Raw genomic sequence first — 121,896 nt, forward strand, 5'->3', positions numbered from 1 at the left:
TCATAAATTATTGTGTGTTGTTCCACTTCAACAATAAGTCTCTCATCGTCCATGTTGAGACCCTTTGATCGATTGACTGCTTACTTGGTGCCACCGGTCATGACGTAACGTTGATGTGAAGTTGTGGTAAGCTACATGAACTGCGTATTGTATTTTATTTTGAAAGGGGGTGGAAGTTTATTACGTTGATTCTGTGTCGGATTTCCTGTCTGCTGCGAAGTCCTCTGTTGAAATTTACGAGGTTTAGCAGCCGCTCGCGTCAAAAATAGAAATGCTACGGCGGCGCAGTCGTAACGCGGCCGTAACGCCTCCGGTGTGAGTGGGCCTTTAAATGCTGTTTAAGACAAAATCTACAAACCTGAACCTGAACTTGTAGTTCATAAGGTTTGTTACAGTTGGATATAAATGGATGAAAGTGAGACATTCTAACCCTTTCTCTGTCTAGAGAGCTGTGCATGTCTAATGAATTGGAGTAAAAGGAATGCTGGTAGCGGTGCAACAGCTGCCGTCATTGCATTTTACCTCTAGCGCTGTCACTAACACATACCCACAAATTAATGCTTTCCTCCACCTCTGCTGTCTGTGGTCATTATCAGGCAGCCAGAGACCCAGGGGGTGACTTAGAACTACCAAAATCTCTGAAAGTATTCACATCATTAAAGAGAAACAGAGATGGAGAGGATTTTCATTAAAGAACCTCAAAATGAGCAATCTATCAATTTCATCTCTTATTTCTTGTCTAACTATATCACAAACCACCACAACACACACACACACACACTTCTCTATCCTTGACACGATGGCTTGAGATGGCCATGAGACTTTACAGGCAGTTCTCTATGTCCAAGGTACTCTTAGTATTATTATAAGCCCTGAGCGTGATTCACTGCAATGTGTCATTGCCTCTTGAAAGGTAGAAGCATTTAAGCCACTGAATGTAAATATAACCTAGAGCTACCTGGTTGAACCCAAGATTAGAGGAGACATTCAAACACAAACACATACTCTCAGGCTAAAAGGTGGGTGCATCATCCCCCACAGTGGCAAAAGGTAACACCAGACAAATACTTTTTTTTTCTTTCATGCTTTTAATTTGGGGCATTTGAATAATGGTCATGGTTCAGTCTCCAGACCTGAACTGCCTTTTCCTTACTGCTCCATTAATCAGTCTGACATTGATGTTAGTTGTTTTCTGTTCAGTTTTGCTCCAATTAACCACTAGTGGTTGTCCACCACCACAAAGATGGTCTCTTGGATGCCCTTATTCTAGATAAAACATGAAGTTACCTCTAAGGCTCTCCTGGACTACATTTTTACCTAATCTGAACTTTCTATTACCCTGTCTAAACCAGACAACAAGTACTGGCAAACAAACCGCATCTTGAAATCTACCCAGCTCTGCTACCCAGTGATGTAACTCCTCTTTCAATGTGCCCACTGGTCTGATGTCAAGGTTTAAATTACGTTTGTGTGAGAAATCAGACTGAAAAAAACAACACTGCATGACAAAATCTGATCTGTCTTAACACAACTGTTTTATTTAGGGTGTCTTTAATTGTTTAATGAAGTGATAAACTTCACTGAACATATGAGCCCCACAGGGACTGATATGTGGATTTTGTTACCTTTGGATAAAGCAGGGTTCGATGTTTTCCTGTTTCCAGTCCCTTTGCCACGTCAAGCACACACCACTGCCCAAAAGTCTCAGCACTCTATTTTTTGGCAATGGTTTCAATGTTTGTTTATAAGTGTTTACTGGCAACATATACTCATTTAATATTTATACAGACTACTACACACGCAGTGCTAAAAGAAGTGAAGAGGACGAGAGGTGGGGAGTGGAGGAAGGAGATGAGAGGAGAGAGTGAGAGAGAGATTTTCTGACTAATGACATTTTACAGTTTGCAAATGGCACGATGTGAGAAATCAATAAATATTTGCATTGTTGAGGTGCTATTTATCTGGGCCTAAAATAACAACTGTGTGTATTAATAGAGTGGCTTGGTAAATGTTTAGTTTGAGCTGACATCTGGATCCAGTACTGGTCCAACATAACACCAGAACAAGGCCAGCTATGTTCATACAGACAGCCGAGATGACGTAATGAGATGTATTTGTCATGGGCCACAGACCAGTTTTGCTATGTCGGTTGTGGATCATTAGTGATGATTGAGAAAGATTATTTTTGCATGACTCTATACATTATTTTATGAAAATCCTACTCATTAAGCCTTTAAGACTCACTTTGAATCTCAAGAGAGATGGTAAAAACAAACTGTAATCTAAGCTGACAGTCCCAGTATGAACTTCTGTGTTTCAGCATCTCTAAAACATAAATAAATGACACAATGACACATTTCCTCAATATTTTAGTCCTATCTGCGTTTAGAAATGTTTTTAAAAGGTTGACATATTATGACACAAAACTGTAGAAATAAATGGCTCTTATGCCCCAAATAATCATCACAAAAATGTGTTGATAATCATCAGATTCGATGTGATTAGATAACCCCTCCCTGACACTATATATAGTGCTTTGGATAACTGAAGTGGTGGTATGAGTGGAACGATAATGAAGAGGTTTCGGTTTGTAGGCGCAGAGAGCTCTGCATCACTGTTTTAAAAAGTGTGAAAGGTGCTGAACAAAAAAGATTCCTATTCATTCTAATTCATATCCATCCTAAATGGAACTAACATGCCCTCCTGGACTCATCAAACCATATTAAATGCTTTGGTAAACAAGGCAAGAAGGCACAAAAAAAGTATGGTGTTCCCTGGATATTAATATTCCCTGGAAGTAAATGAGATTTTTATCACAGGTATTAGACTCTAGGGAGTGTTCCCTTGTTGTAAAACCACTTTAATTGCATTTATGACTGATTTGGTATTTAATAGGGACTGGAAAGAAAGTGAGCAAGACTGGTTTGACAAATATCTGTGTAGAGTGGTAAGTCTCTCTACAACAAAAGCATTATTAAAAAAAGTAAATAAAGAAAATAACCTTGCACATCTGCTGCAAGTTTGTTGAGATGACTATTTATCCCGTGTTTAACACAATTTAAAGGCTGGCTTGCAAAGGAATACTCTACACAATTTACTTTTATCACCATTATTGTCTTCTGTACTCCCTGGTCAAATGGCCCTCTCTGCACATTCATCATAACCAAGCAGCAACTTCTGTGGCTGTGAAGTAAAGCCAATGCAGAAGTGCCAAAAACTGCAGTTCCTCAAACTGCCACTTGGGATTGGCTACAGAACGAGTCAATCTCCATAAGCCCACATATTAAAATGTCCAAATTGACAGCAGAAATAAACATGTTTACAGCCTGGTAATAACTAATTTCACTATTCATGACAAATGTACTGAGGCTGAATTTCTATAAAACTCTATATTAAGGCTCAAAGCATAATTAACAGAATGGCGGCTTTGATTGACAGGTGGGTGGTGTTACAGCTGGCTTGGCATCATTCAGTCCACCTCAGGTAAACCAATAACCCACGTCTTTGCCGATTTTTAAAATAGCTGGGAGGAGGCAGAAGCAGGACTGCCTCAAATGGCTTCAAATGGCTCTTCAGAAACCTGATACAGATACAAGTTTAATTCTTTATACTGTCTGTGGGTTTAAATAAACTGGTCTGACCTTATTTACAAAACTCTTATTGCAGACAATATTGGTGGCATAGTAAAATATGATACATCAGAATAAAGGCCCCTAAATTCATCTTTTGGTGTGCTGTCAATGCAGTCTACTGCTGCTAACAAATTTATCTCAGTCACTGCTTTTAAGGTGCATATATGATGATTATTTAGTTCCTTTTTTGTTTTATGTTCTTGTCTGCAATAAATCGAACTTCTTTGTTTAATTTATAGTATAGCCCAGCTATTGTGTCCCACAGCACTCCTAAAGCAGTCATATAGTCTAATCATTTTGAACCTGTGAATGAGTGCTTGGCAGTCACAGATGTAAAATATCCAAAAATGTCCAAAAAGCCATGCCGTCCTTCTGTGGATGCTGTGAACACCGTCAAATAGCACCTCAAGACCCATTGTTCAGACTTTTCCTTGTTTAATCTAATTTAATATTTTACCCTGATACAGTTCCTGTATTTTCTATTGCAGAGCATTTTGTGATATCTGCGCCTGACTTGAGCAGTAAAAATCTAGACTTGGCTTATTTATAGCTGACCCTTGTTAGTTCTTCCATGACACTGTCAGTTTCACACACACTGTAATAAATTTACTTACAGAGACACTGCATGAGTTCAGTGTCCTTTGCAAAGACAGAGACACACACAAAAATGTTTCACACACTTAATTAATAGAATAATGACTGAGGTCAGCATATGTCTCCTTTTTGACTCACTGCTCACATTTATAACACACTGGGAATAGACACCTTTGTAAACCTACAGCTACCTAAACAGACACACTTTCCACCCCCACACATAAACACACTGTATAGGACAATTACTGAAAAGGTGGTGTGTGTGTGTGTGTGTGTCTGTGTGTGTGTGTGTGTGTGTGTGTGCGTGTGTGTGTGTGTGTGTGTGTGTGTGTGTGCCTGCCACATCTATCTCTGTTAAGTTGAGTCTCATCCATCACCAGCCAATCATTACAGTAATAATGATAGATGTCTGCCCTGACTGGGTCTCTCTGGTAATAGCATACAATTAACGTAGATATAAAGGCACATAACAGTAGGATGAGCATGTTATCTACAAAGACCAGAGGGCAGCAGATAAGAGGAAATCAATACACACTGTGATATATCGTAATAATAAAGACTAGTATTTTTCTTCTTTGCACCATTTGTCCATGTTAAACTTGAGCATTTTATATTGGTGCAGAGCTGGTAATGAGCTATAAAATGTAAATAAAACAGAATGACTGACAAAGAGAATGGATTTGTGGAGCAAACTAATCAAAATTGCAATGAAAGAATAAGATTTTGATTTTTTTAAAAAAGAAAACGATATTAAGTTGTAAAAAGAAAAAGTTGAAGAAAAACATGCAGAAACGCATCAGCCCCAAGCTGAGTGAAACATCATTAAGCTGCTCATTATGTTGATGAGAGTTCCTGGCATCTGGCAAAATAGAAAATCAAGGGACCATTTGAACTCAAGTCTGGGTCATATCACTGTAGGAAACACTGCACCCTAATTATTAGAAAATGTATATTTCAAAATGAATATTGACGGGGTAGTATTCATCAGATGAGATTGCTTCATAAACACATTTCTATATATAGACAGCCTGAATAAATGAGTGGAGAAACACAATGAATGCAACAATGGACATAAGGGTCATTGAATGAATTCAAATTGACGTGGCCTTTACAATCCCTAACCCAACTGAACAGCTTTACTGCGGGAGACATTTATCCAACATCTTCTCTCCACAACCATCATCAAAACACCAAAAAAGGAAATATCTATTTGAAAAATGTCCTTTATCCCTCTAGCGACTTGTAACATATATCCCACAGAGTATTGAAGCTAGTTTCTTGAATTATGGTGGCATAGTGGTGTGACTCTAGGTCTGTATGGACCACTTTGGTCCTGACTGAAAGATCTCACCATCCTTGCAACATAACATTTTGTACAGATGACAGAATGACTAAACATAACTTACTTCTTATTTCTATCTGGAGGATAATCATGCTCTGAGTTTTGAAACTACACCTCCTATAATGCTTTGGGGGAAGGACTCTTGGTTGTGTTAATTTAATCGTCACGGTCACCCATTTCTCTAACACCCCACTGCTCTAAACATTAATTCAAACCATTGCTGCATGGAAATGAATGAACATAATACTTTAAAGTGAGTGTGCAGACTGAGTAAATTAACACTAGGAAGGACCACAAAGTGGAATTATCTCATTCTCTGAATCACTCTCAGAGCTAGTGTCGGATGATCTTTCAAGGGACCAAGAAATGTCACTATTCGAACCGGCTCATCCATCAGACTCCACATCATCAAGGCTCTGAATCCTCTGTGGCAGTCGTGCTACTTTTGGCTGACATTTCATTCTTATATTCGCTTTCTTTCATCCAGTTTATCGCTTATCACACAGAAACCAAGGATTTTATCGTTCATTTATTTACAAATCTGTCCCTGTGCAATGAAACATCTTGAATAACAGATCTGAGAAGAGCTTAAATCACTCAGTAATTTTGGTTTTTACCAATTCCTATCTGCAATTCAGTATACTTGGATTTATAGGTGTGTATGTGTCTGCACATATGTGTTCATCCCCCCAAGAGAGGAAAAAGAAGCACAAAGAGACAGAGAGTTCATAACTCTCAGCGGACAAGTGTAATTACACAACACATCAGGACGACACTAGAGAGAGGGGAAAGGGCATAACACATGCACACTTACACACAGAAAATACAGGTGCTTTGATTGGCTGTGATGAGTGGGTGCGTGCACAGGGGCAATGAAACACAGGTCCGCAGATAGAGTGTCTGTCAGAGCAGGTTTGATTAGAGGCGAGCAGAGGGCTGGTGAAGCCACTGAGGTGAAGAGAAAGACTATAGCCCTGTCAGGGTAATTTAGAGAGAGAGAGAGAGAGAGAGAGAGAGAGAGAGAGAGATATGCTAGACATACATGCTACACCCTACACAATATCACCATGTGCATGTATGTGTTGTGCATGTATGTGTCTGTCAATGTGTTGTCATGGGAATGTTGAAAATGAGCCTGTTTTTATTGTTGTGGTTTTTGTTTCACCTACTTTTTCAGTTCTATGATAGAATATGTCTAGGTCTGGTTTTAAAAAAAAAGTTTGTGTTTTTGTGTGTGTTTAGCTTTTAGTTTGTCTGTTCTGCGCTACTCTACATATGACACATGAAGGTTCAGCATGGCGGACTCTGTAAAAGACGACCTACTACATCTGCAGATATAAAAGTCTCATTCTAAACTATTTGTATTTTCAGATTATACACTGCATTCAAACTCTGAACTGTGCATTGAATGTGTACAACATATTTCTAAAGCTAATTGAATGGACGCCTTAGTTTGCAGACCTTGTTTTTATATCCATCGGTGTCACGCTATTACATGCTGGACCTTTAAGAGTGCTGAGATGCTGAAAAATACATAAATTACAACAATACACAAGCATAATTGTTGTAAACCTACCACAGATTTGTGTGTGTGTGTGCCAGTCTTTTAGGACACATGTTAATGGATGGAAGTAAATTTAAGAGAGTAAGCATAGATTGACTTAGCTGCTGCTTGAGGCAGATTTTACCAGCAGATACCAAGCAGATGTTTAACTTTTGACAGGCAGTGAGGGTTCTTGTGGATATAATTTCTTTATAAGATCTGCATTTAAACAAAAGGCAAACAAGATAAGCACCCTAGAATAAAAGAAAAGAGAAATTATGGTAGGAAAACATCAGGACAGGGGCGATGAATAGGTTTAGGAAAAGATCCTTTACTTTAACACTAAATAATAAATGAATAAATAAAGATGAAAAATCAAGCACCTCATGAGAAATTCAGATGTGTTAATAATTCTGTTTGAGAATCCCTCTACAAACACACACATTCTCAGACAACACAAACAGGCACATGTGGGACGCTGCCTCGCTGCATTCCTCATCCTTTCATTTCGCGGACGGCAGGGGAAGAAAGGAAACGAGGAACATGAATGAAGCCAGATTGAGGAGAGAGATGAGGGAAAGTTTCAGTTTCAGTCAGCAATGTTTAAAATACACAAATAAACTCATAGATAGAGTGGCAGCTAGTGTTTAAACTCAAAGTCAGTCTTTACATCATAAGAAATTAGTGGATACATAACATAAATGTGTCAAAAACTGTTAACTTGATTTCTTATTTTCTAATTTGACTTTACATCAAATGTTACATATTCATTAAAACGTGATTTATTTCGTAAACTGCAAGATTTCTTAAAATGCTCTGAGCCTCCTACATGTGTGTAGGAGGTACTCATTAATCTGCAGTCATTTATAATAGTGTCTCAAGGTATTATACTTTGAGTGGTAAGATTATTTATTAATTTTTTTTTGACTATCTTAGCCTTAAGATGCTTTTGGAAAAAGGGTGATTGAGTGCATTTTTAAAGAAATCACCACTGGAGTGGAACAGCTTATTCCTTTTACTCCCAAACTGTGTTTATTTTAAGCATTTTTGTTCTTGTTGACCTTGAGATAAAGCTATGAAAGGTAGGCAGTGAGTTCAAATATTTTTGTTCGCAAGCTGTGTATTTGGGTCAGATCAGAACAGCTCAGGTATTTAAATTTCCCTGCATTCAGATTTCAAATAATGTGAATGGCAGCCGTAGCACAGCATATGCAAACACACACAGAGAAGCATTTTGACTTTGTTGAATGTGTGGGAGCATTGACTTTTTTTTCCCAATTATTCCCAGCATGAATAATACCTTTGTAAAAAGTGTGTTTTTTTCTACTGTTCAAGATTTCTGTTTGAACATTTGGACTCTGTATCATGATTACGTAACACGCAGTAATGTGTTGGATACCTGTTGTTTATTTTTCCATGCTGATAATTTCCTGAAGGACACATGACGTGTGATTACACGTACGGACTCACTATATCCACATTTTTGGTAATGAGTGTTAATTAAAAATGAAAAACTATGCAAACACAAATACGCCCAAAGTCATTGAGCATATTCCTTTCTGTGTTGATCCTTTGGGGTAGTGCTGTATGCTTTTGGCTGTGCTCTGAAGCAGCAGTTGTTTTGGGATTAGAGCTAAACTGGCTGATGGGAAAAATGCCATGTTCAGTTCATGGGCTGATTAGAAATTTCTCTGGGTGAGAGTGAGTTTGGGGGGGGGGGGGGGGGGTTGTCTCGCCCAATGTCACAGCATCGCCTGCAGCTGCCAAAACCAAACCACTCATGCAGTGGAGGACTTAGTGGCTGCTGCTGCTGCCACTGCTGTGTGTGTGTGTGTGTGTGTGTGTGTGCGTGTTTTTATCTTGTTTTCCCCATGACTAATATTTTAGAATTAATCAATCAATTAATCAATTAATCAATTTAACTGATCATTAATGCTTTGAAAACACTGTTTGATTCTGATATCTATTGCAAACTGCTAAAAAAATAATTAATTCAAATCTGGCACAATTGTCCACTTGGACTCAAGGATGAACAGTTAAGATTTGGCTGATAAGAGTTTGGCTATAACTCATAAATTCACTTTGACATCTTAATAGTCTGCAAAAACACTTTTCTGGCTATTATTTAAAGTCATAACCTGGGAAGAGAATTGTATATTATCACCATAGTTCACATTTGGTAGGATGCTGAATTGGTTACACAAATCTTGGGTGCCCACCTTAAAAGTTTTTCTGTGCTGCCAGCTTGAAGATGTGTTTGAAACATCTATGTTTTAGAATTTGTAGCTTTTTTTTTGCAGAAACATCCATATCCTAAGCACTGGAGTCTACCTAAGTGACAGCCTCCATGGTGTAAAATGATTAAGCCACTGTGGAAGTGCCTTTGCCATCTTTGAAGTTTTTTAGATTAGCTGGAATCGGCAAAGGCGTTGACCAGAGCCTTCACACTGTACATACAACTCTTCAGAAACCCATGGATGACATCACAGCTTTTATACTGTCTGTAAGTCTACCTGAAGCTCATTGGTTTGGCTTATATTGAGCTTCAGGTGCTCTGTAAAAATAGTCTCTCTTGGAATCACACATGTCAATATAGTGATAACCTTCAACAAAATAAGTATGCTTAATACCTTTTATTAAGGAAGTATTACTTTTGTTTGTATAATATGGATTGAAACAAAATGTCTGTTAATGTTTTTCATCTATTTTTCCAAAATGACACTTTTTGATTTAATGTTGTGTAACCTCCGAGCTGTGATCTTTGGATGCCTACAGAGGCAGTAAAACGTACAACTATAGATTATGTTTAAGTGAGAGAGACGCAGAAACCTCTCAGCTGAATTCTCTGTTCTCCTGTTCTGCCCTAAGACCAAACTGAGGCATAAATCTTTTGCCTTTTGTTGTTTTGTCCAAGTATCTGGTTTAACACCAGAAGAGGAAGGTAAAGAGTTTCCGTGGGGTCACATTTCTGCTGAGGAGCTTCAATATCAGTCTTAATATTTTTGTTTCTTGTTGTAAAATCTGAATTAATTTAATCTTTACCTTTAAGTCACAGTCAAATAGTCCACTGCACAGATCATTATGTCCAACAATGTTCATCTTACTCATCAAATCCTCAGTGAAACCGAAATTCATAAATTCACATTTGTATAGTGAAAACCATCGCTGCCAAGCAGTTCTCTTCTCTCCCTATCTTTTTTTTTTTTTTTGTAATCCCATCAGAGAACAGATACTAAGCCAGTTCTGATGCTATGCCAGGAGCACTTATAAGCAGCAAAGGTCACAGATGTTGCCATAAACAGCTGAGATCTCTGAGTCTTTCAGTGTACATACAGCCAGACTTTCAGACAAATAAGAACAGAAGAACGAGAGCGACCAAGACTTGTGTGGTCTGTCTACATAGTATTAACATGTCTAATTCAGGTTTAGTAATAACACTGGAGTACTTGCAATGGCAGCATGATGCTATTTCTCTAAAACTAGAAGAGAGACAAACAGCGTGAGCATTAAATTATTAGAGTAATTGCATTAAACACTGCTGTGAGCAGAGAGCATGAAAGATTACACAAAGAGATGCACAATGAATCAACACAATACTACGGCTGCTGCATGCAGAGTAGAGGACTCATCTGCATAATGCATAATAGCTCAAGCAAGCCTGTCAAGTATAACCTGCAATAACTCTATCCTGCTCCCTCACGCCATCGCTCGCTCTGTGTGACTAAATTTGAAACTCTACAACCGATGTCACTTACTGCTTTCCTATTTTTAGTCTGCCTTTGTCTCAGCGTTCTGGACCTTGTCAAATGAATGTTTGTCTTTCTTTCACCTCTCTCTCTCTCCCTCTCTCACCCACCTGCAACGGTCGAGTTTAAAATTTTCATCAGATGTTCAGATTACACCTCCAATCTGCTCACACAGGGGGGCTAACAGGCTTCCAATTACATGCTTATGAAATGGTTGATTAAATTTTTAGGACTGGCAAGGTATAATTTAACAGATCAAGAGATAATGAGGGATGATCTTATTCAGTTACTCTGGAGTCAGGAAAAGGAAACATTACTCTATCTGGGAACATGTAGCTTTTGCATGACTAATCTGTCAAAATGGAAACAACACTTTAAATGTCAGAAATGAGACTATAAAGAGACTAATGTGTAACAACACCATATATAATAACGGGTAATGTATATGTGGTATATGGGTAATGTTCTTGTCTGAAGATACAGGTATACAACACATTATCTTGCCATTATCTTGTCAAAATAGCAGAAGTGTTTTTATCACTAAGCTCACTTGAGTTTAATTACAGGACAAAGGGAACTGTTCTCACACACTTTTTACAAGCTTCTATAATACTTCAACGTCACAGAAGCAGCAAAACGTAGAAGGACATCTGTGACTTTGTATGAACAGATACATCTTAAATCAGACACTGAGTTTAATGCATTCAATCAAATGCAAAAAGGCACCACAGGCATATTAAAACATGATTTCATTATTTTTTATTGTTCCTGTCGTTCCTGTCCTGTTCATGACCTTTCTAATATGGTTTCAGTGCAAAAGAGCTTGCTCCATCGTAACAGGGAAACACAAGGGAAGAAATTATAAATACAATTTATATTCTACTCTCCTTTTTTATCATGATCTTTGAGATAAGTGTATCCTGAAAATGTCTGCTGGGCATCCCCCGTCTGTTTTGTATATGTATAGTAACAGTAAAAAGTTTGTACACAGCTTATATTCAATGTTTTCTTCACATTTTCCACATTGTAGATTAACAATGAAGACATCAAAACTTTGAAGAAAAAATGCAGAATGGTATGATATCCAACAACCCTTTATGGAAAACATCTGCCTATCAAGATGAAAGATCACCTCTTCTTGCATTCTCAAGCTCCGACTCAAAAAGCCAACCTCTTCCTCCACAAAAAAAAAATTAAGTAGAAACCATACAGCCGCATTGCTTCACTTGACCTCGGGCTTCCCAATCACAGTCCAATCACAATATGGGAGAGATTAAAGATAATATGAAACACCAAGTTAATGCAGAGATCTGTGATGAAATATCATTATCTAGATAATGTATCCAGGTCCAAGTTATGTGTTGAAACCAGATGTAAACGGGGGCTTTTTTTTTTTTTTTGGCAAGTGTTATCACCTGCCACATATACAGAAATCTTTGGCTGCTAAGTGTCTCCATATGTGTTTCCTTTGGATGTGCACCATACACAGCTGCCTTTGTTTGATGAGACATTTACCGTGCGATACGTGTGTTTGCACTTAGCTATTCAATTGTGTACTTTCTATTATGCACTGAATGTATTTGAAAAGTTCAGTAGTTTACGATAATATTTTATAACATCAACAACACATGTTTCATCTGGGTCTTAATGTTTGTGGCTTATGGGAAGAGCAAGGCAGCAACACTGCCAAGACTAAAGTGCAGCTGGGATCCCACATTCTTAATAATGTATAAAGTTAAATGCTACAATCATGCATTTGAGTAAGTGTCCGTCACTAGGCATATCGTTGTTTCAGTCAATATTACGCTGTCTGAGAGGTAAAACATGTAAAGATTTCCTGTATTTTAAGAGGTTTTAATGGTGGCCATTGTGTTAGAATTGAAGGGAGCAGGTACTTTTGATAACTCTCTATTACAAGCACTATCACTATTACCATAGTATTTATGGACTAGAATTCAGTATTAAGTAGAAATATAGGCTTCTGGATTTTCTTCAGAACCACAGGATGCATATATTTACATACAATTCTGCTTCTATTTTTTATTGCACACTGTTAATTAATGCGTGGCACTCAGGTTACTGCCATAAATATATCTGCATGTGTTGATATACAGCCACAGCTTCCCTTGACACCAACTGAGCATCTGATGTCTTGCTCAAGGGCACCGCTATGACATGGGACTTTGTGCTTCACATGACTGTGTTCACACATATAGGGTGTGCGTGAGACTGTGTACCCTAATTCCTTTGTGTTTTCTGAATGTGAGTTATGTGAATTGTCTGTCCTATTGTCTGAGAGTGGGTGCCAAGTATGACCACATATCACAGTGTATGTGTGTGTATGTGTGGCACGTAGTGTGGCTTCCACTACCAAGGTGCTGAAATATGTGTTGGCTTGATGGCGACCTGGATAATTGCTAATGGCTATTCCACTATGGACAGGGCACGCACACTTGGATACAATACACACAAAATCATACACATGCATACATACTCCACTAACTAGCAGTGGCTCAGCGTTGCTCATTAGCTGCTGAGGCGTGACAGGAACTGGGTTACTGCTTTGCCTTCACACACACACATACCACACATGCACAAACAAACACACACACACACACACACACAAATCCATAGGCACACACACCAGATGTGACCAGCTGTAAAACAGGTTAATGTGGAGAGAAAAGGCAGAGAGGAGCCTTGACAACAATAAAGAAGTGCAAGGGGGATATTCACCTTTTTATTGCTAATTAGGAATATGAGAGAGATAAAGCTAGAGATGAAAGAGAGCCATGAAGGAGGAACTGTCCTTTTGATGATATTAAGTGATGTTAATTTAGTTACAGTTCACATTTCCCACAAGATCACTTTGACAAAGAGAGATGGCAGGAGATGATGAGTGCTTTTATTCATCTTTTAATTTCCATATGAGGAGTTTAAAGGAGATCAGAGCAGTAAAAAAAAAAAGAAAAAAGCCTGTGAAGATGATGCTGCGCCTCTGTTACCTGAGGTGATGTATGAGGCAGGACGGTCACAGATATATTAACCGTAAAATCAGGTAATCAGTGTGGAGCGGTGGGCCATTTGTCCGTATTTACCAACGGCAGCATGGAGCTGAAACTTATCACGTTTTCAAGAGGGGTGCAGTGTTTTTTTGAAACTACTTCTCAGATCTATCACAGTTTCGGTGATGCAGAATAGAAATTTACAGTAAATCCAGTGGATTTTGCCTGTTTTTGCACATGCTTATTGGTGTACTGATGATTTAAAAAAAGCATGACTGAGCCAAATGACACCCATACAAAAAAGTATCTAAATCCATGATTAGTAAATAAACAGCAAATGTAATTGTCAAATGTCAATGTACAAAACCAGCTACTTTAATTTGGTCCAATTTGGGATTTTATACCCTGCCTTCCCTCCAGTAAATTGGTAAGTCATGCATCACCGGTAGTGGAGAACAAAAAATTCTAATAGAAGGCAATTAATAGGAGCTCTAGTGTGTTTCTTAAGCTGTAATAGAGTTTCTTTTTTTTTTTTCTTTTTTTTGAGACCAGTACAGAAAAGCCTACATGCATAAATTTCCTACTTGTGTTGTTGTTAAATGTGACCCATGAGAGAGGATTTCCACAGATAAATAGGCTGTGAAATCAAATCTGTACTGTCCACCGTAGCATCACATGGCATCATGCCACGGTGAATTTGACGCCACTGTCACAAACACAACAGAGGAATTAAAGTTCACTGGTTCAAATCCATGACCTCAAACGATCTGTATCCAGACTGAATGCTACCAGAAATCTTTACCTTAAAATAACACATTCATTCTTTAAAACCTATTAAGCAAGGGGAAGACTGACAGAGCATGCCCTTTGCAGCTACCCCCCTGCACATGCAGTCACCTGAGAGCTACTTCTCTTCTAAGAGTGCATACGGTATATCTCTGTTTTCTAAGTACAGTAGAATTTAAAGTTAAGTACAGCATACTACTGACATTTACAAAATACAATTCAGCCTCCTAGGGTTTCTTATGGATTAAATATGTCAGTAATCATTTCCCCTTCTGTCTCTGTAAAATGGATGATAGCAAATATCATCTTGAGATGAACATTTAATTCAATTTGTGTCTGCTTTAAAATAAATATGTCTTGTACGTCAATGTCACTGGAGAAAAAGTTCAACCGAACCATCAACCAAAGTCATTCATCTGCTGGAACTATGAATGCATGCAATACGATTTCATGACAATTCATCCAGCAGATGTTGAGATGCATCAGTGGTGGACTGACACACTGAGCTATATTCATTACCGTAATCTGCAGAGGGGATAAAAGCTCTATGGAGGAAAATTAATGACTTTATATGTGTGTCAAAGTTCACTATTGATTATGTCTTATTAATGTCATTTAGTATCTTTTTCTATACAGATTCTACGGTATATCGTTTTAAATATTAGGACCTGTTGTTTTGTAATAAACCAACCTAGTACACCTGAGTATTATGTCAATATTGGACAAATCCACACCTCATGATTTCCATCAAATGCCATGTTCTTATCTGAAAACAGCATTAGATTTAAGCTGCTGCTGTAGAAATAAAATCTGTCTATGAATAATTTTTTTCCCACTTTTGTGTTCCCAGCAGATCATGGGACTCAAGTGTTGATCCTCGAGTCATGTTCAGTCTAGCATCAGAGGTTAGTAAGCCTCCTTGCTGCCCTGTACTGTAAGCCGGAAGCCATCTGCTCCAGCTGAGCAGCACAGTGGTCAGCAGCACAAGACTGTGGCTTTAAGTGACATCTCAAACATTATGCACGTCTCCATGCCTCAACCACTCCTCCCTCAGGTCATTGCTATAAATACCAACGTGTAACTTGATCAGTCTGGTTAGATAAATGTTTGGAGAAATTCCTTTCAGGCTTTTTGGTGGCTTTACATGGCGGCATGCCAAGAGCTCTTCATGTCGTGGACTGTGAGTCCTGCACACAAGGACTTTGACATGTCATCTTGTACCTTAGGAGCAGAAATGCCACAAAAAAAAAAGAAAGAAAAAATCTTCAAAAGAAAATTCCAGCCTGATGCACTGGTTGAGTGAACCACTGCGACAGGCTCACTATGTCGCTGTTATGCAAGGTTAAATGTAATGTATGAGAGCAGCGGCCTAGATAAATGGGATATAAAATCTGCTCTCTGTTTCCCAATGAAAGGGCTGATGTGGTGCATTTGGAGAAGCCAGAGGAGTTCTGTTCAGAGTTTCTGTTAAAATAGAAAAATGTGAAATATATATGCACACATATAGCTCTATGGGTAGATATATTGGACAAAGCTGACACATAGTAACAGACATTATTTATTATTTATTCCTAAAATAATTGGTTACCAATACATGATTACCAATAAATCAATAGATTATTTTTAGTCAGTTGCAAGCTGTTGAACATCAGCTTGCTCGTTTTGTTTGATAACTATAAATACTGAATGTCTTGCTTAACAGATTCAAAAGTCTTTGAGCTCCAGTAATTATGATGAGTATTTGACACATATGATTTATTAGAAAGATTCGATTAATTAAATATAATGATCAACATATTAATTTATGGTCATTTATGTCATTTTACTTGAATTAAGTGGACTAGTTAAGTGCCCTAGCTCTATGGAGAAATGATCAACGCCACTTAAAGGACTAGTATGCAGGATTCAGTGACATCTGGATAATCTTTTTGATTTACAACCCACTCGCTGCATGCTCTCCTTCCTAGCATGAACAGTGGTTGCGAAACACACCAAAGACCCAATCTAGAGCCAGTGTTCAGTGCATCTGTTAATGAAAATATAGTAATGCAGATTATAATCCTATTCTAGAGCCTCCTAAACCTTACACACTGGACCTTCATTACGGTGTCTTGTGAACACACACAATGGGTGGTCTGTCCATTTAGAAAGCAAGTGTGACAAGAGAGACGATTGATGTTCTTCTGCATTACATTAAGATCTACAGCTAATTAGGAGGAGTTGATCACAGTCTGCGTTAGCAAGGGTGACACTCTCAGCACCCCTTACATTCCTCTTTCCTCACAACTATGGTCAGACACAAACCAGTTCATGCTACTCACCAATTATGCTAGACCTTTGGGCTTACTGATCCACTCAAAAGCGTATGAAACAGAGTCTTTGGTGCAAAGTTAGAAATAATTCTTTCTCCATTGGTGAGCACATATTGATTGGTGAACTGCTTTCACAGAAAACCTTTGGCACAGTGCATAAGCATGAAACTTGGGTGAATATTTTAATATCCTGTATTGTTATTCTGTCACTTGTTTAGTATCTATAATTCCCTCCCCCTATAGAAAGCGCCGCAGGGAAGGGGGGAGAGACAACTGACAAAAAAAGGGATGTTATCTAAAATTATAGCTCCATCAAAAGGGGGCATGGCCACATTTGTTTTTCTTCCTCCTTCCATGTCTAGCTTTCTAATTAACCAAAGTCCAGTGGGCGGGTCTGTCACACAGGATGGACAGAAACACACACATGGAAACACACAACATACAAAATAGAATCAGTTATATAGGAGCACTATTAAAACTTTCACTATCCAGCTCCTCCTACCTCATTTATCTCTCTGTCTCTCTGTCTTGTTAGACTGCTTCTTACTTTCATTGTCCTCTCTCTCTCTCTCTCTCTCTCTCTCTCTCTCTCTCTCTCTCTCAACTGATTTATGGAGATTCTTAAAAACGTCCCTTGAGTCCTTCACACTAGAAATGCGTGCTCCTCTGACCGAGAAGAGACAGAAAGAAACCAATCCTTTTGTTAAATAAAATTTCTGCATCCATGCTTTCTTTATATAGATGAAAGCATTAGGGGGAAACCTGACAGAAATTAACATTTTTGTCTCTGGTGCGTACCCCGACTCACAAAACTGTATCTGTAAGCAGTAAGGCGGACAACTACTCTCTGTCTCTGTCTCTGTCTCCCCCTCCTCCCCTCCCCTCTGTCCACACTGTTGCCTTAATAAAAATCTATGCCTGCTGATACTGTAGGATGTCAGCCAACCAACTACTGGCAAAGTATTTTTTGATAAACAGTCAAATTGCACACTGGTGCAACAAGCGTTTATCTGTTGAAGAAATATGTAGCACATCATCCAGAGCCTGTATCTTGTCTCTTGCACAAGACACTCAGAAAAACATTTTTTTCCCATCTTAATACTTCTTTCTTTCTAAGAAATATGATACTAAAAGAAATGAGGGGTAAAAAAAAATGCACAAAAGAATACTCAACAATTTTATGTTAACAAATATTGTGTTAAACCACATGCAGCTAATTTCAAACACTCTGCATGCCCGGCACCAAACAGTGGACAGACAATGTAAGCGACTTGCTTGAAAACATAATGTGTCATTCAGCAGCTAAAACTAAGAGTCTGTTAAACAGATATAACAATGTGTACAGCAGACACCACCCTCTGTACACAAATTCTTCACAGGGAAACTTTATGAGGTGATAATATGTCATTGTTGTGTTTACAACTTTGTTGTGTCCAAGCTACACTGTCAAAAAGTATTCTGAAAAACAACTTAAAATTTTATAATAAAAAAAACATATGGACATTATCTGTAAATTAACAACTAAACTGTAATTTTAAGTATTATGCTGATAAATATGTAATTCTAGAGGTAAATTTTTCTTTCTGTCATTGAATGTGTTCGATCGTGATAATTTAAGGAAAATAGAAGAAGAAAACAGCATAAATCTACTTTATAGTTTAGACCTTTTTTTTACTTTAATTGTATGGTCTTTGTTTGCTGCAGTCTTTTTTTTTTTTAACCAAATCAAGTTGGTATCTTTTAAAGTTACGCCCTTTCCTCTTGTTTCTGTGGCCATGATGCTTTGTTGCCTGGACTCAATATGACCATTAAAGGACAAAGACGTTTACTTCATTTGGGCAACTCACAATACTGACAAATACACTACTGTCTTACATTAGCTTTTATTAGGAAACACTTCATGGACAGGAGGAAACATTACAATGGCTCGTACTTCAATGTAGATGCAGCATCTGAATATTTAATTAAGTATGAAATAATCTTTAAAGGTCTAGTTTGTAGAATTTACTAACACTTAGTGGTGAGGCTACACATTGAAATTAATTAACTACCCTTTGCCTCACCCTCTCCTTCCATGCATGCAAGCGAAACTCTGGGGGCTACGGAAGTTGTGAAAAATGCCAAATGCCTTATATAGAGCCAGTGTTTAGTTCGTCCCTTCTGGGCTACTGTAGAAACAACTTGGCGAACTCTGTAGATATAAATGGCTCATTCTAAGGTAATGAAAATACAACAATTCTTATACTCAAGTGATTATACATTAATAAAAACGTACTTATATTCCATTTCTGCCATCCAATCCTCCAAAATCTTACACACTGGACCTTTAATCAGCTGAATTTCTCAAAGCTTGGTTGATTCTGAATAAAACCACCCAGCTAAAGTTAATTAACTTGAGCTTTCCTTTTAATAGTTTCTCCTTTTTACTTTTGAAGAGAAATTGATGAAAGGCTTGCAGAAGACCAAGGCTTATTAAAGTAAAGTCATAGGCCACCCACTCTTGCAATGTACCTACCAGACATTATCTCATGACCTACTCTGATCCTCAGGCTTAGTTGGACTACATTGCATCAACCATTTTGATTACTTACAGGATATTCAGCCAAACTGTTAGAATTGCCAGATGTTTTCCCCTGAGTCATTCCACAGAGCATTTCACTTTCGTCATTCGACTACCGTCTTGCGGAATATTTCAAATTAATTCTGAGCTGAGATGAAAGGCGATCATGTTAAGGAAAGAGGATTAATGTGCCACCTTGTACAAATACCTTCATCTCTATGGGAAAGAGTGAAGACTCTTTTCCCTTTATCCACTCTGTTCTAGACTTTGGGATAATAATTTGGGGACTTTGGGACATAGGACAAAAACATAGGAGCAAAACTTGTGTTTTATATGTAGATGCTATAAAAGATAGAAAAGAGGCAACTGATGCTGTTGTAATGTATCATAATTTTCACTTTTTTGTAAACAAAGAACACCTACATGGAGCCTTTCTAACAGGAAATAAAGGACAAAGAGCAAGGGAAGCTTGCCTAAACACACTAGTACGCATACTGTAGTTCCAGCATGTATTTAAACTATGAAGATGTGTGCTCATTTTTTTCCTTAAACACAGAGAAGTTATAACAAGTGTAACTAGGAAACAACCAAAGATAAGGGCACTGAGTACTTGAGTATTTGTGTAGGATTGCACATTGTTAAATTATTAGTTTTGGGGTTAGGGAATGGGATTTGCATTACAGTTCAGCTAAAGGTAAAGCATTTAGTGGTTAGGATTAGTGGTAGAGGTTAGGAAATGAACCCAAGTCAGCTGAATGTCTTCATTATTCTAAAATTACAAGTGCTGGGAATATGCGTGTGCACGCAACAGAGCGAGAAACTGAAAAGGAGGCAGATAAGACCTCCTGTCCTCTTCACTGAGATTTTCCAGCATTACATGGCTTCATCAGCTGAGTGGTCTCATCATGCATTTTGTAATAGTGCCATTGCATAATGAAGGAAACTGAACCATTTCAGAAAACCCCTCTTCTCTGTCAGCACTCAAACTCTCAGCACATTCATTTGTTGATTCCGTGTACAAGAGGTGGAAACTACACATCGCTTCACAGATTCAAATTGGTTTGTTCAGTTCAGTTAAAATATGTGCGGTCACTAATGTTTAGCATTTACCAAACTAAGTTGTATTGCATTACATGCACTTCAGGATATTTATCATCTCTGTCTTTAACTCTTCGCTGTGCAGTAGCTCCATAAACATGCTGTAAACACACCTACAATTAAAGGTCCAGTGTGTTAGATTTACACGATGTGGCAGAAATGGAATAGAATATGCACACCTATGTTTTCATCAGTGTATAATCGCCTGAAAAGAATCCTAGTGGTTTTGTTGTCTTAAAATCAGCTCTTTATACCTCTGGGTGCAGTGTAACATGCAAATAAGTAGCAAGATGAAATAAATATATTAAAAATAATGGGTTATGTTTTTCCTAACTGTGAAAAAACAAAAGTCATGACTTGTAAGGTTAGTGATGGAGTTTTTCTGTTTGTTTTGAGTCATATATTGTCATAAAATTAGATGTAAATAAGATGGGTTAACTTCATATTCCAACGCAATTATAATACTCTTAACCAATGAGAGTATTCTGTGCAAATCCGAAATAAATGAGCAAACACTTCCTCTTGAAATCATTATATAGATGTGTAGATTTGAAGGATTTTACGTGGACTTTTCACTGACTGTAGCCACCATGAAAATCTATCGCCTCCCAGCTGTGCTGCTTCACTCCAGTTTAAACAAAGATTATGCTGTTTACACTTCACCACACAGGGTGACAGGCACCACTGCTAATCCTGTATAAATAAATCTGGTATCATCAAAATAAACCCACAGGTCAGGTCAGTAATATAATAATAAGATATAATATAATTAAGTATTTTACAATTATTATCCATCATTTAAATATGTTTATTGAGGATCAATAATCATATGAACACACATTTTGGTTAAAAATAAAATAGTATTGTAGAGATTATCTTCTCGGGAGTATCTGAGCTCGTTTACATAATTAAGCCTTCATCAAACAGTATAAGTACATCTTAAGACAGTTGTTTCAAGCTGATTGAAACAACTGCGGTGAATCTATGTCACGTTGTCTTAAGAAGTCACTTTAAACACCTTTCTCCATCTTCAATGCAGCCACAACGTGAGAGACTCACCTACAATGAACCACAGGAGCGTCTGTTTCTGCAGAGCTGCCCCGGTGCGCGATCCCATCCTGTCGTTCTCAAAAATGATCCACTGACTGAAGTTTGGGAGGGAAGTGAAAGAGAGAGGAACTAACAAGCGCTCAAGGAGTAATAGATAGCATCATAAGTGTCATCTGATGAGGAAATCCATGTAATGCGGTCAAACACCCAGGAGCCACTGCTGTATCACCTTGCGCAAACTGCTCCGGTAGGAGGGGGGTGGGAATTGTCCTTGTCCCTGCTGTACTCCCCCGAATCTTCCTATCAGCGATCCTCCGTTATCCAAACATAATCATACTGACTCATAAAGTTGTAGTTGTCTTTCCAGCCAGCCAGTCCTGAGGTTTTGGAGAAATTCGAAGCGCGCTTGTGAAGCGTGCAGTGATGGAAACTGTGCTGTGCGCAACGGGGCGCACCAGTCTGGGACCGGTGGAGAGGAGAGACTATGTCAGGGTTCACTGCTTCTCTCCGGGAGGACACGGCTGTGGGAGAGCTGAGGGGACACAGGATAGACCCAAACACAGCAATTACTGCACTGGGAGGGGAGAGTGAGGGTGATTTGGATGAGTGAGGCACGGGACTCCTTATGGTACTTTTCCATTGGTTAATCGGATACAAACCAGCCGCCAAAGCAGCCTATGACAAAACACTTAATGAATTACTAAACGGAATAAGAACCATAACAACAAATAACAATATAACAAATGCAATCTAATAGCTCTAATAGGCTTCTGGAATAGACCAGAACCTTTTGACATTTTAGTAGTTACCATTAAAACGACATTTTTACTCATATACAGGAGGACAAACTAACCAACAAACACATTGTGAGCAAACACTATTTCCTGATTAATTAATATAATACTGAAAGTGAAGAGCTCAAGATGTAAAAATAAAACTAATGTGGTCCACCTGTGGTGTGGATGGATCTGAAGACAGGTGCAGTTTAGATGTAAATTTGTGCTCTGCTTCAGGATTTAATGGGTTCACGGTTGTCCGACACTTACATCTAGTGGTCATCTGAGGCGTTACAGCCTATGTTTAAATGCGTTCCTGACAGTCTCACTGATGTGTCTTTTATTGTTTTCCCCTCCTTACAATTGAATCTATATTCTAATATGTATCAGTTTGTTAATCTATAAACCGATTCATCAGATTTGCTTTTAACCTGTGAAAATGTGAGAAGGATCAGACTTTGTTCAATTGTCCAATTATTTATACAATTTCTTAGCCTTATTTTCCTTCTTAAAGATACAAGATGTGGTTTTAATCATGACACACTTTCAAAAAGCTAAAAAGATGCAACACTGAAAACCTTTCACAGTTCAAAGTGGGTCATGGTGACAGAAACATCAATGGAATATTTGACTTCATTACAGCAAATGAGAAGTTTATATTTGGATTTGCATCACATTAAACCGTTAGCCTTTTAAATCCAACTTCTCTCTTATGTGAGATGATTTAACATTGGAAAGTCTGTCTGACACTATCATATTCTATATTTATATAGACGGAGGTTGAACCATTCTACCATAAGGACATGTTGCAAATTGTTGTGCATAATTTTGTAGCCATTTCCTACAAATTCATATTTTTCTTTTTTTCTTTTTTTGGAAGAATTTGGGATGGACACTAGAAGTTAGGATTAATGGTGAAATAACCATCCCAAACTTTATGGCATGTGGCAGAAACTTACTTCATAGATCATTACAAGAATCATCTAGACAGGTCAAGGAGTAGAGACTTATGGGTTATGGACAAACTGCTTTTGTCCACCCACAGATTTAAGCATTAACACACACACACACACACTGTAAAAATTATGTACTATAACGGATTTAATATGCAGAAACATAGCAAGCAGAAACATTAACATATAACCACAAAATGATATCAATTAAATAATTTTAAAAAATAACAATTAAGTAATTAAAAATACTTTACTTATGTATGTATCAGCATTTATTTTTGTGATTATATTTTGTATCAATAATCCGAATCTGCAAAGTTACTATTAATTAAGGGTTTAAATTAATGGAAGAAAAAAGTACAAGTGCATGTAGTGGAGTAGAAGTACTGTATAAGTATAAATATAAGTATAAAGTAATAAAATGAAATACTTGAGTAAAGTACCTCAACATTGTACTTCTGTGCAGCACTTGAGTAAAGCTACTTAGTTACATTTTACCACTAAAAACAAAACATTGGTAAATTCTATTATGTTTTATAATATACTGTAAGTAATTCATCAGGAAAAGACAAATTCTATCTTATTAAGGTACCCTGTATTATATATGTAGTGTTTCAAATCAAGCTCCAATCAAGTTCACTCCTCACACAAAAAATGGCATTAATATTCCACGTCTTACTCTCTCTCAATGTGTCAGGCGACAGACCTGTCTGTCTGACCATCTCCAAGGCAACCAAGTGTAAACCAACAGCAGGAGGCGTGCAGGCAAAAAGAAGAAAGGAGTGGAAACACTAGAGCGGAGGGTCTGTTGAAAAGGATCAAGGGTTTGCGTGTCAAACAGACGGTTGGATAAGACACACGGCTGAATTCATTCCTCAAGGAATGTGAAGAAATGACATCACTACAGTGAGTAACGTACAGTACATTTAAACATTGGATCATTGTTAGTCTCATTTTAAAGCTGCTGACAATCACCAATGCGGAGCAACACTAACAAACATGTAATGTTCAAAAAGTTCTTTCATATCAAAAAAATGACTTTTTAAATCACTTTATGTGCTTATAATTTAGACACTTTAGACACTTCTGTTAGTGTTGTAAAACATATACTAGAGGAAGTTCAGCCCCCAAAGAGTGTCTATTGCACACACACACACACACTGTACGTGAACTCATGCATGAACACGTGTAGATCATTGGTGGATTTATTTAATAATGAAGTATATGGTGACTCACCAGCAGTAATAATGTGAAAGAATAACTCTGTGCTGTCCCTGAGGGCTCTGACGGGTCATTAGAGACTTACATCACAGGACTAACATCACAGTCATGATCACACAAACACACAGACTGACAAAGACGACGCGCTGATAGAATCAGTGCAGTGTTTACAGTTACTGCTCATTTTGTCTTTTTGAAAAGTTTTGTCTGACCTCCTGCTCAGACTCTGCTCTTCTGTCGGCTACACGTCACACAGAGCTGACTGGGAACCTGTGAATTATGGAGAGAAGTGAGAAGAGGGAGAAAGGGATGCTGAGCAGAGAACAGGAGGAGGAGGAAAATGAAGAAGTCCTGGTTGTGAGCCTCAGACAAGAGGACCAGGAGGAGCTGGAGGTCTCTGAGACTGAAGATGAGAAGGACCAAGTACCTACTCCCCTGATCACTGCCTGTTGTAAAAGCATGACTGAGGTAAGTTATGCACATGTCTGTGTGTTAGAGAAGGTTTGGCTTCTATTGTTTTGTAATCATGGGTTAGGGTTGGTCACCTAGCTGTTATATTACTTAGCAGATCTGACATCAGTCCATTGTTCACTGTAAAATTCCTACGGGTGAGCTGTTTGTCAGAGGCACCTCTAACAGTAACATAATGACAAGAGTATACGTGCACGTTAGATCCATGTGACTTGAATCTTACTCATTACGTAACTCCTTGGCGTCCTCTTGGGGGGGTTTGTATTCAAAACAAGCATATGACTTACCGGTTACTCAGAGGAGACACTCCCCCCCGTGATCCCCTGTGGAGTGAGATAAGCCACAATAAATAACAGCTGATAATTAGCAAAACCGAAACTGATGTTTGAAAAATTGCTGCACATTCACAAATATCAGAAACACTGGAATATGTTTTATTATTTTTTTTATTTTATTACTTTTTTGTGTCATGTTTTGTTTCACCTCCTGGTGTTTTGAACAGGTGGTTCAGCGACTGCTGAGGACCGGGGCTGATATGACCCTGTGTAACAGCAGCCAGCAGACGGCGCTCCATGTGAGCCCTCCTGAGCTCCAGGGAAAGGTGTTGGGGTGGATGTCGAGGCCTCATCTGCCTCCCCAGGCACAGCTGTTGCAGGCTGCCTGGCAGGGAGACCTGTACTCCTTACAGAACCTGCTGGTAAGTCTCCCACACAGGTAGAGGATCCCTGATGACCAAAGACAATAAAGTTTTCCTATTACGCAATCACAACTGGGTATTCACTTGATATTCATGCGCGATGTGTGTTGTTCAACTTTAGTCATTACATTTAGGGATAGTTTGTGTATCTGCCATCAAGGGATTGCATGCATTTAAACTGATTTCTCAAGATGGATCTCTAAATATATATATAAAGCTCTAAAAAGAAGAAGGGTATTCTGGGATTTTAAGTGTTTCAGAGACAACTCACAAAGATTTTTATGAGGACTTTTTGGCACATGACAACAAACAGGCCGAATGTCCTTGCCTGACATTGTGTAACCTGAAATGTGAGACATGTCATCAGGTGTTTTTCAGTCAAACAATGAGTATGACCTAACACAAATAGGGTGTGATTGTGTGCACATTTCTCCATGGTCTGAAGCTGGCAGGACACTGTTGGTAAAAGCATCGTCATGGATTTCACAGTGTACCGATCATGATTTAGTAATACTTGAATCAGAATCTGATGACTGTTAATGGGTTACTGGTGGTGTTGCTGGCCCAGTCAAATCTGATGAAGCACATTTTCTTTGCCCTTTTTTTTCCAGTATTTGGTTGTTTCACACGAAGTCAAGAATATTTCATGTTAGAGACTTCAAAAGCTTTCAGGAGCTTGAAGCAATAACTAATAAATATTAGTGTAACTGAGTTCAGTTCGCCTTAAAAAACATTTTGTATGCTGCTATTAATTATGAAAATGTGTAGTTCTTCTTTTCATTTAAAACTCCAAGCTGTTACTTTTTTATCATAGCTATACATAAAGCTGTGAGCCATTAAAGTTGAGTTGTTTGTGTACATGTGCTATATTCCCCTGTTTGTGCCCAAACTAAGCGTTGGTGTGTATGTATTATGGATTATGTGTTTTTTATTTGTTGGTGTCTGTTTGTGTGCGTCTGCATGTATCAGGCTCAGACAGACGGGCTGGATGTGAATGTTCCTAACAGTGACGGTGTGACAGCTGTGATGCTTGCTGTTAGGGACATTGACCTGTTTGAGGGCATAGATGCACCGTTACCATGGGAACACAGACCTGTGGAAGTGGTCAAGGAACTTCTGGGACTCTCGGCGTAAGAAAACACACATTATATATAAGCTATATTATATACAGTATATCTTTAGGTCCTTGCGAGCTGTCTATTTGTTTTTGACTTGTCCCATCTGTCATTGTGACGTCTTGTCCGTCCTGGGAGAGGGATCCCTCCTCTGTGGCTCTTCCTGAGGTTTCTTCCACATTTTTTCCCTGTTAAAAGGTTTTTTGTGGGCAAGTTTTTCCTCACTCGAACCGAGGGTCTAAGGACAGAGGGTGTCACTCCCTGTACAGATTGTAAAGCCCTCTGAGGCAAATGTACTTTGTGACTTTGGGCTATACAAATAAAATTGATTTGATTTGATTTGATTAAACTTTTCCATCAGTGATCTGCGGGTACGAGACCACAGTGGCTGCTCTGCTCCCCACCATGCCGCTAACATCAACAGCCCTTTGAAGGAGGAAATCATTCATATGATGGTTGAGGCTCTGAGTCACACAGGTACAGACATTTGCTCACACCAACAGTCACTGGTGGAAAGAAGAGGCATGCATCAATCAGCATGTGTTGGAACATTTAGCAGCTAAATGTCCAAATACTTCCCTCAGGAGTTGGTGGAGACCAAAACAAAAGCTTAAAGGAGAGTGTAAATATTAATTGGCCTAAGCTTATGGCTGCTAATGTTGATCTGTGTCTGCTAGATGTTTACACAGGTAACTGTTCACTGTTTCACTGGAAATCGGTGTTCTTGTATTTTGTTCAGACTGTGATGAAAATGATTGGTCAGAAAGATCGTCATAAAATTAATTAATTCATATTGTTTGTGTATTCTTGGATGTTAGATGATACTGTTTGCTGGTGTTGTGTGTCCTCATACATTATGTTGTTGGGTCTAGCCATGAAGAGTCCAAATCAAATTTCCCCATGGGAACAGTATGTATCCATCTATATAAACTATCAATGTTATATTTATAGATTTTTTCCAATGCCCTGCGAGACCAAAAACATTTAGCATTGCTGCTTTAAAGTTGTGGGAAAATTCAGATCTTACTTCCAGCAGTGCATGTGATCTGCATTGGGAAAGTAAGGATTATCCAGTTATTTGTACATTCTAAAAATAATTCTAATCTGATTATGCTGTTAACAAAAAGTTTTTTGTAAGATGATAAGGATCCTGCATTATAACACCTTTTCCCAGCACTATGGTGCTCTCTCTTGTATTTCTTCCCCATACAGAATCACATAAAATCATATGACCTGTAACAACATAAACCAAGAAAGAGTAGCAACATGAAACATTAAATTATTGCCTTCTCATAACATTAAATTAACAAATGTTGAGTTCTCACACTTCCTTGTGTTATCAGCTTCACATGTAGCATATATGCTCACATGTACACACCTTCAGATGTAGCTTTCTATTCATGACTGTGTGTGGGCACACACTTTTTTTCCCTCTTTCACACACACACACAGGCAACATACCAAGTTTATTCATTCATAATCCTGTTTTTCAGAGTAAAACCACTGCAGTTGCACTCAAAGCCTGCTCTTATGTGGGAAGCTATAAGAAAGGACTGTTTGTGTATGTGTTAGCGACCACACCGCTAAGAGCCTTCGTGACAGTGTGTTAGTCTGAGATGCAGAAACAAGGTGACACAGCAAGGACAGAGAAAGTAAAAAAAAAAAAAAGTTGTTTTCAGACTGTTGAGGTGTGGCACAAATGAGGATCTGGAGTTTTTGACTTTTATGCAATTGGAATTGGGAGAACCAGCTGGGTTTTTTTTCTAGTTTAGATGGCCACAAAGGGTTATAATTATTTCTGATTTATTTGCACAGACGCTGCCTCCATGACCCTCCTAGCCCTTGACAAATACTCATGTGAGGATTTGGACTCAGAGTTTGGAGATTCGGACGTAGAGTTGGACCTTGAGAGCCTCTATCCTAATCAGTCGACAGCTGCCTCCCCCACACACCAACCAACCCAACAACACAGCTTTCTGCTCTACAGCCACACTGGGGTAAGTCATAAATAGCCAAACACCCTGGTGGAAAATGTTTTCAGGTGTCTCTCCTGCATCCAGATCAGAATCAGAATCACTTTTATTGACCAGATATGTGTACAAATACAAGGAATTTGACTCTGGTCACTCTCAATGTCCATACACAGATATATGAGAATAAACTGTATAGAGCATTTAAGGCACAGGGATTGTTCCTGACACTTGGCCTGGTGTTAACTGTTTATCACAGTGATGGTGTGTGGGGAGAAACTGTTTTCTTTTGTCATTCTAGCTCAAAGCTTTGGGACAGAGGTTGCTTATCTTCAGTAATTGATTGTCCAGATTTTAGGAAGTGAGACAAACATGTCGGCAACAAAACCCTTAAGATCTGACTTGATAATCATCTGTTACATTTAAGCATATGTGCGCTGTTGCTCTCAAGTAGCCACAAGAGACACAGGCAAACTGGCAGTAATAGTCACCCAGAAGACAAATATGTGGAAGCAGTAATTGGCTGTTTAGATAAGTGTGTGTGAGTGTGTTTATGTATGTGTGTATGTGTGTGTGTGTGTGTGTGTATGTGGAGGAGGGGTGCTTTGGGTAGTTGACACTTGGCTGCCATACTACCGTATTATGGTGTTCTTACAGATGGAGCAGACAAGTAGGGCAGCTGGTTAGCTGGAAGAGAAGAGCAGGTGGTTTACGGGGAACAGCTACAGTATCTTAGAGACCCACTGACACATTTGATTGTAATATATGTGTACATGTCTAGTGTTAAAACTACAAGGAAAAATTAAAAAAAAGGATTTGCCTCTGATACTGAGCAATAGTTTGCTTTAGTGGTTTTCCTAGCAGGGCCATGGGATTTTTTTGGGTAACAATCTTTCTTTCCTACATTCTGGGCAAATAATAAAATAAAATTAATTCAACTTTTTTTCTTGATTTAAAACAAAAACAAACTGAAATTTCTGGCCGCCACTGAGATCCCTCTGAATGAACATGATTACGACTTCTACGAGCCTCCAGTTTTTTTTGTTTAAAAAAAAAAAGACTGGGACATATAGTTAATGACTTTCTTACCTTTGTCCTTTCCAGGAAGTGCTGGACTCTCCAGGATACCCTCTTCCATCTGACCATCATAAAGAGCTCAGCCAAGGTAAGGGCTCTTTCAGAGTTTTAGTGGGCTATGGTGTGGACTGTTGGAGTGAACCTTAGGCTTGGCTCTTGGGCTTGTAAGAGAATAAACAGATATTGAATTCTAAGTCCCAGAGGATAAAAGAGACAAAACACAAAAAAATGTGATATGGGTGTTTTGGATGCCAACTAACTACTTTAAAAAGGTCAACGGTTTAAGCATTTTTTAAGCAAGAAATATGGTCAGCTCCCAAACAAGCCATTAGATCAAATAACCTTCTAAAGGGAGGGGAGTGAGGGGGGCGTGACTGGGTGGGACTGACGGGTTTCCTCACACACACACAATACGACCACTCAGCTGAGAAACCTACCTACCCGTCTTGAACCTGAGCTACAACAGCGTGGTTGAGACTGAGAGGGGACAGAGCAGATAACTGAAACAGAGAGTCACAGGGAGGAACGGACATGTTGAGAATACAGACAGCAAAAACAGAATGCAGATGTAATCAGTCAGTTCTTAGCAAAGAGTGAAGAAATAAAGAAATAAACAGTGCGAGGAACTGATTCAATCCTTAAACGTGGTCTCGAGATGGGAGCAGAGTGGATTAACAAGCACAGGAACAGGTAACGTCTGTTGTTTTCTCTATGATGAATACCAGTATGATGTATCTGAATATTATTATTGTAAATCCGACATGAGCAGCATGTTATATTATGTTGTAATCTAGAAATTTGCAGCATGTAACCTCAGACTAACATTTATGAACCTCCATCTTGTAAAATAACACTTTACTTTTAAGGAAATGTGATGAGAGAAACCTTTTCTGAACTCCTTTCCTCATCACTTTTTACATTTTGCGGTGATCTAAGCGATTCTTTTGCATCAGGGATAATTCTCTAAAGAAATATTTTCAAAGTAAACAACATTACTTGGCCCCTGTCAGGTCAGAAATATGCTCAACATGCTTAACAAGTTTCACATTTGTGTGCAACTGTGCATTGAGAGAATACAATGGATTTAAGATCAGTGGGTGTGTAACTGTGTGTGTGTTTGTGTGTCTGGAGCAGATAAGGGGATCCCCCTGTGTTTCCAAAACGCCATGGAAACACTGAGAGACATCAGGCAAGCCTACCAGGATACAGGGAGGGGAAGCAGGTGACCAGATCTCGCAGTCTTTTACAAACACAAACCCTCACGTGCTTGAATAAGAAGCTAGCTGATGGCACTAAGCTGATAGTGTTGACAGTGAACACATCAACATCTGTTTATATGTAACCACAAACACAAACAGTTTATGCGCGTACAGTTAACACTCCAACACACTTGTATAAACAGAGCACTCTCCCCCTGGCTAGTCAACAATTGCCTCTTCTACATCAACAGTAGAATAGTGTCCTATCCAGTTACACTCCTGTCCTGTATACAGGCACCTGTCACTGTGTCCAGAGGACAACCTGTTCTACCCAAACAGGTTAGAAACACAGAGAAAGGGGGGAGAGAGGGTTTTGGTGAATCAGCCCATTGTCTGTTATGTGGAGCTCTCGCCACTGAATCAAATCCAAACTCTCCAAGGAGAATAAAGGTCTTTGAGCTGGTCTCTAATTTCATAGCATCAGCTTCCAGTAATAGAGTGAGATGGAAGTAAAATGAGGCTTTTTGGCATTATGTTCAGTTCAGCACAAGGCAAAAAACTCAGTACTGAATTTGTCAGTGTTACTGTAACAACAAACTCCCCTGAGTAACGTATATATATATACATGCAAAATGAACTGTATACTTGTCTGTGTCATTTTTCAGAGGAGGTTTGTCTCTGCCGAGCCTCAATGATAACAGCAGGCGCTGGAGCCACCTTGATCTCCATCCGTCTCCATTATCTGGTTTGTTGAGTACCAGGACCCCCTGCCTGCCGGTACCCCCGAGTCACAGGTACATACTGTAGCCATAACTAGCAGATATATGCTATATGTCACCATCACATATAAAGAGAGTAGAGCAATACCTCCAGCCTCATGTGACTGGTGGAAATTTAAGTATTGAATAAAATAGACTGAAAGAAGAATCTTTCTAACTTTAGTCTTGCACTTTTTAATTATTTACTAATCAAATAAAATAACATTGCATATGCCTGAGAGGCTGTCAGCCACATATTGTGGACCTGAACCAAGATTTCAGGCTTAAAGGTTTTAGGGTTTGGTTACACTTTAACTACTTGTGCACACTTTTTTCTTTGGCATGGCTCCCAGCAGACATGACTCCTATCCCCTTTAATTATGGTGGCTGAAGCGTGACACAAGTGATGAAGTAATTATTAAACAAAAGCAATTTCTGAGCTTTTAACAAATGTTTCACCAATTTTTAAAACACAGGTATATGATATGCATTTATTACTAAGGCACAGTGGAAATCTTACGAACTGCAGAAGACACAAATCTTTAAAATAGGATTCAATTTATCTCTCACAGGCAGAGAACAAGAAGTGTGGTTGCTGCGTCCCCATCCTCCCCCGGCCTGCTGTCTGTGGTCGAGTCCAGCCAGCTCAGCCAGTCAGCCCCCAGCATTATGGAACCACTGTTGTGTTCAAACACTATGATCCAGGCCCGAGCACACGTCCAGTCCCGTATGTAAATGCACAACTCAAGTGTATAAACCTTGGAATAAGATAATCATAATTATTATGGCTTTAAAGAAGTATAAAGTAGTCTTTTAATTTTAATATCAGAAGAGGAGTTACATTTTATTTCCATCTTACATGTTATAATTATTCAAAAGAAAAGTACCGGTATGTGTTGTATATAATGTATGTACTACTGTGGTATGAATTTTGAACAGTGGAGCCAAAGTATTTTAGTTTGCTGTTGGTACATGTTGTTTTATATGTGTAATCTCTTGCTGTCTGCAGGACTGGGTTCTCAAGATATTGTAAATGAACAAAAGGTGACTCTTCTTATATCGTCTTCAACTATTTGTCTTTTCATACTTATATATATATATTTTTTCCATCCATGTTCCCCCACGATAACCATTAAATAACTGGCAATGTCTTTATTCTCTGCAGCTCTCACATGGTCTTTTGCCAGCTATGCATCCCAGAACACCCAAGTTGTTGGCGCCACTAGACAGAAGGCCCAGAAATACTGTGGCTCCATCAGTACTAAAACACCATGTTCCCCTGAAGCCCATCAGCCGGAGCCCCCTTTGCTCCAGGACCCGGCTGAGGAGAGAGAGACTTTCCTGGGGGAGCCCACGCACAGGCCCGCTGACCACTAAATGTGGCAGTGAGGAGAGCGGGTCCAGCAGCAGCCAGAGTTCCATCGATCTGGAGGATGAGGAGGAAGAAGATGAGAGGCATATACACACGAGAGCTTCAGGAGAAAGCCATCTGAAGTTTATTGGAGACAGGTTGTTGCAGCATCCGGATGATGTGAACTCCACTGAGACTAATTTGGTTGGGGAGACAAGACGGCATTTTAATGTTCTGTCAAGAATCGGTCATATTCCACCGATTCACGGGTCAGCACATAACCTGGACGCAGAACGTATCAATCATGTAACTGATCTTCATGGCAATGAAAAAAAAGATGCTGTGAATCCTACTAAAGACACAGTGAACAATCAAATACCTATCACATCAAAGTCCAAGGAGGAAAAGAACAATGTGGGCAACATCACACCAGAGCCTGAGACATGCCATGGAGCAACATTTAATATGAATAATGACTGGGGTGATGCTATTACATGCTTTGAAGGGAACTACAAAAATGATGTGGAGCATATAAAACAGAAGGGTTCATGTTATGAAGAAACCAGGGTAGATAACCCAATCCTTCATTGGGAGGATGCAAATTTAAATACTAGGGCTGCTGAGGAGTTATTTCTTTCTGATATAAACCTTCCACAGTCAAACCTGGATCCCAAGAGAGGTGTGTTGGAAGCCTTAAAGCCTGTCCGGAACAAGGAGATAAGAACCGGTATAAACTGCGAACTAAGAGAAAATATCCAAAAGAACCATCAGTCCTCAAACATTCTTGCAAACAAAGACAGGAGCATCCTGAATCGGAACAAGTCCAAAAGCAACCTGAAGTACTCCTCTGTTTCCACTCAAGTTAAAGATAAAACCAGGACTAGCCCTGAGCTAATCATTAGTGGAGAAACAATCACAAAATCAAAAGCAAAGCTTAAATCTGTTAAAGGTGCTCATTGCAACACTGGAATCCCATCACCAAGAAAGAAGGTGATTGATCACACACAGAGCAAAAGAGCAAACTCTGACAAGATGTGCAGCAGCAGAGCTCAACAGCACCCACCAGTGAGGGAGATGAAGAGCATCCGTCAGTTGAAGAGACCCGGTCTATCGGTTACACCGAGGTCTAGATCTGCTGTGGACTTCATCACCTATAAAGACATGTTTCAGCAGATACAGAGTGGGGATGAAGGACCGGTCATCTATGAAATGTTTGCTGGTCCCATCTACGACAACCTCCGGGTTTCCAGCTCCTGTGACAAAGTTAAGGACAGACAAGTACAATCTGCTAAAATCTGCAGACCACTGAAACAAGCACAGAGTAAGCTGAAGAGAAGTCCAGGGGAGAGAATTGTCATTTCAACTAAAAGCAAACCAAAACCTGCATCCTCTAGGGTGAAACCTCACATCACACCTGTATCAAGGAGAGGCCCACACAAAATAAAGGATGTGCCTAAATTGGATAGGCACACAGAGGCTGACTTAGTTCTCTCTAAGGATGTTGACGTTTGTCATAAAGAAGAGGCTGAAGATCATGTGCTATCCACCATACAGGAAGCTCTTTCTAGACATGAGTCTGAAACATTAAAATCAGATGACAAAACACTGACTATGCCAGCAACTTCTGGTCATGTTGAAGATTATAGCCACGTGAATATGCAAGACAAAAACGGGAATTCATCAGCAGAAAACCCAAAACAACCACTTCCTGGGTCCACATTATCTCAAAGCCCCCAACAGCAGAATGTCAACACTTGGACATCTTCTGGCAGTAGCAGCCACACCATTATGTCACCAGTGTACCAGAAGTTTCTGAATGAGGTGGGGGATGGGCCACTCACAGATGACCTGCTGCAATGTCTGGCCGAGGAGCTGATCTCATTGGACGAGAGGGATGTATCCATGGGACCGTGTCCTGAAAACCAGGAAACAAGCAAAGAGGAATCCAACAGAAAAGATGACCATGTATCAGGAAGAAATACATCTCCTGAGGTAAACCATTGGCATTATATAATATAACCATGATTAGGAGACTCCACAAATATTAGGGTCGGTATCAAGAGGGTCTGGCTTTTTTTGGTAAGCGTCTAGTCCTTAATTTGGACTTACAGAAACAGTTACATTAAAAGACTTTAGGTTCATAAAGGTGCACTTTTCTACATGCACAGGGCAGCTGTCCAGAGCTTTATTAAAGTCTACATTAGTAGTGATCATTATAATTTCCATCAAGACATTAAAGTTTAATTTGGGATCTACATGATTTAACAAGTTGTACCATGTTTTACATTATTTTTTACATGATGTGGAAACGATTTTTTTTCCTGTCAAGATGAGTGTATAACCCCTTGAAAGGGTCTTGAAACACACGGTTTAGTCCCCTGAACATCCCAATCGTATTTATAGTCACATACAAAAAATCAAAACATTATGCGTTCACATGTAGTACTAAACATGGACTAAACATTTTTTTTATTAAACCTCTACAGAATATGGCAGAATTGTATGTTTTTATTAAGGCAATATCACACAAGAGGGAGTGCTTCTGTACTGAATATCAGCATGGCTGTGATTCGATTGCTCTCTTTATAGGTATAATCTTTCATATGTACAGACACCGCAGGTCTTCTTCCATCAAATCTGCCACATTGAACCACCATATCTCTACAGTAGCTCAGAATAGACAAACCAAACACTGGCTCTAGATAACCTTTCACATTTGAAGCATGTTTTCCAACCACTGTAGTTTCTCCTTCTTGCTAGTAAAGAGAGCACGAGGTAAGGATGTTGTAAGCCGCAACGACCACTATCTTTTTTAAAATTATGATTTTGAAAGATTTATGATAATGCTTTTTTTTTATAATCCAGGCCACCATGTATTGCTATCTGTTACTTTGCTAACCTTCATTCTGTGTATTTCATCACAGGTTAACTTAATAAACAGTGCTGCTCTGCTTGGCTCTGAGTTGGTTGTAGATGACACCATCACATGGACAAAGGGTGAAGTGCTCGGCAGGGGCGCCTATGGGACAGTAAGTATGTTAATATAAAATAACCAGGGGCAGTGTTTAGCTCAGTTGGTGGAGCAGCCGCCCCACGTGTGAAGGCTCAGTCCTTGCTGCGTAAGCCCAGGGTTCGAATCTGACCAGTGGTTCTTTCCCACATGTCATTCCCCATCTTTTTCTCACTGTGTCCTCGTATTAAAAACTTACCACACTATATTAATCTTATACAAATACACAAAACATACATATAATACCTCAACTTACCCTGGCAATCCCTGCTGCTACCTTCTTACCAGGTGTACTGTGGCCTGACCAGCCAGGGCCAACTGATAGCTGTGAAGCAAGTGAGCCTGGATGCCTCTGACCCTGATGCTGCAAAGAGGGAATACAGTCGTCTGCAGGGGGAAGTGGAGCTGCTTAAAACCCTTAGACACAGCAACATTGTGGGCTTCCTGGGGACCTCACTTTATCAGCATGTGGTTTCCATCTTCATGGAATACGTCCCTGGGGGATCTATCGCTAGCATCCTTCACAGGTTAGGTTGATTCGAAGCAGCTAGAAGTATATTTACGATACCTAATTTGTGACAAAATATCAGAACAAGGTCTTTACTAACCTTTCACACTTTGTCCTTTTGGCTGTTCTAAGGTTTGGTCCTCTGCCAGAGCGTGTCCTGGCTCTATACACCCATCAGATCCTGGAAGGGGTGGACTACCTTCACCTGAACAGGGTGATTCATCGTGACTTGAAGGGAAATAACATTATGCTGATGCCGACTGGCATCATCAAGCTCATAGACTTTGGATGTGCACGCCGTCTCAGCTGCCTCAACCACACTTCCAGCAACAGCGGAGATCTGCTCAAGTCTGTCCATGGTACACCTTACTGGATGGCACCAGAGGTAAAAAGAGTTGATTTGGGTAGTCTTCTTATCTGTGAAGATTGAATTTGTCGGCTGGATGTAAATTAATCTTTTAATCTTGTCTTAATTGCATCTTTTCAGGTTATCAATGAGACGGGATATGGCAGGAAGTCTGATATATGGAGTGTGGGTTGCACAGTTTTTGAGATGGCCACAGGGAAACCACCACTGGCACACATGGACAAGATGGCTGCTTTGTTCTACATTGGGGCTCAAAGAGGGTTGATGCCCTCTTTACCAGACGGATTTTCAGATAATGCCAAGGACTTTGTCAAAATCTGCTTGACAAGGTGAGAACTGTTGTCCTCCTGGGTTTATGCAAATTCAAACGTCTTATGTTCAGTTAGATGCCTAACTCATGTTTACGAAATACGTCCCCCTTATTTTCATTTGTTTTCTCTCAACTCCAGTGACCAGAAACTACGGCCATCTGCAGACCAGCTGCTGAAGCACTCATTCATCCCCCAAAATGAGACTGGAGTCAACTCTATGGAAACGCAGAGAAAGAACTGCTGTGGTCACCCAGAGGGACTGTGTGGTTAACAAGGAGTTATACGACAGATTTTTTTTTACTTCTATGATTTAATGCAGATTGGTGACTCAGAACATTAAGTATTCTTTTGTCACTCTTTGATAGCCCGCCACCTACCCTCTGTGATTCACCAAGAGTGTGTTTGGGAGCATGGGGCACTGGGCTTTTGACCCAAACCCTTCTGGAAACTACAATACAAAGTATATTGAGAAGAAACTGTAGTTGTTGCATTGTTAAACTGCAGTTTAAAAATAAGTACACAGGAAGCACTTTCATGCATTTCACTTGGTATGTAAATAAAACCTATAAAATGTGAATGTGCAGAGATAGATGCCAGATTTTTTTGTAACTGACTTTGTAACTGACTAACGGATTTTTATATAGCAATTAAGGTGCCAAGCTTAACATTCATTTTAAATTGATAATGTAACTCTAGTTCCCTGTGCTTTGATTCTGACAAACTGTGACTGATTTATCACCTTATAGCACAAGATCATTTGCATAACGTACATTTTTCACTACTGAGAATGTAGACAACTTCCTGTTAGCTTTCCTCCGTTACTGAGGAATCAGTGTGTAAAATTAGACATGCCACTGAATTTCTTTACTAGAAGCTTCTGCACAAACATGTCAGTTCCTGTTCAAATCTACAGATCAGTAAATTTTTTCTACTCCTAGACTCTAGTAACATTGATTTATGGATAATAAAATGACAGCAACAACCAGAGCTTAATACTGAATCAGGGTAGTGGCAACTTTGAAGTTTATTTGTAGTATTGAACTGAAAAGAAAGAAGAAAACAAAAACAAGGATGAGAGTGGCTTCTACGTATGTCCACAATTGCTTTTCTTCTTAATGAGGGTACAAACTGAGCCTCAGGTTTATTGTGTATGCGCACACTCCAAATGTGTAAATCCTTCAAGGACAGAAGGGGCGGTTATGTCGTGATTAGAACAAATTTAATGTAGGAAACTATTGTAAAGACGTGTCCGGATAGGTACATGGCGGTAAATGTAATTTCAACCAATTGGATGAATGACAAATCCTACATGGCAGATACTTATAATATCCAGCAGATCACGTTGCATACAGCCAAATAGTCACTTTCCTGAACTTAGAACTGAGCTATGGGTTTCTTTTTCTGAATAGTTAGGTTGATTGAATAATACTTACATGTGTCCCCTTTATGGGCTGACATCAAAGGGCTACAGCTTCATGTCATGAAATTATGTCTGATGCACTTCAAAGTAAAAAGGGTTATGTAAACTTTAATAGCACACTACTACTGTCTGTCAGTTGTTGTTTTTTTTCTTTTTGAGGCACAACCTTTGGCATCCAGCTTAAGGTCTACTTAGAGGTCCCAAAAAAATAATTTTTGGTACAAATTGCATCGCGCTGATGTGATAAGTATGTGTTGGATGTGCCAGTGTTACCGAGGGCAGCAACTGATATTTACAGTACAGCGCCCTCTGTAGGAAGGCTGTAAGAAGCACACACCACTGGAATGCTGCAATCATTCACCCGATGATGCCCAATCCGTTAATCAACAAAATAAAAGTCTTTTATAGGTATTATAGTTATCTTGTTATACTTACAAGCAGCTCCAAACCTGAGTAGTCATGGTATAGCTTTTTTTTTTCTTTAAACATACAAAAACGTATGTACATTTATCTCCACTTTCTGTAAACAGCAAGTACGTGTTCTCCTTTGAAATCCCTTTGATGATTGAAACATGCAAATCAAACGCACAGTACTTAAGTATAAAAAGAAATCAAGACAAGAAAGTAATTGAGGAGATGAAACTTTACACCTAAAAAAAATTGCATCCATCAATAGTACTAAATGGAATGCCAGCCAACATAACTTCAACTCCTCTCCACTGGCTTCCTCCATACAACCGCAGAAATGTGATTCAATTAAATTACTCGTAAAAAAAAAAAATATAGGAGGAAAATGAAGAAAGTACATCTTCCATGCCTTTTATAGTACTTACTAATACTTTTGTTTTCCCATATGGAGATCTGAAATGTAGGAAAGGACTTTCCCTCCCCAAGAAAACACACACACACACACACGCACGCACGCACACACACACACACACCTTTGCACATTCCTAGACTCATTTGTGGAGGAAGGAGAACCAAGCAGCAATTCAACACACTAACAGAAAGACAGGACTGAGCATCACAACCCAGATATCTGACAATCAGGAAGCATAATTTTTTCATTTTTCTTGCCTCTCAGAAAATGAGAAGTCCGACAATACTTTTTTTTTTTCTTTTCTTCTTTGCAGATACATGTTTCTGCCTTTCAGTAAAGGGTTTATCATCACAAAGTTATTTTTCCTAGGGCACTTAACAGGGAGGTGAGCATAGTCTTCAAAGTCTGTGGGTAGTTTGTTGCCATTTCCATGTGCTGGCCATGGCTGCAGAGTGGTGGACTCAGTGTCTCTGCTCTCCCACTTCATGTGGCGATTCACTAGGAGGGTACTGCTGAGAGGTCCGCAGCCCACCTGGGTGTGACAGGAGGGGGAGGAGGAGAAACAAGAATAAGGAGGAGGAGGGGGGAGGTTAGCCATAGAGCTGCAAGCCAGACAAGACACACTGCAGTACAGGAGAGGAGCAAGGAGGAAGAAAGGGGAAAGAAAAAGATGTAGTACCTGCAGCACCAGTGCCACCCTTGGAGATTTTGCTCACTTTCGAGCAAGAAGTGGAGAATGAGGAGGAAGGGTGGTGGTTGTGGCTGGTCTCGGGGTACAGCCTCTTGCGTGATGAGGATGAAGACAACGATGTGGAGCCAGGAGGAGCGAGCGTAGTCCCTTCCATGCTGACCAGTCCTGGAGGACCCCGTAGCAGGCCTCCTGGGCCCTCTGGGCCACCTCGCCCATTCCCGCTGTGTGAGTGAGGATGAGGGTGACTGTGCTTGTGGTGGCGATGGAGGTTATGATCTGCTCCACGATGTTTCTCCTTGCTCACCAGAGGGCTGGAATGTTTACTCTTGTTGTTGTTGTTGGCTGCCATGCTTTCATCTGATGAGCTGTGGCGCTCTGATGAGACTTTTATCTTCATCTTAAGCTCGTCTTTGCTCGATTGTCCACTTTTATCCAACTGGGAGCCTCCACCGGAACCAGGAACAGCCAGGCGGAGTTTAAGGGAGCCTTTGTCCCGTTTGTCACTGTGATGACGTCTATCTTGTCCTGAAGTTGAGGAGGAGGGGACTTTCATTTTCATTGGGGAGGCAGTGGTGCTGCCACCACCACTGTGGGATGTTTGGTGGGGCTGCGAATGTTTTCTATGGTCTACTTGGCTCATAAAGGATGGTGCATAGGTAGAAGAAGAGGAGGAAGACGACATATCCCCCCGCGCGTCGCAATCCATTACTCCTCCATGCTGTTCCTGACTACGTTTCTGGCCAGAGACAGCCAGCTCTGCAGCATGTTTCTCTCTGTATTTGTCCAGAGACAGCTTCTGGGCTGGAGTAGGTTGTGGGGGAGGAGGCTGAGCTGGTGGAAGGTAGGCAGACTGAGGTGGTGGCTGATGCTTGCCCACCCCACTCCCACCAGATCCTTTTTGTTCCTGTTTGACAGGGCTGAAGTCTAAGACTGTTTTCTCAGTCCTGTATACTCCCACATGCTGAAGCAAAGAGGAAGTGGAAGTCTGCAAGGACAGTGTGGGTTCTTGGAGAGGGATGCTGAGGGGTTCTTGTTTTATACACGTGGAAGGGTACCCTGCTAGGCTCTGGTTCCCCTGGGGCCATTCACTGTGGCTAGCTGGATTGTATGTGCCAGCCAAGCTGTCCAGAGACAGAGATGCAGTAAAGGCGGCGCTTGCTTTGGAAAAAGTTGCGTTGGAGGACGACAGTGAAGCGCCATCACCTTGTTCTTGGAGCATGGAAGGACCAGCAAAGGAGTTATCCGTCAACTGAGAGTTCTCAGTCTTGGGCTTTTTGGCAGCTTGTGTTGCCTAAAAGAAAGACATTTACCACGCTGTTTAGATTTTGATTTCACGGTAAGCTCACTGAAGGGAGTTTAACAGTGATAGTGGGACAAATAATTTAACATAGCAGAATTTATGTTATTGAGATCTGCCACAGTTGTACGTATAACTGGGTTCTAAGTCTATAGTTCAGACATTTAAAGTTTTTTCAGAACTGCATTTTGGAACTAACGCTTCTTGTTCACACCATCACACAGGGATTGATTGTGTTGCTAATGAATCAAATTTAAAATTACAAACACATGAAATAAAACACCAAGGTAGCCTACCCTCCAGTTGCGTATCCTCTTTAACCGGCTGGGTGTCTTCTCCAGGATTTGCAGAAACTCATGGGTCAATTCTACAAATGCAAAAACATGAATATTGTCAAAGAATTCTGAATTCTGATGCTAAACAGACACAATGAAACACTTTCTCTAAATTCTATTACCTACATACAAATGTTCACAAAAACACAGCCGCATAGAAAAGCTCATGAAATAGATGGCAAGATCTGACATTACTGCTTCGTAAATCTCTGTATTACGTCATGAAAACGTAAAACTTGAATCTCACCATCAAGCAGCTCAAGAGTGACAGAGTTGTCCACATACTCCCACCAGTGTTTTCCGTCAGTGGAAACTGGGATCTCCCAGTTTGACCACTTGCACGCCAGGTGGATGCAAACACAGGCGATCACTGTGGGCTTGTACTGGAGGCAGAAGGTAGTGAGGTGTAGACTGTAGTGTGTGTGAGGGTATGTGCAAGTGATGAGTGTGTGTGTGTTTGAGAGAGTGAATATTTCACATATGTGAGGGTATAGGTATGTGAGTGAGTTGATTCAGGCCAGGCGTTTGTCACGATTGGTTCCACATGTGGAGAAAAGAGAAAAAAAACAAAACAAGAGGGAGCAGACAGCTTTAATTTAATGTAGGCATTGGTTTCAAAATAGTCTATTTAATAGTGTTGAAACAATCTCATAATAACAGCTTCACATGTCGAAAAGACGCCACAATAAAGGTGACACCTCTAACGATAACTTTATCATTTGTGTAATATAAGGTCATAATTTCAAACATGGCTAAAAGTGCTGAATTGTCATGTGACAATGACTTATGTTTTAAAGCTGGTTTCAATGCTGGGACATCAAAACGAAAATGAGGAAGGTGTGGAGGGGGCCACATGTAGTCTACCCATTGTGAAACACTGAACCCTGAGGCCACCCATGTGACAGTTACATCATCGTACAGCTAAATGACAGGGGGATGCTCTTACAGTCATCTCTGTACTCGCCTCTGCTTCTATGGACTGTGTTGAAAGTAATAAACCCAGTGGGTCTTCCAGTCTAAGCATAGTTTCAATACTGAAAGCCTTCCTAAAAACACCCAAGATAATCTGACCTACGACTCAGGTAAAATTGTCATATATAACATTGTTCTACAGTTTGGATCATAGACAGTACAACATATAAATCACAACAACTGAACAGTTGAAACAGACACAAAATGAGACTAATACAATTTAAAACCACTGATGATTTTGTTTTTGGAAATTGGATCCCCACAACCATTTAATCAGTCACTTAAGTCACAAATAAACCATTAAGTAATCTTAATGCATGAAGGGAAACTTGTCATAACTTTGCATTTTAAAAACACATTAGGAAAGATGGGTGGTAAACTTGTACCATGAGACAAGTACAATGTCTGGAGTCTGGTCTGTTGGATTACTGTGGCCTTAAACAAAGTCACAGCCAACATCTGATGACATTTCAAACCTCACCTCAACTCTAGAATCCCACTGCAAATGAGTCTTTTGAAATTAATTTAAATACTTTTTAGAGTATTGAGCTATTTTAAGAACCATTATTGGCTACAACGTTCACTTTAAATTACTGCCTGTTAAGTGCAAAACCTCTAACATTGTTCACAGTCAGCGTCCAGACATTGTCAACTGATTTGAAGTAGTTAGAAACAATGCATAAATACTAATTCCTTTCCACCACGTCTACTAAAAACAAACCCTTTAAGGACCCAGTTTTTCTACAGGAAGAACACTTAGTCCTTGCTTTGAAATAAATCTCCAAATGCATTTATGAGAGATATTCAAATAGTTATACGCATTACATATTCTACAGGTCCTTAATGGGTCACATGTTTTTCTTCACATCTTTTACATGAGCTACATGTATGTAAGAATGTTGCAGAAGAGTTTGAAGACAAGCAAATATTGCAAAGAGTGAAAAATATTTGAGGAGATAATGCATTTTGAACAAATGGATATGAAAAAGAAAATTGTAAGAATGAACTTGCGGTACTTACCGGAAGGACCTCTACGAGAAATGTTTACATCTGTGAAATCTTTAGCTGCTATTCAGGCTACCAAAGTGTCTTTCTTTTAGACTTATGCACTTTTTCGCAACCGAACAAACATGTGGGTTTCAAGCGCACCACTACACTTCACATCTTGCATTCAACCCATCTGTGCCAACACGTGGTCCCTTGTACAATACACCGCACTGCGACTGGGGCCGGTAACGCTACAAGCCACCCGGTCCTGCTCCCTTTGAACAAAAGGAGGGAAGCTGAGGGGGAGGAGGCAAGCGTCCCAACAACCACCAGCGCAAGTAGGGCCCGTTGGACACTGATAGGGTACCCTGCATTACAGGAAGCTATGGTGTGCAGTCAAAGTGCAACAAAGGAGGGGCAGGATAACAACCTGTTGGTAGCCATGAAATAGGAAGTCTGTGCCAGATCCTTGCTTGCTGCAAGAGAGAGAAAAAGAGAAAAAACAGGGAAGGGGGAAAGACAGATTACCATTTCTGCCAGGCAAAAGCTTGTCATTATCATCAGGTCAGGAACTGAATGTTTAGTTCATTTTCATTACACTGATTAAGCCGAGGCCAATGCTTGAACCAAAACAATACTTGATGCCAAAGGTTCATTGCACATCGATTTAAATGTGATTTTGTATACATAGTTATCCAAAATGTAATCCTCTTAACAGGATACTAACTTTTGAACTTGCAAATGTCAGCACTGACATTTTTGACATGCCAAAAAAGGAAGAGCATGGGTGGAAATAATAAAAGTAATGACTGGATTGCATTTAGCTACTAACTTGTACTGCACTGGACTGGAGCATCCAGTAATGTTATTAATAACACGTGTGCTTTTCCAAAACATCTGCTTTTGAGAAGGCCTACAGATAGTTTTTGTTCTGTGATCAAACAGGATATAAAATACAAATGTCATCAAGAACCACCGTTTAATCCATGTCAAGTATAACCAATATCTACGGGGGGCAGTTTCTAAGTTAAAAAATGAACTGGCAAACCCCCCAGAAGAAAAAAACGATATTATAATTTAGCCTTGGACTTGGCCTAATACGTGTCAGTAATTGTTGTTGATTGTGTGTTATGTCATACAATGAAGTCAAAAGGTCATCAAAAAGAGCATGGTGTGCGTGGTCGTGTAACCATTAAATCAGCAAGGTTTTCACCCCCCTCCCCACCCATATCTGAGGTGGGACAAACAAGAGCAGAGGGCACAAAGAGCAAAGAAGGAAGCCTCTACCTCGCACTAGCTGGGAACATTTCACCACATCAGTGTGTGGGTGATCAATAGTAATTTCAAAGCCTGGAACAAAATACATGACAGGTGAGTTCAACACAGACACAGTTTGGAGGTGACATGTCATTTCATGATTAAACAAACAAATCTTGTGCTTGAGTTTAAGGCTATCAATTATACGATTCTAGCTGGTATGTTAAATATGTATAGTGGAACTTTGGATGAGAAAATGATCTAATATTCCCATAAAAGCCTCATCAACCACATGTTTCATGACTAATGTCAGCAATGAGAGAATGACATGTCACCTTTACATGATTTATTGAAAATATGTACATGACAAGTTACCCATACAGCAACTGATAATAAATTTCACTCAACGGGCTGTGATGAATAAATTCAACAGTGATCAGTAGCATTATTCCTTTAGTGATAATGATAAGCCAAAGATAATGATCATGATAAACAAAACTATCTCTCTCTCGCTCTCTCAAGTCATCCATTCCAGTCACCACTACTTACCCAGGGTCTGCAGCACTATGGATTCAAGTATCACCAGCTCTTGAGCTTGCTGGAGGTATGCCTGAAGTTTGATAGACAGTCATTACAACACAATTGTAATGAGTCTATTAATCTAAACCCCCTAACAACTGATTTAAAATGGCCAAAAGCTCCAAACAAAGAGGCTTGTTTTACTGTTAATGCAAGCCTTGTTGGGTTGTAACAGTGGGCCTCAGGCAGTTAAAATAAGGCCCTTTGTAGAGGGCAAGGGAATTTGGCACAGCCAGATATACATATGGAAACCATGACCACTGAGAGAACTGGAAAGTCAGATGTAGAAAGGGGGGAAAAAAACAAGCAATATGTAGATCTTCCCGAACTTACATTGCTTTTTGTGTCTAGAGGCGGTTCTTGGGAGTTTAGGCAAGCATGTGCAACCTTGATCACATGTTCGAGTTTCCGGGGTTGTTCTTCCACTTTTGCGGCCAAGAATAAGGTGGTGGGAGATATTATCTGTACCAAAAGCATTGAGACATTTATATACAAACCCATACTATTCAACAGTGTAATTTTGGTGACAGTCTACCTAACATGTGATACAGGTTGCAGGTCAATAGGACAACATTATGTAACAGTACTTACATTCCTATGGAATTTGGTGAAAGAGTGGTGCATATAAAATCTATGCATGTAAACAATGGCTGTATTGATTGTTAATTGAGAGCTGGAGGGCAAGTCAAGGGAATTTTTTACGTTTGCACATGGTGTAAAAATAAATAAATAAATAAATAAATCACACCGTCAAAAGCAGACAGAGTAATTCAACTATATGCCATTACATCGAGCCAAGTTACGCATCATTCAGCGTCGTGTTAACTCTGTTGAAGAGGGTCAGCGTGAATCAGGGTTAACAGCTGAAACAACGCCACTAACTTATCGCAAGCTAGGAGTCTTAGCTTTGCGATAACTGTACTGCGCCGACGTTAGTTACAGAAAAAACAGCTTCATATCTTAAATAACAACTTTGTAAATAAGCTAACATATTCTAATAAAGCATGAACTAGTCTCCGTCGAGCCGGGGGAGGGGAGTAAAGACGTGTTATGTCAGTGGACGTCGGGCTAGCAGAGGCTACAAACGCGCCTAATGGCCTTTAGACGTCATACTATATTAGCGCGTGGCTAAAACACGAAACTGTAACAACAGGATTCAGATTAAACATTATACGGCACGACAGCACTTTGACAAACACAAAAACAAGACACACTAATTGTAAAAAGCCACAGTGGTCCTGTCTGGCAGCAGCAGTCGGTTTAAAATCGGCTAACGTTAACGGGCCCGCTACGACAGTTAGCGCCGTGTCTGCTTCCAGTTTGTTTACAAAGGATACACGTTCAGTCTCTGGCCCATGTCTTGGATCAGATTCGCTGCTTGTTGTCGGTAGGAGAGCTCCCGGTCTGGTTCTACTCCACTTCGGTGGGACGGCGTGTTTTCGAGTTGCTCCCGGGTGAAAAACCATTTCGACGAAGATCCCCGGCACGCCGCCATTGCTCTACAGCGTTCACTTGGGCATCGAGAAAGCGGATGTGACGTCGTTGTCGCACAGGAAAACACTTCGTCTTTGCTGGTGATTGGATGCGTATCCGCAGTTACAGTGTTCACGTTTGAAAATACTCACATTATGTTTCATATTAAGAGATTGCATTGTTTTTTTTATCGTTTTATCAATGAGTGTATTCACCTTTTACACAACACTGTTTAGTTTAGGCTAATTCCATTGTAGGGTGTCTGCATGGTTTCTCTCCTCTCACAGTACAAAGACGTGCATGGGTTAATTAGTGACTTTAAATTGCCCATAGGACAGTGGTTCTTAACCTGGGTTTGATCGAACCCTAGGGGTTCGGTGAGTCGGTCTCAGGGGTTCGGTGGAGCCTCCGCCCTGGAATTTTTTATACCATTTGTTACAACATATCTTTGTGAGCAATCGTTTTCGAGGATGCTGGACATAAAAACTAAGAAAAGGAACAGACTTTGCTGTGAAAATGACATGAGACTGGCACTTGCCAAGGTGAAGCCACGCATATCTGAACTGGTCTCTCAAAGGCAACAGCAGAAGTCACACTGAGGTAAGTTGTTGTGAGTTCATGCACTGTGTTGGTTTTGTTATTTGAACAAGGTGATGTTAATGCACGGTTCATTTTGTGCACCAGTAAAAAAAATCATATTTTATTTTTTACTAAAGAATGGTTCGGTGAATGAGCATATGAAACTGGTGGGGTTCGGTACCTCCAACAAGGTTAAGAACTACTGCCATAGGAGTAAATGTGAGGGTGAATGATTGTCTTTTTGTAAACACTGTACAGGGTGTACTCCACCTCTCATCCAGTGCTGGCTGGGATTGACTCATGCAACCCACGACCCTGAAAATGAATGTTATCAGCCCAATTAATTTGTCTCTGTGTTCTGTCTCTCTCTATCTATTTGTGGGAGAATTTAAATATCTGAATGCTAAATAAATGCTTTAAGATTAAGATTGTTTCTAAAATATTATCATATATGTATTAACACAATATCAGTATTTAAATATCACAGTTATCTCCAGACTGGTATATCAGGACACACCTATCACATACCATTCTTGCACACAGCAGCATCCATTATCTCCTCTCTAGGGTTTTATATTGAGTTCAAATGAATGACGGAAATTCACAAAACACTAAGTAAAATACTGAATTACTTTATTATAGCAGACAGTAACAAAATTGGTCGTATCTACTATACGAGCTGTCCAAAATCATTCTTTAAAATCATATACGGATATTAGTATGAAGACACTTCACTGGATCACTGGGTGGAGCAGATTTTTCTCTCTCACTCAAATTGCTCTCGCTTCAAGCCCAAAAATTCCAGTGCATTTCCAGCAAGCAATTTATCCTGCGAAACAAAAGAGCACACATCATCATATTGAATAGTGGCTCACAATAAGACTAAATTGTCTTCATAAGAAGGGAAAATGTTGTTACCTTTAATGTGTCATCAAATTCATCCATTGACTCAATCAGTGATCCCGGTTGCAGCTCACCCAGCGGAAATGGGTAATCTGTTCCCAGCATCACTTTGTCCTGAAAGAGGAAAACATAAATGTTCACTTTTTGTGTTGAATATGTTCAAGTACATACACCCACTTTCTGTCAAATTGATGAAAACGAGAATAGTTGCTGTCATCAGTGGAGTTATTCTGAAGCGTCAGAGTGCCTCCTACAACAGAAGAACACTGTGCTTCTCTACTAAGACTCAGTACACAGTTTTTGTACCCAAGGTTGAAGTGGTTTTACAAAAATAACAGCTGATGTGTTCAAGCCACCTACACATTCCTGACATTCAAAACTGACAATAATCGTAACTTCTCAATGTGCAAGCCCTCTGTGACCATGAAAATGGTATACAACATGGTGTGTAATGTGCATGAATATAAGCTCACTTTTCCAATAACATCAAGGAGCAGCTTCAGGGCAATGGGATCATGGACTAGGGAGTCAGTGTAGAAAGAACCAAGGTATTTCCGTGGACTTATGTTATTGTCCACTGCACACAGGTCAGGGCGGACTTGGTGGCCGTGTTCAATTCTACCAACCGTGAATGGAAAAGAGCCACCTGTAACCAGATGAATAGACAACAACAATATAGGCTCATTGCATCTTTCCCTGAGCATAAAGGACTGTGGCTGTGACTTTACAGTTGAAACATTTGAAGTATACCTCCATGTGCAAAGCAGACTTTCAGTTTAGGAAATCTCTCAAAGATGCCCCCAAATATCATCGAGCAAATAGCCATGGTTGTCTCTGATGGCATGCCTTTGAGATGGAAAAGACAACAACACATAATGTTTCTCTTTAACTGTACTTAGTATAAATGTCTTGTTGTTATTATGGTACAATGCAAATGGGTTTATATACTAAGCTGTGCATTATTGGTCACTATTAACCATAACCATAAAGAATCATGTATAATGTCAAAATGCTAGAAAATCAACACCACTGTGGGTGTTTTTAACATGTGGGAAAATACAATGATTTGGTTTTGATGGTTTCATTACAAATTTTAGGAAATAGTGGGTATAATGTCTGTGCTGTGCTTTTACTTTGTTATGCACAGGTAATTAAACATGGATCAATTTCAGTCAGAAAATGTCTTGAATGTACTTTCAAGAGAAAAGTATATTTGATTTTTATTTATTTATTTATATTATTGATTAGTCCAGGGGAAATTTTCAATAACTCCGGTTTCTACTCCATCTCCCTCACCCACCAGCCAGGGCAGCCAATACTTAGCCATCCTCCCATCTGTTTGCATGTCCCATGGGTGAATAAATATGGAGCAGCCCAACTCCTCAGCTGCCTGCATGAAAGATAGACAGCAAGATCAGTATTTCTCCAAGAATTTCACCTGAATAGAAAGGAATGTCATGCACTTCAAAATGAAATAAGTCGAACAACTAGTGAAGTGTAAACACAGGTACAAATGACAACTCACAAGTAACAATGTGTTATAATGTAAGCATGTGAAGTACTATTCAAAGTCTCACAGCATAGAAAGGATGGAGTTCAGAGGCATTAAGGTCCCAGTTGTTGATATGTGAGCCAATCTGCACTCCAGGGAAGCCCAGCTCCTTCACACAGCGCTTCATCTCCAGTACAGCCAAGTCAGGGGCTTGCATGGGCAGAGTGCCCAAGCCCACAAACCTCTTGGGGTGGCTACGCACTGTCTGGGCCAGATTGTCATTTAAAAGCACACAGAGATCCAGAGTGTCATGAGGTTTGGCCTGTAATCCAAAAATAAGACTAAAATAGATAAATATAGTGCACAAACCAACGGCACCTGCCACTTTACTTTACTTTACAGACTGAAAAAATATATTTGCACACCAAATTTGCACTGTGTACAGTCTACTGTTTACATATTTGATTGTTGATTGTACATGTATACTGTAAATAACTGTAAATCCTGTCCATACTGCCATATTACCATACTTATTTAATAACTAATAACTCTGTTTTTAAATACAACTGGTGACATTATTGCATCACAGATGCCTTTGGCTTGTATATATTTTTAGATTTATTTATTTCTATTTTAGATTTTTTTATTTCTTTTTTTACATCTTTTACTATACTTGTGTCCATGCTCTTCGGGATAAGAGAGTAACTATTTTCAATGCTCTGTATGTCCTGTACACATAGCAGCATTGACAATACAGTTGACTTTGACTTTGACTTTGATTTTGACTGAAGAAGAACCAACTTTGTAGACAGGTATTGTATATAAGCCGCTGTGGTGCATAAATTTGCTCCTTTTTTCAACAGTAATGGGTGGGTGCAGCTCGGAGCAACAAACAAGATGATGATTCAGGTCTAAAACACACAACAATAAAACATAAAGGCTGTAGTGTTTTTGATCCAAGTTGCTCAGACTTAGTGAGCACTTACCCAGTAACTGAACATCACAGGAACAGTAGAAAGAGCTTGAACTGTGACACCTGAAGGCCATAAACAGAAACATCAGTCTTAGGCATCAATAAGATGAAATATTGCGATACTTGTTGGCGTTCATGCCTGTACATATACCATGTTGGTCCATGTCTCTTATGCGTGCATTTGCATCCCAGCAGTTTTCCTGAATCACTCGGAAGAGCTTCCCATCCTTCATCATTTCTGCTTCACCCTGAAACACATTAACTTATGACTTATGTTGCTTGCTCCTCACTGTATACAGTGTTAATTTGACTGACTTGTTCCTGTCTGTCTCTTTGCCGTCTGTGTCCTGTCTGCAGGATGCGCTGTGACATTATCGGTTATCCATTAGATTTTGACTGTGTCACGGAGTTGTATTGTCATTTTAAGACACTCTCAGCATCTCTTGGAGTCAACTGAAAGCCAAGTACGTCTCATACAGATGCTGAAAGGATGCTACTTGTGTGTCTGTATGAGACGCTGAAGGGTGTGACAAAGCGTTGGTATTTGACTTTGTCTGGAGTATATTAGTGTGAACGGCTTCATTTAGCGTCTCTGCCTCTCCTCTGGCATATAATAGTTCTCAATAAAATCATGAATCTAGCCTGATTGTTCCTCAATGCTTAAGTCTCGTATTATAACATAAGTATACATGACAAATCTCACGCCAAATAAAAAGGGAAGCCTCAAAGCCCCTCCCTCATGTATGGTAAATTGTCCTGCATGCAAACCATCAACCACCAATCATCATGCTTTGGTATTTATCCTTGCTCTTATTGATTAGACAGGACCCCTAATATCTTAATTTAGCTACAAAAATGTGAGACGTCTTTGTAGTCTTCAGTAAATATTCAGTTCATACTGTATGTGTACAGCAATTCTGACATGATAAATGACAAAAATATGATAAATCCAAACAAATAGCTGAGATAACTCTTACCTTCTCTTCTGTTTCTAGGCTGAGATTCTAGTTTAATAACACCTAGTTTCTGATCCTGCAGGATTTACAGATCTTTGAACATTTTGTTTTCTTTTACCTTTCACACAGTGTTTCTGTGTGTAGCTGTCTGCCAACCCTTAAAGGAAAGGAAGAGATGTGATGTAAATAGATTTGTCTCTACTGTGTGCATGCATGCGTGTGTTCATTTAGTTATTAGTGGTGTGTGCAATTTGTGAACTGTACTAGGAGTTTTTTGGGGGCCACAAGCAAAATCTTGTTCAGGGCCACTAACTAGCCTAGGGCCCTGTCCTCGTCTCTCTGTGAAAGAGTCTGGACAGCTTGGCAGATTTACTGTTCTTTTTCTCATTTCCCTATTCAAATTTATAATTTTCAACCTCATGAGATTATGTGGCATTTGGCTTCCATAACACTTCAAAACACAACCACATGGTGGCAGCAGACAAGTGATTCCTGCTGTTTCATGGTAAACAAATGTGATGTAAATTTTCATTTACACATGACATTAAAATCTAAAGATGGACAAAATTAAAAGGTTCTTGATGCATACTTAAATGTAGATATCCAAACAACATCTGGATCATCATTACACCACAGGTTACAATGTAACTTGGAGTCTTCAATCTTGCTTTAACTTTAGCATCAGGACTTAAACAGATGTTCACCACCAGACAAGACCTATGTATGCCAATGCATCAACTATTTGTTCTGATGTGCAGTTGCCTGATGCCAAAGCTCAGTGTCCGCTGCTAAAAGTTTCAACAGGTTCACAGCTTGCAGCTGCAAGGATGCTCTGTGAAGTATTAAAGTGAATCTCTCTGATGATGCAGGGGCAGCATGCTGAGTTCTGCAGCTGCGTACTTGGGGAGAACCGGGCTGACAGGTCCATGGATCAGGAGCAGACACTAGACTCCTATGCAGCAGATGTGACTCAAGTCATTTGGTCCAAGTCTCAAACAAGTCCTAAGACATTTGTTCTTACAGGGTAAATCAAGTGAAATCACATGTTAAGTCAAGTCAAATCACCACTCATATTAGCACATGTCTAATAATTATATTATATAATAACTTTAAAAAGCCTATATATTTCTTTATTTCTTTAATTTTTACTGGCAAAGACTGATGATGACTATTATCTGATCTGATCCACAGACCATATTGAAAAACATACAATGGAGATATTCATGTCAAGTCATGAGACTTTAATTTAATAATTGAAATGAAGTCTCAATTAATTTATTTTCTGTCAAGTCATTAAAATAGTGACTCAAATTGATTTGAGTCAAAGTCGCAACAAGTCCACATCTTTCACCCAATTGCATAGGTTCTCCTGTACTCCCTCTCCTGCATCCATTCTCTGTACATGCATACAAGTAAAACAAAAGTGTGACTCACCTTGCAGTGATGGTGAAGCTGCACAAACCCATCATATCCATATCTCTGAAAAACATGCAAAAGACTGATTACGCTTAATAATTGATTAAAATACCATATTTAGAAACACGTATCTGGTGAAGTTAATTTAGTGTAAAATCTTTGTATTTATACGTGGGCATAGTTTGAGATCCCACACATGTCCTGCTGTGGAAAATGCCTCTTATTGATTGTGTTTTCACATCTGCGAGGATTCAGTCTTCATCCTGGAGGACTATCCACTCCAATGCCCTGGATAACTCGAAGTGGATGCCATCTGACTCTTTTGCATACAAATGAAGCTGTAAATGATCTATGTGAGCAACACAGTCAGTAAAGCCTCACTTGATACCCCTGAAGATCTGCAGTGCTGTGTACTTTGTTGATGCCACAGAGAAGCTCAGTCTTTTCGAAATGCAAGATGGGCTTTACACCATTCTTTTCAAAAGTATGAATCTATATATTCAATGAGAGGCAGTTTGTGAAAAGGAAAAGGTTACTACTTCAGTACATCTCTACATATTGGATATTCATACAGTTTTAAGAGGAGGAAGAAACATTTGTCGTTATTATTCACGTACAGTGAGAACAAGTGAAGTGAGAAAGTGAGAAAAGCCAATGTGAACACAACACAAGGGTTTAATAGCCTCCATGTGTACTGATTATTGCCAGTACAGAAAGAAAAGAAAGAAAGAAAGAAAGAAAGAAAGAAAGAAAGAAAGAAAGATTGTGGAGTCTACTGACTATCTCTCCTACAATGGGAAATCATTAGCTCAGGCCAGGCCTTCACAGTGACACAGACATAAGAGCAGGAACAGATAGGACAGGCAAGAGTAAAGCCAAAGCCACCTATTGATTAAAGTTTAACCATCCATAGAGAACACAGATTTATGGAGTGAGCTCTTAAACTCCCTGCTGACACTCCAATGGGAAAAGTCTGTACATTTTATTTTACTGGCATTTAACAGTGTTTGAAACAGAATAGACACAAACAAAGATGTGTTTTCTTTAAACCTACTCAGCCATGCAAAATTAGATCTAAGACCTGTCACTTCCTTAAAGAACTCATGTCTCTCAGTGCCTACCTGCTTCAAATTGGGCCACTCCTTTGGTAAAATATGATTGTGAATATCAACCTTCATCCTTATGATTACCCTTGAGAAAATGTGGAGGTCTGGTGACAGAGATTTCTTGCAGTAAATGAGCAAGAGCCTGAATTTACTCTCCGCCCTCAGACATAAACCAGTGACTGACAGGTGAATGGCTGCTGGGGCATCCTGGTTATTTATTACCCAGTCTATAAAACAAACAGAAAGTAGTTCGGAGTGGAGATCTAACCAAGTTGATAGTTGATATTCTGAACCATGAAGCGATATTATAGCCTAATATTTATTTACATGCCACTGAACCATATCACACACACACACACGCATATATATATAAAGTTTAAAGCAGCATGCCTGTGCATTATGCTGACTCAGAGTTTTCATGGTGACTGCATGTTTGGATGTTGCAACAGCTACATTACGCCTGGCATTTGCATGCGATAGTTTGACTGTAGCTGAAAGCTACAGCTGAAACTCAATGACTGACAGAATGCAAAATAAATGATGTCAAGCTGACTGATTACTATTTTATACGGAGATATTCCTTCCTCTCTTTTTTTTTCATTAGGCCCAATTTATATCATTACCTGCTCACAAGCCTGCGTTATGTCGCCGCCTGGTGGTCGATTGTTGTAATCGTATGAGGTCAAGATAGGTGGAGGCAGGTTGTGTCATTAACAAGGTTAAAGATGTGTGAATAGTTTATTTCCATGGGTTTTGATCATTTCACAACCATTCTGAGATTCGAGGGCACATTCACCAAGAAAGATGCGAACCAATTATCTAATTAGACAAATAAGCATTAGACTGATAAAAGTAGCCTTGTGTGATTACAGGATAACCCACAGAAACAATATAACATTTATTTTTTTCACTTTTTAATATGATTCTTTACTTTTATGTAGCTAAAATGAATGAAAGTTGTATTCATATACATACATAAAACAAATCTGATTTGCAGGAAAACTCTGTGAGTGATTTGGGTTAGATGGCTCTGATTATTTCACGAAGTGGCCTGTCTGGGAATAAGGTGCTGAGTTCTGAGAGGAGGAGATAAGGAGGAAGGGGAGGAGGAAGGGGGAAAAAAAAACTTGCTGGCACCGCCTGTCAGATTCACAGCAGATCTCAGCAATTTATCGCATCGCCGCATCTAACCCTAAACTGTCTCTAACTGCCTCCTTCGGACAGGGTATTTACACTGAGGCTGCAGAGCTCTTCCTCGCAGTGTTGACTTCACACAGAGGGAGTTGGTTCGCTGCTGATGCTGAGGAGATAAAACCTTTATCTCCCATCTTCTCTTATCGCCATCTCTTCTCTTTCTACCCCCCCTGCGCAGCCTGAGTCGACACCGGTGGCATATTGGACGCGCTGGATGGCTGCTGCACTTAGCGAACCGGCGTGAATCTTTTTTTTTTTTCCATTATCATCATCCCCATCATCATCTTTCTCTGCTTTTGAGTCTGTAAACAAACCTACAACTGCAACAACAATGACAGACCCGACGACTCAAGAGTCATACCCTGTCCCGGACCCGACTATTGTGGATCCCTGCCCGGGCACAGTGCGGAACGGCCAATGCGCCCCGGATGGATTCACCAACAACCATCACCAGCAAGCCAAGACCCATGGCCAACCTGAGACGTTCACCACGGGCCAGGAGATGAAAATCACAGATAGTGTGGAAGGAGAAGGTAACTTCATTAATCTCTGTCATGTTTGGAGCTGGTTTTAAAAAAGGAAAAAAAGTTATGGCTGAGCATGTTCGTGAATGTGTGTGTGTGTTTAAGGGGGCCTGGGGAAGATGGGAGCGGTATTTTTACCCATTTGAGGTATTTTTAGTCTGATGATTTGAATAATTTATGATAGTCCTACATCAGCAGGATTCAGAGTGAAGAAAAAAGTTGAATTCAAAGCTAGAAATGCTTAAAATGATGATAGTCTCCAAAGACATTCATTCATTCATTCATTCATTCATTCATTCATTTCACTTGTAAGTAAGTCAGGACAAAGTTGGTTGTGGGAATTTTTAAAACATACAGTTTGCCTTAAAGCTTCACTCTGATACCAGTCACATGCATGCCTAACCCTGCAGTGTGCTTTTATATTTGCTTAAGCACATGAGAGAATGACTGTGTGGGATTTATCTACTGATATAATCCCATTCATTATCTCATACCCATAAACCCGAAACTACACATTCCATAGAGGATAATAAGAGGCCCCCACTTATACAATAAACCCATAAAAAGTCTGTTGTGATCCATTCGGTCGGTTTATTTAATGCCATGTATAGATCATACTTCAAGGAATACTTTACGTTTTAATTAAACCATGCAGCTTTAAGTAATTGAGCATTTAGTCTTGAGTAATTAATAAAACCTGCAATTATTGTGTTCATTGTTATGATTGTGTTAGATTTTGGGTTATTTTTAAAAGTCAGAGTCACTCTATAGTATCCAACCTTGCATCTACCAAAGCAGAAATACAGAAAAGGTCATAATGAATGACGATGGAAAAGATGCATTTAAACTTGCTTAAAAACTTAATCCAGTGATTTCGATTTGCACTTGTATAAAGTCTGAGAACTTGTCAGAGATGGATTTCTTTTCAAAATTACGGTTTCAACAGGCTTATAACCCTGAGTAGTAGTGTAAAATTTGAGGCATTCACCTTTGTGTTGTTTTGCTTTTGATGTCAAATGAGTTCCTTCTCAGAATGAAGGATCGTCATTAAGATATAGATCAGGCAAAAAAAACAAAAAAACATGAAAGGTCCTATTTGGAGCCAGTGTTTGTCCATTCTTACAAATATGGCAGTTCCTGGCAGACTTGATAGAAGAGGACCTGTGACATCTATAGAGGGTAACAAATACATAACGATTCTTATTTCAGGAGATCTAATACTAATGAAAACACACTTATGCATATTATATAATAATTTTCTACCATTTTCTGTAAATACAGCCCCCTAAATCTCACACCCCGGAGATCTATATAAGCAGGAGGAAACTTTACTTTAAAGTGAATTAGCAAAAGATGTTCAGCACAATATATTTCTTACATTCACACTCTCACTATCTACATCCCTCCTCCGCGTTCCTCATCTCTCTCTCCTATTTACATAAAATGTCCCCGTCATTGCTGTTACAACACCTCTGCAGTCTGATCATGCATATCCATGCCAGTGCTTCTATCTATCTATTTATCTGTCAAGCTAAGATATGTTGTTATTGTATAGTTATGTCATTACAATAGGATTACAGTACAACAGGGACAGGTTTTCATATTATAAAAAAAGTAATTAGTTTATTTCTTTCAGGTCACACTTATCCCAGGAGTATTATATTCAGTCATGTGTTTCCTGGCTTCGTGTGTGTGTGATCAGCCTTTCGAGCTATGACTGTTAATTATTTTTAGAAAAGAAAGTTGTGACAAGAGAGAAGTGTCAAGAGGCAGACGCAGACGCAGACGCAGACACACACACACCTAAACACTCACACCACACAACCCACATAAACTTGTGCGTGATATATATGAGATATTGAGCACATGCCTTATGCTGTTTGATCCCCCCAGCCTGGGATCATGTGAGCAAAATGGTTTAACCATGCTGTCTCACTTCCCTCTGCCACGCACACACACACACACACACACACACACACACACACACACACATGCTGGTTAACAACATTCATGTCCTTTCAGTTTTTCTTCTAAGTAAAACACTTTGACACCATTGTATTGTTTGTTTTACTTTTAGTTTTTTGAGTAGCTTGGGCACTATAAGTGCAATTCTATGAACAGTGTTCTTGTGCCTGCAGCTACAGAAAATGGCATCCTTGAATAGTGTGATCACTGATTATTAACAACTTCTTCTGTAAATTAAAGAGGGTGTCTGTTGAAACATTCCACTCATTTAAGCTTCACTTACTAGTGATCTCACTATTTATTGGCTGTGTGAGTATCTATAGAAAACCACCTAGGCCTTTAAGCACCTTAAAGTGTTATCAGAGCATGTCAAGCCAGGTTATAAGACATGTGTTTGGAAATGTCACATCTATGTAACACAACATGGCTTGTTCCTAATGTGTGCTATAATGTGCATTTTTAATTTGCACATATTTAGAGCCTGTCACAGTCAAGGAAAGTATAAACTTTTAATTTACCATACACTGTAAAAGAATAAACTGTAAAAAAACAAACAAACAGCCAAATGACCGTAAAATAACGTAAAATATCATAAATCAAGTAAATGTTAGAAACAAGAGAAAGACATATCACAGATTAACTGAAATATTATGATACCTTCAATAAAGTGATGATACTACTAGTTCTGTGCAAATTACTGTCATTTTATTTAAATCTGTATGTAATTAAAGAAAGTAGTAAAATGAGTAATGTTCTGTAAATTAGGTTGCAGAGTTTGAAAATTACACATATTTGTAAATCTGATCTGAACAGATAATTATTGTAATTTTCATAATTATTGGCATAACACTTAAAATAATGTCTGTAATTTGAGTTTTGTATACAATGTTGAAAAATAGAAAACTACTGTAAAAAATTTTTTCTTACAGTTGTTGTATTTCAAAGTTTAGAGAGTTGATCTTATGAGTGGTCGTGTTGTCAAGTTGTTGTTGCGAGTCATGTGACTGACTCCCTCACACATACACATGTATTCTAATAAGGCCATTTATGCAGAGAAACCCTGATGGATACCTTCCAGATGACTTTTAGTTCCATTTAAGCACAATATATATGATGGGCGTAGCACGGCCTAGCACAAGAATTGTCTGTTATGGACTTTTCTACCCTTAGGTTACACAAGGTCACGTGTGGGCCTTGAGGTCCTCGGCAGTAGTAGTTGTTTGGCTTTGGTTGAGAACCGTAGGTGCCAGTCTATCTCAACACTTTGGTGGCCAGGGCTGAAGAGACCTACTGCCGCCTTTCTAGACATAATAGATAGCTTGCCGTTGACGTTCCAATCTGCGTAAACAGACATCTCTGTCTCCAGACTAGAATATGCTGACAATAACACCTGCATGGGTAAAGACATTGTCTTTGGCTAATTCTGGGTGTATAGTATTTGTGGTGTTATCTTGGGGTTTAAAGTCTATCCACCAGCATGAGTTCAGGAGAATATGAGACCGACTCAGGCACTTCTGATGAACTTTGAGAGAGTGTCTCTAATTCTCCTTGGCCAAGCGTCAATAAATATTACAGCATAAGACATCAGAGGAACACTCCTCAACACTTTATTACCTCCTGACCTCACCACTGACCTTTGACCTCAGCAATTTCTCCACAACATCCCACAACATACATACATATATATATATATATTTTTAATGAATTCATTATAAAACTGACACATAGTTTAACAATTATAGATGCATAACTACTAAAATAACTTTCTTAGTATAGCTGCAAGACATTAACAGTACAGGATTTTTTACAGATGCATTATGAACCTTTATGTATGCACTTGGATAAACAGTAGTTACTGACATTTGTAGATACAGTTCAGTGGAAGGAGTACATTGCTTGGTCTGGCTATCGTTTCGAAACAGTTGGCAGTGATTCACTGGTGGGAAGCGAGTGAGGGATCATATCCCAGTAGCAGCACCAACTTCCTCTGGATGCTCTCTCTGCAATGTCTCCTTCTGTCTACACCCACACTAGACAAACAGTGGAAGATGACAACAACCAAATAAAGCTTTAAACAGATAATAATAAAAAGATTTGGTATGATCATGTTGTTTTTGTCACATACAAGACTGCATTTTTAAAATTAGTGAGTATGAGTATTTTAGACAAAGAGTCAAAGAAAACTGAAAAAAAGCAAGGATTTTAGACAAAGAGTCAAAGAAAACTGAAAAAAAGCAAGGATATAGTGAGGGGATTTTTAAACTTAAAGGGAGCTCCAATAATTTTACACCAAAAGGTCAGATTTCACTACCACTCAGTGCGTTGCATGATGTTATCTGTGGAGGGGGAGATTTGTCTGAGAAAACAGAATTTACTGTAAAGTTTTTAAACTCATCTCAGCTTGGACTTGTAGGCTATAGATTCCTAACAGAAAGCCCACATAACAAACTGGATATGTAGAGTTTGAAAGACGTGGGTGTTCACTAAAGGATGCAACAAGATGCCATTAGTTGCATTATGGGAACCATTTATGGAATTTGACTTATAGGGACTTTAGGTGAGGATTCTTTTACAATTAGTTTTTTGTTTGCTCCTTCAAATTTATGGAGGTACAATAGACCAGTCATTAGTGTCCTGTTTGCAGCAGAATGAAAGCCTTTTTTTTACACCAATAATAAAACTGTCATGTGACTTTACCAGCTCTCTATCAGCAGTTGTTTCTGGAATGATTCCCTCTCTGTGACACAGACACACACATTGTGCCAACAATGTTCCAACAAAAATGAGACAGTTTTGTGCATATTCACATAGGAGACATACAGTGAAGGTTTCTGCAATCTTCAAAGAAATTCAGTTGATTTAAAGGATAATAATAATAACTTTATTTATATAGCGCCTTTTAAAAACAGAGTTTACAAAGTGCTTTGACAGGCACAAACAGGATACTCAGGCAAAATAGCAGCTTAAGAACCAACAAAGCAGAATAAATAAGATTTAAAAACATGGTAATGGCAAAAGACATTTAAAAGACAAGACAATATAAAACTATTAAAACTTTAAGTTAAACAATACAGAAAAATAAGATAAACACATATAATGATAAATTAAATAAGGCAACAATAAAATCTAGAATGATAAAAATAAGTAGAAAACACACACTGTGTACGATCCATACATATTCGCATTCAAAAAGAGAGAGATCAGACAAGGCAAAGGTCTACTCTCAAATACTCTACAAGTATTTTCTAGTTTTTGTGCAGAGTCTTGTATAATGTGTGAGCACCACTCTTGTACTACAATGACACATTATCAGTGCTGAAGCTTTGTTCATTTGTGCCATTGAGAACATTTTTCTACAGAAAAAATATCTCCAGAAGAATTGAACAAATCGTTTCTTTTACACATCCCTAAACACAACTACAGGAAGTTAAAGCCTCATTTTGACCTGGGAAAACAAGAACAAAGAGCAGAAATTATATCCAGATATGTTTACTGAATTGTGCCTAGAATATTTGGTTTAAAGGTTAAAGGAGAAGTGTCTTATCTGCCTGTTTTCGGGGCCAAATGTGCAGTCTGAAAGGAAAACACCTTCTGTGTCTCATGAGTGATCAACTATATGGTCCCTGGGACAGATTTCTGGATAAAACGACAACTGATATCATTAAAAGCTCTTTTGGATGTAAAGGTTCAGCTCATAAATATTGCATGAATCTGCAGAGCCAGCCTCATGCTTCATGACAAATAGAACAGCTTCGGGCTATTCAGTATCTGGGCTGTTTTGTCTGTGACTTCAGGCAAAGACTTCTCACGCAGAGCTGTGAGCTGTTAGGAAATGTAGGTGGATTTTTACAGCAAGTGTTCTGCTTAGGCTCTGTCTTAGTCTGTTAGAAGGAAACTTGGCCTTAAAAACGCTACAACAAAGGCAGGCTAATTTATTTTGTAAACTTGATTGAGGCTTGATATTGATACTTTGCTTGAATTTGTTGATAACTTTGTCCTAATTGCTTCATACAAGTTTGAAAGGACTGCTCTTACTCCACAGCTGTGAGTAAAATTCTGTTTAGGTTAAACTTGACAAGCTCTCGCTGAGCCATGCTTCACCCTTGACCTATAATCTGCAGTTTAACAAAAGGCCCCTGGACATTACACAATGTTCTGTGTCACTCACTATAAATCCCCAATGATCTGTTACTCTCTGAAGGTTTGGAGGATTATCTAACAAGAACAATGCATGGAGAATGGAGGAAATAGCTCCAGCGATGTTCGAAGCAGTGACAAATATTCATTGATAGAACAGTCTGTAGTGGATTGATTAAAGCTCTTACAACCATCACTTCATGGAGCATTTATCTAACAGAGCCTGTCCTCTGACCTCCCTTTTTATTGGGGAAAAGTAAGGGAATTTTCATACAATGTTAAATAAACTGCCTAGAAAGCCTTATTGTTTCTAAGTACTGGAAAACATCCATTACCTCTGGCTATCTTATGTCGTCAACAGGATAATCATAGCATAAAACCAACATGATAAAACTCAAAATGAAAGAAGAAATTGTTGTTCTAACAGAGTTTGTCTCACTGCAGGTCTTCTTGAGAGCAGCATGCGTTTGAAGCCGCATGAGGCTCAGAGCTACAGGAAGAAGGCGCTCTGGGTCTCCTGGATCTCCATCGTGGTCACACTCATACTGGCTGTGGCAGCTTTCAGTAAGCATTTAAACTACTCATTTAGAGGTAACACATATTAAAGGTCCAGTGTGTAGTGGCATATAGTGCTGAACTTGGAAATTGCAACCAACTGAACACCCCTCACCTCAACCCCCACCCCCAACCCATCCAAGCAAGTGGGAGAACCTAATGTGGGTATAAAACTTAAAAATGTGAAAAGTCCCATCTAGAGCTTGTGTTTGTCCATTCTAGGCTACTGTAGAAACATGGCAGACTAAAAGAGGACCCACTCCCTTTGTAGTTATAAAGTAACCTTACAGTAAACTTGTAAATTCTTATTTTCAAGTGGTTATACACAAATGAAAACATACATTTGACAACTATACTACATATTTAACCAATAAATTCTTTAATAATCTCTAATCTTACACACTGGACTTTTAAAGTGTACTTGCTAGTAGACAGAAGCAGTTTATTTCTCACTTCCCTGATGACTCAGAGGAGATGTTGTCATCTAAACGTCTGGCCTAGCAATGGTACAGACATGTAGTAAGTTTTAACGTCTCTCTTTTAGAATGGAAAGCGGGTTTAGAGTAAATACAAATCGCAAATGTTAAATTGCTCTAGAAAGGTTAAAAAACCTGAAAGAAGCCTTTTCATTCAGTTATACAAGTAAGGAGTATTTGATGTCAGCCCAACAGCGCACATTTCTTTTGCACATGTCTTTTACCCACACTGAAGCTCAGCTGTCCACAAAAGCAAATTAAATCATTTGAAAAGCTGAGAAGTTGAGATGTGAAATCATTCTGATGATCTGTTTTGATACCATACATACTGGAGTACGATAAATTAAGGATTGTTGGTTCATCATGTTTGTTGGAGAAAAACAGTTTTAGCAACAACAAGAGATGCTGTGAAATTATAAGCTTTAACCACATATGAGCAATAGTAAACCTCACAACAGGCTTTTCCTTTTAGTCCCAGTCATATAGTTTGAGCTAATTTTGCCTTTACTGCTTTGAGGTAAGTTCACGATGTTATAAACATACATTTATTGTTCACTTGATTCTCACAAGCTAAAATCTGGAACAAAACAATCAGATTTTCTGCATAGTGATGCATTTTTGAAGGTCTTTCAAACCACATGTACTGCATCTCAGTAATGAATCGGATCTTGTGAAAGCACGTAGCAACAGCTTCAGACCACGTTTTGTTGTCTTATGATATAGAGGATGTCTACTATGCTATGTGCTGGTGTGAGGCAACACAGCATGTTGCTTTGTCATCCCGACTAAGCATGAGCTTCAAGTCACAATGTCTCCCAACAGACCCTTTTGTCTCATTCTTGATGTGCTGACTCAGCACAAACTTGTTCTTTTTAAGTGATGCAACTGCATGGATTCAAACGCAGACTTAAAAATTTTGTCAAAAGCCAAAGTTTTCTAATCTAAATCCATGTCCAGAGGTGGTTGGGGTGGATGGAACAACCAAAAGTAAGAAGTGACTGATTTTAAAGGAGACATATTATGAATATTTTTGAATTCAGGGGGCAGTGACCAGCACAAGTCTTGGTATAGGCCCCTAGCCTCAGAGGACTTATGATGGGAGTGGATTATTTTTAAAGGCGAAGTCCCAGCTACAGTCGACTTTGTGTTTCTTTTGTCTGATTACCATGAGCTAACGCTATGATGCACACTAACGTAACAGCAGTAGTTCGTTAGTTGAACATCTAGTCCAGTCTGACTCTGATGTTAGCTAACAAGTTCACTATATAGGCTTACAAAGTGAAAATATGTCATTGTGTTGCATTCACAGGTTGACTCCATGTGCCCCAAGTAGTAGAAATAAGTTACCACAGCTTTAAAATGACTGAGCATGATGAGGAGTTACGTCATTTGTACGTAATAGATACCTTTATTGGAGAAGTGATAAAAGTTTTTCAGGTCCTTGTAAGTTCTCCATAGAAACTGCAGTAATATAATTACTGCCACAAACAAATACAGCTCCTAGGGGATGGATAACCTTTAGTTTATGAAGGACATTGCTGTTGTCGATTAAAATGTTCTATTCCCTTCCAGTACAAATAAGCATGTAAGCAGACTCTAGTAGAAAAATACACAATGTTTTTTCTGTGTATGTGTTGAACATTGTTCAACCGAGACTAAGAGTTTGAATACAGGCAGTTAAACACAAGATGACCCACAAAAATATGAACCGTTGAAACCAAGGGAGGCAGCCAGACTACTGTGAGACAAAAAGTTAAGAAAAATAGAGCGGCCTCCACCAGTCATAACTGCAGCCTCTAGAGAACAGGTCAGTGGCACTGGGTTAGGAATTGAAAAAATGAATGCCCCCCATACAACATGGAGAGAGAGAGAGAGAGAGAGGCTGTGCGCTTAAGAAGACCACTAAGTGAATGAGAGCAGAGGGAGCAGAGAGAATGAGAGACGGACAGATGGATATGGAGGTGTGGAGTGAAGCTTTGCAAGGTGCAATGGTACCAGGGGACAAGGCAGGATGAGTTCTGGCAGGCAGCGTTAGGGATTTAGTGTGACGGCTCAACTTTAAAGAACAGCAGCGTGCCGTTTCCTCCAGCCTGTGCCCTACTTTCTCTCTCACTCTAACTCATCGTCTTTTATCTTTTACGTCCCATCAGCTTGTTTCCTTACCCTCTGCTTCCTTTACCCTCTATGTGCTTTGTCATCATATCTCTCCCTCTTCTCCCCCTTTATTTTTTTCTCAATTGGCCGAACTAGATCCAATATATTCTTTGCTGGTAAAGTCTCTTATGCCGTTCGTTTCAAATTGCTTTTATGGGTTTTCCACTGGTGGACATGTTTTAATAAAGCATGGTCAAAGTCAAAGCACTCTTTATCTACTCATATATCTTCCATCCTGTTTCTGTCTGCCTTTTTAGTTTTTGCTCTTTCTCATTCCTCCCATTTTGTTCTCTCTCTAAGGAAAACTGCAAAGATCCCCTGCCCTTCTGTAACCTTTAGCAGTATTTTAACATTTAGAAGGGATGAAGGCTCAAGGATGATCCTTTTCTACTCTGCCTTCAATTGTTTTGACTCTTGAATGTCTCGGTCATAAATGGCCTCTCTATGTTGGCTCACAACCTTTCTTGAGAGGCGGTCTCTTGTGCTTTCTTTGCTCCTGTTCACCTGTTAAAGTGGAAAAAGTCCTTGAGGCTTTATCAGACATATCAGGTTCATAGAGTGAGCAGAGACTGCACTTTAAGAGGTAATAGCAGGTGTGTTATTGTAGAGATGTACAACTGGTATTACACTGACAAGTGGAGTGTGAGGGAGTAATTAGATGAACTTTGACAAACGTGACTGACAACAACAGGAAACCACAAGATGAACAAGATTTGTTGATGTACTGGTCAGTAAGGCATGTGCTCACAAATGGACATTGACAGTCAATTTCTCATAATTCCAGAAAAAAACATTATAAGACAACTATATACTTCAAATCTTGGCTTAGAATAAATAAAAGTGATACTGCAGCAGACACTACCACCCTCACACATATGTTTATTTTTGTGGTGTCATTTAAATAAGAGTCGGAGACAACAAACATTAGTCCCGAGAGAATATTTAATGGATTTAGTAATGAAGTCCTGACATTTTAGTATACCACATTCATGCCAGCATTATGTTATGCTACTTTAAGAGATTAAATGTCATTGAAAGTGCTAATTTGCACACCCTCTTTAATAAGCTGTTTTCTCAGATTGTGTATTGTATCACTTAACAAAAAAGGCTGTGGTCAAACATCATCCATTTGATCAAAGTCGCCTTTTCTCCATGAAACAAAGTTTCTTTTTACTTTCTATAGAACATGTCGTGTCTTCAGTTATAAAAGTAAGATGTATTTGATGTCAGCCCAACAGCGCACATTTCTTTTGCACGTGCCTTTTACCCACACTGAAGCTCAGCTGTCCACAAAAGCAAATTAATTCATTTAAAAAGCTGAGAAGTTGAGATGTGATATCATTCTCATGATCTGTTTTGATACCATACATACTAGAGTGCAATAAATTAAGGATTGTTGGTTCATCATGTTTGTTGGAGAAAAACAGAGGCTATGAAATTATAAGCTTTAACCACATATGAGCAATAGTAAACCTCACAACAGGCTTTTCCTTTTAGTCCCAGTCATATAGTGTGAGCTAATTCTATTAAAATTGTTGTTCCTGCCTTAAAATGGGGGGTTTAAGTGTCTTATAATGTGATGTCATCTTGTACTGTTTTGAGGTCATTTCAAGATGTTATAAACATACATGTATTGTTCACTTGAATCTCACAAGTTAAGATCTGAAACAAAACAATCAGATTCTGCATAGTGATGCATTTTTGAAGCTCTTTCAAACCACATGTACTGCATCTCAGTAATCAATTGGATCTTGTGAAAGCACGTAGCAACAGCTTCAGACCACGTTTTGTTGTCTTATGATATAGAGGATGTCTACCATGCTATGTGCTGGTGTAAGTGCAACACAGCATGTTGCTTTGTCATCCCGACTAAGCATGAGCTTCAAGTCACAATGTCTTCCTTGCTATTCAGACCATTTGTCTCATTCTTGAGTGTGATGCAACAAAGGTTTGAAACCTGCAGTGTTTATATCCATGTTTACAGCAGTATTATTCTTCCCTGGCTTTGTTGGCACATTACTGTGTTTTGTACCATTACCACCACCTGTAGGTCAATGTGATAGTGTGACACCATTGCCATCACCTGCCTGTTTGTGCATGCGCGTCCTCATGTGTGTACAGAAGAACAAACAAAACTGGGACCCCAAACATTACTCCACCGCACTACTAGTTGCCAAAAAACTCCATGTGATACTTTAAAGTTTCGTTGCAAGATTAATACATTTACATGACGTATAATTAACACCATAATTGACACCTTCCAGCTAATCAGAAAAGATTTTTTTTGGCCATTGGCAACGGTATCAAATACAAAGTCTTATTCATTAAAATTCAGCCGCATTTTTTTCTTCAGTGGAAAAGCAGAAGCTGAGATAAATTACATAGTAGAGAGGTCTTTGCACTGGAGTACTTCCACTTTACCTCTGTGCTGAATTTTAAGAAGAGATGCTGTTTTTTAAGGCTTTCAATGTTTCTTATTAGAAATGCCAACCCAAGCTGTGTAGGTAACTAAATAGACATTGTTTCATTATTAGGTTTAAGGGAATTTCTGGATTGTCTTCTGCATCTGTGATGCAATTGTACTGTGCTTTCCAACTGGCCAGGGAAATGCTGTTCAATATTCAGAGTGTGGGACAAACAGCATACCAACAAGGATGGTTTTCAGATTGCCTTCCAGAGATTTCAGGAGCAGGCTATAGGAGCTGGCCTGTGGACTAATAGGCTGCCACATGATCAATCAGTGTCACTGCCAACAACCATTTAATGTCTGAGCATGGAAATGGGAAGCTTGTGCTAGGAGGGAGTAAAACAGGGAGGGAGCCTGAGACATAGAGGAGGGGTTTACAGCTGGAATTGAGAGTGGACTGAAAGAAACAGAGGAAAATAGGACAGAGGGACGAGGAAAAGAAGGGACAAGAAGTACAGTGAGGGCAGTGATAGTGTCATAGAAGAAGATTAGAGTGGGACAGTGGAAGACGGAGGTAGAAAGATGGAAATAAGGCCATTGATAGATATATGGAGGAGAAATGATTAAGCACTGTAGAAAAAAAGATACAGTAGGACAAAAGAAAGAAATGGTTAAGACTTACAGCTTCTCTTTTTCTGTGTTTCTCTCGTTCTTCTTCTGCCTCTGCAGTACAGCTGTAATTACTGTGATTTAACCCAGATACATAAAGTAAAAGCTCAACATAGTTATAAATAAACCAACGCTTTACGGATATCTATCTGTGCCATGGCTCTGTAGCTGTATAGGATAAGAGTTCAACTTTCTTACAAAAAAACTACACATTTAACAAGTGGTAAGAAGGAAGTAAGTTGTTGGAGTCATACCTCCCAGACTGCTGTCACAGGTTGTCTGAATTCAGCATCAGACCCAGTTCAGTGACTGCACCATGCAATAATACCTGACCTGATAAATATATTTAAGCTTAACAAGCAGACTCAGGTCATTGAAAGTTGTTATTGGAATGTGAAGACATAATCTATATCTGTATTTATTCTTTTTAAAATCACAGGTTACATTTAGAAAGTCCATGTTATACTGATCTTGTAAAATCCAGTAGCAAAAGGAAGAAGACCTAAACACAGACAACCAATGCAGACTGGGACAGGTCAGTGATTTATTGCCAAAGTGAAGGTATATATAGACTCACAGGCAGGTGCGGATATAGGCTTGTAGGTACAGGTTGAGGCTCAGGTTCAGGAGGCTCAAAAGTAAAGGCACAAAGTACATGATAACTTTGACAATCTGCTAAGGAGTGAGCTGGTTAAATACTGCAGGACTCGTGGGAGAAACTGAAAACAGGTGAGCAGGTGAAGACTTGGCCTGGAGGGAGTGTTTGGAGTCAGAGTGAGTGAGCAGGTGGAGCAGTTGGACAAGTGGAGAATGGCAATGAAGAGGCCCAGAGAAGTGGGAATGTTGCTCAAGGGAGGGACAGAGAAGCAGAACGTGACAATATGTTTTTCTCTTTAATTAAAGTCTGGAGTGCAATATCTTTCCATGTGTGTCACTGTTTTGTTGCTTCTAATATGTGCACCAGTATTACAAGAAATGTAGCAATGTAGCGACAAAGGGAAGGAATAGATAAGTAATCATGAATGTAAATAACGCAGGATTCAAACTTTTTAGAAAATCCATTTTGCACATTTCATTTGTAATCCATTCAGCACATTTAGACATCAAGGACACACACAGTGTGGTGTTGGGTAACACTGAATGTAAAGGGAAACGTTGTTTGCAGCAAAAAACCCACAGAGCATCTTTAAGTAGCTGAGTTTGCTTATTTCCACACTGACCTTTGAGTAAAGGAAAAAACATCTCTGGTGTTGGTTGTTATTTTATTTCATTTTTTGCTCCAACAGATGTTTAAATTGATGTAATGTAATAAATCTTCGGCAACTTAACTAGCATGAAGGATAAATGTGCACCACAGAGCAGAATTACCTGTAGCTGCATTTATTTTCACAGTAATTCAAATATAGCAAGGCTTTTGTCAATAAGTCACATGAAAAGACCAAAGACAATCACGTCACTGTAAGACAATTTCCGTCCTCACCATGAACATGGATGCTGCCTGTCTGTCTAGAGTCAGTCTTACAGACATACATCCTATGTGGTGCTGAGAAAAGTTCCAGAGAAAGGCAGTAATTGTCCCATTATGAGAAATATTAATTAAAAACCATGATGCTCAGCTGTTTTAGAAGATCACTTTAATGTTTTACAAAATCTAACTATACATATGGCCCTTGATAAATATTAATGTCTTCAGAATGAATAAACGGAGCTTCAGGCTACTGGAAAAACTGAGAGACTTTGTAATGACTTGTTTGTCTTCCCCTGGTATTTATTGACAATAAGAATAATATAGAATACCATCAGCTTTAATCAGTAAAAAACACTTGACTTGAAAGTGTTTTCAGAATGATACAAATTAGACTGATTCCTATTCACACCATGAGTAAAGATCGACTAGACTAGACAGAATTAACATGCCTGTAGCTTGTCTACGACCATGACTGGTCAGAGAATAATCATTCTTTATGCCATGCTTTTCAACACCGTGACAAATTGATGTATTATCAGGATTAATTTGTGGTCATTTGCTGACTCCTGCTGCTTTCACTATGTCATTTGCTAGATGTGAAAGAACAACATTGCCCAGGCAAAAAAAAACAAAAACAATGATGAATCACTGAAGGCAGAGTGTACACAATAGATATGTTTGCATTGGGCTGTACAGTGGTATCTGCAGGCCATTCATCATATCTGGCAGTCACTGCAGAAACACAGTCGTACCAATATCCGCCACCGCCTCCCCCCTCCTCCCTCCTCCCTCTCCTGCTCCAATTTTACATCCCTGCGTTTTACTCCCCCAATCCCTCTGCCCCACCCACTTTTCCTCTTTTTTCCTTCTCTGCTAAAATCTCCTCCTTCTTTAGCTCACGCTCCACATCTTTGGTTTCCTTCCCTCTCTGCCTCCACCTTACTCGAACACCCAGCTGCTCCACCCTCACCCCCACTTACTGTCTAATCTCAGGGTAGAAAACACAATCATTTATTCATTTGTTTTCCCTTCTGTTACTGTGCAGTCTATTTTTACCGGTAAATACCAAGGTTGCCAGTTAGGTAGAAGGCTATATGGTGTCAGACCTAGAAATCAAGGCTGGTCCAAATGTTGATCATGTATTATTGTGTTTTTGTTGCAACGAGCAGCCTTTAGACCTTTGTCACTCTGTTCACTTATTTCCAAAAATGTCACTGCACTTGTGCCACCATGGGACATGTCTATAAGGACTAATCCTCACAGTTGTCACTTTGAGGTCAGCATGCTTTGTCTGTTAGCTTTTTTTGTTTTTTTCATGCATGAAGTGCATGCAGACTTGTTTCACATACCTTTTCTAACACAAATTCACATATACCGTAGCAGACAGGAAAGACACATATAAAATTAGCATCCAATTTTGGGCACTGATGTCTGGCCATGTGTGAGACAGAAGGCCTGAGTGAGTAAGCATGTTTTTTTTCCAGTGTGTGTGTGTTGGCAAATAACAAGCAGAACACTGAGTTTGCCCTTCAGACATCATACTCTCTAAAATTACAGTATGTGTATGTTTGCTTCAGTTTTCTGGGTGCATTTACATTTCTGAGGTACTGAACTTACCAGCTGCATACATTTGCCAAATTTCAGCATATGCTGCTTCAACTTTAAATAGAACTCATTTGTTTCTTGCCTTTCTGTTTAGTAATTAGTTTCACATGAGGAGTATTTTCATGCCTCTTTTCCTGACAGCGTTTGTCCAGTCATTACTATTTATCTAGTGTCTGTTGCAGTGGCCTATTTTTTACCATGATAATAGAATTTACAATGATTGCCCAGGTTGTTATGTCTGCCCGCAGTCTCTGCTTATGCATGCTGATGGTTGTAAACTAATACAAACGAACTATATTATTTAAATATGAAGCGTAAGCGACTAACAATATCCCCAATGGGATTTTGAATGTTAAAACTTCATATATATTTCCACTATTCATTTTTACCCAGATCATTAACAACTAGAGCAGAGCACACCGAAAGCACAGACCTTCACCAAGGTGTTTCTATAGCGATGTTTGAGGTAGCTGTTGTGTTGCATGTTTTATCACATCATTCACGCATATGTAATTCAATTCATTTCGCCATATAGACACAAGTGCTACACTAGACCCCTTTTAATGAAATCAAAATATAATTTGCGTATTAATTTGGATTGGCTCCAGAATTGAACAGGCTCGTCCTTGGCTCATGCTACTCCCTTCTAAAAAGTCTCATTAAAATAATAATCCTGCTGACAAACAAACAAATGGCACAGAAAAAAACACAACCTCCTTGGCGGAGGCAATTACACAACATTATTTAGACTCAATTTAGACTTGACTACGTGTGACTACATTACACCACTGATTTATTGGCACATAAAACGTTGGCAGTATTACTTGAGGCTATTCCGGTGTTATATGCCGTCTAATTAGACTCTAGACATACCTCTTCAAAAGTTTAGGTGCAAATCCAGATAGGCAGATTAAAGGAATTAGATCAAATATATCATAATTAGTTACATACATCACAGTGCATTTCTCAATCACTATATATATATATATATATATAGATAGTATATATATATATCTTTCTAATTCTATATATATTATATATATATATATATATATATATATATATATATATATACTCAATGTGAGCATGGTGAGCATAAATATACCTTTATCTGACAGTGAACTGCTCAACTTTCACTGATAAAGATCCCATATGATGTATTTTATATTCTCTGCATGTAATTCTAGAGAACCATTTCAACAATTGTTGTGATTTCCATTAATTACTGATTTTAAGTCCAGATGTAAAATGTCATGAGCTTCCCCTCCACTTATCTGCTAGCTGCTGAAAGAGAAACCCATGATTACTTTAAAAGATGTCCAATCAAATTGGATTGCTATTATCGGATGAGCGAGGAAAACGAAGTGGATAATTTGACCTGACCCTATACTTTCTGAACATGAATTCGTTTTCACAGAGAAATCTTAAGATTGCATTCTAATACGCCACATACCTGCTCAGTGTTTAGTAACTACTCGTGTCTTTCCAGACGGTTTTTATTCTACAAGGATCTACACATTCAACAATAGCAAACACTGTAGATAACTGAAGTAAAATGAGGCCATTCTGTTGCCTGGTATGTTAATCATTAGTGGTTAAACGTCTCATTCTTTGCCTTATCTAAGTATTGTGAGGTGCAGAGGATAATGCTGTCTTTTACAGCCCATGATTTGACGGCATGTGCTGAGACTGTATTTGCCATTAACTTATAATTATACAATAAACGGCAATTGGTCTGTGTAAGATTTACTGGCTACAGCAGCACAGAGCATCACCATGTTGTATCTTACTGTTGACAGAATGGGGACAAGGGTGCTTTGACTTCTCAGGGATAGAGTGAGGGTTACTTAGGTGCTGTGCATAGCTCTCAGTGAGATGCATAATGATTCCACATTTACATTTCTCAGGTTTATGAAAAGTGGAGTAAAATTAAAGGTACCTTAACACAGACACCCAAACAATCTCTGAATTTGCAATTTTTTCAGTTTTTCTTCAGGCTGATTAATGTTGTTGTTCAAACTCTGGTGTGAATCAAAAACCAGAGCAGGACAGCTTGATAAAAAGTGGTTTTGATCCACGTCAACTAAACTAAAGATTATTTGGATGCAAAGCAGACCAACAAGTTTTTGTGATAATAGCATTAAAGCTAAAAAAACAATAAGGGGATGTTCTTTGAAGCAGGATTGTATTTAGTTCTTAGCTACAGTCAGTGTATTACCTGCAGTACACTGGTCAGCATGGACCAGCATGGAAACTAAGCAATGTACAGCTGTGGACAGGCAGCAACAAAACATTTTAGCCACCTAAAAAAAGCAAACTTAAATCAGTCTTATCAGTCTAAGTGTACATCTACATCTAAAATATTTTAACTGTTATACCATGCCGTCAGACAGCCCCTGTCAATGGGAAACTGAAGCTTTTAATTATTTTATTGATTGGAGCTCTTTTCAAAGCGACCAGACTGTACAGAAGCTGCTGGTCCACCACTGCCTCGATCTGTTAGTTTGTTTGTGGTCTTCTATGTTTCAATACATTAGTTCAGAACTAACATTAGTTTCTACTGAGGCACCGGTAGACCAACAACTCCTGTGTTCTGTGAGGCAAAATTATGTTTTTTTTTTCAATAAATATGGCCATTTTGGAAAAAGCAATCGAAACACTTCACTTAAATATGGCCATTTTGGAAAAAGCAATCGAAACACTTCACTTTCCCATCAGAATACTGACCAATGACAAGGTGAAGCTGAAAACATTCTCTATATAGCGTACTCTGATACACTGATACACTGATATTGATTTTTTTTTAGGTTTGCTTTTTTTTTTTTTGGTGTCTAAAATTGCTTAGTTTTCATGCTGGTACACCCGTCTGCTTCTACAACTGACCACTGTATACTGTAGTAATACACTGACTATGGATGAGTAACTCATAAAACACAACTTCAGATAACCTGAACTATCCTTTTCAGACTATCTGCTGCTTTGGGGAACTGTCAGAGAAGCAATCTGTACAAGTGATGTCTATGTAATTATTTAAAAAGATTTTGTAAACCTGATAAAATGAACCAAACTCCAAGTGTGAAAGCAACATTAATAATGGTTTGTTCCAGTTCTTGTTGCTCTCCTTACTTTCTAAAAATTACAAATAAATTCTCTGCACCAGAGTTACTCTAATATGTTTACCAGAAATCCACTCACCAAAACAAATGTGTGTTGTTTCCCTTTAGGATCAATGATGAGAAGCTATTAAATATTTGACTAATATAGTTGACGATGAAAGTTTTTTGAGTAAACTACAGCACAGTTGTGATAAATAGATGTTAATATATTAGTAATTTGCACTTGTAAGATGTATCATGGCTGTAATCTAAACTCTTGTCATACAGTGCAGTGATGCCGCATTATAACTGCATGGTTTCCTGCAGAAGTACCACACTGCCACAGTAAACAGATCCCCTGCTATTCACACTCTCTGAAGCTCCTCTGAGCGCACCAGCGCGGTTGTCTTCAGCCTTCTCAGTTTCTCACACCAGATGCCTCAGTCACATCTCCCCTCCTCCTCCTCCTCAGCGTCAAGAGGACACAGACAAATCAGGCACACAGACATTCACATATAAATGTACCATCCGCACATGGCAGCGAATGACGTAGGCTGATGATAAGAATACTTTTCTTAAAGCAGTACAATCAGAAGTATTGGAAACATTTAGAGTGCCAGCTCTTGTCCTGAAATTTTTCTTGTGAGCCGACTCCACTGAATTATTTTATTAATTCAAGACAGCCTAATCTTAATCATTAGTCAAAGAAGTGCGTTGGTGTTCGCTTTGGCATGTGCACAGTCTGTATAACACTGAGGGTGTGAAGTGTTTATACTCGGGCCCTTTTTCTGTAGGTCTACTTATGAAATCTTTATAAGGCCGAGAGAACTGTCAGAGTTATAAATCACAGTCGTAATGCTTTCCCCGAACACCCATTTTTCCTAATCTCTATTAGTCTCTGTCACTGCCCTGCATCGTTTTGTGGATTATGGCCAAGTCTGGACTATTAATCAGGAATATTTCTGTTTTTTTATTATTATGTACATGCATTTAAGGGATGATAGAAAATCTCTCTATTTTTGAAAGTCTTTAAAGTTTTGAGGCTGTTAATGTTTTGAACATTTTCAGTACTGATATGATGCCTGGTTTTTGTTATAAATAACAACACAATAATTTCTAATTACTTTGAGGATTAGCACTTTAGTCTAAAATCTGAATAGACATTCAGTGCCAGCTTTTTGTGCCCTATGGCATTTAACATATATTCTTCCAAAGATGTTATCTATCTGTGTATACATTTTGTGCAAATGAAATACACAGGAGACTTGGCGTAATGTTATATAGGACCTTTTTTCCTGTAAGTATTGATAAAGAGTTGGCTTATGAGCATGGATATAAAGAAACAGAACTTCTGGGTGTGTTTGAGTTAAACGGATCATAGAAAATCTCTACAAATACACTTGTGTAAATAATAAATTATCTAACCCACAAAAGAGATTAAAGCCCTCAGTCGATTTCAAGCTATGGATACAAAATAGAAATGTATCTTTATAAAAGCAGAAATGACAGCACTTATGCTCATGCTGTGGATATGTCTGTTAATGGTTTGGGAATTACAGTATTCTGGTCTTCAGTGCAAAGCCTTTGAACAATTGTGTGTACAACTTTGATGTGCTATAAACCCTTGATGTACAGGGGATACCATTTGGTCATGCATGGTTTGTTACACAGCTTCAATCATCAGATCTTGTGATTAAACTAAATAGATTATGAATGCTACAGATAAACACATATGAACATACAACATACTGCTAGCCAATGTGGCATGTATTAACATGAAGGATCTCTTCTTTCTGATTTTGCTAAAGCAGAAATTTATTTGTGTTTGTAGTCCCGCTGAAATATTGCATTTGGCTTTGGTACTTATGTAGAAACCTGTTTAGCGATACTGACCACAAATAAAAAATAGAAAAAACTAAAACTGAAGAACATTTTGTAAGCTTTTGAGACTCGTTCTTTTAGTTTCCGTTAAAATTCAGGCTTTGCCAGTGTTGTCAAGGTAAATCTGTCCACATCGGCATTGCTGCTCAGCCTTGTACTCATGCTGAATGGATTTCTGTTTAGGTTTCACACTACATTAACTGTCTGATCCCACCTGTAGTGTGACAGGTGGTCAGATGATACAACCACGTTGCTTAATAGCTTTGTCGTGGTTAATGGGCCAAAGTGACTCTATGGCAGCCATTCCAGTCAGGTCCAGCTTAGGTTATATTTGTGTATGATTTTAATGCAAACAGAATGATTGTTAAAGAGGTCTTATTGGCTTGGAATCAAGAAGCGAGCCCCCATTCATTCTCCTTTTTGCTGGCACATATTTTGGCTCCTATGTCTCATTGTTGGGTTAAAATCTTTTCTGCATACAGGAAGCTGGAAATCAAAACCAAACTGAGCACAGTGAGCTCAATGAAATGCAAAAAGTATTTCTTTTCTACATTTCCATTCCGACATTTTCCCCAAATTTGGTTGTTCGGGTGATATTAATTGTGCTTTTGATTCTTAAAACGTCAGAAGGTTACCTGTTGCCACTACAGTGGTCCCTCGTTTATCGCGGGGGATACGTTCTAAAAATAACCCGCAATAAACGAAATCTGGGAAGTACGTTTTACAATTATTATACATGTTTTAAGGCCGTAAAACCCCTAACCACACACTTTTATACACCTTTTTACACGCATTTTGAAACAGCGAGTCCGCAAAAAGTGAACCGCGATATAGCGAGGGACAACTGTATTTGGTTCTGCTAACATACAAAGACGCCTGCTGCAGCTTTAAAGATGGAGCCATTGAGGACATTCTACCTCACTGCAGTAACCATACACTATTGATCCCCTTTTCGTTAGAAATTGTTTTGAAAACCCTGCAGGGCTGGTGCAGGACAGATGCAGAGTGCTTTATTTTCCATCCAGGTCAGGTCAATAAGAAATATGTTTTATTCCAGTTGTGGAGCTTTGTTGTCTATATAGTCTGTCTCTCTGTACAACATTCTATGCAATGATTCTGACTAATATGTTTTTAGGATGACTTCACTTTTGTTGATGTGTCAGGGAACAGGGTTGGGTTTTATCAGAGGCTACGCTGTGTTTTATCTGTGTGCATTGCTGTCCTTTCCTCCTAGAGCATAATTATAGGACAGCCTTGCTAGGCAGCCTCACACCATCTTTTATCAGTCAGCAGCACTTGACTATTTTTACCCCTCAGACATGAGAAGTGAGGTGGTGCGCTGTGATCAGATATAAACGTCAGAAGAGAATGTGCGTGCGTGTGCGTGTGTGTTCAACATATTTCTTGTTAATCACACAGTGTGGTTGTAATGTTCTTCCTATTTCGTGTTGAGGTGTAGTGTTTCACAGCTAGTCTAAACAGCTCTGTGCAGCACAGATATTTATCGCCGCTGAAACAGAATTGATTAAAAAGAGCACTTCCTTGTGGCATCTTTTCAAAATAATGTCAAATTGAAGGATTATCTCAGCATCTGAAGACTGATTTTATTTGCTACCATTACTGCCACTATGGAAACCAGACTGGAAGCTCAAACAGTATGAAAGATTTTGCATGGGAGATGATGAATTTTGGGTAGTTATTGATGTGATGGTGTATATGTGACACCATAATTTATTCTTCTCTTTCTTTGTTTGTAACTTGCATCTTCGCTCATGCGCAGTTGAATGTGATCTGTACATGAGAGGAACAGCCTTGTGAATGTCATTAAATATTAATAGCAGCTCAATTAATTGTGTTGTACCACACAAGTCGACAGGACTGTATTCAACATGGTGGTTAACAGCTGAGGAGAGTCCATTTTAGAAGAAGAAGAAGAAGAAGAAGAAGAAGAAGAAGAAGAAGAAGACGACGATGACATATTGGCCCCGAAATGCAACCACACACACAAAGAGATAATAGACATGCAAATGTAGAGAGATGGTGGCCAGATAGCAGCACTCCACTGTTAGGGGAAGACCCTCAAGTGCAACACTACAAAAAAAGACAAAACTACAAAAAAAACAATGTAGCATTTTCACTTCAGCTACCAGTCCATGCTCCACACTGTGGTCTGTGCTGAATATGGTTCCCCAAGGCAAGTCCCTCCAAACGGAGCTATTGCAAATCCTCCAATATTTTAACTGTGCTGGTTTGCTATCGCTGCAAGGGTTCAAATATATTACATTGTTTTCTTTCTTAATGGTTCAAAATGAAAACATCCTGTTGAAATGTACTTGGAATAAAGGGGCTCTCTAGTGATTTGGTAATGTACTAGAAGGACTCGAGAGAGACCCTCAAGTATAATGCTACAAAAAAAGCCAATACCACAGAAAGAGGAATATAGCATTATTGCTTTAGATGGGAGATCAGCTCACCTCTAATCATATCAACAAATAGTATTCATGCATAATTAGACACAAGGAGCTTTGTGAATGACGTGTAAATTCGGCAGAATTCCCATTTAATGCAAAGCCCATTGTAAGATCACCAGTTGAGGCCAATCTAAAGGATTTCAACATGACAGCAATTGAAATTGGATTTTATATTCATATTTATATTCATATTTTAATATTCGGGGTATTCCTGAAAAGGACATTCTTACAGGACGCTGAATCCATATTCCGCTTTACAGTCACAAACAAAACAAAGAGCTCACTGTAGGTCATTAAAAAAAAGAAAGAAATCACATCTCACCCTCATTCTACTGTTCTCTACTACTTATTTTATGAGAGCATCCCTTTAATATATGAATGATTGGAGCTGTTATAATAGACTCTTATTGAACTACTAGCTTTTCTTGCCTCATGCATTGAGGGAACACAAAATACCAGGCAGTGAAACTCCCTGAGCAGCCAACAGCTAGTTCCACTGTGATCAGTGGTAAACTGATGCTTGCAATGGATCCATTACCAAGAGGCCTGAGCTTCCTCGTGCTGCAATTTGTTACCTAGGAATAGATTGGTGAGGGTGGCCTCGGGGAAAAGGGACTGGGAAAGCCTAATTTTCCCTTTAATGCATGACTTTTTTTATTGAGCCCTATACTGATGGAACACCTAAATAGGGGAAGGCTATAAGGCTGGTAAAAGGGTGAGGTAGAAAAGAAAGAAAGAAAGAAAGAAAGAAAGAAAGAAAGAAAGAAAGAAAGCCATGCGATTTCATACCACAAGGTAATTTCCATCTCTTACTTTGTCTTCTTGGAGAGCAGGGGTATAATTGGTGAAACCAATGTCAGCATCTCTCTCTCTCTCTCTCTCTCTCTCTCTCTCTCTCTCTCTGTGTGTGTGTGTGTGTGGGCTTACAAAGTGGGTTACACCTTCTGAGGTTTTATTAACTCAGAGTAAACAAAGGCAGAGACAGACATAGGCACAAGGAAAAGAGGGTAAGCAGTGGAGACTGAGAGAACGGCCAGGTAGTGGAGTCGAGTAGCGAAAAGGAGAAGAGAATTGAGTGATGGCAGACAGAGAGGATAAGAAGTCAAGGAGTGGTACAGAACAGGAATGAGGAGGAAAAAAAAAGTGAACACCGCCCGTGGAGCAGCTGAACCAGAGCTGCCGAATGACTGCGGTATCTTATTCTTTTAGAGTTTGTTGTTATTTCTGTTGGAAAAATCCACATATTGAATTGGAAAATGTTGGTTTAACAGTGCTTCCGTGTTTCACATCATTCAATAAATGTACAGTAAGCTCAGATTTGATGCTAAGTTTGGATATCAAAAGGTGCATGTATTGATCTGACAGCCATTTTTTAATTACAATATGCCTTCATATGCTTTCTATTATATTTCAGTCAACGGCAGCCTGACCTTCAACTGAATCAGTGTGATGTTCAGTTTGATCTTTACTTTTAGCAGGATCTGTATTTATTCCTTCACAATAAAATACACTGTAAACAGAAATATGCTCTTAAAATAAATCTTTTTTTTTTTATTCAAGGCAACACGGAGGGTAAAAGCCTGCACAAGTCTGCTAAACGCACATTGGAGTATTCATCCACAGTTTACACAAGTTTTCTTTTGTCAGTTCTGGGATCATTTGTTTTCTTCACCAATGAATCATAGTATCCTCTTGTGAGTTATATGCACAGTGCTCCACCACCCACTCATGTTAGATTGGTATGAAAACAAACAAACCCTCCTCTGCACTGAACCCAGTCAAAGCATTGTCTGATGTCGGTTCTGTCCGGCAAACAGATAAGGCAATCAGACAGAGTGAGTAACATACTACTAATAATGATAACCTTTATTTATATTTTTTATTTTTAAAACAAAGCGTTTCACAGAGCAAGATAAAATAGTACAGCATCAATTAGTCCCTTTGTATGGTTCAAATTTAGTATCTAAAATGAGTGACAGTCTTTTTTCTCTTATGAAATAGTGCTGTCTATTTCCAGGGTCAATTCAAACCTGAGAGGGTACAAGTGTTTTTTTCTTCATCTGTTTATATCCCCCAAGCAGCAAGCCACATTCACGACCATGTCAGGACGACACTCACACTCACACACACACACACTTGAGACACTAATTTGCACTCAATTTTCGGGCCACCTCTCTGTGAGACAGCCAAGGCTAGATTGCACCTATGAGTGCCTGTGTGTGTAAAAAAATAAATAAATACAATAAAACATGATCCCGGTTGATAACCAGAAATAGATTTTTCTTTTACAATTTCAGATGTCTTTTAGGACAGTGACTCAGGGTGTTTTACTGAATGAACAGCCTGCAGAAATGACCATGTACTGTAGGTGTGTGTGTGTGTGTGTGACCAGGGAGCTGGTCGGTTGACAGATGCTGGAGGGGGGTTTAATGAGAGAAGCAAACTATTACTGTTTGACCTTGGCCCTCCAGTCAAGTCAGTTTTATTTATATAGCCCAGAATCACAAATCACATTTTGCTTCAAGGGGTTTTACAGTCTGTACAGTATAAAACATCCTCGATCCTTAGACCTCCTGATTTGGATTAGGAAACCTCAGCAAGATAAGAAGCCTGTGAGGTCTTGTATAGTTCTGACATGAATGGTAGCACATGTACATGTGGTATGTATGTGTATGTCACATTTCATACCATTAACTGGTTGTAAATTGACCAATAGCACTGAAGGTTTTAGTCTCTCAGCTCGCTTCTAATGCACAGAAACAAAACAGTAAAATGACCTGGGACGAAATTCAAGCTGTGGCTTGTCCTCATCTGGTGCTTGGATGCCCTACCGGCACAGCTGTAGCCCTGAAAGCACATACTGTATAGGCAGTAGCAGCCTCTCGCTGAGCACAGGCTCACGCTATATGACACATTTGCCAATTCCAATTTTCAAGATCAGAGCAAAAACAGAACCTTGCCAGAATCTTTTTAAGTGTGACGTGATAGAATCAGCTCACCTCGATAATTACTAACCTGTTCATACATGTGATCCTCTTCTTTTTTTGGCATAGCTTCTCCGGTGGTACTGGTACTGACTCACAATGAAATGTCAGCACCACAAGTCACCAGTCTTGGAAACGTGTTGGTTTTTAATGAAATTCACACCAAAAGTGTTAATAGTATTGGAAATACATTTCCATCTGTCTTTCTTTGCTTAATTTATGTTTGCAGCAGGGGAAGGGAAAAAACATCATAATCATATCATTAGAAGATACAGTAAATATGGCTGTTTTAAGACCCCACTGCTGCTTGTTTGTGTTTTTAAACTAATATCTTGCTTCTAAATGATATCTCTGATGAATCATCAAACATATGTTTGTTACAGCTTGCCGGAGCTACCCTGCAGGTGTCTGCCTTTATGTCAGTGATTCTCAAACTGTGGAGCAGGCATATAGTCAGTATAAAACATGCATGTCATATCTGTGATATCACCCACAGGCTTCTAAAGAGCTGTGAAGCTCAGAGCGTGGTGGTATGGACGCCGCTTTCTTTACAGTCCTGCCTTTGTAATCTTCGGCAAAGGCGTAGCTCATCAGTGGAGCTGAGGTGGGCTGAAGAATTGCTGGGTGGTCAAACAAGTCATCTGTAATTGCAGCTGTCAGTCAAAGTGGCCAGACTATTAATTATGCATAACTTTAAGCTTTAATACAATCGGAACAGATGAGTTACATAGAAATTCAGACTCAGTGCAGTTGTCATGAACAGGGAAATTAGCTTAGAGACCAAAACCATTTTTTATACCAGGCTGTAAACATGTTTATTTATGCTGTGGACATTTTATGGAGATTGACTTGGCGTCAAGTGGCTGTCCAAGGAACTGCAGTTTTTGGCACTTTGCATTGGCTTTCAGTGGCTCTATCAAGCTTGACTTCAAAATTTGATATTTATTAGTTGCTTTCCAGATCATTTTTGATGATTGATAAAAAAAAACAAATGTGGGGTGTGGGGATGACCCTTTTTCAGCTTCTGAATGCTAGGACAAGTTTAGAAACCACTGCTTATTATTGTTCATCACTGACCTAGAGTGCTGTCATTTTGTATACATCTTCCAAATTAGTCACAGACAGTCAACAAAAAATACAAAAAAAAGTATTTAAATATATTCCAGTAAACAAAATAGGATGTGGCATACTAGAAATCAATGCTTTAAACAATGAAAGCCGTGCCAAAATAGTGTCATGTTGGTGCCACAATGGAGAAAAAAAAAGAAAAAAGATGCAGGGTGGCACTTTTGAAAGCCTCATTGGCAAATCCTGTTGCTTTCAGCAATAAAAAGCGATACTTGGATATGTCAGTTAGGCCCTTTGTTGCCCACATAAGAAGAAGAAAAAATGCAGGCTATATGCCAGCTGCAAAAAGTGTGTGAGAGTGAGCTAATAGCCCTGACCTCCCAGCTTAGAGGGCTCAGACTGACCATTTGAGGTAGCTGATGGCCAGCCAATGTCAGCTGTTTACTCACTGAATTGAACCACGACAGCCCATGAGGCACAGTGGGAGGGATGTTATAAAATAAATGGGATAAAGTTATAGACACAGTGTATAATATACCACAGTGAAGCAACAGAAGAAGTCCATTTGTCAGTTGACAGCACTAATCAGCAAATGTTAACATGCTGACCTACTGAACTCAGATGATTTAGCATTTAGTATCTAAACAAATATAATGGAGCCTGCTTAAAATGGACAACTTCATTTGTTGTTTATAAGGATATGGCCATACAAACCGATTTTTATCTGTTTCCAGTCTTTAGCTGTTAACTCTCCCAAGAAGTAAATTTGATGGCTAATAGGAAGCGACAGCACAGAATCAAAACGGATGGAAATAGTTGCTGGTCGTGACTCACAGCTCATCCATATTTAAGCAAGATGAAACAGCGTATTGGGTGCAGGGTTGTTTGAATGAATGAAACTGGGCTGCAGCTCCTCTGCATGAATGTGGTTTTGGCATTCTTTAAAAAGAGAAATAGAAATCGCTGCTTGGATAGATTTGAAAGAAATACTCAGGCATGACTGTGATTGGAGATTCCTAGAATCTTTCTGTTTGAAACACACACGGGAACGGGAGAGCTGTAAGATTGGTGAAGAGTTTTAGCATCACAAAAACAGATAACATTGTTTTCTAATGGACTTAAGGCATTGCACGCCAATTTAACTATAATTTAAGTTATAACCACTTTAGTGAATTTCCTCAGCTACCAAACAACACACGCAGTGTTTTCAACCGAGGAGCCTATCAGCGCCTTCTGTGCTCATGTTACCACGGAGAATGATAATGAAAACAGAAGGCCTGTTACCATGACGGGACTGCTTGTCACAGTGTGCATCCAGAAACTTCCTAATCCACCTCTCTTTTGTTATTTTTGTAGATAACTGATGAGGCAGCTAGAAACACTTTTTAGTTTCTTTGGTATTATGTGTTTGCAGACTAGACTCAATATTATGAGTGGATAGTATAAATAATCTTCGTCGTAGCTTATTCTTGACAAAACATCTTTGATCGTTTTGTTGTCTCTTCCGTAACCCACTGCCGTCTAACAGAGATAAGCTTGTTGGTTTCAAGTATGGAAAGGTTTAATTAGCTGATGGATGCTTTGATATATGAATCACTGTCACCCTGGTGTCACCAATTAGTAGCTGGTGTGTTTGGTTTTGAGGTTTATTTATGTTCATGTTGTCATTGTGAGATTGCAGTGGGTTGGCACAGACTGAGAAATACATTTTGTGTGTGTGTGTGTATAAATGAATACTAAAACATCACCGTAATTGTTTTTTCGTTACGTCACGAATCGTACAGTTGTAGTGTGTGCCCATTTTGTGAGTGTCTCAGACATCTCTCACTGTCTGTGTGTGCAGAACAGGCAGTGAGCTTGTTGTCGTGGTCAGTGCTGCACAGGACAACTGAAGCCTTCATAAGCATAGTACTGTCTGCCTCATTGTCTTGTCTTTATGCATAGTCACACCCATACACAAGAGGATGTACTGATAAATACAAATCACATGCATACAAAATCACGCCCATACCGTTTTCAGTTCGTGACTCTACCTCACTGTCTTTTTCTCTCTGTGCTGAACACGAATTCTCACTCACAGGTTATGTCTGAATCAGCATCTCATCAAGGTCAGAGAGAATGGAGAGTGAATACACAGTGAAGAACAGAGGTGTGGACAGGTTATTTTTGTATTTAAACTTTATTTTGTGAAACTAACTTGACACAAAGTTACTGATGTAAACGTAACATTCCTGTGCTTTTAATGCCAGTTTGCAAACCAGACTTCCAGATTTGGGATAATACTAAAGTCAAAGTTGTTTTTAGACTTCTAAGTCCGTGTAAAGGAAATGTTCAAAATACATTAAATATGTTAGAAAATAGTTGCTGAAAACATGTGAAAAGACTTTTTATTATATATAATGATATATTACTGAAATGTGGAGTTAGAGGTTGAAAGAATCTTTCACTAGTTTTCAGTCCAGGATTATGTGGGCAGGCCTAAAAGGTGGCTCACTTTCTTCTTTGGTCTGACAAACTCAGACCACATATTTATTCTTACTTTACACAGAGTTTCAGAGAAGAGTATGGAATAATACTTATTCATGAGTCAACATCTACATTCTTCAAAATTATTTGGTTAGGCTACTTAATAGAAATAGCCATTTTGTAAAGGTTTGTATGTGCTCCATGTGGCCTGCCAAAGGTTTTTAATCTTCACAAAATAGACATTTTATCAGTGCAATTTACAACAGCACATATGAACATTTTGTGCAGTGAATAGTGAAAATAAAACTCTTTTTTTGAAATGTAGCTAGCTTGACATTCAAACAACAATTATTTCACGTGACCTGGCAACAAGCATCATCTTACAAGCTAAGAAATGAGGACTTGCAGTTACTAAGAAGCCATCAGATAAGCAATTTGCTGTAATCCCAAATGTGATATAGACTTTCCATTTGCCTTTTCCTTGAGTTAACAACAGCCAAACTGTTCAGCCTTTTCATTCCAACAGCAAAATATTTGTTATTATTATGTAATTTCTCCAGCATAAAAGGAAGATGCTCTCAAGCTGAGGTGGCGAGGGAAATTAAAATATAGCGATACAAAGAGATGCTGCTGAATTACTGCAGCTCTCATGTACATAAAAGATAATTGAAGAAAGAGAGATAAATTGTGATGAGTGAAGTAGTGTATGTGCTCAGGTGTCTTATAGAACTCCTCACTGTAGAGATGAAAGACACATCAGTCAGGGTCAGGTGAATCCATTTTACCGTACGCAAAATATGTGAGTGTGTGAGAGAGTGGTCATGTGCCTATTTATTTGGTCTTTTCAGACCTGGACCTCATGTGGTGTGTAGACTGTCTATCTAAATCTGGTCCTGACAGGTCAGAGCACTGACGCTGTGTTTGCTACCACCAATGCCTCAATGAAACCATTTAAACACTCCTCTGTGGTCAAAGTTAACTGCAGCAGCTTAACGAAGTTGCATGATTTCTGCTCATTATTGCTCACCGTGTCCCTGCCAGCGACCGCTGGAAGACTTGAAATGTATCAAAGCAAATAAATGAGTTAGGTAAACAGTGGGGAGAATATTTCATGCTCCTGCCAGCTGGAGCTCTGATGGACCCACAGGAACTACTCACAACACTAAACTTGAGTGTGTTTGTTTGTTTGTTTGTGATAATTAAAAATGAAGTCTGATGGGTACAGGCGTATGATGCAAACAATAATAGTTATGTAACTTGGGTAAAAGAGATTTACATGTAATACAAAGTAAAGTTGCATGGCATGTTTCAGCTGCATCTCATGTCTGAGGGAACAGATGTGCTTCACTGTGCTACTGATGCAGGGCTGCTGCTGCGGCTGAAAAGTTGCTATACATGAATTTAGGTGTTTGGTTGATTTTAGTCTGCCTTAGCTTCTATCTGCAAAAGCAGTGACACAAATGACAGTTTTCTATTCATGTTATATGTGCTAGTTTTGTACTTACTATGCTAATTGCTATTCACCAAAACACAACGAAAAATTCTTCAGATGTAAAAAGCTGCTTGGTATTAAACCGTATTCTGATTCTGCTTATTTAAGGCTGTCACCAAGTTTGTTTTTTATAATGCTTTGCTATATGTCATATATAAGGCAGGCCATTTTCTACAGTATGTGCAAAACACCAGCATGCTGCATCCTTTAAAAAAGCAATTCAATGGATAGATGTGACTGAAAGCTAGTCACATATGTCCAAGGACCAGTTAGATTTATGTGCAGCTGTAAGTTTATTCTATTCTATTTCCACCATTTCTCATATTTTGTTTTCTTTGTAGTCAAGTTATATTCTGTGCTCAAGTGGTCCATCATTATTAAAAAATATCCAAGTCTGCAACAAAAACACAAACAATAAGAAAGAACAGTTGGAGACGTGCTCACTATTGATAGAGTTTGAACAAGTGTGAGATTGAATCTTTGGGGCACAGTAACCGTAATTTGGTATGGGTAGAGAAAACATTCCGAAAACATTTTTTTTTCATTTCGTACAAAATGTCTTTTCAATTAAAATTCTCCATTGTGTCATTTAACGTGAGCTCCTGCTTTAGATGTTTGGAGCTCAGAATGAGATTAGTTTTCATGTCAGCGTTGTTATAATCTTTTTTTCAAATCGTTTTTTCAAATACAAAGAAATCAGCCCGTTTGTACTGTCTATAATTCTGTATTTAATTGAAGCCATAACTGCACAATGCATGAAATCCACAGGGATTTAATTAAGGTGCTGTTTATGTTATAGAGCAGGGGTCCTCGAATATATTACTCAAAGGCCAACATCACATTTTTACTTAAGGGTGGTGGTCTGGAACAATTGGGGGCAATAATAAAACAACATCTAATTAACTTACTTATAACTTTTAATTAACATCACATCTCTAAAACAGAGGCAGACAGTTGATCCATTTTTATTTCTGACTCAAACATGTTCTTACAACTACAACTACAGTTTACTAAAGAAACGTTTCTTCACTGACAAACTACCAGCAACTTACATTGACCATGACAACCAACAACAGGGGAAATAAGCCACAATCACCTGGGGACAGGATCTCCAGCTACACGGTATATTCAGTGTTGCTAACAATTTGTTGATCAAAAGAAAATGTATATCAAAATAATGTATATGTACGTATAACGTATTGTATTCATAACTCGAGTTATAGGCTGGGCCCTGGATTGACTTTGTAAGAGTTATACTTCACTAGTGAGCAGTGCAGCTAAGGCATGCTGGAGACAACTTTACTAGTGCAAGTGCAACAACTCAAGACATAGCAGATAATATTACTTACTTTTCCAACAGCAAAGTAAGTAATATTGTTTACTTCATCAACAACTAAAAGTCAGTTTCAGATGTACTTTTGTCTGGCTACTATCTCTTTGCTGCCATTCCTGAGATGTAGGGACCCCAGTTGTGGAAGCACTCCTTCTCAAAATGGTTTGCACACACTAACACGGTTTTGCTGACCATAGCCAGGACTTTGCCATCAAAAATAAAATGTATCTACATCCGTCCTAGGTCCTCTGAGACTGGGGTCTTATGCAGGGACTTGTCCTGGTCACTGCAGCCAACAACAGAGCAATTTGCATGCCAAGCTCTCAAACTCGCCATAATGCCAAACGTTCTTCTTCGCTGCGATTAATATTATGTGGGTGCCTCACCTGAGCTCTGCGCTTTTATCACCTGTAGGGCGTGGCGGGTGGAGACTGGGTGTTTGGCCCTTGCTGGAGAGCTCAGGAAGTGGCTTTGGCCTAAAAGCTAAAAGTCATGTCTAAATTAAAGCAAACAGAAGAATTACAACCTTTGATGTATGAAGCCATCATGTAGCATTTCTTTGTCCCTTTATTTACTTTAAATACTGGATTCTAGTGTGTAATTCCCATTTTTTGCTAGATTATAGCCCAATCCATAAATCACCTTTTGAGAGAAACACCTGCCCTCGGTGAAACTGCAGCACCGGCTGAGCACAACAGCAGTGGAGACCTTGAGAGGATTTATTTTTTTTGCCTGCTGCTAATGAATACCCTCATAATACTGTCACACTGGATGCCACAAGATGTCCTTTAGCTAACTGCATTACCGTAATTCACCCTGCTGTGAGGATATTAACAGGAAATGAATAGTCAGTTGAAATGTCTTTTATACCAACGTAACCTGTTTATGACTCTGTTGGGTTTTGCTCAACTATAATTCCTGCATTGTGAAGCATTGTGTTGGAAGCCGTGTGTGTGACACATAGTTCCCACCAGTGGTACTTCACTCTTGATCCGGAAGCAGGATAAAAACCTCCTGACGTGGATTCTGTTTTTGGAAAAATTTCTTGAACTCCCCTGAAAGTTTCCTAAGCTCTTAAAACGTTTCCGGGATGAAGCTCTTTAAAACCTGCAGGTGCGTAGGAAACATTAGTTCAATCATCCGTGTGCTTGTCCTAGCTTAATCTGCACACGAACCCCGGTGAGTCCCCATGCCAAGCGGCTCACAGATGGCACCTCCCTTGCTGTGCCCATTGGCTACAATTCTGCCCTGCTACAAATCAATACCTCCTGAGATGGGAGAGGGCTGATGGAGGGAGGGACCACAACAATACGGAATATAGGGGTGTTAATGTAGGAAAGAAAAGAAGGGAGGAGATAAATTGAGGAGCATAATGAAAGGGGTGGAAATAGATAGGGAGTGGAAAGAGCAAAGTGAAGAAGAGGGGGAGAGAGGAGGGATGATTAATGCTAAAACAGAAGTGGAATGAAGGGGGGAGACAGATGGGAGGATGAAGACAACTGCAGCAACAGAGGACAAAGAGAGAGGGAGAGAGAGAGAGAGAGAGACTGAGCGAAAGGGACAAAGAGAAGGAATCATTTAGAAGACATGCAGGGAGAGAATGGACCAAGAGGGGCATCGTCAGGGGACAGACAGGGAGAGGAGGATAGAAAGAGATGAGAGGTGAAAAGGAGGAAGGAAGGAGGAGCAGGAGGAACGGAAAGAGGAAGCATCCCAGTAGGGTTTTCCGCAGGGTGAACTCAGCCAGAGTGCGAGGCACGGTGCAGAGCCGAGCAGTAGGTCCTGAATTATTAAACACAATATTTTGCAGCTGAGCAAACGGCCGCAGCCCTGTCGGATGCGTCCACTGAGGGGGCAAGGATGTGTGTGGGTGTTTGTGGGGGTTATGCCAAGCAGGTTTCTAGGAGTATTTACATGTGCTCAGATGGTTGTTGTGTGCAGTCAGTGTGCAATATAGCTTGTACTTTATGCTTAATGGACTTATTTTTTATATGTATGGGCATCAGAAGGAATATATGCCCACTAATTAATGAGGAAACAACACCCTGAGGTCCTTTGTTTTTAAGTTGCTGTGTATCAGTGGGAAACAACCAGTAATTTAACACACATACACATACATTTGGTAGTGGGTTGGTGCACACAAATATTCCACATTTTACATTTTACCCATGCAATACTGTCTCCTAGAAATTATGTTTTAGTATTTTGGAATTTTTCAAAATGTAATTGTTCATTCATTCATTATTCAACCCGAAGTCACAGGGAGGCGGTCAGGGTGGATGGTGGGCGAACAAAGCAAACAAAGCTCTGATGCCAGAGACTGCATCCTGACTGTCTGTGCTCAGGTTTAGGTTAGGTTAATCATGAAAAAAAGTAAATTCTGCAGTGACCATAAGCATATATTGAATTAAAATATCAGGTATTTGGGCAGAAAACTAAAGAAAAATGCTACAAAAATAAAAAAAATATATTCTTATATATACACACATAACATATCTGATTGCATTTACATGTAAATCATGTAGACTATTGCTCAGTTTATTTCCATTATAATTTAATTTCCATCCATTTACAGAAGGGATAAATCCTGTGAGTATTCCCACAGATGCCCTACAGACATATAGTAGGTAAACTTGAAAGTAATGAATATAAATAGTGTAACTTTGAGGGACAGGTGCATTTACCCTTTTTTTGTAGAGCTAGAGTCTCAAACTACCTCCTGATGTCAGTCTTCAATGCTTCTTCTTTTTTTTTATATCTGATATTTTCTGATCGTCCTAAATTGCATATAATGTAAATTGGGCCATATGTTTACTCAAACATTAACGTATTTTAATACATCAAGCATACATATTTCAGTTTTACATTCATTTGTTTTATATTCAACTTGTGGGAGGATGGTTTTCTGACTGAAATTGGGTTTGTTCCACCTGTGAAGTCTGGTGACCTGCAGTGTCTAGATTGGTGGCAATGTTTTTTCACTTCAGCCCTGCTGCACAAGTTTAAGCCTTGACAGGTGTATTTGCATAAAAATCTTGTTTAGTCCGGCTTTAATGATGCATAATTTCTCCTCACTGTCTGCCCATGTCCCCTCCTCCACTCTGAGAATGTCTTCCTTCCCTTTCGTCTCTCCACTGTCCAGCTCTGTTACCCCTCTCTCTGGCCTTTACCTCATCTGTGTCTGCTTACCATACGGTTCTCATCATTACGTTGTGCAAATAACAGATCTACCATCACCACATAGCACAGGAATATAATGCTTTGAACCTCACAACTATACTTCAAACACGTTGAATCCCTCCCCTCATCTTGGGACCGTTAAGTGGGTTTCCTCAACTTCATTAAACGTGTCTGTTGGGAGATTTCTCTCTCTCTTTTCATCTTTTTCTTTCTCACTGTACTGATCTCTCACTTTCTGCTGCCCGCTCAGCCACGCTGTCTCTCTGTCTCGCTCTGTTCGTCTGTCCATCTGCTGCTCTGTCTACCTCTTTCTCTCCTCATCCCGTCTCCCAGATTATTCCTTTGCTCCTTGTGATGTAATTGAATTTCACATCCCTGAATTGAGCTCATGCCCTTGAGGAACAGAGAGGAGGACATAATTACATTTCTATTTGGCTGAAAATGATTCTCCTAATTTGATATGGACTTTTTTTTTTTTTCATTCAGTCAACAGCAGGGGTGGCTTTATAGGTGATTGAATGGAGAGCAGAGTTTGAACACATTTAGTTTCAGTATTCAATTTAGAGTAGCTGTATTTATTAATCAAATAAACTATATACACTATATAGGAAACCTCACTGGTGGAGTTAATAGTGCAGTGGCTGCCTCTTTTTGGTATACGTGGCTCATTAAGTTGGCACAACAGCTCTCTCTAATTACCAGAAGCAGAGCCATAATAACCTCTTCCCTTACTATTATGTCTGTCATCCAAAGTTGTGCCCTTCTTGCACTGTAAGTTAAAACCGTGGAAAGAGCAGTGGTGGAAGTAAAAGTAGGCTAGCTAATGCCAAATTGCCCCAAGTTATTTAGCAGATCATTTTTTTGTCCCACATCGCTTGCTGAGATCCTCAAATGTGTCATTATTAGTACTTTGTCCAGTTTTATACATGGAAGTGACTCAGTCTTTGCAGTCAAAGACTTAGTCTTTGCAGAATGCCCTGTCTGAGGAGGTCAGAGCTGCACACTCTCTCGTCTTTTACATCACTTTTAAAAGGGCCTTTAGTTGATTCTGTTTATTCTTTAACATATTTTGTAACTGTTATAATATAATTCCAAACAGCTGTCCAATTCATTCACTTGACTTTCCTTTTTTACTTTTATTTGTAGAAGAGAGTGGTTTATAATATATTTATTGGTTGCTGTAAGTTTAATTTTAGTTATGACAGTTGTATGGCTCTATGGCAATGTCAGTCAAGTCCATCACTTTGGTTTATGACCAGATACCTCATTAATACTTTGTGTTTCTTCAAGTGTTAGTTTTCTAACATGCTAAATTAAGATGGTACCACGCAATACCTGCTAAATATCAGCCCTGTCAGCTGTGAGCATGTTAGTAATGCTGACACCAACACTTGTCAGCTATTCCTGTATCACCCCAAAAAGCTGCCAGTATGGCTATATTAATATGTATTTGGGTGTTTAGCAGGACAGTTTTCCCTATATACACACATGTACATTCACATACATATGTCACAGCCATTGGCGGCGATTTGAGGTTAGGGGCTTGCTCAAGGACACTTCAACTGGACTGCGGGTGAATCAAACTACAAGCTTTAAATTACTAGATGACCCACTCTACCACACAAATTTGAGCTAATTTCACGGTCTCCATGATGAACATCTTTGTTTAAATTTTTTGCATAGATGAGCTGAGTTGAGGTTTTAAGTGTATTATGGAGTGTTCGAATAAAGTTATGTATACAGTAGTAAAAATAAGTCAGAGACTGAGTTTTGATGACTTATTGTTTAAAGAGATTTTGTTGTTCATTTTGTTCTGGATATAGAAAAATCTCATCTTTGTGTTTGCAAAAATGTAGCAGGAATACAGCCAAGGTCGACAGAGTAAGAGAATCCTTTGAAACAAAATTAGAAAAAGATAAAAGTTTTATGTGAACAGAAGAAGTTTTAGATGTTCAACTTGTGAAAAATGGGACCCAAAACAAACGTTGCATTTATATTTGTAGATCTGTTGTAAAACAAGCTTTTCTCTCGCACAGTTATGTCCACTATCAAACAGATCTCTTTAATTTGCGTGTAGTGACTTTTAGATGACATACAGTATGGCGTGTGCTTTATATGCAGTAAACACTGTAGGATCATGTAGCCGATATTTTCATTCATGCACATTGTCTGGACCATAGGACAGGATAACTCAATACTTTGCTTTATAAATGCTTGTTTGTTGTTGTCTCGCATGAAGGTCCTGACCCCAACAGTTCAAAGTCTGCTCTGGAATTAATGTTTGATCAGATGCTGCTTCATTTATCTACCACTTATAATCAGTGCCAAGTGTGCACTGAAGAGAGAGAGGGAGGGAGAGAGAGATGGGTGTTTAGTGTTGGCACTGGCCCCAGTTCTTGCATAACTCACTGTTAATTAGGGTTTTATTGCTGCCAAGTCTTAACTATTGCTGTGGCTATGCAGGTGTTGGCAGGACATCTGAGTGGACTATTGGGACCAGAGAATAAAGAATAGAAAAGAAGACTAGAATAGAAATAGACCAAAAAGATACAAGAGCTTCATGTTTGATGGACATTAACCGATGTGATCAGTTCATAAGTGTTAGGATTAGCCCTTTCTCAGATAAATAAAGCAACATAACAAGGAACATTTGGATACTTGTACACAACCATGTCATTTGAAAACACACATCGACATTATTTAAATGTTTCCTCCTCAATTTTCTTGCACGCCTTGCTATTCCTCATCTTTTCACACATCTCTCTCTCTCCCCCTTTTTTAATTCCCACCTTCTCTTTCGAATTCCTCCTCCATCAGCTTTGTTTGCCGCTCCCCTTTTCTTTCTCCTCTCTGTATCACTCCATTTCCACCTTCACTTCCTCCTCTCCCTTTCTCTCCTGTTTCCACAGTCTTGTTAGCGCTGGTCACGCATGCTTGCCTCCCTGATTAACTAACAACCCAAAGGATGTTACACTGAATAGTGTCTGCTCTCCCCCCGAGCGAGGCATTGATTTGCTGGCAGGCGGTAACCACACAGACGGCTATCGAAATGAGCTCAAGAGCATAAACTGGAAAAATGAATGACTCCCGGGAGAGGAAAAACCTACTATTTTCAAATTACGAGCTGATATGAGATTGAGAGAAGAACTCTGTGTTTTTGGCCTGGTGACCATGCATCTAAAAAACCATGCCATGCGTGTTTAAATTAGAGCAGACATGAGGTGTAAATGAAGTAGAAACAAGCTCAAGTTGGCGATAAAGCTGAGGGGTCTTAAATGATTCCCAAATGATGAATGACACAAACACAGAGAGAGGACATCTGTTCTTTCTGGAACTGAATACATTTTAAACACTGACTAAAGAGTGTGTGTGTGTGTGTGCTCGCTCATTAGAAGTGATGAACAATCCAGCTGACTCACTGCATTGCTTTTGAAGAACAGAGGTCAGACAAACAGCTTATGATGCAGACAGAAACTCCAGGAAACTCACGTGGACTGATCTTCCTCAGAAGCCATGAATATCTTGTATTATTTTTTTTATCTTTATTTTCTCCGTCTTTGCCTAGTAAATCATTCATTCATACATGCAGCTTAAAGAGTTTTTGGGTGATTTTAAACAGTGTTTTGCAAAGTTTTGTGTATTTCCAGCACAAATATGCATATCTACACATACATATACACATTCATACATATCACTGCAACTAATCACTAATTTCCTTGTCTGTGTGATAATATCATCTACATATTTATCTTTGAAGTTGCACAAGGATGACGTGTTTCCCTGAACATCACTTAGTCACAAGTTATAGACATTCATAAATCATGTCAACATTTGAATTTCTCACTGTTGAGGAAATGAATAACAATTCAACTGAAGATTAGAAGCCAAATTATGTCTGCTTATAATTGATCTGTTAATTAGGCATAACCGTAAAACTAGGCTAAACCCATGGCAGTTTATGGGTCAGTGCTTCTTATCGGAGGCTCTCTTGGAATGTAGACGGTCACTCATAGAGGCTTTTAGATCCAAGAGCCAATTATAATCAAGGTCATGACCCACCACATCACAGGATGTATATATCCGTTAGCCCTAAATCACAGTGAAGATAATGAGAGCGCTGAGTGTATTGAGGTTTAATGAAAGAAATTAAAGAGACAGAGTAGGAAAGTACCATCCTGACTCCTTAAAGAACTAACAAGGACATTCTGAACAAGAGGAGCTGATTAAGTTCCTCTGAGGAAAGCACTGAAAACTAAACATCAGAAACAAAACCCACACTACTCACACTACTCACACTATCTGTTTGCATGTGTCTGTATGTGTGTGGCCTTTATGAATGGGTCATTGTCATTCTCCCAGGGTGGGTACTGTTCCAGGCAAAGGGCCATTCTGCACAGCAACATGCAGTTTCCACTATAAAACCTTGGATGTGTTATGTCTGTATTAGAACAATGACCTATGTTCAAATTAGTGATTAGTTTAAATCAGATCCAGTTGATCGTTCTATAATGCTACTTGTTAGTATAGAAACAAAATTGTTCTTGATACTTGGGTGTGTGCTAATGTAATAAGAAAGTGCTGCAGACTTTTTACTGCAGAAAAACAAAAACATATTTTACTTTTTCATTCATTTTTAAAATTCAAAAATATGCTCATTATTTCTCCTAATATTGCACTGTAACACCTTTTGACTGTTCCTGAAAATAAGTTATCATAACTAGCAAACTTCCCTGCGCTTGCATTTTTTTTCAAACAAGAATTGATCTTCATGTGAATTGAGCATGGCTTTGGAGCTTGTTACTGATAATTAGCTCATTTGTTACAGTTGCACAGCACTGATATCTGCAAGTTATCATTCTCTTCAGGAAATAACCTCTTCTGAAATGAAAGAGGCAGCACATCCATGGAAACATTTAAATAAGTGCAGATTCTTTGTAGTTTCTGAACTGAATTTATGGTTTTGACATGTAGGCATAATTAATATACTATTTATTAGCATGTGATTTCTGGCTCACTTTATTAATCAGCTATTCTAATTCCACATAGAACAGAACAATTATTTTGCTGTTCAGTGTTGGCAAGACCGAACAGCTAACAAGCAACTTATAGCTCAAACTGACACCTGGCAAATATGCTCAAGCATCTTGACAAAGGTACAGCAAAGTGTGAAGTCTGTCCTGTATTTGGTTCTTGAATTCATGGTAAAAGCAGCCACACACTCTCAGTTTGGCTCAGTTTCTGGTCTCTCCAGATGGATATGATGGATATCTGGTGGAGCTCCAAAGATTCAGCTCACCCTCTGTATGATAGAGAGTTTGTACGAAATAGAGAGAGAGAAAAGACAATCAAGAAAGAGGAAGAGAGGAAGACTCTGGGTGACGGTCTCCGAGACAGAGTGAGACACAGCGACAGCATATGTGTGTGAGTGTGTGTGGGCAGAGCAGTCATGTGTTATACACCTGTCCTGACTAGTACCATCTGCCTAGTATCAAAGGTCTTAACTCAGACTGCCCTCTCCTCTTCACTCTCTTTATTCCTCCTTTTCACCTTCTGCCTATTGTTTTGTTTTTTTTGACCCATCAAAAGAAATGAGAAATATTTTTAAATTAGTGTCCAGGTAAAATGCAACGTCACTCTGCCATGTCTGCCATCGTGGAGCAATGAGCTCTAACGAGAAGGCATGAAAGACAAAGCAGCCAAAAAAGGCTGTGACTCAAAGATGTGACAAGATATGCCGGGGCAGAGAAGAAAGGAAAGAAAGTGTCACAGAAAATCAGAATCTGTAAGAAAAGAGAGGCCAGGCGAATGGAGAGGAAGAAGATGAAAGCTCTGTAGTTCAAACCAACTCCCAGCTTGGCCTCAAATCTCCTGTTACCATGGTGATTTAACTGCCGATATGCTGTCCCCTGAGATTCTGCCCTGAAAACACAGGGGGGGAGAGAGAGAAAGAGTAACACAAGGACAGGCAGAAGGGCGAAATAGCGCAGGTGTGCTACAAGGACTGCACGACAATGAATGTTCAACACCCTCCATCCCATTTAGGAAAGTCATCTCAAAGGAGACTTCAAAAGGTTGCTTTAGAATGTTGTTGTTGTTGCAGAACAACATATAATTATGCCAAACTTCAAAATGTGCAAGTAATGACACAAATATGTTAAATATATTCTACCTGAATCCAGATGGACACACCTACAGGGTTCATAGTCTTAACTCGAAAACAACAGTTTACAACAGCATCTAAAACCTCATCATGATTTGCAAACTTATTCACTAAATTACTAACATAAATTTAAAGCTGCACTTGTCAATATTTTATATTAACAATGTATCAAAAGACAATGTAATATGTCTCTCCCACCCATCCAGAATTTTTACCAAACTCTTGAGTTCCCCTCTATGGAGTAATTTAGCATCTTTCAGCTATTTCAACCTCACACCTTTACTGTTTTGGTTCACCACTAAGGCAGTACTTCTATAAATCTATTTGCCCAGCACCGAAAAGCAGACAGACAAGATTAGCGATTAGCTGCTGGACATAGTGGAATATTTAGCTGCTAAATTGGAGGTGGTGGAGACCAAACTAGAGCTGAACAAAGAACGAATATTCATATTAATATTAAATCAGTGTCTGCTGGATGTGTAAATAGGCAATTCTTGGCTAACAGGTTAGCCACATTGACTTAAGATGATAATATGTCAGTGGTTCATTTAGGGAATGAAGTGCCCAGAAAAATGTATTTAAAATTAATCACATTATTGACTTTGATTTTTGAAGTGATTACTGATTCATAGCTCCTTCACTCTGCATGTCCTATGAAGTGACTTTAGATGAGAAAATGCTCCTGAAGGCCATCGAATGTGAAGGCAATTATTTACTTTCTCATGAGCAGTTGGCACATTGCACAGCATCATATGATGTCACTGTATAAATGGCTGAATAAGATGGGCCTTGAGTGGCTGGAAGACTAAAGGCGCTACATAAGAAAAGTCCATACCTCAAGAATGAATGCCTGCAGAGCTTAAAAGATCTCACTGAGTGTATATTTATGTTGAATGCTTTGAGAGTGAGCTGCTGATATGAATTACCCACCAACAAAAACACAGATATTGGTATTTTTATCTGTTTTATCTAACAAAATCAGACAATATGTGTATGTTCTACATTGGGTGGAACTTGTTGTGTGCATTCATTAGCAATAAAGGAACTGAAATAAAGCTGAAACATGTTGACAATAATCTTTATCATGTAATCATGTTTTCATTTTGCATTATTGACTTTATTCATGCACACAAGATGCATCATGTCAATTACACATGAAACATATAAAACATTGGAAACATTATCCAAAAATCACTTTGGGTTTCCACAAACCCAACAACTGGAATAAAATCAGTCGGGACTAACAGCTCTGCCTCTCTCTTGCTTTCTCTCCACAGCTGTATCATTCATGAGACACAGCGCATCGGCCTTTGGATTTGCTGTGAGTTCCTTCCATCCTTTCTTTCCCCCATTTGCATCATTAAATTAGTCATAACTTCATTCATTAATGAATACTGTTACCAACATGTTATTGGTCCCTTTGTCTCCAAGGTAACAGGGCAGAGAGGAGAAACTGGGCATTGAGCTCAGGTTGAATGTCAAAATGGTTTCTGTGTTGGCTAAACATATCTCCTGGCTTTCACTGAAAGCGTCTTGTTATTTAGAGGAAGTGATTGAGAGTGTAATTTGTTTTAAAATTAAGACTTAATAAGAGTAGAGTGAAAATGAAATAACCCATACCCTAGGCTAGTGAGGGAAAATTCAGTTAGCATAATATGATTAAAATATTATAAACCATAATATGCAATGCTCGCTATCGCTTTATTAAAGATTGGGTTTTAATTAGCAAGTGCTGAGCTGTCTATGACAGTTTTAATAAAGCAGACAATAAGTTCAAGATCACAGCAACTGATCAGTAGCTTTTTACAGGTACATTATGTGACCTGAAAATGAAATAATGATGATCAGGCTCAATTTTATAATAGAGCTTCAGGGGAGGTACAACTTTCTTTAGTTTTCTTTGAGAAACTGACATCACAAAATTATGTCGATAATAATGTTCATCACCTTGACTCCCCCGTGGCAATAAAACATCAACAGTCTCTTGATCATGCAATACATTTTAAAGTACAGTAAGAATTAACTGGATTTAAAACTACTGACCCATTGCTTTTGCAATCGTGGGTAATTGCTTGAACCCCAGATGGTTATGAGGTCTCACTTCACTGACAAAACTGAATAAGTGCCCAGAAGATAAAGTGCTTCTTTATTGTATTTTGTTCAAGTCAGTATATCATTAAGTTTTTAAGTTAGTGTTTTTTTTTCACTATGCAGGACTATACATTTAGATAACTGTCAACATGCTGGTAAAATGTGGTATGCAGAAAAGATTGTGATACTAGAACCACAACACATTTAATACAAGTTTAAAAATTAGAAAAATACATATGATTTGTGTTGTGTATTGTATGCTCATTAAGCTCCATCTAAGTTAGAGGTAACAAACTGTTATAACTAGACTGATCTTCTCTTCTTTGGTTTGCTCGATTTGTTTTTCTGCTGTAGTTTGATGCCACGTTGGACGTCCTGTCATCAATCATTGTTCTCTGGCGCTACAGCAATGCAGCAGCTGTGCACTCTGCGCACAGAGAGTATATGTGAGTACAAAACAACATGCTGAGTTTAATTCATGTTTGATTAATGATGACTCTGTGTGGTGTGATGCAGTTTGGCTTACTCTTCTCCACCTGCTTCGAAGCAAGATGTATCTCTCTTTCCAATTATCTCTCACCTTACCTCTTGTGTTTCTGCCTCTTGTGTGTCCCCTGATCTTGAATTATGTTTACAAAGGTGCAAATTCAACAACTAAATCTAGTTTTGTAATGTTTCTTGATGATGCTGTGCCACAACACACTGTTTTATCGATGAAGATAGCATTTAGTTGTTAAAGGAGGGAGGATGAATGGATGCAAGAGGTCATTTACCTGCAGTGGTTTTCTAGACAGATTATATTGAGCGCTGGGCAAAGGAAACTTTAAAGTGTTGTTACCCTGACCTGAAGAAAGGAGGATAGGAGGGAATGAGTTGCTCTTGTACTGTCCTTACAATCCAGTCATTTCACGTGTGTGTATATATATATATTCTAAACTTATTATAAATTTAACAGTTTTTTTTCTGAGAGCTGAGAAACAGAAAGGGTGGAAAAAACTAAATGGGGTTGTGTTTTTGTAAGGTCAAAGCATCACATTGCCATATCTACTCGCCCACACTCCAGGTTCACTGTGTTATAAGTGAAATGACATTGCATTAACATATTGGATAGAGGAAAAATGGTTTGGGTAATACGGTAATACTTTTCTTTTTATTGTGAATATTCAGCTGGACAGCATAAATCATTTTAGAAAAACTACATTTCTTCAGGATGTGAGGAGATGGAGTTATATAGACCTAACTGAACAAAACCGCTTACTGTCCATCACCGTACGTCGCTGCTAAACACAAGCCTGTTAATCCGTCATTCGTCAGACCTTCTGTAGCTCAGCTGAGTTCATCAAGTGGCTGTCAAGTTGCACAGAGCCTTGTTCGTCTTACAACAGCAGCTCTGCTGAGCTCAGTGGTGTCACAGATGATGAAAGACAGAGCAGCTACACTACCATCTAATAATACACACACACCTCGATCTACAAAATCAAGATTTTTCTACACTTCTTACTATATATGTAACATTTAGTCAAATGCATATGAAACCATGCAGAACACGGAGGTATAGGAAGTATACAGATGCTCAAGAATGAAGAAGACAAAGTTCAAGAATGTAAAAATACTACTTATGTTAGGATGAATGTTTAGCACATCCAAAATGCAAACACAGAAGTACACATATCATAATATATACTTTTAAATGTACCTAAAGTAAAAGTACTGTACTACAGCCAAGTTTTTAATCTAGCAGTCGTGCCCCTGCAATGATTATTGGGGCAAGAAAGACAAATTTGTATTTGTGTTTTGGACTTTGCTTTTTTGCACTGGTTTCATCTTTAGAAGTGTGTTTAAAAACCTTAACATTTGATTTAACATAATTTAATCTGTAAAGTAATTACCATATATCTGTTAAATAAATGAATGAATGAATTATACACCAAGAGTGAGACCATGTGTTTCAAATACAGGTCCCGTTTGCTGTAAACAGACGGTTTGTGCTAAAGTTTTCTTTAAAAAACAGAGTTTGATACTTCCTACACAAAAGTTAGTTTGTTTTTATTTCTGTGTCATTGCAAACATTTAGCTCATCCCACAAAGGATTACAAGACGCTGCTGTTTTACAAATCATGCATCTTCCGCTAATACATGAGACAATGAGACAGAATGAGACTTTCAGGGTACTCTACATGAGAACACACTGAGGCAAAAGAGACACAGAATTGGGGAGATATTAATCCCCGTTTTGAATGAAAGGTTTGGGGCGGATGGATAAAGACATTCTTGGATGAGAGTAAACAACCCTTAATTGTGTATTCAGGCTACATTTGTATTCAGTAGCTATTTTAATATGTAATCTTTTCCCCATTATATTTTTGGCTGTGGGATCTGCAGCCAATGATGGTAGTGCTGTTATTATACCAGTTTCTTGTTAATGCATGCATGTCTTAGTACTCTTAGTGAAGTGCATCTTACCATTTCACAAAAAGTTGCTTCAGTCTCTGCATCAGTAAAGGAAGAACACCGCTTCACTGCACCAGATACTGTGTCTCTGTTCTGTAGTGAGATGGATGGGATGCAGATATTGTAATTCAGATCCAGAAGATGTGTCTTCTGAGAGACTGTAAATCAAGCAATGGAGAGGTATTGAATAACCATATCTTGTTCTATTGCTGCCAGCTCGAGGCAAGAGAGTGTGTGTATGCAGGCATAATGTATTCCAACCTCCAAAAAACATTCACCTCGTTATGCCTGATATATTTTTTAATAAACTAACAAGTTGTGCCACCCTCAAGTGCTCTGACGGGAGTTGGGGGATTGTTTATTCTGGTAGCACACAGTGCCTCAAATGAACTGCAAACAGCCTTCTGCCATTGTGTTGTTTGAGAAAATTTGGTTTTGAGATTATTTCTCAAATCAAGCTGCAGCTGATGTAACATTATCCATCATGAAGTGTTACTGACACAGTGTCACGGTGCATGGCTAATAGTCCTCTGAAATTAACACAAACATTTCGTGTAATTGAAGGGAAATGTTGCATCAAGGCCAAATATTGTTACTGAAACATGTTATTTCCAGATTTAGGGACACCCTAGCTGTAATTCAAGCCAGTGGCCAGGAATAATAGCCGATTTGTTTTATCTTAGTTCAGCTATTCCTTTAATATTTGATAAAATTTCCTTGTTTTCCAGACAGCCAAAGGCCACTGCCAGTATCATTTGTAACTGTTTATGTTAGGACACTTTGGACATTTGTTTGGGTCTTTGCTGCAGCAGGAAAATGATGAATTGTCTTGATTCAAATGCCAAAGAAAGATACAAGATCTAGGATAAAGAAATAAAAAATCAGCTTCGTTGGGTCATTGCTTTGACTCAACCTTATGCAGCTTTTTCATGGCAGATTTAGCAAAGAGATCACAGCCGCTGAAAGCTAACTGCTTTTTGTCTGTTTGTCTTTCTGCAGAGCATGTGTAGTCCTCGGGATTGTGTTCTGTCTCTCCTCCTTGTGCATCCTTGGAAAAGCCATCCATGATCTGGCTACCAGGGTTCCCCCAGAAGTGGTAAGACCACACACACACACAATATATATACACAAGTTATAAACTGAACATATATACACCAATCATGTATACAGTATCAGCTGTACTTTATCAGCTATAATATTGTGACCACTGACAGGTGAAGTGAATAACACTGATTATCATGGCACCTGTTTTGTCCTTTAAGTTCATGTGTTAGAAGCAGGAATGATGGTCAAGTTCAAGTATTTGAGTGACTTTGACAAGGGCCAAATTGTGGTGGCTAGACGACTAGGTCTCCAAAAACTGCAGCTCTTGTGAGGTGTTCCCAGTCTGCACTGGTCAGTAACTATCAAAAGTGGTCCAAGGAAGGAAAAGCAGTGAACTGGTGACATGGTCATGGACGAGCAAGGCTCATTGATGCACATGGTGAGCTAAGGCTGGTCTGTGTGGTCTGATCCAATAGACAAGCTACTGCAGCTCTAATTGCTGAAAAAGTTCATGCCGATTCTGATAGAAATGTGTCAGCACACACAGTGCATCGCAGTTTGCTGCGTATGGGGCCACGTAGCTGCAGACAAGTCAAGTTGCCCATGCTGACTGAAAATGTAAAAGTAGGTGCATTGCATTGTTGGATTGCCAGCAGAATGTAGTGTACATGCTTGGACATTTCACTATATGAATATATGTTTGCTCTTCTCCCAACTAACTTCAGTCAGAGTACATTATTTGGTTCGTTGATCTGATTGGTTTAATGTCTCCATAGACAGTGACAGACAGATGTTTCATCCAATCACCTGGCCTGTATTTTTTTGAAAGCGCCTTTTCTAATCAGTTTCCAACAAACAATTTCCCAGATGGTTCTGTTTGACAAACCGTCTGGCGCGGTCAGGTTACAATACTTTCTAAAACTGTCCTGTATTGACATTTTGTTAGTGAGTGGGATTTCGAGTCATTCTTGGCATTAGTGTGTAATTGGAGGATGGCTGCCTGAGAGTTACAGAAAGACTTAATTAATTAATTAACACCAGGTTAACTGATTGAGCCCATACGTAACACACATTACGTTTATATAAATATGTTGTTTATAATTTTGTTATATTATCTCATAATTGATTAAGGTACTCCAACAGTATTGGGAATCACAAGACAGTTGCTCAAATGCCCCCACCTGAAGTTGTAACACAGGCTTTGTGTCTTTTGATAAGTGATTAAGTGTCAAGCCTCAGCCAAGACAACAGCATTTGCATTTGACACATCAGACTGTTAACAAAGCAATCATTTGACCATCCTATGGTTTATAATTATCATACTTTATTGTATTGCATATGTACAGTATTGCATATTACATATATGTAATGTGTATGTATAAGTGTTGCATCTGGCAGGTTGGATCCTGCTTAGGGTAGTTATTTTAGTTCTCCTTAATTAAAGGTTAAAACATTGTTTTAAACGATTGCCAGTGCCATGACAGTGCAGCTGTTTAAACTTTACCTTTTTTCCTTATTTCGTGAAAAAAATAGACACTTCTAATTAGCTGCTATATTTCCCCTGCCAATATAAACAATGTGTTTATGAGAAAAGCAGCAAACACAGGTGCATGTGTGCGCATCGAGCATTCACATACTGTGCACACATGTTCACATGCGTACACACACCACACCCACAACTGATGTAATGAATGAAAATTTCCATGAGCCCAGTGTCTATTTAAATCAATACACACACATTATGTACATGTACACACAGAGCCACACACACACACACAAAATTTATCATTGCGAGCGAGGTATCTTTTTATAGCCCTCTGCTGTGGCTCTTCTGACGTCACGTTTTTGTCTCTCTCCACCTGAGTTTTGTTCCGTTTTTTTTCTTTCTTCGACACAGACATGCACATACACACACTTTCTTTTTAATGTCAACATCACTCCCCACACCAACTACCCCCCACCACTCTCTGAGGGTGTTAAGACTATGAATAAGGTCCCAAAAATAGTCTTATCTCTCTGTTGCTGGGGCACGGCCCAACTCTTCCATCATCACACTGTTTGGGGACTGCCCATCGCATCCTTTCCAGTTCTGAACCTCCCTACTTGGTTTGTAAATGATTTAACCCTTACCATCTGTTCATGTCACCAACCAGTGAATCTGAGACAGCCAGATTTTTACTCTGCAAAAAAACCCACCTAGTTCTCTTTAAGTTTTCTATTAGGTCATTTGAAAGGTTCAAGATGCACAGTACTTACTAAATTCACACTTGGATTTTAGGACAGCACTAAGACTGTGACTTGGAGGCACGACTGGGGCCTTTAACAAAAACAGGGAGTACATGTGGATTTTTCTTGTATAACAAAAGTGTGTTGTCTTCATTCTTGAGGCCTAACAAATGTGAAGAATTCATTTTTCTTCACTGTAGTGCATGTTCGATGGTGTAAAAATGGAGTCACTGAAACCCCTTTGACCGCAAATCAAACAAGATAAGAGGCTGAAGCCAGCAGAGAAGCAGGTTTTGGCCAGCAGCTAGTCTGCAGACACTTTTTGATGCTCCAGTGCCATTATGTTAATAGAAACTGTGGGTGTTGGGTCTCAGAGGAGCTTCCTGACACTAGCAAGAGCCTATTACCACTGTCTTTCTCTTTGACATTCTCCCTCTTTGCTTCACTATCTCGCTCCCTTCTTTGTACCTTCAATCTGGGCTCCAACACTCTCAGCCTTACCTAGCTCTGCTTCTTTTAGATTTTGAAATAAAATAGTTTCTCTGAACATAGTGTAGACATCTACAGAATTATAGCTTTGGCATTTATTCAGTGTTGTGAAAGATCAGGGAAAATACTGATCATGTACAGTGCTGGATTATTCTTGGCATGTAAACTACAACTAATTGATTATCGTTTTGTTATGATTTAAGCCATCTGGCTCGACTACTTTCGCTGGCTACTTGGCTTGGCTGACTTTGTAGATGTGAGAAGGATAGGTTCATCTCATTCTGTGTATCATTTATTCAGCCTCTACTCTCTTCCCTTACTGCCACATCTATTATAGTTTGCTACTCTCTCTCCTTCCCCTCCATATCCAATTGTTTTTTATTGTTTCTCTTGCCCTCTTTCATCATTATACTCATCTTTTTCTCTAACCTCTCCTTGCGAGTTCACCTAGTCTGTCTCCCTTCATTACCATGTCTGTCTTCAGCGCTTTATTATTTTCTTATTTTCTGTCATTCATTGCCTGTCTTTCTGTGTATCCACCTTTGGGCTTTTTTGAGGGGATTTTGTTCACTGAAATCTTCATCAAACAGCAGTCAGAGGCGATTCATCACACCAGCAATGATCTGTTTATGTGCACTGTATGTATGTGTCTGCAGGACAGAATGTGTGACTGAAAGATCCAGGTAGAAATTATGCACAGGGAAAAAATGAAAAGGTTAAGGCGGAAAGGAGAATCTGCAGTCTGAGTATGATGTTTCTAAGTTGATGGTGTCATCAATTCAGCTTGGTTCTCCGATTTCGTCTCCTGAGGGATTTTCTTGGTCAGGTAAAGATAAACAGCAGCAATACAGCGTGAATACTGTAAAATGTTGCTACCTTGAAGTATTGGGCTGTAAAATCACATTGAGTGGACAAAGGCTGAAGGAAATCATGAATCCTGATTCGCATCACGTCTTGGGTTGCTGGTCTCATGGCAGACTGTCTGTGTCTAGTGCCTGATTAAACACAGAGAGCTAAGATTGGCTCTCTCTGCCTCTGTGCTGGATGGATAAAAAGCACACTGATGCAATAAATACATGCAAAGAAATATTCCTTATTCTGCCACTAGGCTATCTACTTCAAGTAAATGTGAGTAAAAAGGGTGCAGCAACCAAGAGCTCAAAATCCATGTAAGCTAGTGTTGGTTTATTTCAAGAAAAAACTGACTTACTATAAAACAAAGGAATACTGACTACAGTAAATACACAACTGAACGCAGGACAACAAGACACGGGTGAAAACCAATCAGGCTGGAACAGACAACCAAAGCTGGTGAAAACAGGAAGTAAAGTTACAGACACAAGGAGAGGGGAGAGTTACAAAATAAAACATGAAACACTAAACAAGAAACCCAAAACCATCACATACCATAGAGTATACCATAGAGAGAGAGAAATACAAAGACTCCAAGGCTACATCTGAAACCACTTCCTATTAACTATACAGTTCACTGTATTTAGCTTGAGTGTGAAATGTATGCAGTATACAATAGTAGTGCTGATGGCGTTCACTTGATGATGATGATTCATCGAGGTATATTTTATTATTTAAGGACATTGTTTACATTGTTACACAGCTAGTTAGATGTTTTAACTTACACAATGTTTGTTCTTATATTACATGTCCTTAGGGCACTTCCCTTTATTGCTGTTTTCCTGAGACTGGCAGGGTAAGGTAAGGTTCAGGTTAATGTATAAATAGAGGGATTTGAGAACAGAATGAGGCCTAGGGACAGGTCAGAGAGGTGACATCTAGATTGGGGACATACTGGCTACTCATTAGGTATGTTGAAGAAAGCTGTTTAAATGCATTATATGCAAATTGACTGTTAACAATTTACAGGGGTTGAGACAGCCCATCTTCAGGAAAATGTATAAGAACCAACTGTCAACGCTCCTCAGGGAGCCTTTTTCTCTGTAACCCCTTTAGTGTGTTACACTGTGAAACGCTCCTCTTGTACAAGAACAGTAAAGTCAACTTAAACTTTGATGTTTTGAATCCGATCCTCCTTATTTAAGGGTTTTTCTTTGAAATTCCCGTAACAGACATTTTAACATGTAATAGTAGCAAAAGCACTGCCATTACTAATATTAATCATAATTATGTTTTATTCAACTGTAAGCCTGGAAATTGTGAAAACAGCATGAAACGATATGTCTTTTGTGAAACACCCTCTTAAAGAGCCTGTGCACAGACCGAAACATCATGCTGTAGTTATACAAAGTCAAAAAAAACTCACAAACCAATAAGAATGAGTCTAATCGGGCGAATGAAGTGAGAACACCTGTGTGGATGGACCATGAGTGTGTAGTAGTGTGTAGCCTTTAACAAATATTAGGTCTGATGTTAGTAATTCATGTCTACATCATCATTATTCAGTTAAACAGATGGCCAAAATGTGTGACGTATGGGAGAGACCGAAAAGAATACTGGCTGGTGAGGCTAAAATTAGAACTTTGTGCAAAGAGGACATTGAGAAGTTGAGAAGAAAAAACTTGTGGACTGCACAAGTTTAATGTCACGGCAGTACGGAATTGGGACTCCAGTTTTAGTTTGTCCAATATGTAACATTTTTCTTTTTCTTTTTTATTTATGTGCACCTAAATCAAGTGCAAAACTACTGGGACACTACCCGTTTCTTACACATTTTGGACTTTGCCATCTTGCCTTTGGGAACTAGAAATGATCATATTTGGACAAGAGAGTGGAGCTGGTGGGTGATAGTACAATCTGACTTTTTTGCAACCAATTGAGTTGCCCCTGCTGTGCGTTAGAAAGAATGCAGGTTGAAGACACTTTCACATTGGTTTCACTTCACAGACACAGACGCTTTGAGCTAAAAGTAAAGTTGAAGTCAAATTTCTTGGCAAATTGAGAGTTTTGACTACTACAATAAACCAGGAGAGACGACAATAATAAACTATTTCATCTATTTGTGTTTTGTCTTTTTGCATGTGTTTTCTTACGTTGCAGTGAGTAGCTCTCAGGGTAACTGTACATTAGACCATTTAGACATTTTGACACGTCACCACTGGAAAAGCACATACCTGACTTTTTATTTAGCTACATTAGTTCTTTAGTCCTGGTATTGTGCGTGCTGGTATATACTGTCACACTGCTTCTATTTTAATAGAATGATGCCATCATAATGTTACGTCTGTGTGTTTCCTTCTATGAGTCAGTCAAAATGTCTGCTGTGAGAAGGGCCTGCTACATCAGTTTGAGTACAGGCCCACACTAACCAACAATGTTTTATGCTCCGGTTTATGTTATAAATAACTCTAAGTAGAGACTGAATAGAGTTGGATGTTTTGCACATATGCCTTCTATTGTCCCAGTTTCCTCTTTCTGTTTCTCTCCTCCTTGTCTCCGTCTTTCTTTCCCCCTGTTGGGCCAATTAAATCTGATCGAGAGACACTCTGGGGGTCAAGTGTTTGGTTTTTGCTGAGTCTGTAAGAGACTTAAGTTGTCTTTCACATCACTTATAGGCATCATCTGTGTGACCTTGGGTTGATGCACCAAGTCAAGCCTGTGTATGTACTGTAATATTAATGGTTGCTCTGACGAAAGCTTTGTGGCTCATTCTGATGAAATATGTTGGCGCTTTTAGCGTTTACTTTTCAGACGTTTTAGAGCTTTTTCTTTCTCTTTTTATGACATCCAACAGACACACGCAACCTCTGATAGAAATAACCTGCTTCTTTGTCTTCTCCATACTGTCTTTCTTTAGGATGACTTCCTCTTCAGTGTATCTATAGTGAGTGGGCTTACATGTGCTCTGCTGGCTGTGGCCAAGTTCATGCTGGGAAGAGTGCTGACTAGCCGGGCACTTATTACTGACGGTAGGGTAAACACACACACACACACACACACACACACACACACACACACACATAGTTAAATGTAAATAAATGAATAGCACACCAAGAGGTCTTTGCAAAGCTTTCAAGTGGCCACAGAATGACAAGAGGAAAAAAGTATTTAACTCTTACAGTGCAGATAAATGCTCATGAAAATGACCTTCTTTAACTCGTTAGCTATTCCTTTAGAGAGACTCAAATAAATGTGGTGGAGTTAAAAATACAAAAGTACTAAAATGTAGTGAAGTAGAAGTATAAACTTTCCTACCTCTTAACCAAGTGTAAAGGGTCATGCGAAGGGTGCAGTAACATCAATGTAAGTGTGACAACCAAAAGGAAACTAAAACCATAATCCGTATATATGTGTATGTCTCAGTGTGAGAGAGAAAGTTGCTAAAATAACTGAATTGAAAGCTTTAATAGGTTATGACCCAGTGGCTGCTCATAGACACAGACGCAGATGTGGACAAAAGCACCACACACACACACACACACACACAAACATACACACACACACACATACACACTGCACACTGCTATCCCCAGGTCTCAGAACGCACAGGGCATCAATCCAATAAACCTGAGGTTGCTGTTCTCAGAGCCTGGATTTATTTCCCACAAGACTATACACTTACTGCAGGCTAGACAATAACCCAGTGTGCTAGCTTTCACAAAAGGTGAAATGTAATTATAAAAAAGCGTCAGCCGCTATACAACTCAGCTACAGTAGGTGTAGTCAACAATTACATATGCTGTAGCCATTATATCTGAGAGTTTCAAGCTCAGCTTTAACACCTAATCCTACATTTTTGGAAGTATGTTTTTTTTTTATTTTGTTATAAAGGGCTGTATGAGAGGATCAATACCAATATCATGTCTGTACACTAAATATCAACCAGCTGTCAGCTATCTCAGCTTAGCATAAAGACTAGAAAGAGAGGGAAACAGCTAGAGCTCCAGGAGGTCACTGCACTCAACTAAAAAATAATGCTGGACCTAACGCCTCATGAAACCACAAAAACTACAAAAGACTGACGTGTAAAAATGACAAATATGATATAACATGTCATTTAGTGAACTTCAGAGGTGTTGGTAGATAAATTTTGTTATAGACAGAGCCAGACTAGCTGTTTCCCCATGAGGTATCAATATTATTATCCAACTCTCAACAAGAAAGTGAATGAATCAAGGTATCAAATATTCCCCTAACACCAGAAGATGACAGGACAGATTACTGCATCTGCATATTTAAGTTTAGGCAACTGAAACTACTCGATTACTCAGACATACAATACGTAAAGAGATGTGACATTTTCCCCATGTTTGTGTTTTTCAGGGTTTAACTCTCTAGTCGGTGCTATTATGGGATTTTCTATTCTGATCAGCGCTGAAGTCTTCAAGCACCACACTGACGTTTGGTTTCTGGATGGCACCATGGGAGTTGTCATTGGGCTAATCATTTTGGCATACGGCGTCAAGTAAGAGATAAACCAACAGCAGTCCTCTGTCTACATTTTTTTTTGACCTACAGATTTAAAATGTATATTAACTGAAATGTGTTGTATCAATGCCAGATTCGTGTCCACCGAGACTCACAAATTTCTGCATGTTTACATATAATTTCCAACTCGCAGACTCCTGAAGGACATGGTGCCCCGTGTGAGACAGACGAGGAACTACGAGCGTTTTGAGTGAGAGGCATGTGCGTTGACCAGACGAGCAGGTTCACATGCGCGCGCACACCCGCACACCTGGCTGCCTCCTGCCCTCCTCCCTCTTCTCTCTGTCTTTCATACACACTTTAATACACATTCCACCTGCACATGCAGCACATAAAGACTCGACACATCCATGTTCTCATAAATATGAATATATATATACATATGCTGTATATACTGTACATGATGCATACATACACTCAGACATAAACAGACATGCATGCACACACAAACATTTAAGAGACTTTGAGGGAAAAGGATTGAGGACCACCTCCTGAAAAGAAGATTGATCTTTTCCGCTCTTCTGTCCGTGAAACCACCAGTTTAAGAATTACACCAAGAATGAAGAAACAGGCCGAAGAACTGAGACTTTGTTCAACCTCAGCATATAATAGTTGCTGCTTAGAAGACACCATTCACATCATCACAGCCGTCACACTGCAGTGTCTACACTACAGTGTATTGATTTGTCCTAGTGGGCACAGGTATTGTCACAGTGGGCATAACAGGGATCAACATTTATCAAATTGTGGACACTTAAAATGTAGAAATGAAGGCATACACAAAAATACAGTATGTATTCCCGTCTAATTTACTCGATAAACCTTTTGAAGACCGTTTAAAGATTTCTTTGCCCACTACATTTTTTTGTTTTTTTTTGTCTTTGGGGCCAAAACCTCACCAGCCTCCTTTCTTCAAGACAGTTGCTATACATCCTAATCTGTTACTGAGAGACAAAGACAGGTGCAAAGTGGAGAAAGGGGACTCAGACAGAAAACATACAGACAGCACTGAGTCAACAAACACGGCTTTCTCCAAAAAGGTGAAAAGCATCAGCGTTTACGGTGTTGTTGATCTAAAAACTAAAAGCAAACAGCAGTTAAGAGGACAGGAGACACTAAGGACAAACATTTGCCATACGATGGCTGTAAACCTAAGTGCTCAAGCCATTTAACCAGTTTATATTACATTGCATAGCCTACTGTACTGTGTGTAATGTATCCAAGCACAAATCAGCAAACATTTCATGCACTGGTGTTTGCTGCTGACAGTTTAGCACAGTGCTCTTTTTAATTACAAACTAGGAAATGATTTGATTTGAGGGCATTTAGCCTGTTTTGTCTTAACTGCTGTATCCTGCTGTATGTTTCATTGCCATATGTTGTACATATCTTTTGATTTGTTTACAGACACACATACCTTACTCAGTTAGTTACTGAAATACATTCAGTATCTTGTGTTTTTTTTTTTACTTGAAAATAGTTTTACAAAGTAACCAGGCAACAACTGAAGAATAGACATAAAATCCAAGGTTTTATTATGGGGAAAAAACAGACAAACAACAACAACAACAAAAAAAACGCATGAATATTTATCTTGTTTTTGTTCTCAAACACTTTTTCAAATGCAAAAGCACTACATTCTGTGCTATAATCCTGCTATTTATCATTTTCTCTAGGGACTGTTGAAGAGAAATCAGTCGGGGTATTTATTAGATGTATTAATATTATTTTATTCATATTTTCTCCTGTCATTCTGACTGCAGTGTTCATATGTAAAGTTGGATAAGAAAAAAAAATTAAGCAAAGCACAAAGATAAAGCGGGAATATCATTTTCATTGCATATCATTTGCAGAGACAGCGTTTTCTCCTGTGTCTGCTTACCTGCGTATTACCCATTTGTTCTGCACGTTCCCATTGTTATCATTCATTATTATGTGCAATGAACAGAATGTAAATACAAAGCACACAGTCTGTAAATATGTTTATTACACTGTTATGGTGCATCAGTAACAAAAAAGTCACAAAATAGTACTTTATGGCTGACATACTAGGCTTTTTGGAGTAGGCTGCATATAGTTAAAGTACAGGATGATCAGTGTTGCATATAGTTAAAAATGTTTACTCTATAGTGCTTATATTGTAAATGTTGTTTTACATACTATTGTAGATTATTGGTGAAATGAAATGACAAGTCTTACTGTAAGTATTTGCACTGTAAGTGAAAATCTCAGATTGGATGTAGGCGTGATCTGACAGCACTGTCCAAGGCTCCTTTATCACTTATTAGAAGCTGTCAAGAGAAAGATTTATTTTCATTTCACAAACCACAGACACAATATACCCACCAGCACAAATCAGTATTATTTTACTGAACTTAAGTGGGTGGTATGAGCTTAAAAAGAGGATTATTCAGAATATTTTTATTCATGTGGATGTAATTAAAACAAGAGGAATGACTTCAATGTCATTCTATTGGAGGAACAGAAGCGCCCCAAAATGAATCAGCGATTGATTTTATACAAATGCATTGAGTTGAATTCAATAAGAAAATGCTATAAATAATGAAACAGATAATGAAAGAGCTCACTACCCATGACCAAAATCTGTTTGTGGCCTGGATGCTCCCTGTGAATGTGGATTTAGAGTGCACGTGAGCCCCCTTGTGGTCAGTGTCCATATGACAAGAGTTTTAATTAGTATTCAGTGCACTGGATCCATGGCAGAGAGTCTAAATTTAACCCAGGCTGAAGATGGTTACAAAGCCTTGGACAGTGATTCTAAAATGGCCAACATCCACTCCACTCTGTAATTATCAACTCTGAATCGACATACTGGACTAGGTGCAAAATTGCTGGTGTTATCTTTAGTTCTATTGTGTGAAGAATAAGGATTAGCTGTGAACTAAAGGCGTGAATCAGCTCACACCTCTTGGACTCGCCAACAGCACACTGATTTGTAATGTTTCCCCACTTTCTCTGATGCATAGAAGACAATCTTACAATGACTTTTATCAGCAAAGCACAGTTTTTACATGCCAGTGGCCACCGCATACAGCACAGAACAAACTCATAATAACTCAGTTAGTAACTGTGTGCTTGTGTTATTGCTCATATTGTGTTATTTTGATCTTGGTGACAAAATCTGTTCTACCTCTCTTCTTTGCACTTTGTTTTGTTTTCATGCCACTTCTGTTAATTGCACATTAATTCTATAGAAAATTTAGGCTAGGTGCTGTGATTGTAGCCCTTGCCCCCTTATACTCCTAAGTAATGAGTGATCTTTGAAGCTGTTGCACTCCCTGGAAATCACGAGATAGGTGCAATAGCTGGATACCAAAAAAATAAATAAATATTGTAAACTGTAATTCTATGATCAAGATACATTTTATTCATCTATGATGTGATTTTTCCACTGCCCGATGAAATATTTCAACACTCAAATTCCATGTCACTAAAAGACCGCTGAGAGGTTTGTGACAAAATGACCTCTGAACATCGCAACATTAAACCTCTATTCATTTACGAGGTGGTATAATATTTCAGTGTTTCATTGAAATAGCTCAGAGACATGTCAAATTCTGCAGCTTGATGAACTGTGCCAAATCATTGAAAACCTCTGTCCATTCTTCTGACGTGTGTGTATCATTCAGTTGTACTTGTACTGATGAAATGGGTCATTGTTACCGACCCAGAAGAGGCAACAAAACCTTCTTTTGGCTTAATTTCACAAATTTATAATAGCAAAACAAACCACTTCTCAGTTGCTATAGGCTTTGCATGGGCTTATAAAAACCCTGATAGCTTCAGTGGTTACAGATGAATTGCAGCCACACACACACACACACGAACACACACACACACACACACAAAACATACATGGAAGGATGTAACTGAATATCCAATAACTTTGATGATGTAAGAGAGTTATTATTTGTCTGTTTGTACAGTATTGTCATCAGTGGTATTACAGATGATGTAAACACCATTTATTTATGGAAAAGAACTATGATGTATCTCTTTGTCAAAGAGCAAAGTTTTATTGAATAATAAAGTTTTATCCTGCTTATTCATCAAAAATGTTGAGACGTGGGGTCTTTTGTGTGTGTGTGTGTGCGTGCGTGCGTGCGTGTGTGTGTGTGTGTCATGGAGGGCTTTCCTGCAACTAACACATGGACACGGATATCTGTATGCCTTGTACCATAACTTATTGACACTCGGTACTATGTAAACAAGCACAAAATACCTGTTATCACCAAGCTCCACACAGATTATCAGAAGGAATTAATAAGGTATTTGTTCAAAAATTTGTCAACCTGTCGTTGCAAGTTGTTATACAAGTTATATGAGTGCAAAAAATATATATACATCCGAAAGAAGACTGAAAAAGAAAATGCTGTTACATCATCATGTAGAGATTTTGTTTTTTGCTTTTTTAAACTACTACTAAGAAAAAAAGTGTTTGATTTGCCCTAATGGTGTAAGGCCAATTCAGTTTTAAGTATCAAATCAAATCAAATCAAATCAAATTTTATTTGTATATCCCAAAGTCACAAAATACATTTGCCTCAGAGGGCTTTACAATCTGTACGTCAAAAAGTTACCAACTGTAACGAGTTACAGATAATCTGGCCAATGAACGGCATCTTGACCAAGCTTCTATAGCAGAAATAATCGTTGGACAAGACACAGGTCAGCCTTGTTGCTGAGACCACAACAGCCAACCACGTTTTCTGCCACACACACTGCCAGAGAGAGAAACAGAACGAGGAGGAGAAAGGAAGAAAGAAAAACCAAAACAAGCATAAACATGACAAAAGTTGTCCTTTTTCAAAGAATAATTTGGCATTTCGAGATGAAAGTCACACCTCTGTTCTCCTTTGTATGAAGCCACACCCAGCAGCCAGCGAGCATGGCATTGCACAGAGAAGGAAAGCCAGAGGACACAGTTGACCTAGTTCTCTCCAAAAGTAAAATCCACATACAAGAACCTCTAAAGCTCAAAAACAACACATTGTGGTTTTATGGGAGTTTACACACTAGGACACATCTTAGTGACTGCATGGAGTTCCCACGGGCTGCATGGTAAGTTACTATGATAAGATAAGAAATAATCAATACATGAATCCCCATAAAACCACAAAATGGCGTTTTTTTTTTAGATTGAACATTTGTGATGTAATATATTTGTTTATGAGCTTAAGAGGTGCTGGTAGGTATATCTGGCTATGTTTTTGACAAAAACTGGCAAGCTGTTTACCCCTGCTACCTGTTTGTATCCATCATTCATGTCATAAATCTGTGTAGAGCACACATGAATAATACTCTGTGGCTTCACAATCCCATCTCAAAGGCTAGTCAAGATTAACACATTATAATACAAAAGCTTTTCTCACTTCGGTATGTTTTCTCACCTGCACTGATTCAATTTGAAACTTTTGCACCATTATCACAGCCCTGCAGTCTCGCTGCTCTGAAAAGTGCACCTCAAGGAGATGGCTGGAAAATAAGAATCCATTCCCTTTAGCTTACTTCTTTATTGGAATTGGAGTTTACAGGAGACCACCTGCCCACTGGACCCCATCCCCTCTAAACTCCTACAAGATATCGCTCCTACAGTAGTCCCACCGATCACATCCGTGATTAATGCCTCACTGTCCTCAGGCGTATTTCCAGCGGCCTTCAAACAAGCCAGAGTTACGCCATTACTAAAAAAGACTACGCTTAACCCCGCCTCGGTTGAAAATTATCGGCCGGTGTCGCTGCTCCCCTTCCTCTCGAAAACCATTGAGAGGGCGGTCTCTAAACAAATCACTGACTTCCTCACCCATCACCACCTACTTGACCCAAAGCAATCGGGTTTCAGAAGTGGCCACTCCACCGAAACAGCCTTACTATCTGTCTCAGAAGCCTTAAAAACAGCCAGAGTACGAGGGCAATCATCTGTACTCATCCTTCTCGACTTATCGGCTGCCTTCGATACAGTCAATCACGACATACTCCTAACCACACTCGCTAACATGGGCATTACAGGCTCTGCCCACTCCTGGCTCGAGTCCTACCTCGCTGGACGCTCCTTTAATGTGTCTTGGCAAGGTCGTCTGTCATCGACTCATACCCTCTCCACGGGGGTGCCGCAGGGGTCGGTGCTGGGTCCCCTTCTGTTTGCCATCTACACCACCTCGCTGTCCCATGTTATCCGCTCACACGGCTTCTCCTACCACTGCTATGCCGATGACACACAGCTATACCTGTCGTTCCAGCCGGACGACACCACGGTCTCTGCACGCATCTCCGCCTGTCTCTCTGATCTGTCAACTTGGATGAAAGACCACCATCTCCAGCTTAATCTGTCAAAAACCGAACTCCTGGTCATCCCTGCCCATGAGTCAATCTGCCATGACTTCAACCTGAAAATTGGTACTGTCACCATTACCCCTAACCATGCTGCTAAAAACCTGGGCGTGGTACTAGATGATCGTCTTTCTCTCTCTGAACACATTTCCTCCGTAGCGAGGTCATGTCGCTATGCATTGTACAATATTAGAAAAATCAGACCGTACCTGACCCAATATGCCGCTCAGCTCCTGATTCAGGCTACAGTCAGCTCCCGCCTCGATTACTGCAACTCGCTCTTGGCTGGCCTACCTGCTTGCGCGATCAAACCTTTGCAAATGGTCCAGAATGCCGCAGCGCGACTGGTTTTCAATCAACCTAAAAGGTCACATGTCACCCCACTCTTCAGCGACCTGCACTGGCTGCCTGTAGCTGCCAGAATTAAACACAAAGCTCTGACGCTAGCCTACAAAACCATCTCAGGATCTGCCCCTGCCTATCTCAGCGCCTTACTAAAGGCTCACGTCCCGACCAGGGCGTTACGCTCTGCTCATACAAACCGTCTAGTTGTACCCTCGCCTCTCGCAAAGCGAGGTTACTCTAAACTCTTCTCTGTGGTCGTCCCCAAATGGTGGAATGACTTACCAACGGCTACTAGAACAGCAACATCCCTTTCTACCTTTAAAAAACTTGTAAAAACCTTTCTGTTTCAAGAATGCTTCCCTGCCTAACAAAACTAACAAAACTAACAACTATTCTGTGCTCCTTTACACCTTTCTCAGCTTATGTCCTCCTCTGTAAGTCGCTTTGGATAAAAGCGTCTGCTAAATGCAATGTAATAATGTAATGTAAAAAGGAGACTGTCAAACCTTCTGGACAGTCCACATCACTGACGGACAAGCAGTTGCTGAATACTTATATCTGGATCAGGGCTTCATGCAATTTGCCATAATGTGTTCATTTCCAGTCATGTGGTAAACTCATCTCACATTGGGCTGGACAAAAAAAATGCAAAATCCCTTGTAAGAACAGAATGAATAGAGCAAGTCATAAAAGTGTCATGATAACATGGATGACTAAATACATCAACCTGAAGAAACACTGTAACATCATTATTATCTACTATTACTGTCCAACACTGAGATAAAAATAAGTACATCTTCTATCCAGCAGTTAGATATATGCTTTGCATAAGGCTAGCTGGTCTTTAATGTAGTCTCTACAGGGGCACATGTGAATCAAAGACTGGTCTGATCTTACACAGCTGAAGAGCAGGGGGTCAGACAGTGTTTACTACCGTTTCTGTAGGCTGGGAGCACCATGCGATTGTCAGACAACTCTGATGTATCTATGCTATATCTCTAAAACATATTACATACATTACATTTAGAGATGGTCATGGACGTGAATGAACTCCATACTACAGGGAATGATGTTCAGAATCAGAACCTGCAAGGCTACACTAACATACAAGTTGTGTACCACCGTATTTTGGTATGGGTGGTTACGATCGGAGCCAATGCTTGGTTAGGGTCTGCCAACCATAGCAATGAGCACCTGTACAAAGCTGCGGAGGAGAATTTACCTGACTGTGACAACTGGTGGTAAGCGGACCAAAGAGGCAGACGCTGGGTTCACAAGTGGTACAGAGTTTATTCACAAAAAGACAGGGGAAGGGCTCAGGCTGAAGGCCAGGGGACCTCGGTGGCCCGATGACTGGGTCTGTGGGAAGCGAGAGGGGGGGAAAGCTGGGAGACACGAGAGGGGGAGAGGATGACGGTGAGGTGAGGATGAGGTGAGGGTCTGGGAAAGGGAACGGGTCCAAGCTGGCAGCTGCTGACCAGGGTTAGGTGATCTAAAGCACAGGAAGCACAAGGTCAAAAAACAAAACAGGAAACACGCTGAGGGGAAAAATACAGGCGAACCAAGTGTGACGTCCATGAAATGTAAGGTCACATTTAATTTAATTTTGTTAGCTTTATTTTGAAAATAGTATTTCTGTGAAAGAAATGTGTTAATATGTGCCAAAATGGTCAATGATTACCTCTTGGTAAAAGCAAAAGTAAAGAGAGCTATTCAGGGTCACCAGTAGGAGGCAGTGTGGCTTCTCCTTTTGGAGAACAGACTTTTGTTGACTTCCTCATTCTACCGAGCGAATCTGCACAGACCAGAAGCAAGTGGTGTCCTGTCTCAATCTTTCTCCTGTTCCTGTACAGGTTGGTGGTGATTTAAAAAAACGTATATAATTATCCACATTTGTGTCATAAGTTTAAATACGATGTGAGGCCGATTTTGTTAAGGGTACTGAACATGTTTGAATGATTTTCGCAACAAGTGGCAAAACATAGTTTTCTGTGTGTCGCGTGTGACTCAAGATGGTATACTACAAACCATGTCGTAGTTTCTGGCTCCTGCACATTTCATTTTGGGTTAAAACTATTCTTTTGTGTACAGTATTTTGTTACATGTGTAAATAAATGTGTTGAATGAATGTTACAGTTTCAGAGAGATAAATTTGGTTAATATCGTCAGCAGTCAAAAGTGTTAAATCTTGCAAGTCTTCAGCTCCGGCATTTATCTTGAACCAACAGTTAAGAGCGATATGCTAATTTCTTTTTATTTGCACTACAAGTGAGGTTAAATAAGGGAACCTGTGAGGGCCTATGCTTTATATTTCATAGTATTATTTTCAGTAGTTGTGAACTAAATGGTAGTTCAGTTAATTGACCGAATAAGGATGTATTAATACAGTGGTCCACTGAACTTATTCTTTATGAAGAATTGTAAAATGTGTGTTTTATTTGGAAATGAGGATTTAACTAGCCTATATGTATTTTGGTTTTGTTTCTGATGTTATGGATGTTATACTGCTTAATGACATTTGAATATGGAGAAAACAAATACAGAAAAAGGATAAAAGAGATATTTTGCAAATTGATAAATAAATTCTACCGAGCAAAGCTGCACTTAACAGAAGCAAATGGTTGCCCGTCTCATTGTTTCTCCTGTTTTACAGGAAACCTTGTCTGCGTACAGGTACTCTGCCTGGGACCTGTAACACAAGAAAACACTAGGAGTCTCAAAAAAACTGTGAGTAGGAATCACTGGGAAAAGGAGCCCTTAAACTGTAAAGAGTTGAAGAAGAGTGAGTGGTATTTCAGCAGCATTTCTTTGGCCTTTTTTGAGATAGTTGTGGCCTAAAATGCCTGATGTTGCATGAGGTTTTCAAAAAAATTGTGGTAAAAGTTCCGGGGGCGAGCCCTGGAGAGGGCTCAGCAAGTCCACAGCCCCGGTCGTGGCCAGCCAGCACTGAGGAGAGGTCACACGGGGGGATCCTCCCGCACGGTGCGGCCGTCCCTGACAAAGTAATTTTGAACATGAACCCAGAAAAAATCCAAAAGACTGAAAAGTTATTTAATAAAAAAAAAAAAAAAAAAAAGTGCTAGCTGGTTTCAGAAAGTGACAACTTTCTCTTATGAATATCTGACTTCTAATTTGATATAACAGTGCTTTACACTGGATTACAAACTCTTGCTTGTGTTTTCTTTTTCTTTTATGGAGAAATTATTTAACTGCAACATTCACTACATGTTAATATTTATACATATGTGGTGAATTTTCTAAAAGAGAAGTATACTGGATGGAAATCAAAGCTCTACAAAGATATAAAGACACATGACTATACAGACACAGTCATTCATTTACAGTTACAGTACATGAAACATGAAAGTTATGTGACTGGATTCATGTGTATGCAAAGTAACATGCGTGAACTTATTTAGTAAGATTCTTGGTGCTGTTAAAATGTGGTGAGAATGCCGGTTTACAGACCAGCCCCTGCTTCTGGAAGTGCTACATGAAGTGTTCACA

General features: G+C 39.2%; 5 protein-coding genes across 7 annotated transcripts in view; 2 read left to right on the forward strand and 3 right to left on the reverse strand.

Moving 5' to 3' along the window:
- The window catches only part of ramp1 (receptor activity modifying protein 1), a 50,226-nt gene extending 28,008 nt beyond the window's left edge, over positions 1-22,218 (reverse strand). The window contains exon 1 of one of the 3 annotated variants that reach the window (XM_027291285.1): positions 21,678-22,218. In XM_027291285.1, coding sequence (XP_027147086.1) covers positions 21,678-21,735 — 58 coding nt within the window. In that variant the 5' untranslated portion in view covers positions 21,736-22,218. The remainder of the gene's footprint in view (positions 1-21,677) is intronic. The other 2 variants (XM_027291286.1, XM_019276505.2) reach the window with 2 other exon arrangements.
- A 3,348-nt stretch (positions 22,219-25,566) lies between these two features.
- map3k19 (mitogen-activated protein kinase kinase kinase 19) lies at positions 25,567-38,062 on the forward strand. The gene is made up of 15 exons (XM_027291138.1): positions 25,567-25,786; positions 26,756-26,916; positions 27,263-27,378; positions 28,717-28,898; positions 29,976-30,036; positions 31,083-31,170; positions 31,813-31,941; positions 32,478-32,632; positions 32,816-32,949; positions 33,071-35,248; positions 36,181-36,285; positions 36,555-36,793; positions 36,907-37,159; positions 37,262-37,470; positions 37,591-38,062. Exons 1-15 carry the CDS (start codon positions 25,625-25,627, stop codon positions 37,721-37,723), a joined length of 4,305 nt encoding a protein of 1,434 aa, XP_027146939.1. The 5' UTR covers positions 25,567-25,624; the 3' UTR covers positions 37,724-38,062.
- Positions 38,063-38,441: 379 nt separating this feature from the next.
- ccnt2a (cyclin T2a) lies at positions 38,442-47,389 on the reverse strand. Its single transcript, XM_010736134.3, has 10 exons — positions 47,148-47,389; positions 46,402-46,483; positions 46,144-46,272; positions 45,781-45,841; positions 45,262-45,324; positions 44,405-44,450; positions 42,263-42,426; positions 41,977-42,047; positions 40,372-41,674; positions 38,442-40,224 (listed from the first exon to the last, which is right to left on the reverse strand). The coding sequence occupies exons 1-10, from the start codon at positions 47,303-47,305 to the stop codon at positions 40,154-40,156; spliced, it is 2,148 nt and encodes a 715-aa protein (XP_010734436.1). The 5' UTR covers positions 47,306-47,389; the 3' UTR covers positions 38,442-40,153.
- Positions 47,390-48,491: 1,102 nt separating this feature from the next.
- Positions 48,492-54,879, reverse strand: acmsd (aminocarboxymuconate semialdehyde decarboxylase). Its single transcript, XM_010736135.3, has 10 exons — positions 54,724-54,879; positions 53,621-53,665; positions 51,382-51,478; positions 51,244-51,293; positions 50,343-50,579; positions 50,062-50,155; positions 49,516-49,611; positions 49,239-49,411; positions 48,781-48,879; positions 48,492-48,691 (listed from the first exon to the last, which is right to left on the reverse strand). The coding sequence occupies exons 1-10, from the start codon at positions 54,778-54,780 to the stop codon at positions 48,629-48,631; spliced, it is 1,011 nt and encodes a 336-aa protein (XP_010734437.2). The 5' UTR covers positions 54,781-54,879; the 3' UTR covers positions 48,492-48,628.
- A 954-nt stretch (positions 54,880-55,833) lies between these two features.
- On the forward strand, positions 55,834-115,770 carry tmem163a (transmembrane protein 163a). The gene is made up of 8 exons (XM_010736142.3): positions 55,834-56,435; positions 62,973-63,092; positions 99,270-99,313; positions 100,438-100,529; positions 103,534-103,630; positions 110,063-110,174; positions 111,529-111,670; positions 111,827-115,770. Exons 1-8 carry the CDS (start codon positions 56,234-56,236, stop codon positions 111,885-111,887), a joined length of 870 nt encoding a protein of 289 aa, XP_010734444.1. The 5' UTR covers positions 55,834-56,233; the 3' UTR covers positions 111,888-115,770.
- Positions 115,771-121,896: the final 6,126 nt, after the last annotated feature.

Source organism: Larimichthys crocea, chromosome XVIII (assembly GCF_000972845.2).
Source record: "Larimichthys crocea isolate SSNF chromosome XVIII, L_crocea_2.0, whole genome shotgun sequence".
Classification (NCBI taxonomy): domain Eukaryota; kingdom Metazoa; phylum Chordata; class Actinopteri; family Sciaenidae; genus Larimichthys; species Larimichthys crocea.

Bases quoted from the DNA above. Each gene is read 5' to 3' on its own strand.
- ccnt2a (XM_010736134.3), bottom strand. From the start codon at position 47,305: ATGGCGGCGTGCCGGGGATCTTCGTCGAAATGGTTTTTCACCCGGGAG. The intron at 46,273-46,401 runs GTAAGTACTGTT...CTTTTGGTACAG, and splicing joins TCACCAAATTCCATAGGAAT to ATAATATCTCCCACCACCTT. The intron at 44,451-45,261 runs GTAGAGGCTTCC...TCTCTCTTGCAG, and splicing joins ATGTTCCCAGCTAGTGCGAG to CAAGCAAGGATCTGGCACAG.
- tmem163a (XM_010736142.3), top strand. From the start codon at position 56,234: ATGACAGACCCGACGACTCAAGAGTCATACCCTGTCCCGGACCCGACT. The intron at 56,436-62,972 runs GTAACTTCATTA...GTCTCACTGCAG, and splicing joins AGATAGTGTGGAAGGAGAAG to GTCTTCTTGAGAGCAGCATG. The intron at 111,671-111,826 runs GTAAGAGATAAA...TCCAACTCGCAG, and splicing joins ATTTTGGCATACGGCGTCAA to ACTCCTGAAGGACATGGTGC.
- acmsd (XM_010736135.3), bottom strand. From the start codon at position 54,780: ATGAAGGTTGATATTCACAATCATATTTTACCAAAGGAGTGGCCCAAT. The intron at 53,666-54,723 runs GTAGGCACTGAG...CATGTTTTTCAG, and splicing joins AGTGGCCCAATTTGAAGCAG to AGATATGGATATGATGGGTT. The intron at 49,412-49,515 runs GTATACTTCAAA...ATCTGGTTACAG, and splicing joins AGTCTGCTTTGCACATGGAG to GTGGCTCTTTTCCATTCACG.
- map3k19 (XM_027291138.1), top strand. From the start codon at position 25,625: ATGACCCTGTGTAACAGCAGCCAGCAGACGGCGCTCCATGTGAGCCCT. The intron at 27,379-28,716 runs GTACAGACATTT...TTATTTGCACAG, and splicing joins TGAGGCTCTGAGTCACACAG to ACGCTGCCTCCATGACCCTC. The intron at 32,950-33,070 runs GTGACTCTTCTT...TATTCTCTGCAG, and splicing joins ATATTGTAAATGAACAAAAG to CTCTCACATGGTCTTTTGCC.